The sequence below is a fragment of the Bombina bombina genome, chromosome 3 (assembly GCF_027579735.1).
Source record: "Bombina bombina isolate aBomBom1 chromosome 3, aBomBom1.pri, whole genome shotgun sequence".
In the NCBI taxonomy this organism is placed as follows: Eukaryota; Metazoa; Chordata; class Amphibia; order Anura; family Bombinatoridae; genus Bombina; species Bombina bombina.
The window spans coordinates 198,333,575-198,477,753 of record NC_069501.1 but is presented as its reverse complement, the minus strand read 5'-3'; the positions used below and the strand labels follow the sequence as shown (position 1 = coordinate 198,477,753).

General features: G+C 39.4%; 1 protein-coding gene across 1 annotated transcript; it reads left to right on the top strand.

Moving 5' to 3' along the window:
• Positions 1-27,119: 27,119 nt before the first annotated feature.
• Positions 27,120-125,107, top strand: ASB11 (ankyrin repeat and SOCS box containing 11). Its single transcript, XM_053706072.1, has 7 exons — positions 27,120-27,331; positions 71,199-71,278; positions 107,563-107,670; positions 108,320-108,470; positions 114,620-114,754; positions 123,367-123,558; positions 124,918-125,107. Exons 1-7 carry the CDS (start codon positions 27,154-27,156, stop codon positions 125,040-125,042), a joined length of 969 nt encoding a protein of 322 aa, XP_053562047.1. The 5' UTR covers positions 27,120-27,153; the 3' UTR covers positions 125,043-125,107.
• The last annotated feature ends 19,072 nt before the right edge of the window (positions 125,108-144,179 follow it).

Genomic DNA, 144,179 nt, shown 5'->3' with positions numbered 1-144,179 from the left:
ACGCCCTCCCACAAGATAGACCTTTCAAAGCCAAGAATAAGTCTAATTTTCGTTCCTTTCGTAATTTCAGGAACGGACCGGGCTCTAATTCTGCATCCTCTAAGCAAGAGGGTAATACCTCACAGACCAAACCAGCCTGGAAACCGATGCAAGGCTGGAACAAGGGTAAGCAGGCCAAGAAGCCTGCCGCTGCTAACAAAACAGCATGAAGGAGTAGCCCCCGATCCGGGACCGGATCTAGTGGGGGGCAGACTCTCTCTCTTTGCTCAGGCTTGGGCAAGAGATGTTCAGGATCCCTGGACGCTAGAAATAGTTTCTCAGGGTTATCTTCTGGAATTCAAGGAACTACCCCCAAGGGGAAGGTTCCACATGTCTCACTTATCCTCAAACCAAATAAAGAGACAGGCATTCTTACATTGTGTAGAAGACCTGTTAAAGATGGGATTGATACACCCAGTTCCAACGGCGGAACAAGGAATGGGATTTTACTCAAATCTGTTTGTAGTTCCCAAAAAAGAGGGAACTTTCAGACCAATCCTGGATTTAAAGATCCTAAACAAATTTCTCAGAGTACCATCGTTCAAGATGGAAACCATTCAAACGATTCTACCCACAATTCAGGAAGGTCAATTTATGACTACCGTGGATCTAAAGGATGCGTATCTACATATCCCTATCCACAAAGAACATCATCAGTTCCTAAGGTTCACCTTTCTGGACAAACATTACCAGTTTGTGGCCCTCCCATTCGGGTTAGCCACTGCTCCAAGGATTTTCACAAAGGTACTCGGATCCCTTCTAGCGGTTCTAAGACCAAGGGGCATTGCAGTAGTACCGTACTTGGACGACATTCTAGTACAAGCGTCGTCTCTTTCAAAGGCAAAGGCTCACTCAGACATCGTTCTGGCCTTTCTCAGTTCTCACGGATGGAAGGTGAACATAGAAAAAAGTTCCCTGTCTCCGTCGACAAGAGTTCCCTTCTTGGGAACAATAATAGATTCCTTAGAAATGAGGATTTTCTTGATAGAAGTCAGAAAGTCAAAACTTCTAAACGCTTGTCAAGTTCTTCATTCTATTCCTCGTCCTTCCGTAGCTCAGTGCATGGAAGTAGTAGGATTGATGGTTGCAGCAATGGACATAGTTCCTTTTGCGCAAATTCATCTAAGACCATTACAACTGTGCATGCTGAAACAGTGGAATGGGGACTATACAGACTTGTCTCCAGTGATTCAAGTAGATCAGAAGACCAGAGACTCACTCCGTTGGTGGCTAACCCAGGATCACCTATTCCAGGGAATGAGCTTCCGCAGTCCAGAGTGGGTCATTGTCACGACCGACGCCAGCCTAGTGGGCTGGGGCGCGGTCTGGGAATCCCTGAAAGTTCAGGGACTGTGGTCTCAGGAAGAGTCTCTTCTCCCGATAAACATTCTGGAACTCAGAGCGATATTCAATGCTCTCAGGGCTTGGCCTCAGCTAGCAAAAGCCAGATTCATAAGATTCCAATCAGACAACATGACGACTGTTGCGTATCTCAATCAACAGGGGGGAACAAGGAGTTCCCTGGCGATGAAAGAAGTGACCAAAATAATAAAATGGGCGGATAATCACTCCTGCCACCTATCTGCGATCCACATTCCAGGTGTGGAAAACTGGGAAGCTGATTATTTGAGTCGTCAGACATTCCATCCGGGGGAGTGGGAACTCCACCCGGAGATCTTTGCCCAGTTGACGCAACTATGGGGCATTCCAGATATGGATCTGATGGCGTCTCGTCAGAACTTCAAGGTTCCTTGCTACGGGTCCAGATCCAGGGATCCCAAGGCGACTCTAGTGGATGCACTAGTAGCGCCTTGGACCTTCAACCTAGCTTATGTGTTTCCACCGTTTCCTCTCATTCCCAGGCTGGTAGCCAGGATCAAACAGGAGAGGGCCTCGGTGATCTTGATAGGCCACGCAGGACTTGGTATGCAGACCTGGTGAATATGTCATCAGTTCCACCATGGAAGCTACCTTTGAGACAGGACCTTCTTGTTCAGGGTCCATTCGAACATCCAAATCTGGTCTCCCTCCAGCTGACGGCTTGGAGATTGAACGCTTGATTCTATCAAAGCGTGGGTTTTCAGATTCCGTGATAGATACTCTGGTTCAAGCCAGAAAACCGGTAACTAGAAAGATTTACCATAAAATATGGAAAAGATATATCTGCTGGTGTGAATCCAAGGGATTCTCATGGAATAAGATAAAGATTCCTAGGATTCTTTCCTTTCTACAAGAAGGTTTGGATAAAGGATTATCTGCGAGTTCTCTAAAGGGACAGATTTCTGCTTTATCTGTCCTACTACACAAACGACTGGCAGTTGTGCCAGATGTTCAAGCATTTGTTCAGGCTTTGGTTAGGATCAAGCCTGTTTACAGACCTTTGACTCCTCCCTGGAGTTTAAATCTAGTTCTTTCAGTTCTTCAAGGGGTTCCGTTTGAACCTTTACATTCCATAGATATTAAGTTGTTATCTTGGAAAGTTTTGTTTTTGGTTGCTATTTCTTCTGCTAGAAGAGTTTCTGAGTTATCTGCTCTACAGTGTACTCCACCCTATCTGGTGTTCCATTCAGATAAGGTTGTTTTGCGTACTAAGCCTGGTTTTCTACCAAAGGTTGTTTCTAATAAAAATATTAATCAGGAGATAGTTGTACCTTCTTTGTGTCTGAATCCAGTTTCAAAGAAGGAACGTTTGCTACACAATTTAGATGTAGTCCGTGCTCTAAAATTCTACTTAGAAGCTACAAAAGAGTTCAGACAAACTTCTTCTCTGTTTGTCGTCTATTCTGGTAAAAGGAGAGGTCAAAAAGCAACTTCTACCTCTCTTTCCTTTTGGCTTAAAAGCATCATCCGATTGGCTTATGAGACTGCCGGACGGCAGCCTCCTGAAAGAATCACAGCTCACTCCACTAGGGCTGTAGCTTCCACATGGGCCTTCAAGAACGAGGCTTCTGTTGATCAGATATGTAAGGCAGCGACTTGGTCTTCACTGCACACTTTTGCCAAATTTTACAAATTTGATACTTTTGCTTCTTCGAAGGCTATTTTTGGGAGAAAGGTTTTGCAAGCCGTAGTGCCTTCCGTTTAGGTGACCTGATTTGCTCCCTCCCTTCATCCGTGTCCTAAAGCTTTGGTATTGGTTCCCACAAGTAAGGATGACGCCGTGGACCGGACACACCAATGTTGGAGAAAACAGAATTTATGCTTACCTGATAAATTACTTTCTCCAACGGTGTGTCCGGTCCACGGCCCGCCCTGGTTTTTTAATCGGGTCCGATGAATTATTTTCTCTAACTACAGTCACCACGACACCCTATAGTTTCTCCTATTTTTTTCCTCCTGTCCGTCGGTCGAATGACTGGGGTGGGCGGAGCCTAGGAGGGACTATATGGCCAGCTTTGCTGGGACTCTTTGCCATTTCCTGTTGGGGAAGAGATATTCCCACAAGTAAGGATGACGCCGTGGACCGGACACACAGTTAGAGAAAGTAATTTATCAGGTAAGCATAAATTCTGTTTTTCTAAAGTTTCCAATTTACTTCTATTATCAAATTTATTTAATTCTCATGTTATTCTTTGTTGAAGCCATACCTAGGTAGGTAGCATGCACATGCCTGAAGCCTTACATGACAGGAAATAGTGCTGCCATCTAGTGTTCCTGCTAATGTATAACATTGTTGCAAAACTGCTGCTATATAGTGCTGCAGACACGTGCACACTATTGAGCTTACATGTCTGCTTTTTAACAAAGGATAACAAAACGAAGAAAATATAACATTTTAAACAACTTTCTAATTTACTTCTATGTTCTATCTAAATTATGAAAGGAAAATAATTGTTTTATGTCCCTTTTAAGCATTTTTTATTACAATTTGAAAGTGTTTGATGGCTCTTTAAAGGAATCGCTGATGCACAAGATGTATACTGAATGTGTTAAATATGCTTACTAGGTTATGGGAGGTAGGTTGCATTATGAACAAATACCCTTTCTTACTGAAAAGAAGAGCAGTAACCTCTGCAGGGGATATAAATCTCTTCAATGCACAAAACATGGGACTGCACGGCACTGGCTTTTAAAAATGAAACACAAACTTATGCATAAGTTTTTCATATTTTAAAACTAATTTTAGATTTTTTTTTTCTTAAATGTATATATTTTATACTTTTTACTATGGGGTTTGACAAACACAGATACCGTTTCACAGGGGCAAATTTTGACCTGAGAAATAGATGTTTGCTCAGAAAGTAAAACCTTACCTACCACCGAACTACAACTCCCTGGATATATTAATGTGTGTGTTTTTTTTGTTTTGTTTTTTAAGCTTAAAGAGACCTGAAACACTATTTATTTTTTTGTCTTTAAAGGGATGCTAAACCCAAATTTTTTCTTTCCTGATTCAGATAGAGCATGAAATTTTTAAGCAACTTTCTAATTTACTCCTATTTATACATTTGTCTTCATTCTCTTGCTATCTTTATTTGAAAAAGAAGGCATCTAAGCTAAGGAGCCAGACAATTTTAGGTTCAGACCCTGGACAGCATTTGTTTATTGGTGGCTGAGATTTAGCCACCAATTGGCAAGAACAACCCAGGTTGTGAACCAAAAATGCTGGTGCTTCTAAACTTTCTTGCTTTTCAAATAAAGATAGTAAGAGAATGAAGAAAAATTGATAATAGGAGTAAATAAGAAAGTTGCTTAAAATTGCATGCTCTATCTGAATCATGAAAAAAAATGGGTTCAGTGTCCCTTTTAATGATTTATGGTTGAGAAAACAATTTTAAACAACTTTCCAATTTGCTTCTGGTATCTAGTTTGCTTCATTCTCTTGATATCTTTTGTTAAAGGAGCAGTAATACAATACTGGGAGTTAGCTGAATGCATTGGTTGAGCCAATAACGTAAGGCACATATAATCTGCAGCACCTGAGCCTAAATAGGTATCCTTTTCAACAAATTGGAACAAGAGAACAAAATTGGATAATATAAGTAAATTGAAAAGTTGTTCAAAATCACATGCTCTATCTGACTCAATCTGCTCAATTTGTATTTAAACTATAATGTCCTTTTAAATCTTTTTATTGTAATGAAATGTGCCATTTTTATATTGCATAGCTTAGTTTTTGTACCAAGAAATGTTATTTCTAGTGAAATGTATTTGTGTTGAATGGTGTATCTGTGTGATTTGAAACAAAATATTTATTATATCTGGCACTATACAGATCTTTTGTTCTACGGCTACGTCTCATCTCACATAGTTATTGACTGATTTGTAATTATAATTTGCTTAGATGGTTATATTCTCTGTTCCGAAGTTTGTTCGTTGTTTTTTTTAAAAAAAAAAAAACTGCACTGTACTTTTTATTTCCAAAATATTGTAAAAATGTAAAATACCTTGAGCCATAACCTTTTAAGATACTGAAATTCACAATACTGTTCATTATATTTAAAAGGAAACAAAATACCTTTTTATAGATGCATCAGAAATGACTACATTGCAAATGATCTGAATGCAAAATAAATATTTTAAAACCATTTTAATGTTTTGTTTGCAAATGGTGCATTGTTTTGTAGTGAAATAACACACACTTTAAAATTCACAAGTGTTTATCCTATTTCTTCTGCCGTTGCCAAGTAGGAATTACTATTTATGAATGACCCCTACCTACAGTATATCACACAGGTACTGTGCAGTAAGTATTAGGGATACAAAAAGACTTGCTATACTTTGTTAGGGCTTGTCATTTAATCACTAACAACCCTTCAATGCTATGTGTTTAACCCCCTGCAAATAGGTTAAACACATAGTTAAAGTGCCATTTTGGACCACCAAGTAGAAACTGCTGTGATCCAAACAGCAACACTAGTTGCATGACACAGCACAACTAACCCAGCTAATTGGCTAAGAGACAGTTTCTGCTTGGGACCAACAGTTTTCTGCTGCTCCTGAGTGGTACTTTAATTCTGTGTTTGCCATGATTAAAAACGTAGAGCTAGAATACAAGAAGAGAGCAAAAATATTAGCACTATTGTGCATTAAAATCAATAGCACATATTTTTTGCACACATTACATAGTGCAAAATTATTTTTTAACACTTGAATAGACTTCTATGGGGGATAGGCTAGAGCTTGCTAACATCTGCATGTTGGATATGCAGATGCGCTAAAATCCCTCACATTATAGACTTCTATTGGGGATCGTCTAGAGCTCACTAACATCTGCATGTTGGATACGCATGTGCAATATAATCCGTCACATTATAGAGTTCTATGGGGGATCGTGTAGAGCTCACTAAGATCTGCATGTTGTGTACGCATGTGCGATAAAATCTCTCTCATTATAGACTTCTGTGAGGGATCGTCTAGAGCTCGCTAACATCTGCATGTTGGATACGCATGTGCAATATAATCCGTCACATTATAGACTTCTATGGGGGATCGTCTAGAGCTCACTAACACCTGCAAGTTCCATTTCCCTTACCCATAATCCCCAGTCATTCAGCTGAAGAAAAATAGAAAAAGAACACAAGGGTATAGAGGTGCCTGGGGTTTACACAAAAAAACTTCAAAATTAAATTTAAAAAAGGGTGGGGTTGTGGACTCTCCATGCCCGGAAAGAAATTTATCATGTAAGCATAAATTTTGTTTTCTTTCCTATAGCATGGAGAGTCCACGACTTCATTCCAATTACTAGTGGGTACCAATACCCAAGCTAGAGGACACGGAATGAAAAAGGGAGGGAGAACAAGGCAGGCAGACCTAAACGGAAGGCACCACCACTTGAAGAACCTTTCTCCCAAAGGAATCCTCAGCCAAGGCAAAAGTATCAAATTTGTAGAATTTGAAAATGTATGTAAAGAGGACCATGTTGCCGCCTTGCAAATTTGCTGCACAGAAGCTTAATTTTTGAAAGCCCAGGAAGAGGAGACAGCCCTAGTGGAATAAACTGTAATTCTCTCAGGAGGCTGTTTTCCAGCTGTCTCATAAGTTAAACACATAACACTTCTCAACCAGATAGAAAGAGAAGTAGAAGAAGCCTTCTGCCCTTTAAGATTACCACAGAAGACAACAAACCTAAAAAAATCATAAAATCCTTAGTAGCTTGAAGGAAACATTTTAGAGTACTCACAACATCCAGGTTATTCAAGAGTCGTTCCTTCTGAGGAGGATTAGGACAAGAAGGAACAACAAATTTCTGATTGATATATTGCGATCCTATACCACCTTAGGGAGAAATCCCAGCTTAATACGAAGTACCGCCTTATCTGCATCAAAAGCCAGGTAAGGGGAATCACACTGCATAGCCGAGAGCTCAGAAATTCTGCGAGCAGAAGAAATATCAAGAAGAAACAAAACCTTCCAAGATAACCGAAAGCATCAGCTCAAACAGAGCTTCCTGCAAAATTTTTAGAAAAAAATTAAGGCTCCAAGGAGGAGCAACAGGTTTAAACACAGGCCTGATTCTGACCAAGGCCTGAACTGCCAGATGTTTGTGCAAAAGAATAGACAGTGCAGGAATCTGACACTTCAGAGTGCTGACTGACAAATCCTTCTCCAGGCCCTCCTGAAAAAAGAACAAAATTCGGGGTACTCTTTCTCTTGTAAAGGTGTATCCAGTCCACGGGTTCATCCATTACTTGTGGGATATTCTCCTTCCCAACAGGAAGCTGCAAGAGGACACCCACAGCAGAGCTGTCTATATAGCTCCTCCCCTAACTGCTACCCCCAGTCATTCTCTTTCAGCTCTCGACAAAAAAGGAAGTATCAAGAGAGATGTGGTGACTTAGTGTAATTTTTACCTTCAATCAAAAGTTTGTTATTTTTAAACGGTACCGGCGTTGTACTGTTTTTACTCTCAGGCAGAAATTGGAAGAAGACTTCTGCCTGGAGGTTTGATGATCTTAGCGGTTTGTAACTAAGGTCCATTGCTGTTCTCACACATAACTGAAGAGTATGGAAAGAAAACTTCAGTTGGGGGGACGGTCTGCAGATTGCCTGCTTTGAGGTATGTTCAGTATATTTTTTTCTAGAGAGATGATAAGGTCTAGAAAATGCTGACAGTGCCTGGTATATTTAAGGTTAGCCTGATACAGTAATTTAACAACAACTGGGATCATGCTTGCAAAAAGGGATAATATTCATGTTAATACCTATATTACTTAGTGTAAAAACGTTTGCATGATTTATAAATAAAAACGTTTTTTTCTCTGAGGGTGATAAATCTTTATTTGGGGCCTAGTTTCCACATGGCTTGTTAGATTACTCCTAGGAGTACTTTTTTAAGGCCCTCTGACTTTGAGTGCATGGTGGGAGGGGCCTATTTTCATTTTCAGTCTGAGACATCCAGCTTCCCTGAAAGAGTCCTCTGGCTTATAGGACCTCTATAGAGGGTTTTGTTCCTGCAAAAATTGTTTTTAAGGGCAGGTAGGAGCCACAGCAGAGCTGTGGCAGTGTGTTTGACTGTTTGTTAACAGGTTTAATGTTTTTCTAATTCGTTTTTGGGCCTGAGGGGTTAATCATCCATTTGCAAGTGGGTGCAATGCTGCTTTAGTCCCTTATACACACTGTAAAAATTTCATAGAGTTTACTACTTTTTTTCACTGTTTTGCAGTTTATGTGGTAGTTTTTTTCTCTTAAAGGCACAGTACCTTTTTTATTATTGCTTTTTTCACATTTATTAAAGTGTTTTCCAAGCTTGCTGGTCTCATTACTAGTCTGTTAAACATGTCTGACATAGAGGAAACTCCTTGTTCATTATGTTTAGAAGCCATTGTGGAACCCCCTCTTAGAATGTGTACCAAATCTACTGACCTTTCTATAAGTTATGAAGACCATATTATGGCTTTTAAAGATTAATCACCTGAGGTTTCTGAGACTGACAAAAGGGAGGTTATGCCATCTAGCTCTCCCCATGTGTCAGAACCTATAACTCCCGCTCAAGGGACGACAAGTACATCTAGCGCGTCCAATGCGTTTACTTTACAAGACATGGCGGCAGTTATGAATCATACCCTCACAGAGGTATTGTCCAAACTGCCAGGGTTACAAGGAAAGCGGGACAGCTCTGGGGCTAGAACAAATACAGAGCTCTCTGACGCTTTAGTAGCTATGTCCGATATACCCTCACAATGTACAGAAGTTGAAGCAGGAGAGCTTCTATCTGTGGGTGACTTCTCTGATTCAGGGAAGGCGTTACTTCAGTCTGACTCTGAAATGACAGCATTTAAATTTAAGCTTGAACACCTCTGCGTGTTGCTCAGGGAGGTTTTAGCGACTCTGGTTGACTGTGACACCATTGTAGTCCCAGAGAAATTGTGTAAAATGGAGAAATACTTTGCAGTGCCTGTTTACACTGATGTTTTTCCAATCCCTAAGAGGTTTTCAGAAATTATTACTAAGGAATGGGATAGACCAGGTGTGCCGTTCTCTCCCCCTCCTGCTTTTAAGAAAATGTTTCCTATAGATGCCGCTACACGGGACTTGTGGCAGACGGTCCCTAAAGTGGAGGGAGCAGTCTCTACCCTAGCTAAGCGTACAACTATTCCTGTCGAGGACAGTTGTGCTTTCCTAGATCCTATGGATAAGAAATTAGAGGGTTTCCTTAAGAAAATCTTTATACAACAAGGTTTTATTCTCCAGCCTCTTGCATGCATTGCCCCAGTCACTGCTGCAGCGGCTTTCTGGTTCGAGTCTCTGGAGGAGGCTTTACAGGTAGAGACCCCGTTGGATGATATCCTTGACAGGCTTAAAGCTCTTAAGTTAACCAATTCATTTATTTCTGATGCCGTTTTTCATTTAACCAAGCTAACGGCTAAAAATTCAGGTTTTGCCATTCAGGCACGTAGGGCACTATGGCTTAAATCCTGGTCAGATGATGTCACTTCAAAGTCTAAACTTCTCAAGATCCCCTTCAAAGGGCAGACCCTATTTGGGCCTGGACTGAAGGAGATCATTTCTGATATTACTGGAGGAAAAGGCCACGCCCTTCCCCAGGATAGGTCCAACAAGTTAAGGACCAAACAGACTAATTTTCGTTCCTTTCGAAACTTCAAGAGTGGCACAGCTTCATCTTCCTCTTCTACAAAACAAGAGGGAAATTTTGCCCAGTCCAAGCCAGTCTGGAGACCTAACCAGGCTTGGAACAAGGGGAAACAGGCCAAAAAAACTGCTGCTGCCTCTAAGACAGCATGAAGGAGTAGTCCCCGATCCGGGACCGGATCTAGTGGGGGGCAGACTTTCTCTCTTCGCCCAGGCTTGGGCAAGAGACGTCCAGGATCCCTGGGCTCTGGAGATTGTTTCCCAGGGATATCTTCTGGATTTCAAAGCTTCATCTCCAAAGGGAAGATTTCATCTCTCACAATTATCTGCAAACCAGATAAAGAGAGAGGCATTCTTACATTGCATTCAAGACCTACTAGTTATGGGAGTGATCCACCCAGTTCCAAAGGAGGAACAGGGGCAGGGCTTCTATTCAAATCTGTTTATAGTTCCCAAGAAAGAGAGAACTTACAGACCAATCTTGGATCTCAAGATCCTAAACAAATTTCTCAGGGTCCCATCCTTCAAGATGGAGACTATTCGAACCATCCTACATATGATCCAGGAGGGTCAATATATGACTACCGTGGATTTAAAGGTTGCGTATCTACATATTCCGATACACAGGGATCATCATCAGTTTCTCAGGTTCGCCTTCCTAGACAGGCATTACCAGTTTGTGGCTCTTCCCTTCGGGTTAGCCACGACACCAAGAATCTATACGAAGGTTCTAGGGTCCCTTCTGGCGGTTCTAAGATCACGGGGTATAGCAGTAGCCCCTTACCTAGACGACATCCTGATACAGGCGTCAACTTTTCATATCGCCAGGTCCCATACGGACATTGTTCTGGCATTCCTAAGGTCTCACGGGTGGAAGGTGAACGAAAAAAGAGTTCTCTCTCACCTCTCACAAGAGTTTCCTTCCTAGGAACTCTGATAGATTCAGTAGAAATGAAGATTTATCTGACAGAGGTCAGGTTGTCAAAACTTCTAACTTCCTGCCATGCTCTTTATTCCATTTCTCGTCCGTCAGTGGCTCAGTGTATGGAGGTAATCGGATTAATGGTAGCGGCAATGGACATAGTTCTGTTTGCCCGCCTACATCTCAGACCACTGCAACTTTGCATGCTCAATCAGTGGAATGGGGATTACACAGATTTGTCCCCTCTACTAAATCTGGATCAAGAGACCAGGGATTCTCTTCTCTGGTGGCTATCAAGTCCATCTGTCCAAGGGAATGAGTTTCCACAGGCCAGAATGGACTATAGTAACGACAGATGCCAGCCTTCTGGGCTGGGGTGCAGTCTGGAACTCCCTGAAGGCTCAGAGTTTGTGGACTCAGGAGGAGGCCCTCCTTCCGATAAACATTCTGGAACTAAGAGTGATATTCAATGCTCTTCAGGCTTGGCCTCAGCTAACTGCTGTCAGGTTCATCAGATTTCAGTCGAGCAACATCACGACTGTAGCCTATATCAACCATCAGGGGGAACAAGGAGCCCCCTGGCAATGTTGGAGGTTTCAAAGATAATTCTATGGGCAGAGGTTCACTCTGGCCATCTCTCAGCTATCCATATCCCAGGAGTAGAGAACTGGGAGGCGGATTTTCTAAGTCGGCAGACTTTTCATCCGGGGGAGTGGGAGATCCATCCGGAGGTATTTGCCCAGTTGATCCAACTTTGGGGCAAACCAGAACTGGATCTCATGGCGTCTCGTCAGAACGCCAAGCTTCCTTGTTACGGGTCCAGGTCCAGGGATCCCAAGGCAGCACTGATGGATGCTCTAGCAGCGCCCTGGTCCTTCAGCCTGGCTTATGTGTTTCCACTGTTTCCTCTGCTCCCTCGTCTGATTGCCAAGATCAAGCAGGAGAGAGCTTCGGTGATCTTGATAGCCCCAGGACTTTGTATGCAGATCTGGTGGACATGTCATCCTTTCCACCATGGACTCTGCCGCTAAGGCAGGACCTTCTACTTCAAGGTTCCTTCAAACATCCAAATCTAATTTCTCTACGTCTGACTGCTTGGAGATTGAACACTTGATTCTATCAAAGCGTGGTTTTTCCAAATCAGTCATTGATACCTTAATTCAGGCTCGAAAGCCTGTCACCAGGAAAATCTATCATAAGATATGGTGTAAATATCTTCATTGGTGTGAGGTCAGGATTCCTAGGATATTATCTTTTCTCCAAGAAGGATTGGAGAAGGGATTGTCAGCTAGTTCCTTAAAGGGACAGATTTCTGCTCTGTCTATTCTTTTGCACAAATGTCTGGCTGAGGTTCCAGACGTTCAGGCGTTTTGTCAGGCTTTAGTTAGAATCAAGCCTGTGTTTAAACCTGTTGCTCCGCCAAGGAGTTTAAATTTAGTTCTTAAAGTTCTTCAAGGGGTTCCGTTTGAACCTTTGCATTCCATAGATATTAAGCGTTTATCTTGGAAAGTTCTATTTTTAGTAGCTATCTCCTCGGCTCGAAGAGTTTCGGAGTTATCTGCTTTACAGTGTGATTCCCCTTATCTGATTTTCCATGCAGATAAGGTAGTGTTACGTACCAAACCTGGGTTTCTGCCTAAGGTGGTATCTAATAAGAATTTCAATCAGGAGATTGTTGTTCCTTCCCTATGTCTTAATCCTTTTTCAAAGAAGGAACGTCTATTACACAATCTTGATGTGGTTCGTGCTTTAAAGTTTTATTTGCAAGCTACGAAAGATTTTCGTCAAACATCTGCTTTGTTTGTTGTCTACTCTGGACAGAGGAGAGGCCAAAAGGCTTCAGCAACTTCTCTTTCCTTTTGGCTAAGAAGCATAATTCGCATAGCTTATGAGACTGCTGGCCAGCAGCCTCCTGAAAGAATTACAGCTCATTCTACTAGAGCAGTAGCTTCCACATGGGCTTTTAAACATGAGGCCTCTGTTGAACAGATTTGTAAGGCGGCGACTTGGTCTTCGCTTCATACCTTTTCTAAATTCTATAAATTTGATACTTTTGCTTCCTCGGAGGCTATTTTTGGGAGAAAGGTCTTACAGGCAGTGGTGCCTTCTGTTTAAGTTTCCTGCCTTGTCCCTCCCTTCATCCGTGTCCTAAAGCTTTGGTATTGGTATCCCACAAGTAATGGATGAACCCGTGGACTGGATACACCTTTACAAGAGAAAACAAAATTTATGCTTACCTGATAAATTTCTTTCTCTTGTGGTGTATCCAGTCCACGGCCCGCCCTGTCATTTTAAGGCAGGTGTTTTTTATTTTTAAACTACAGTCACCACTGCACCCTATAGTTTCTCCTTTTTTTCTTGCTTGTCTTCGGTCGAATGACTGGAGGTGGCAGTTAGGGGAGGAGCTATATAGACAGCTGTGCTGTGGGTGTCGTCTTGCAGCTTCCTGTTGGGAAGGAGAATATCCCACAAGTAATGGATGAACCTGTGGACTGGATACACCACAAGAGAAATAAATTTATCAGGTAAGCATACATTTTGTTTTTTCTTCCTAATGGGAAAGAGTCCACAGCCGCATTCATTACTTATGGGAAATAAGAACCTGGCCACCAGGAGGAGGCAAAGACCCACCAGCCAAAGGCTTAAATACTCCTCCCACTTCCCCTATCCCCCAGTCATTCTTTGCCTTTCGTAAGAAGTTTTTTGTTATACTTTAATTTATTTTTTATTTTGTCTCTTATGGAGGGTGCTACCCTTCGACATGAGACAGGAGTTTTAAGTAGTCCTGTCAGCCACTCATGGAGGGTCTTGGCGAAAGTGAGAGTCCGGAGATGCAGTGGGAGCTTCCTCTGCGACACCATCCCAACTCATATTCACAGCTCCTTTTCCGCACTTGGCGTTGCCGAACTTCGTTTCGCTACCTGTTGTCCTCTCTCAAGTCCATGGTGGAAGCGATGCTACTATTCGTCACACTTGAAGGGCCGTGTTCCTGTTCCACCGTGGATTCCGGTAAGATTGTTTAATTTATTGCCGTAATGGGATTTATGACAGTTCAGTATGGACCTCATTGAGGCACCTTCTGCTTCGATCTAGGAATCAAGGGATTATCTCCCTTTTCAGGGCTATTAGTGAACGGGATGGGGTTTGTTTATCATGTTTCTTATGTGATCATCCTGCTTGTGTACAGGAATTTGGGCTTTGAGGCTGAGACAGGTATCGTTTTACTAGGCTTGACCTTGGGCTAAGTTTTTTTCCAGAGTTGCTAGCTTGCTATGGGGCCTAGTTTTGGTGGCGCCCTTTTTGGATTTCGCGGGGCATCTGGTAACCGTTTGTGTTATGCTTGGGTGGGTCTTCTTCCCCTTCTGCATTCCTGACCGAGTGGTGACAGAGGAAAGAGTCTGCTCCGCTGAGGCCTGGTCATAGGAGGTGGTGAGTGCCCCAGCCTTTGTAGGTGTCAGGTGCCAGTTTTTTTCCAAATTGCGTTCTTATTTTATGTCTTAGCCATGGAGGATTCTAATGCCGAGACTGTTTTAATATCTGATTCTGAATCGTCCTCAGACGAGGACTGTAATTTGGTCCTGTTATTGCAAGTCTGCCAATCTTGTCTCTCGTGCCCGCATGGTTTGCCGTGTCGCTCGGGGTACCCTGGACCTTTTGAGCCACCGGCTCCTGGGGGCTGTGTTCCTCAGGAGTTGCCTTCCCAATCGCACACTCCCTTTACCTTTGCGGGTGACCCCGATGTTAATGTCTCCTCCGCACAGGGTGGATTTTTTACCCCGGAGATGACATTTTCGTTTTAATATTTTATTGGTGCTGATTCACCTACAGGACCCTGAGATTTCCTTGCAGTTATGTGCCTGCCGGCCTATCCCCAGGTGTTCAGACAGTGAATGGCGTCATTGTTTTTCCCCCGGGGTTGATTGTGCCCCCATGTTCTTTTTGCTACAGGATTGTGCAGCTGCGCGTCCTGCTACGTCTGTTTGATTTATTGGGGGTTCCTTTACTGTATCATCAGGGATCTTCTCAGGGTTCTGTGAGAGACTAATGGGGTGTGTTTTTCCCCGGTCCCATAAAAAACAAAGGAAAAAAAAAACTACACTAATACTTCATTTAGACCTGAGGGTCTGGATGTCGGAAGCGCTTGGGCTGGCCTGTGGCAGTTCTGCTTCACCATAGGGCCGGTGGTGTCTCACTGTGTTCCTTGCAGCCCTGGTTGAGGGATGTGGTCCTTCATACTTAGTGCGGTTATGGCATTTCGAGATGCGTTTTGACTTGTGGTCATTGTCTAGCTGAACGATCCGTGGACACTTTAGGAGTCTGGTACATTTTTGAGGGGATATGTGGCGTAGTGGTTAGCTCTATCACTCCTGCAGTAGAAGGCTGTGGGTTTGAACCCAGGTGTAAAGATCCTGCCTTTTGATCTGATGTATCCTGGTGTCTGCTATCCTTCCACAGCGGTTTAGAGGTTTTCACTATCTTCGTCTCTGGGAGCTTTTATACTCGGTTTGTGGGGTTCACATTTTTCAGGAGCTGTCACTAGGATTCATAGGTCATTATGTCGCCCCTTTTAGGGTTTAGGACCAGGTTTACCTAGGATCTAGTGTCCGTTGGATCAGCGTTGCGGTTTTTGTCACAGTGTCCCCTCTGCGGAGATAGTCAGATCAGACTGGGAGTTTATTTTGTGTCCTCTCTATTAGATCCAGTGGGAATCTGGAATGGGATCTAGGGCTCTAGCGGTCTGGTTCCTCCTATCTTTTTTGTCCCTGTGTTTCCTTGAAATTTAGGGTTGGGATTAGGATGCGCTCCTTTGTCTCTCATTTATGGGGAGTTTGGAAATTTCCTGTTACATTCCTGGTTGGGAAGCTGGGCTTGGGATTTTGTCTCTTTGAGACCACCCTGCTATTCGCCTTATGTCCTGATCTCGTTCTCGACCTGTAAGGTCAATGATTGGCGTGCTGGTTTTTTTCCCCGCTCTGTATTTTAGTCGCCTGTCTGACTGGCTTAGGGGGCTTGAGAGTGTCTCTCAGAGGTTGGGATTCTTGTCACCCATTTCTAGGTGGATTATCTCAGGGTTCTAGTCGTCCTTTTTCTTAAGTGACTGATTTGTTCCCCCCCCCCCCCTTTTTTTTCTCCTTGAGTGGAGATCTGTGCCGGTTGCTGGCCGTTGAGGCCTGTTGGCTTGTCTGGCTACTGGTCAAATGGATGTTTTTGAATCACAGCACTAACCCTAGCTAGGTTTATAGGCTGTGTGGACAGCGATGCTTTGGCGTACAGGGAGTCTGCTGAGGAGCAGACTTGAAGGGTTTTGTAGTTTAATCTGCTCCTCGGCTGCTAGTTCACTTGGCTGCTTGTTAGCTGTTTTTGGTACTAGTTGGGAATCCTCTGGGGGAGTTGGATCCTTGGGTTCCTTCTGCCACCGGGGATTTGATTGGAGATGAGGTTCTGCTGCTTTGTGGCCTGTATGGGGCTGTGCTGTCTTGGTTGTACAGGAGCAAGGTGTGGTATTCTTTTTATAAGAAGGGCTACACTTCTTGATCGCACTTCTAGCTTCTCCTTTATGTCTGGCATCTTTTTCATTGATTTTTTTTCCATCTCTGGAGTTGGTCCTTGCTAGTATGGCACCCTCAGTCTCCTGTGGTCTGGGGTGCAGGTTCTCCTGTTAATTGGTAAGGGTTTTTTCCCTTGGTGACCGGTTTTTCATAGGAAGTGCCATTGGTCCCTGCTGTTTAGCTGTTTGGGCGCTTTCCAGTCCTTGAGATCTGTTTGTTCTCTTCGGGTTTTTTCTCTTGTATTCTGCTGCGGTTTCTGTCATTGGCACATGGGTTAGAGTACGTCTGTCAAACGGAGTTGGGTTGTCTTCTTGATGACCTGGGGTTCCCTCCTTCTGTTAGGTTTGTGTTCCCTTCAGGAATGGTTCGTCGGGTCCCCTAGTTGGTTGAGGGGCTGCGGCTGGGTGGTTGCCTTGAGAAATAGGGTCCGTGATCTCGGTTTCGCCTATTCGTGGTGACCATTCAGGTTCTATGACCTGTTGGTAGATTTGTGTTTTTGGAGCTGCCTCTTTTTCAAGGGGTTCTTATTCCCTGTTTTCAAATGAAACTGGGTTTTTTGTTTTGGGAATGTGTCTTTTGGGTGGTGCCTTCATGTGGTCCGCCTCTTACCCTCCTGTTTTGGCATTCTGTGTCATCTTGGCTTGGGTATAAATTTCCCATAAGTAATGAATGCTGCTGTGGACTCTTTCCCATTAGGAAGAAAAACATAAATTATGCTTACCTGATAATTTCCTTTTCATCCGGGGGAAAGAGTCCACAGCCCCCCGCCCGTTTTGATGCGTTGTTTTCATATTCTTGCACTCTTTCACCTTGATGCTTCTTCCACTGTTCCTTGTTCCTCAGCTGAATGACTGGGGGATAGGGGAAGTTGGAGGAGTATTTAAGCCTTTGGCTGGTAGGTCTTTGCCTCCTCCTGGTGACCAGGTTCTTATTTCCCATAAGTAATGAATGCGGCAGTAGACTCTTTCCCACGGAAGAAAAGGAAATTATCAGGTAAGCATAATTTGTTATCCTACTCCAACAGAACCCTTTGAATCACACCAATAAAGGCATTTACGCCATACGTTATGGTAAATTTTACAGGAAAATGGATTACATGCCTCAAGCAAAGAATCTAGTCAAAAATAAGCATTAAATCTCCAAGCAGTCAGCTTCAGAGATTCTAGGCTTGGATGGAGGAAGGAACCTTGAAGTAGAAGGTCCTTCCTCAGAGGCAAATTCCAAGGGGAAGAGATGACATCCTCACCAGATCCTGCAAGGCCAGGCAGGAGCTATGAGAATCACTGTCACTCTCTCCTGATTGATATGAGCAATGACTCGTGGAAGGAGAGCTAACGGAGGAAAACAGGAATGCCAGACCGAAGTTCCAAGAAAGTACTGGAATGACAATCGGAGAGGCTTGAGGATCTCTTGATTTTGAACCGTACTTTGGAAGCTTGGCGTTTTCTGCGTGATGCCATCAGACCCAATTTTGGAACCCCCCACCTGAGGGTTATCATAGAGAATACCTCCAGAAGAGAGGCCACTCCACGGATGAAAGGTCTGTCTGCTCAGAAAATCCACTTCCTAGTTGTCCATCTCTGGAATGTGGATGGCAGACAGACAATCATGAGACTCTGCCCACTGGAGAATGTGGGACACCTCCTTCATTGCCAACAAACTCCGCGTTCCTCCCTGATGTTTGATGTATGCCACCAAGGAGATGTCTGATTGAATCTGATAAACCGGACTAAAGCTAGTTGAAGGCCAAGCCATCAATGCAATGAGATCACTCTCAACTCTAGAATGTCTATGGAAGAGAAGACCCCTCTCGAGTCCAAAGACCTCTTAAAGAGCTCCAAACAGCTCCCCAGACGGTCAGACTGGCGTCTGTGGACACACCCGGGAAAATTTTAGATAGCATGTACCCTGAGACAGATGGTCCTGCTAAATCCACCCCAAAAGGGATTCTCTCGATAGGGGATCCAGAGCTATTTTCTGCGAGAGATCCGAGTGGTCCCTGTACATTGATTGAGCATTCATATTGAAAGGTTCTCAGATGGAACCAAGCAAAGGAAATATGATATCCATGGAAGCAACCTTGAAAACCAAAGGAATTGGTAATGTTCCCTGTGAAAGGGGACATGGAAATACTCGTCCTTTAGGCTATGTTTGTCATGAACTGACTCTCCTGTACCAAGGGGAGAATGGAACAAATAGTTTCCATTTTGAAGGACCAAACTCTGAGAAACTTGTTGAGACTATTTAGGTCTAAAATGGGACAGAAAAATCCCCCCTCTTTGGAAACTACAAAAAGAATTGAGAAAAATTCCCGACCCTGTTCCTCTAATGGAACTGGAACAATCACCCCCAGGGAAGAGAGAACCTTTAAGAAGACTTATCTCTTTACCAAGATATTTGACAATCTGGATAGAAATAATCTGCCCCTGGTAAGGCAAGACTTGAAGCCTATTTTGTAACCCTGGGCTACTATTTCCACGGCCCAAGGATCTCTGGGACATCGTGGATCCAAATCTCGCAAAAAAGAAACAGTCTGCTCCCCACCTAATCCACGCCTGGATCGGGGGCGACCCCTTCATGCTGATTTAGATTCAGATGAAGGATTTCTAGATTGTTCGGGCTTGGTAACGGAAGAAGACTTTTTGTCTCTTGAAATTACAACAGGAACAACAATTAGAATTCTGTTGGCTCTTAGGTCAACTCTACTTGTCCTGAGATAGGAAAGAACCCTTTCCACCAGAAATTCGGAAAAATAGCCACCAGACCACGACCAAATAAAGTCTTACCCTTAAAAGGTAAAGACAGAAACTTGGAATTGGAAGGTACTTCTCAGACCAAGACTTTAACCAGAGAGCTCTGCAAGCTAGAACTGCAAGGCTGGAGAACTTGGCCCCCAGTCTAACCACCTGCATACTGGCATCACAGATAAAGGTCTTAGCCAGCTTTAGCGCCTTTATCCTATCCTGGATTTCTTATATAGTAGTTTCTTCAGAAATCAAGTTGGACAAGGCATCAGATGTTGCACCCGCAATCGTAGTAATACTGGCCATAGGTTGCCATTGCAGTCCCTGATGAATGTACTTTTTTTTTTTTTTTTAAGTAAGCCTCTAGCTACTTATCCATGGTATCCTTAAACAAAGCACTATCCTCAATAGGTATAGTGGTTCTCTTGGCAAGAGTAGAGATGGTTCCCTCTACCTTAGGGATGGAAATCCATAGGTCAAGCACAGTTTCCGCCAAGGGAAACATTTTCTTAAAAACAGGGGATGGGGAAAAAGGAATTCCTGATTTTTCCCTAACATCAAACACGCTGTTAAATTTATTAGACCTCTTTCAAAGACCGAGTTCAATTATAAGTTAATAAAAATATATACTACTTGATAGCAATATATTTTGAATAAGAAACTTGCACCTTTTATACCTTCGATACTGTGGTAACTTACCCTCCGAAACCCGGAGACTATTCCACTGGATAGCTCAAAAAATCCCCACCAGAACAAACACCTGCAGTCACTAAGCGGATCTCACTGATGATCGTGATCATCAAAGAAGAATGAGAATCAGATCCCAACAGCCTATTATTAGTCTCTGGCTGATATAAGGACCACTACACTCCGCTCTCAGCCAGAGACTAATAATAAGCATTTTCAGAGAACGGAGTGTAGCGGTCCTTATATCAGCCAGAGACGATCGTCAGTGAGATCCGCTTAGTGACTGCAGGTGTTTGTTCCGCTGGGGATTTTTTGAGCTATCCAGTGGAATAGTCTCCGGGTTTCGGAGGGTAAGTTACCTCAGTATCGAAGGTATAGAGGTGCAAGTTTCTTATTCAAAATATATTTAACAGAAAACGGCGTGAAAATGCGCAACTTCTCCATGACTCCTAAAGTGTTAAAGTATGACCGATCAGTCCAGTCTTAGTTTAAACAGACAAAAACGTATTAGTCCTTGGCTGTTTGAAACACCCACTGATACACTGACCCCACTCAAGAGATAGGAGACTGTTACTCCTATAATAAAAAGGGAACCGTTATTCCCTATGCCAGTGCAGCCTTATCCTTTATATAAGGAATTAACTCCTTATGTCCCTGAATGCTTTTTTAAATGCCCTTCTCCATTAAAGTTAGTCTCCACTGCCCATAATATCCTTGACATGTGCCTTTTGAAAGGGATAGGCACTAATCTCCACCAGGGATCTTTGACCTTAATTTGCTGTCCTCCCATCTGGAAGGTAAAAAGGCACTTACCTATTCTGTTGTGGGACAGGAGCACTTCTAGGTGTGACAGATTACCATATCTATTAGGAACCTGTAGAGACATAAAATACAGTATAACCAACCCCTTTTCTATAACGGTGTAGCATTAATGTTAGAAGGTAAGCAAAGACCACCTTGCCGTCTTCTAACTGCCAAAAGCCACCATTACTCTTACTAAAGAGATTGACATGGACACAGCATAGCCCCAATCCTTGCGTACAGGGAAAAGTACCCATAAAAAGGATTAAATATCTTCAGACACCATCTTCGCACGTCCTCCATTGAGAGAGGCAAAGAGAATGACTGGGGATTATGGGTAAGGGAAGTGACACTTAACAGCTCTGCTGGGGTGCTCTTTGCCTTCTGCTACTGCTGGCCAGGAGTTTATTATCCCACTAGTAAAAGAAATCGCTTACATTATAGACTTCTATGGGGGATAGTCTAGAGCTCGCTAACATCTGCATGTTGGATACGCAGGTGCGCTAAATATTATAGACTTCTATGGGGGATCGGCTAGAGCTTGCTAACACCTGCATGTTGGGTACACAGGTGTGATAAAATCCCTCACATTAGTCCTCTGTGGGGGATAGGCTAGAGCTAGATAGATAATCCCTTTTTCTTTTCTTTTTTTTTACCCATTCCCAGTTTTGCATATCCAACACTTTTATATTAATATACTTTTTAACCTCTGTGATTACCTTGTTTCTAAGCCTCAGCAGACTGAACCCTTATCTCAGTGTTATTTACAGACTTGCATTTTAGCCAGTTAGTGCTGGTTCCTACATAACTTCAAGAAAGGAAGCACAATGTTATCTTTATGGCACAGTGCACACATAAACTTGCAGTGTTTAACTGTGAAAACTGTAAAGTGCACTGAGGAGTATAGTACATCTGATATTTCGGCGCTTGGTTAGGAGTTTGAAAATCAGCACAGTTATTTAGAAAAAGAACAAAAAAAAATATGCAAAACTATACATTGTTACAAAAACCCAGCTCCCAGATAGGCTATATAAATGGATCATCTACAAAACATTTATGCAAAAAAAATCTATTGTTCAATGTCCCTTGAAGGGACAGTGTCATTAAAAGAATACCTGTATTATAAAAAGCACCTGTGATTACAATCTACATAAGGATCGTCTGATAAAAGGTTGTTAAACCTATAATACCTGTACCACTGTACAGAGTTTTTCAAGACTTGCTCTATTTGCAGGATAGCTTAATTTCATACTATATAAGACTCTTTATGCTTACAAAGTTTTTGTCCTATTATGTTGAGTAAAATTAAGATATAAGGAACTTTAATCCTGTAAATGGTATTTTTCGGATATTAAAATTGAAATGACTTTTAGACATAGGGGCGAATAATCAAAGCATCGATTTTGTTGCATTCGCTGGTGTCAATACGTTTGCCAGACATCGATGCCGCAAGTCTACTTTCGATTAACTTATTTATCAAAACGTCTGTCAAAAATACGCATGTCAAGTTCGACGCAATGAGCACCGGACTGTTGATAAATAAGAGTCATCGATGTTGCGGATATTCTTTTTTTTCAAACTTTATTTTTACCTCAATGTCCATGAACAAGCACATTTCTCTAAAGCTAATCTTTTATTTTTCATCTGTTAATGTCCAAGAAATAGCTACCTGAACAATTATCCCTGAGCAAACAATATTTCTTAGAAAGCATTTTTCTATGTATTTGTTATACAAAAAACTGATATATGATATTTCCACATAAATTAATGTGTATTTGTATTTCTAGAAATCATGATATACCTATCTCATGTTTTTTTGTTTTTTAAAATGATTATTAATGCTAGAATTTGTACATATATATATTTGCACATACTTGTGTATATATACAGTATATATGTGTTATGTCATAAATCTTTTGCAAACATATTTACATGTCCCTAAATTCCCTTTTTTTGTTCTTTCATATCTATGTGTTTATTTATAGCACTATATGTATATAGTGTAAATGTATTATTATTCGGAGCAGGAATAATTGCGAATATAACATGTAATCAGGGTATCATATGTATTTATTTGCAATCAATGGATATTTTAAGAGCTGGGCTAGTTTTCTCTCTGCACCTGTGTAACCCTTCCTGATTGCAGTGTAGTTTTAAACACCACCCCTACACAGGTGTTATAAAATGGGCTGGCATATAAGATGACATTTCTTCATGAAAATTAAATTCAAGAGAAGGAAGAAAAACACTGAAAATTGTATGATAGTAAAGAGGTGATTTTAATTTTTGCTGTATCTGAATCATGACAGTTTAATGTTAGGTAAACTATCTCTTTGAGCTATCAGCTTAAGATTATATTGAATCAAACATCATTCAAATTTTAAAATCATTGTATAAAATATTACACTGTGTCCTAATGTCATCATCAATGTTTAACCTTAATACTAATTTCACATATAGATACTTTCAAAGTATAATACACAATGTAACAAATGGCACTTACAAGTTCTGATGAGTGATCAATGACACAAGTATCGAGCAATTTGATATGTTAGTGATGGTAGAAAATGTATATTTAAATAAGATTGGTTTAAATCATGTGATTATGCATTTCCCAATCAAAAGTGGTGGACAATTTCACTAGTTTGTGGGTTGTTTAGGAGTATTGCGTCAAATTTGGTGCGAAGTGGAGAGTGGGACTTGTATTACATGCCTTAAACATGGTGCAAATACATTTATCAAAAAAAAAAGGAAGATAGCTATATTATGTTTGAATAAATTTGGATAAGTTTCTCATTTACTTTTATTATCCAATATGCTTTATTGTCTTGCAGCATCAAACATAACCTTTCTGTGTTTTCAGACTCCCATTGATTTCTATGGCATTCGGGCCTAAAGGGTGGCGGTTTAACGATAGGTACGCTGAGTCGGAATTGATGCAAGCGTACCTGTTGAATGATTGATAAATTGGGAAGAGGGTCAAATAGCATTGAATGTAAATTTAAAACATCTGGAATGATGCAACCATTGATCTTCGTCGGATTGATATCGCGTGAGCGTATATTACATCACACATTTTAACATTTGAGGATCTTGATGCTTTAACTACGGCGTATCAATCTCGTGACAAATTTGATGCGGGATTCCAGCATATTATCAGATGAAGCTTTAATAAATCTACCCCATATTCTTAACTAGGAGACATGACTTTCCGGAACAGTTTTCTATCAAAGAATTTCAAATAAATGCAAAACAAGTAACTTGTATGCACTCCCACCATCAAGCAATATCCATCAGGGTGCTATAATGTTAAAATGTAGATTCGTAGAAATAAGCACTCGCTGGTCTTCAGGAATCGGTGACAAAAAGGCTTTATTTAGTGTGACGTTTCGGGACTAGATGCTGTCCCTTCCTCAGAGGAAGGGACAGCATCTAGTCGTGAAACGTCACACTAAATAAAGCCTTTTTGTCACTGATGCCTGAAGACCAGTGAGTGCTTATTTCTATGAATATATATATATATATATATATATATATATAATATATATATATATATATATATAATATATATATTATAATTGTGTAGACCCGGGCCATTTGTATGCATATTAATTGTGGACTGGATGTTTTTTAAGTTTTAAGAATTTTCATGCGTTTCATTAAATAAATGTTCATATATTTATAATTCAAACATCAGTATAAAACTACTACTTTATTTGCCAATACCATTCTATGGGGCCGATTTATCATCGGTCTGTCCGACATGAACCGCTCAGTGCATCATGTTCAACACACATCGATGAATGTCGACAGCATACGCATTCATAGTTCTTGGGAACTGCTTGTGCAATGCCACCTCCTGCAGATTTGCTTCCAATCTAGCAGGGGGTGTCAATCAACCCGATCTTATTTGATCGGGTTGATTGCTGTCCGCTGCTTCTTAACTCCTGTTTCTGGCGAGCCAGAAGGCTTGTGCAGAAACAGGGTGAGTTGGCCCCATTCGGGGCATAGTAAATCGGCCCCTATGAGACATAGGTGTTAAATACGTCTATTACTCTTTACTAATAGTAATTGTGCACACACATTTCGTTCACTCTTTTAGCATTTTTTTTTGTACAGTTGTTAAACTCTACCCAATTTTAAAAGGGTTTTTAAGGGCCTAACTAAAAGAGTGCAATAGAAAGGGACTACAAAATCTTTTTTGCGCTTTATTTGAACTAAAACTTCCATTTGTATGGACAGCAAAAGGAACATGCATTTTGTAATTATGCTGCATACGCTTTGTTTTAGCACTGTGTAAATATAGAGGTAGCTGAACTTGGTATTTATTTTGGAAATAATGAGGATACAATGTGTAATTATGCCTTGTCTTTAGTGATATTTATTGATGTCATCATGAACATAACCCGGTGATGCACACAATCTTTGAGATGAAAGAAATTTAACCACTTGCATTTTCCAGTTCAATGCCTTAAGCATTATTAAGTAATTTGTTAGAGAATTGCAATTTTAACCCTAGCGACCCTGTGTTTAACACATAGTTAAAATACCATTCAGGATACGCAAATAACTGCTGACCTCAAGTGGAAACTGCTGCTGACCCAATCCAGACCCTAGCAGAGTGACCCACTTATACAAATACCGCTACTAATTGTGTGACCAGGAATTTCCTCTAGGGCCCTGCAATTCTCTGTGTTTAACTCTCCACAAAGGATTAAACACATATAGCATATCATTTTATTACTATAATAGCACACTGGATACTAACTGTTTAGAATATTCTTTATATAGCTAATATATAAATTGATTAGTATGTCAGAATGCAACAGCTTTATCTCATTGCCGACATGTAAAACATTGCACCCATTATTTAAGTTAATGTTTTTAATGCGCGTTAATATAATTTCTGCTAAAGATCTCATGTAGAAACTTGCTTTTATACTCTTAAGCCTTGTACCCCTGAGGGCAAGGAGTTCTCCAGCACTTGCTTGTTTACTTACCTTTATACAGCTTAGGTAAACAGTCAATGTACTACAGAAATCAGTGTTTGTCAGTTCTACCCTCAAGCAGCCCTAACAGGCCGGACTCTAATTCCCTGCCTGGCTGGTCAGCTGCTTATTCCCTGTGACTGCCTCACCTGTACTCTAGTAGTTATATTTTAGTGTTGCCACCACAACCATGTTTTCCTGGATACTTATGAGTTATACATGCTGCAGGGTGGACAGGTAGGAACATGAATTTCAGCCCTGGACAGCACACAAATTGTGACACTGAACAGCACTATTCATGTTCCTCTCTGCACACCCTGCAGCATGTATATCTCATAAGCTTTGAGGAAAAAATGGCTGAGGTGGCAACCCTATCTTCAGAATATGGCTGATGGTTAGTGACAATTGAGAAATGCAGTCGAGACGTTGTCACAGGGAAAGTACCTGTTAATGTGTATGCATGAATGTATGAATTAGTGTTATCTGTTCACATTCACTAGTGAAAGTGTACTCCTGCTGCTTGTAGTTAGAGAACGTTCTAGAATGCAGCAGGTTATGTTTTTCAATTCACTGTACGTGTGATTGCAAGGACCATTAAACTTATTTCAAATGTAAACTTGTAAAAAAAAAAACATTTCAACAGGTTGAGTTGAACAAATCAAGTGTATTACAGTCTAAATTTGATCCAAACTTCCTTTATGTTCCATTTCAATCCCTGCAGCCCAACCACCCATTTCTAGAGGGGTATTTCCCACATTATGATAGACATTAAGCGCTCAAGTTAGACTTCATTTCCTTGCAGCTTTCATGTTCCAATATAAAAGGGAAACCACTCAGCTTTGTCGGCAGTAAAAATTAGAGCTGTTACCTCTCTAGTAATGTGTGCCGGCAAAGTTGTTTTTCCCCCATGTACCAGCATAAACATTCAATGTCAGTTATGCTCTCACTAAAATGTTACTGTTTTTCAACAACTTGTCACAAGTTTTTTGAGTTGCTGCAAGAAATCAAAACGTCAATGAAAACTGAAATTCTACTTCCCTCAACCCCAGTTATTAAAGCTTAACAAACAGTAGAGAACTACACTGCATTTGTATTTAGTAAAACTGGATTTAAAAAAAATAAATAAAATGCTATTTTATTGTGTTACATTAAAACTTGATTTTAAAAAAGAAATTCTTGAAAACAGAGAAAAATATTTGTAACCAATTTGTCACATTTATTTAAACTAATAATATTTACATGTAAATGTATACCTGTAGGGGTATCTGCTACAATAGTGTTGAGAGAGACAGCTCTGAAAATGCAGCAGTGGAAAAGTTTAAAATAGATTTCTTATGATGCCAAAAATAGACGGCAACACTGAAAGCTTTATACCCCGAGTGTTTAGTACAATGGAGGCCAGTACAATCCTCCTAGCTTTCAATAACATTTATATCACCATATTCGCATTGTTTTTCTTTAAACTGTTGATCAAGATCTCATTGGCTTTGCTTACTCATTTTTACATTGTTAGGGGCAACAGGAAAGAAGCTGCCAGAATAGCAGAGGAGATCTACGGCATTGCTCAAGGTAAAATAGTTTACAAGGTTTAATGCTAGGTACTTTAACTAATAATATTACTTCAAAATGAAGCAGATATTGTGTTGCCTGTACACATTTAATTAGATGACCTTAGATTTGTTTTTCCCCCACTTATATAGCTTTTTTTTTCTACTCCAATGTTTTGTTTCCTAATTATAAGATAGCCAGTGGTCTGTTTACAGCTATGTCAGAAGCTGTTTTCTTTTAATGTGTGGTGGCACATTTGGATTATAAGTACAACATGTATATGTCACCAAGCTGTCTTGTGGAATTTCCCCATGAGATAAAAAATAAATTGGTGACCATCTTTTTAATGTATTTTACTTGTTTATTACATTCGTTTGTATATCCTCTCATGGGTCATTGTTGGAGCTTTGCAACTAAAGGTAGTGCAGTGACAAAACTTTATTTTCCTATTGTGAAAGTGACAACCACTGTCCTGCATAGCACAAACTTTTAAGCTATCCTGAATGAGGCAAAGACAGATGCAATGTAACAAAGCTGCTTCAGGCTACTATAGCTTCTAATTCTTGAATGAATTTTCACTGCAGCATACTACTGGCAACCTCTCTGGTAAATGCTTATTGGTGCTGCTATGTTTAACAAGGGCTGAACTACTATTGGTGCAGCAGGTATGCTGCTTTTTCATATGCCCGATGGGTTTGTCTAATGTTATATAAATTGGTATATATGGTATAAAACTGATTAATGTCTAGGGCAGTGATAGCTGACTTCGGCACCAAAAATAGGCCTGGGCATTTTAAGGCAAAGCAGCCCCCCCCCCCCCCCCCATTTCTTATTTAACTGTATACTAACTATGACAGGTATAATGTATATGTTGTGAATTGGTTGGTACAAAGAAGAAAAAAGTAAAATATAAAAAAAAAACTTTAAAAATGCTTATACAAAAGATTTTCTAAAGCAGACATATGCACATACACGCACATATACACAGCCACTCAACACACAACAGACACACACATATATGTAAAGACAGACTACCACATATATGCATAGACTTATACTAGAAGAAGACATTTTTATTGTTGGAATTAAACACGCATTGCTTAATATAAAGGACAATATATATATATATATATACACACACATAAAATACCCATACTTCCAGGTTTATAAAGTTATTCTTTTTTTTTTTACTTTAAGAAAGAAAAGTAAGCAAAAGAAAAGCAGACATCTAATAAAGCTTTCTTGCCTTGACCAAAGTACATTTAGTATGGGCTCTCATTTGCAGAAATGCATAGAAAACACAGAGCACAGAGACACACTTCATTAAATGCCAATTTGGGTCTAATTTTGCAGAGATATCTCTTCTGTCTATGCAAAGGAAGCAGAGCACCAGATGCTCTGTGTGCGTCTGCCCCCTCCCTAGCATTTCATTCACCATTCTAAAAAAGCTTCAAACTTCCATTCAAAAATAAGTACCCCAAGCCTGCTAAATCATTTAAATGTACTTATGAAGAGATCTTGTTAGTCACTGTATTAGATACTTGAAAGTTGAACAAATCATCACTATATAAATAATTGTAGTTTTTCAATTTACTGGACATTAGTCTTTAAAAAGTTTCTCCCAGGAGTAGTTGCGATCCACTTCTATTTAGTCTCTGCCACCCTCCCTGCTAGCTTATATACGAATCACTCACTCACTGCACAAGTAAAAGTAAGCTATCCAGCCAGGAGTTTATCAAGTTGAGGCTCTCTTCCGGTGTTATTACGGTCCGTAATTGTATAGAGTATGTGACTTGGTCCCTGCTAGCTTATATACAAATGTGAATCACTCACTGTACTGCACAAGTAAAAGTAGGCTCTCCAGGAGCTTGTCAGGTTGAGGCTCTCTTCCGATGTTATTGCGGTCCATAATCGTATAGCGTCTAGACTATGTGACTTGCCAGTGCACCATAAACGTACCCACAGTATCAGTATGTGTATTCAAGGCTTAAACTGAAAAATTGCGGCTTGACCTTTTTCACAGGCAGCAAGATAAAAAGATAAAAAGTATTTTCTTAAAGTTTAACGTTAAAGCAATGTATTAAACAAATAGGATGTATTCCACTCAGAATATCTTCACTATTGGTGCTTTAAGGTTGAACTTTAATAAAATATGATTTATCTTTTAATAAAGTGCAAGCTTCAAGTCTTACGTTTAAACCAAAAAGTTTGGGGTAACTAAGAGACACAGTGAAAGCACTTGGTGTGCGGTAATGGAGGTCTCCCCCCCCCCGTAACTCTGCCACTCATCCTCTATGAAGAGCCTACCGTGCTACTGCTTGCCTGAGCTGCTTCTTCCCTCTCTCATATTCTTCCCGCGCACGGCTGTGTGCATAGGATGCTGGGACTGGGAGGAACTCACTGTGGGAGGAACGGAAGTGATGAGTTAGTGTCAGCCGTCGGCCCATCAGGGGGAGAGCTCGCACGCAGTCTCACATGAGGCCCCTGTTCCTCCCACCCCCAGCCGGATCTATCAGAAACATAGTTCATAGCTCAGCTGTGTGTTGCATCTGTTGGTCGGCGGGCCCCCCAGTGTCAAAGCAACATTGGAATTTCCAAATAGGCACAGAGCTCAGCTATTGGCCTTGCGGTAATGGTGGAAGGGGCCAAGGGAAACGGTGGCCCACCGGGCAAATGCCCGGTATGCCCTATGGTCAGTCTGGGCCTGTCGGCACCCCAGATGTTTTGAAATTACATTTCTCAGGAAATCTGCAATCTAGTTGAGCATCATGGGAAATGTAGTTTTGAAACATCAGGGGGCCAATGGTAGCCATCACTGGTCTAGTGTGTTTATTTAAAGGGACTTGAAACCCAAATTATTTATTTCATGATTTAGAAAGAGCATGTAATTTTCAATAACTTTCAGCTAGATTACGAATTTTGCATTATGAGTGAAAAAACATTGTTATGGCCCATAACGATGCTTTTTCCCTAATGCCGCTATTACAAGTCTTGTCAGAATAGCTGTACCGCACACTTTTTTGGCCGTCACGCAATGTCAGTACCGCACTTTAAGAAAAGTTCTTTTTTCAATGGGACTTCCATAGCGCCGGTATTACAAGTTTTGCTGTGAGGCCAAAAAGTGAGCGGTACAGCCTAAAATGACAAGATCCGTACCTTCATCTAAAGTCAGTAGTTCTGAGTTTTATGCTACAAAGCTGTAACATAAAACTCATAACTAAACTGTCACAAAGTACATTAACACCCTTAAACTACCTATTAACCCCTAAACCGAGGCCCTCACGCATCGCAAACACTATAATAAAATTATTAACCCCTAATCTGCCACTCCGGACATCGCAGCCACTTAAAATATGTATTAACCCCTATTCCACCGCTTCCCGACATCGTCACCACTATAATAAACCTATTAACCCCTAAACCGCCCTCCAGCATTGCAAACACTATTTAAATATTAACCCCTAATCTGCCGTCCGCCCACACCGCCGCTATACTAAACCTATTAACCCCTAAACCTAACCCTAACGTAAGCCTAACCCTAGCACCCCCTAACTTAATTATAGCTTAGGGTTTGGGCAATGTAAAAGAGCTAAATGCCCTTTTAAGGGCAATGCCCATCCAAATGCCTTTTCAGGGCAATGGTTAGCTTAGGTTTATTTAGATAGGTTTTTATTCGGGGGGGTTGGTTGTGTGGGTGGTGGATTTTACTGTTGGGGGGTTGTTTTGTATTTTTTTTTTTTACAGGTAAAAGAGCTGATTTCTTTGAGGCAATGCCCCGCAAAAGGCCCTTTTAAGGGCCATTGGCAGTTTAGTGTAGGCTAGGGTTTTTTATTTTTATTTTGATAGAGCTATTAGATTAGGAGTAATTCATTTTTATTTTTGATAATTTCGTTTTTTGTTTTGTGTAATTTAGTGTTTCATTTTTTTGTAATTTAGATAAATGTATTGTATTAATTTAAAAAATTTTTTTTATTGTAATGTTAGGTTTTAGTGTAAGGCAGGTTAGGTTTTATTTCACAGGTAAGTTTGTATTTATTTTAACTAGGTAGCTAGTAAATGGTTAATAACTATTTACTAACTAGTCTACCTAGTAAAAATAAATACAAACTTACCTGTGAAATAAAAATAAAACCTAAGATAGCTACAATATAACTATTAGTTATATTGTAGCTAGCTTAGGTTTTATTTTATAGGTAAGTATTTAGTTTTAAATAGGAATCATTTACGTAATAATTGTAAGTTTTATTTAGATTTATTCTAATTATATTTAAGTTAGGGGGTGTTAGGGTTACGTTAGGGTTAGGTTTAGGGGTTAATAGGTTTATTATAGCGGCGGTGTGGGCGGACGGCAGATTAGGGGGTTAATAATCTTCAAATAGTGTTTGCGATGCGGGAGGGTGGCGGTTTAGGGGTCAATAACTGTAATGTAAGTGGCGGTGATGTTAAGGGCAGCAGATTAGTGGTTAATAGTTTTATTTATGTGGCGGCGATGTTAAGGGTGGCAGATTAGTGGTTGATAGTTTTATGTAGGTGGCGGCGATGTTGGGGGCGGCAGATTAGAGGTTAATAACATTATGTAGGTGACGGCGATGTCGGGGTGGCAGATTAGGGGTGTTTAGACGTGGGTTTATGTTAGGGTGTTTAAAGGTAACTTTTTCTTTCCCCATAGACATCAATGGGGCTGCGTTACAGAGCTTTTGTTTCCGTGATCGCAGGTGTTAGGCTTTTTTTTTTTGCCGGCTCTCCTCATTGATGTCTATGGGGAAATCGTGCACGAGCACGTCAAAGCAGCGCTTGTATTTGGGTGAGGTATGAAGCTCAACGCAACCATATCGCCTGCACAAGCCTGCTTTTTGCAAACCTGTAATAGCAGCACTATGAAAGGTGAGCGGTGAAAATAATGTACAAGTAATTAGCCAACAGCCATAAAAACAAAACTCGTAGTCTGGCTGTTTCTAATTTACGTTTATTATCTAATTTGCTTCTCTTGATATCCTTTGCTGAAAAGCATATCTAGATAGGCTCAGTAGCTTTTGTTTGGTGGCCGCACATAGATGCCTTGTGATTGGCTCACCCATGTGCATTGCTATTTCCTCAACAAAGAATATCTAAAGAATGAAGCAAACTAGGTAATAGAAGTAAATTGGGATGTTGTTTGAAATTGTATTCTCTACTTGAATCATGAAAAAAACATTTTGGGTTTAGTGTCCCTTTAAGTTATGGACCAGTTTTTGTTGAAATACTTTAGAAAGTAATGATGGGTGGTAGTGGAATTAGGCATGCCTTCAAGTAGTTTCATCTATAACAACATACTGTCCTATGTACCATAACTATCAGATTTTTTTTATTTTAAATCATATTTATTTTAAATAAATCAGATTTTCTTTCATGTAAGTGGCAAGAGTCCATGAGCTAGTGAAGTATGGGATATACATTCCTACCAGGAGGGGGCAAAGTTTCCCAAACCTCAAAATGCCTATAAATACACCTCCCACCACACACATACTATAGTTTTACAAACTTTGCCTCCTATGGAGGTGGTGAAGTAGGTTTGTGCTTGATTTTTATTATTTTTCTTCTATGGTTAGCGCTTCTAAGCATTCTGAAGCCCAATTCCTCTGAGTACAGTGTTTGTCAGAGGAATGTGAAGAGAGTATTGCCTATCGATTTTATGGTTTCACTCATGGGAAATCTTTTCAAGGGCTCTCTGTTATCGGTCGTAGGGATTCATCTCCTACCTCCCTTTTCAGATCAACGATATACTCTTATACCATTACCTCTGCTGATAGTTTTCAGTACTGGTTTGGCTATCTGCTATATGTGGATGGGTGTCTTTCGGTAAGTATGTATCATTATTTAAGACACTCAGCTATGTTTGGAGCTTTATGTATTAATATAGAGTTTTAAATATATGTATTTACTTATATTTGCTATGAGTCAGGTCTATGTGTATTTGCCTTTGCAGTCTAACAGTTTAAGTATGAGAATCATGTTTAAGGAAGTTATTTTTAGAAAAAAAACAAAAAAACAATTCTTACCTGGGGTTTAGTCTTTTTTTCCAATTTGACTTGTTTTTTACTTTAATTTGCAGGCAAATCTAGGTTCACAAGGGTGCAAAATGCTGTTATTTATTACGCTAAAAAATTTTGCCGCAAATTTGCATCTATAGTGTCACAAGTTTCGTAATTTCCTGCGTCTTTATTGACGTTAGTTTGGCACAAAGTTGTGCTTGTTATGATGCGAGTTGCGTCATTTCCGGATGTTGTTTGGCGGCAAAAATATTTTCACTTTGCATTGCACGTCATGCATGCCACCCAAATATATTTTTAGTTATATTACCCCCACTTCCTTTATGCTCCCTGCTTTCTTTTTATTCTAGAGGGCTATGCTGCTTGCTTTTCTGCTTATTTAGCATATGCCTTTTTTCTCATTCCTGAAACTGCTATATGAGAAAATTGGATATTTTCTTTAAATGTTATTTTTTCTTTTACATTTTGCAAGATGTCTCAGCCTGATCCTGTATCAGAAGCTACTATAGGAATCATGCTGCCAGAACACAGTTCTACCAAAGCTAAGTGTATCTGTTGTAAGCAAGCTGAGATTATATCTCCGGCTATATTATTTAACAGTTGTGATTATAAGCTTTTGCATGCCGATAATGTTTCTATTAGTACTAGTACAGCACCTGTTGTTCCCTCAACATCTAATGTACATGATATCCCTGTTGATATTAAAAACTATATTGCTGATGCAATACAGAAGGCTATGTCTGCTATTCCACCTTCTAATAAACGTAAAAGGTCTTTTAAAACTTCTCATAAAACTGATGAAATTTGTGATGACCAACATCATACTGAAATATCCTCCTCTGAAGAGGACCTCTCTGCTTCAGATGATTCTACTTCAGACATTGAAATTGATAAATCATCTTATCTTTTTAAGATTGAATATATTCGGCCTTTGTTGAAAGATGTATTGGTTACTTTGGGTATTGAGGAGTCTGATCCTCTTGATAACAAAACCAGTAAACATTAAAATTCTGTTTTTAAACCTTCTGTGATTACTCCTGAGGTTTTTCCTGTTCCAGATGCGGTTTCTGATGTGATTGCTAAAGAATGGTCTAAGCTTGGTGCTTCTTTTAATCCTTCTTCTAGGTTTAAGAAATGATATCCTTTACCAGTGGCTAATTTGGAGTTTTTGGGAAAAAGTCCCTAAGGTTGATGGGGCTATTTCTACTCTTGCCAAACGTACTACTATTCCTATGAAAGATAGTACTTCTTTTAAGGATCCTTTAGATAGGAAGATTGAATCTTATCTAAGGAAAGCTTATTTACATTCTGACTGTATTCTCATGCCTGCCATTTCTATGGCCGATGTTGCGGCTGCATCAACTTTCTGGTTGGATAGCTTAGCAAGCTTAGCACACCAGGAAACAGATCCTGATTTGTCTAGCAATGTTTGTTTGCTTAAACATGCTAATCATTTTATCTGTGATGGTATTTTTTATATCATCAAGATTAATGTTAAATCTATGTCTTTAGCTATTCTGTCTAGAATAGCTTTATGGCTTAAATCATGGAATGCTGACATGGTATCTAAATCTAGAATACTATCTCTATCTTTCCAGGGTAATAATTTATTTGGTTCTCAGTTGGACTCTATTATTTCCACTATCACTGGGGGGGAGGGAGATTTTTTGCCCCAAGATAAAAAATCTAAGGGTAAATCTAAAGCTTCTAATAGGTTAAGTCCCTTTCGTCAGATTAGAGAACAGAAAACCACTCCTTCCCCTCTGGCTCCAATTGGAAGCCATCTTCAAGTTGGAATAAATCCAAGCCTTATAAGAAACCAAAGCCAGCCCCCAAGACTGCATGAAGGTGCAGCCCTCAATCAAGTTCAACTGGTGGGGGCAGATTGAAATTATTTCAAAATATTTGGGCAGATTCTGTTCAGAATCAGTGGATTCAGAGAATTGTTTCTCAAATGTATCGAATAGGTTTCAGAGTAAGACTTACTGTGAGAAGATTCTTTCTCTTTCACATTCCAGCAAATCCTGTGAAAGTTCAGGCTTTTCTGAAATGTGTTTCAGATCTGGAGCTTTCAGGGGTGATTATACCAGTTCCACTTCAGGAACAGGGTCTGGGTTTTTATTCATATCTATTTATTGGCCCAAAGAAAGAAAATTCATTCAGACCAGTTCTTGATCTGAAGTTTTTGAATCATTTTGTAAGGGTCCCAACTTTCAAGATGGTTACTATATAAGGACTATTCTGCCTTTTGTTCAGCAAGGTCATTACATGTCCACAATAGACCTACAGGACGCTTATCTTCATATTCCGATTCATCCAGATCACTGTCGGTTTCTGAGATTCTATTTTGTAGACAAGCATTACCAATTTGTTTCTCTTCCATTTGGCCTAGCGACCGCTCCAAGAATCTTTTTGAAGGTTCTCGGTGCCTTTCTATCTGTAATCAGAGAGCAGGGTATTGCGGTGTTTGCTTATTTGGACGATATCTTGGTACTGGCTCAATCTTTTCATTTAGCAAAATCTCACATGAATCAACTAGTGTTGTTTCTTCAAAGACATGGTTGGAGATCAATTTTCCAAAGAGTTTCGTGATTCCTCAGACAAGGGTCACCTTTTTAGGTTTCCAGATAGATTCAGTGTCCATGACTCTGTCTTTAACAGACAAGAGATGAATAAAATTGGTTTCTGCCTGTCCAAACCTTCAGTCTCGATCATTCCCTTAAGTGGCTATGTGCATGGAAGTTTTAGGTCTCATGACTGCAGCATTGGACGCAATCCCCTTTGCTCGTTTTCATATTAGACCTCTGCAGCTTTGCATGCTGAATCAATGGTGCAGGGATTATACTCGGATATCAAAATTGATATACTTAAATCCCAACATTCAACTCTCTCTGTCCTGGTGGTTGGACGATCATCGTATTATTCAAGGGGCCTCTTTTGTTCAACCTTCCTGGACTGTGATCTCAACAGATGCAAGTCTCACAGGTTGGGGAGTTGTCTGGTGGTCTCTGACAGCACAAGGGGTTTGGAAACCTGAAGAGGCGAGGTTACCAATCAATATTTTAGAACTCCATGCTATCTTCAAAGCTCTTCAGGCTTGGCCTCTATTAAAGAGATAACTTTTCATTTGCTTTCAGACAGACAATATCACAACTGTGGCATATGTCAATCATCAGGGAGGGACTCGCAGTCCTTTAGCAATGAAAGAAGTATCACGGATACTTTCTTGGGCGTAATCCAACTCTTAGCTAATTTCTGCAATTCATATCCCAGGTGCAGACAATTGGGAAGCGGATTATCTCAGCCCTCAGACTTTGCATCCGGGGGAGTGATTGTACAGATGTGGGGTCTGCCAGAAATAGATCTGATGGCTTCCCATCTAAACAGGAAACTTCCCAGATACCTTTTCAGGTCCAGGGATCCTCAGGCGGAGATGGTGGATGTGTTAGCAGTTCCTTGGTCTTACCAACTTGCTTATATTTTTCTTTTTTATAGTTCTTTTTTTATAGTTCTTCCAAGGGTGAACTCCAAGATCATAATGGAACAATTGCATGTGTTTCTGATAGCACCAGCATGGCCTCACAGGTTTTGGTATGCAGATCTTGTCCAGTTGCCAACCTTGGTCACTTCCTTTATGTCCAGACCTTCTCTCTCAAGGGACATTTTTCCATCAGGATCTCAAATCGCTAGATTTGAAGGTATGGAAATTGAACGTTTAGTGCTTAGTCATAGAGGTTTCTCTGACTCAGTGATTAATACTATGTTGCAGGCTCATAAGTCTGTTTCTAGGAAGATTTATTATCGGGTTTGGAAAACCTATATTTCATGTTGTTCTGCTCATAAATTCTCTTGGCATTCTTTTAGAATTCCTAGAATTTTACAATTTCTTCAAGATCGTTTGGATAAAGGTTTGTCTGCAAGTACTTTGAAGGGACAAATCTCTGCTCTTTCTGTTTTATTTCATAGAAAGATTGCTAAACTTCCTGATATTCACTGTTTTGTTCAGGCTTTGGTCCATATCAAGCCTGTTATTAAGTCTATTTCTCCTTCATGGAGTCTTAATTTGGTTTTGAAGGTTTTGCAGGCTCCTCCTTTTGAGCCTATGCATTCTTTGGATATTGAATTACTTTCTTGGAAAGTATTGTTCCTTTTGGCTATCTCTTCTGCTAGCAGAGTTTCTGAATTATCTGCTCTCTCTTGTGAGTCTCCTTTTCTGATTTTCCTTAAGGATAAAGCTGTTTTGCGGACTTCGTTTAAATTTCTTTCTAAGGTTGTGAATTCTAACAACATTAGTAGGGAAATTGTTGTTCCTTCCTTGTGTCCGAATCCTAAGAATTTGCTTGAAAAATCATTACACTCTTTGGATGTGGTAAGGGCTTTGAAATACTATGTTGAGGCTACTAAGGATTTCAGGAAGACTTTTAGTCTACTTGTCTTTTCTGGTTCTAGGAAAGGTCAGAAAGCCTCTGCCATTTCGTTGGCATCTTGTTTAAAGCTTTTGATTCACAAGGCTTATTTGGAGGCGGGACAGTCTCCGCCTCAGAGAATTTCAGCTCATTCTACTAGATAAGTCTCCACTTCGTGGGCTTTTAAGAATGAAGTTTCAGTTGATCAGATTTGCAAAGCAGCAACTTGGTCTTCTTTGCATACATTTACTAAATTTTACCATTTTGATGTATTTGCTTCTTCTAAAGCAGTCTTTGGTAGAATAGTTCTTTAGGCAGCTGTCTCAGTTTGATTCTTCTGTTTATAAAAACTTATTTGGTGGATTTAATTTCTCAGCGGAAATAGCTGTTTTTATTTTATCCCTCCCTCTCTAGTGACTCTTCTGTGGACTTCCACATCTTGGGTATTTTATCCCATACGTCACTAGCTCATGGACTCTTTCCATTTACATGAAAGAAAACATAATATATGTAAGTGAACTTACTTGATAAATTAATTTCTTTCATAATGGCAAGAGTCCATGAGGCCTGCCCTGTTTTTGGTGGTTATATTTTTTAGTATAAAAGCACAATTTTATTTTTCAGTTCCTCTTTTTTGTATGCTTTTTTTACTGCTTTTTTACTCCTTTTTACACCTCACTACTTGGCTATACGTTAAACTAAAGTATGTGTGTGGTGGGAGGTGTATTTATAGGCATTTTGAGGTTTGGGAAACTTTGCCCCCTTCCGGTAGGAATGTATATCCCATACGTCACTAGCTCATGGACTCTTGCCATTATGAAAGAAATTAATTTACCAGGTAAGTTCTTACATAAATTATGTTGTTTTTTTTTAAATAGTATTTTTTTTTTAATAAAACGGTTATTGAAGAAAAATGTAAAGATTTAAAACAAATTCACACTGATTTCAGCACTATACCATAAATACATGTGGATAATGCATATATGACTGTTATCAGTTTATATTCATCTACAGCACTGGTTTTCAAACCTTTCCTCTGGCCACATTTTAACGATATCTGAACTGGAGCACAGGTGAAGTCAGCTGATTAGTAAACCTAAGGTAATCCTAAAAATCTGGCCTGTTGGGGAGGCCTGAGGACAGGTTTGAAAACGAGTTTTCTTTAGGAATCTGAGTTTAATTCTGTGTCTGCTCCTTTTCATGAGAGGTAGACTCAATAGTATAAATATATCTTTAAAACTATATGGCAGCAGCATTTGCTGCAATGTTTGTAACAATCACCTAGATTACGAGTTTTAATGCTGAAAAAATTGTAATTTCAGAGTTAAAACTGCACCGCAGCCATTACAAGTCTCGTCGGTATAGCTGTACCGCAAGCCTTTTAGCCTGTAACGCAACGTCAGTCCCGCACACATAAAAATGACTTTTTTTCATGGGACTTCCATAGCGCAGCCATTACGAGTTTTGCAGTGAGTTCTAAAAAGCTTGCGTTCCAGCCTATACCGACAAGATCCGTTTCGCAGTCTGAGAGCAGTAGTTATGAGTTTTACGCTACAAAACTGTTACATAGAACTCATAACTAAACTGCTACAAAGTACACTAAACACCCATAAACTATCTATAAACCCCTAAATCGAGGCCCTCCCGCATCGCAAACACTATATTAAAGTTATTAACCCCTATTTTGCCGCTCCCGACATCGCTGTCACTAAACAAAAATATTAACCCCTATTCCGCCGCTTCCCGACATCGTCACCACTATAATAAAATTATTAACCCCTAAACCGCCGCCCTCCCGCATCGCAAACACTATTTAAATACTATTAACCCCTTATCTGTTGTCTGCCCACATCGCCCCCACTATATTAAATTTAAAGTTACTAACCCCTATTCCGCCGCTCCCTGACTCCGCCGCCACTATAATAAACCTATTAACCCCTAAACCGCAATCCCCCACAACGAAATATACTAAATAAACCTATTAACCCCATAACTGAAAGCCCCCACATCGCAATAAACTAATTTAAACTAGTAACCCTTAAACCTAACACCCCCCTAGGTTTATATTAAAATTACAATTTCCCTATCTTAAATTAAATTAAAACTTACCTGTCAGATTAAAAAAAATAAGTTTAAACTAACAATTAAATTAATATAACTATTAAACTAAAATTAAACTAACTACCAATTAAATAAACTATATTACACATTAAAAAATCCATACACTACTCTAAAAATTATATCTAATTACAAAAAATAACAAACACTAAATTACGAAAAATAACAAACGAAATTATCAAAAATAAAAAAGAATTACACCTAATCTAATAGCCCTATAAAAATAAAAAGCCCACCCAAAATAAAAAAACAAAAAAACCCTAGCCTACAATAAACTGCCTTTTGTAGGGCATTGCCCTAAGTTAAACAGCTCTTTTACCTGTAAAAAAAAGACCCCTTAACAGTAAAGCCCACCACCTAACCAACCCCCCAAAATAAAACGACCTAACTCTAACAAAAAAACGAAGCTACCCATTGCCCTGAAAAGGATATTTGTATGGGCATTGCCCTTAAAAGGGCATTTAGCTCTTTTGCATTGCCCTGAAAAGGGCGTTTAGCTCTTTGAAGAATAGCCCAAACCCTAAACTAAAAAAAAAACCTAACACTAACCCCTCTTTAGGTACTCACAGTTGCTGAAGTCCCGCTTGAAGGATCTTCATCTGGCAGCTCCATCTTCATCCAGACGGCATCTTCTATCTTCATTCCGGCGGCGCGGAGCGGGTCAATCCTGAAGACATACGGCGCGGAGCATCCTCTTCATACGGTCGCCGCCATATGCTGAATCTTCAATGCAAGGTACGCGATTCAAAATGGCTTCCCTTGCATTCCTATTGGCTAATTTGATTTTGGAAATTCAAATCAGTCAATAGGATGAGAGCTACTGAAATCCTATTGGCTGTTCAAAACAGCCAATAGGATGAGAGCTTCTGAAATTCTATTGGCTGTTCAAATCACCCAATAGAATTTCAGTAGCTCTCATCCTATTGGTTGATTTGAACAGGCATTAGGATTTCAGTAGCTCTCATCCTATTGGCTGATTTGAATTTCCAAAATCAAATCAGCCAATAGGAATGCAAGGGACGCCATTTTGAATCGCGTACCTTGCATTGAAGATTTAGTATACGGCGGCGATGCTCTACGCCGGATGTCTTCAGGATGGACCCGCTCTGCGCTGCCGGGATGAAGATGGTGCCGCCTGGATGAAGATGGAGCCGCCGGGATGAAGATCCTTCAAGTGGGACTTCAGCAACTGTGAGTACCTAAAGAGGGGTTAGGGTTTTCTTTCATGTAATTGGCAAGAGTCCATGAGCTAGTGACGTATGGGATATACAATCCTACCAGGAGGTGAAAAGTTTCCCAAACCTCAAAATGCCTATAAATATACCCCTCACCACACCCACAATTCAGTTTTACAAACTTTGCCTCCTATGGAGGTGGTGAAGTAAGTTTGTGCTAAGATTTCTACGTTGACATGCACTTCTCAGCATTTTGAAGCCTGATTCCTCTCAGAGTACAGCGAATGTCAGAGGGACATAGAGAGTATTACCTATTGAATGCAATGATTTTCCTAACGGGGGTCTTTTTCATGGGTTCTCTGTTATCGGTCGTAGAGATTCATCTCATACCTCCCTTTTCAGATCGACAATATACTCTCATATACCATTACCTCTACTGATAACTGTTTCAGTACTGGTTTGGCTATCTGCTATATGTGGATGGGTGTCTTTGGGTAAGTATGTTTTTATTTCTTAAGACACCTCAGCTATGGTTTGGCACTTTATGCATTTATATTAAGTTCTAAATATATGTATTGTACTTATATTTGCCATGAGTCAGGTTCATGTATTTCCTTTTGCAGATTGTCAGTTTCATATTTGGGAAAGTTAATATTGAGAAATATTTTTCTTACCTGGGGTTTAGTCTTTTTTTCAATTGACTACTTGTTCAAATTGCGGGCTGTCTTAGGCTCGCGGGTGCACTTAATGCTACACTTTATTGCGTCATACTTGGTGCTAAAAAAATGTGGGCGTGAAAAGCACATCCGTTGACGCAAGTTCGTCATTTCCGGCGTCATACTTGACGCAGGGGTTCACACAGGGTTGCGTCGCTAGTGATGCGAGTGTGTCATTTCCGGACATAGTTGGCGCCAAAAAAAATTTCCGTTATGTTGTGTCATTCTTGGCGCCCAATTTTTTTTCATTATTTATTACCCCATTGCTTTTGCCTTTTGCTATGTCAGAGGGCTATGCTATTTGCTTTTTTTCCCATTCCTGAAACTGTCATATAAGGAAATTTGATAATTTTGCTTTATATGTTGTTTTTTCTTTTACATTTTGCAAGATGTCTCAATCTGATCCTGCCTCAGAAGTATCTGCTGGAACTTTGCTGCCTGACATCGGTTCTACCAAAGCTAAGTGAATTTGTTGTAAAATTGTGGAGATTATATCTCCAAATGTCATTTGTAATAGTTGTCATGATAAACTATTACATGCAGATAGAGTTTCCATCTGTAATAGTACATTGCTGGTTGCAGTTCCCTCAACTTCTAATGTACAGGATATACCTATGAATTTTAAAGAATTTGTTACTGATTCTATTCAGAAGACTTTGTCTGCATTTCCACCTTCTAATAAGCGTAAGAGGTCTTTTAAAACTGATAAAGTTGATGAAATTTCAAATGACCGACAGCATAATTAATTATCCACCTCTGATGAGGATCTATCTGATTCAGAAGATCCTTCCTCAGACATTGACACTGACAAATCTACTTATTTATTTAAAATAGAGTATATGCGTTCTTTGTTAAAAGAAGTGTTAATTACTTTGGATATTGAGGGAGCTAGTCCTCTTGATATTAAAACCAGTAAACATTTAAATGCTGTTTTTAAACATACTGTGGTTACTCAAGAGGTTTTTCCTATTCCTGATGCTATTTCTGACATGATTTCTAAGGAATGGAATAAGCCAGGTAGTCCTTTTAATCCTTCTGCAAGGTTTAAATTTTTTTATCCTTTACCAGCAATTGCAATAGAGTTTTGGGAAGAGATCCCCAAAGTTGATGGGGCTATTTCTACTCTTGCTAAACGAACCACTATTCCTATGGAAGATAGTACTTCCTTTAAAGATCCTTTAGATAGGAAGATTGAATCTTATCTAAGGAAAGTCTATTTATATTCAGGTCATCTTCTTAGGCCTGCAATTACTTTGGCTGATGTTGCAGCTGCTTCAACTTTTTGGTTGGAGAATTTAGCGCAACAAGAATTGGATTCTGACATATCTAGCATTGTTCGCTTACTGTAACATGCTAATCATTTTATTTGTGATGCCATTTTTGATATTATCAAAATTGATGTTAGACCCATGTCTTTAGCTATTTTAGCTAGAAGAGCCTTGTGGCTTAAATCTTGGAATGCTGATATGACATCTAAGTCTAGATTGCTATCTCTTTCTTTCCAAGGTAATAATTTATTTGGTTCTCAGTTGGATTCTATTATTTCAACTGTTACTGGGGGGAAAGGAGTTTTTTTGCCTCAGGATAAAAAACCTAAGGGTAAATCTAAGGCTTCTAATCGTTTTCGTTCCTTTCGTCAAAATAAGGAACAAAAACCTAATCCTTCCCCCAAGGAATCTGTTTCCAATTGGAAGCCTTCCTCAAGTTGGAATAAATGCAAGCCTTTTAAGAAACCAAAGTCAGGCCCTAAGTCCACATAAAGGTGCGGCCCTCATTCCAGCTCAGCTGGTAGGGGGCAGATTAAGGTTTTTCAAGGATGTTTGGATAAATTCTTTCCAAAATCAATGGATTCAGAGCATTGTCTCTCAGGGGTACCGAATTGGATTCAGAGTAAGACCTCCTGTGAGGAGATTTTTTTCTCTCACGCATCCCAGTAAATCCAGTAAAAGCTCAGACTTTCCTGAAGTGTGTTTCAGATCTGGAGGTTTCAGGGGTAATCATGCCAGTTCCTTTTCAGGAACAAGGCATGGGGTTTTATTCAAATCTATTCATTGTCCGAAGAAAATTCATTCAGACCAGTTCTGGATCTGAAAATTTTGAATCGTTATGTACCAACTTTCAAGATGGTGACTATAAGGACTATTCTGCCTTTTGTTCAGCAAGGACATTATATGTCTACAATAGACTTGCAGGATGCTTACCTTCATATTTTGATTCATCCAGAACATTATCAGTTCCTGAGATTCTCTTTTCTAGACAAGCATTAGCAATTTATTGCTCTTCCATTTGGCCTAGCAACAGCTCCAAGAATCTTTTCAAAGGTTCTGGGTGCCCTACTCTCTGTAATCAGAGAACAGGGTATTGTGGTGTTTCCTTATTTGGACGATATCTTGGTACTAGCTCAGTCTTTACGTTCTGCAGAATCTCACACGAATCAACTTGTGTTGTTTCTTCGAAAACATGGTTGGAGGATCAATTTACCAAAATGTTTTTTGATTCCTCAGACAAGGGTCACCTTTTTAGGTTTCCAGATAGATTCAGTGTCCATGACTATGTCTCTAACAGACAAGAGACATTTGAAATTGGTTGCAGCATGTCATTCCCTTTCAGTGGCTATGTGCATGGAAGTTTTAGGCCTCATGACTGCAGCATCGGACGCTATTCCTTTTGCTTGTTTTCACATGAGACCTCTCCAGCTTTGCATGCTGAATCAATGGTGCCAGGATTATACAAAGATATCACAATTAATATCCTTAAATCCCAATATTCGACACTCTCTGACGTGGTTAAATCACCAGCGTTTAGTTCAAGGGGCCTCTTTTTTTCGGCCAACCTGGACTGTGATCACAACAGATGCGAGTCTTTCAGGTTGGGGAGCTGTCTGGGGATCTCTGACAGCACAAGGAGTTTGGAAATCTCAAGAGGCGAGATTACCAATCAATATTTTAAAACTCCGTGCAATTCTCAGAGCTCTTCAGCTTTGGCCTCTGTTGAAGAGAGAACCGTTCATTTGTTTTCAGACAGACAATATCACAATGGTGGCATAAGTCAATCATCAGGGTGGGACTCACAGTCCCCTAGCTATGAAAGAAGTATCTTGGATACTTGTTTGGGCGAAATCCAGCTCTTGTCTAATTTCTGCGGTTCATATCCCAGGTGTAGACAATTGGGAGGCGGATTATCTCAGCCGTCAGACTTTACATCCAGGGGAGTGGTCTCTCCATCCGGATGTGTTTTCTCAGATTGTTCAGATGTGGGGTCTTCCAGAAATAGATCTGATTGCCTCTCATCTAAACAAGAAACTTTCCAGATACCTGTCCAGGTCCAGGGATTCTCGGGCGGAAGCAGTGGATGCGCTGACACTTCCTTGGTGTTATCAACCTGCTTATATCTTCCCGCCTCTAGTTCTTCTTCCGAGAGTGATCTCCAAGATCATCATGGAACAATCGTTTGTGTTGCTGGTGGCTCCAGCATGGCCCCACAGGTTTTGGTATATGAATCTTGTTCGGATGTCAAGTTGCCAACCTTGGCCACTTCCGTTAAGGCCGGACCTACTGTCTCAAGGTCCGTTTTTCCATCAGGATCTCAAATCATTAAATTTGAAGGTATGGAAATTGAACGCTTAGTATTAAGTCATAGAGGTTTCTCTGACTCAGTAATTAATACTATGTTACAAGCTCGTAAATCTGTCTCTAGGAAGATTTATTATCGAGTTTGGAAGATTTACATTTCATGGTGTTCTTCTCATAAATTCTCTTGGCATTCTTTTAGAATTCCTAGAATTTTACAGTTTCTCCAGGATGGTTTGGATAGGGGTTTGTCTGCAAGTTCCTTGAAGGGACAAATCTCTGCTCTTTCAGTTTTATTTCACAGAAAGATTGCTAAACTTCCTGATATTCACTGTTTTGTACAGGCTTTAGTTCGTATTAAGCCCGTCATTAACCCCTTAACGACCGACGACGTATGCCATACGTCCTAAAAAAAAAAGCACTTAACGACCGAGGACGTATGGCATACGTCGTCGGTTTAACAGAGCACTGGAAGCGATCGAAATCGCTTCCAGCTGCTCTAACAGTATTGCAGGCTTGCCTTGAGGTCTAGGCATCCTGCAATACTGTTCCCGAGTGCCGGGACCGGATTGATCACTCCCCCACGAGTGATCACTTCCGGTTTCGCTCCACGTGGAGCCCGGCAGTGTTTCAGAGCATCGGAAGCGATCGGACACGCTTCCGATGCTCTGCTTGTGTGCTAAGTGCCTCGGTGGGTCGAGGCACTTAGATATTTGTAAAATAAAAGTAAAAAAAAACAACAAAAAAAACGAATAAAATAAAAAAAAGCCCTAAATAGCCCCCCCCTCCCCCTTCACTAGGCATCCAAGATGGCGATGCCCAGTGCATCATGGGGCCTCTGGGGGTGTCCCTAGCCTGCATCATCATAGGGGCAAGCTAGGGTCACCCAATCTGAGCCTCCCACCCTAAAAAAATAATAATAATAAAATACCCCATTTGTCTGATCTTGTCAATATTTGTAAATATTGACTATGATCAGTGTGGATCTCCCTCCCTCTCCTCACTTGCCATTTTGTTGGAGAGAGAGAGAGACCTGTATTTAGCAGAGAGAGAGATTTATTTCTTTTATTTGTTAAAAAATATAGAACCAAAGGCTCTTTTCAGAGCCATTAACCCCTAGCTTGCCAGTGATCACTATATATCACTGGCAGTAACATAGGTGCACTTTTTTTTTGCTGCATTTTGCTGTCTGTGCATTTTTTTAGGGGTTAATTTTGTTGTTGTAATTTTTTAAAAACCCAAAGGCTCTTTTCAGAAACATTTAGTTAATTTAATTTAATTTTCAAAGCCATTAACCCCTAGCTTGCCAGTGATCACTATATATCACTGGCAGTAGCATAGGTGCACTTTTTTTTGCTGCATTTTGCTGTCTGCGCATTTTTTTAGGGGTTAATTTTGTTGTTGTAATTTTTTAAAAACCCAAAGGCTCTTTTCAGAAACATTTAGTTAATTTAATTTAATTTTCAGAGCCATTAACCCCTAGCTTGCCAGTGATCACTATAAATCACTGGCAGTTGCATAGCTGTACTTTTTTGCTGTCTGTGCATTTTTTTAGGGGTTAATTTTGTTGTTGTAATTTTTTAAAAACCCAAAGGCTCTTTTCAGAAACATTTAGTTAATTTAATTTAATTTTCAGAGCCATTAACCCCTAGCTTGCCAGTGATCGCTATAAATCACTGGCAGTAGCATAGCTGTACTTTTTTGCTAGTTAATTTAGTTAATTAATTTAGTTAATTTAATTTAATTTTCAGAGCCATTAACCCCTAGCTTGCCAGTGATCGCTATAAATCACTGGCAGTTGCATAGCTGTACTTTTTTGCTGTCTGTGCATTTTTTTTAGGGGTTAATTTTGTTGTTGTAATTTTTTAAAAACCCAAAAGCTCTTTTCAGAAACATTTAGTTAATTTAATTTAATTTTCAGAGCCATTAACCCCTAGCTTGCCAGTGATCGCTATAAATCACTGGTAGTAGCATAGCTGTACTTTTTTGCTAGTTAATTTAGTTAATTAATTTAGTTAATTTAATTTAATTTTCAGAGCCATTAACCCCTAGCTTGCCAGTGATCGCTATAAATCACTGGCAGTTACATAGCTGTACTTTTTTGCTGTCTGTGCATTTTTTTAGGGGTTAATTTTGTTGTTGTAATTTTTTAAAAACCCAAAGGCTCTTTTCAGAAACATTTAGTTAATTTAATTTAATTTTCAGAGCCATTAACCCCTAGCTTGCCAGTGATCGCTATAAATCACTGGCAGTAGCATAGCTGTACTTTTTTGCTAGTTAATTTAGTTAATTAATTTAGTTAATTTAATTTTTTTAGTAATTGTTTTCTGTGACAGATACAAAAATGTCACAGAAAAGATATAGTGCTGATTAGGCGTATGCCATCCTTGCGTCAGAGTCAGATGCCTCTATTTCTGACTCAGACCCCAATTTTGACCCTGCCATGTGCTCAGATACATCACTAGATGCAGTCTCAACTGATAGTGATGTATCTGTGGCTGCTAGCCCCCCTGCCAGCCCCCCTGCTACCCCCCCTGCCAGCCCCCCTGCTAGCCCCCCTGCCAGAAGGAGGCGTGTTGCTGCCATTGCTGCTGAAGAGTGGGTAACGCCTCATCTCCAGAGGCCAGATATCCCACCCTTCACAGCAAATGCTGGCATAAATATAGATGTGGCAGGTTTTAGCCCCCAGCAGTTTCTGGAAGTGTTTCTGGGCGATGATATATTGGGGAACATTGTCGCCCAAACTAATTTATATGCCCATCAGTTCCGTGCTGCAAAGCCTGGAACATATTTGGCAAAGCAGCAATGGGCCCCCATCAATGTGCCAGAATTCAAAAAATTCTGGGCATTGACTATGCTGATGGGCATCATAAAGAAACCCTCCATTCGCTCCTACTGGAGTACTAGCCCCATCTGCTCTACCCCCATTTTCTCCCAGACTATGTCGAGGAAGAGGTATGAAATGATTCTGCATTTCATGCACTTCAGCGACAACAGCCTGTGCCCCCCTAGGGAGCATCCCCAATTTGACAGGCTGTATAAAATCCGCCCCCTGATAACCCACTTTTCTGCCAGGTTTGCAGAGGCTTATACACCTGGAAGGAATATATGCGTTGATGAATCCCTAATGAAGTATAAGGGAAGGCTGGGATTCAAGCAGTATATTCCTTCCAAACGCTCCAGATATGGGGTAAAGGTGTATAAGCTCTGTGACAGCGAGACTGGGTATACTCAGGCCTTCCGGGTGTATGAGGGAAAGGATAGCCACCTTGACCCTCCAGGTTGCCCAGAACATATGGGAACCACTGGCAAGATTGTCTGGGACCTGATATTACCCCTAATGAACAAAGGGTATCACTTGTACTTAGACAATTTTTATACAAGTGTCCTTTTGTTCAAGCTACTGTATTGCTTTGATACAGTAGCTTGCGGTACAATTAAAAAGAACCGCGCAGGTTTCCCAGGACAGCTTGTACGCACCCGGCTACGAAGGGGGGAGACCTCAGCTCTGCGCCAAGAGGAGCTGTTGGCACTGAAGTACAGAGACAAGAAGGATGTATACCTTCTTACCACCATCCACACAGAGAGGACGGTGGCGGTTTCTGTACGTGGCAGAGCTGAGATCATAAGGAAGCCAGTGTGCATCAAGTCTTATAACCGGCATATGGGTGGGGTTGATCTGGCTGATCAGCTGCTGCAGCCCTACCTAATTATGCGGAAGACAAGGGCCTGGTACAAAAAGGTTGCAATTTACCTAATGCAGATTGCAACCCACAACGCTTTTTTGTTGTTCAAAAAAGCAAACCCCAGAGTTAAAAAGACTTTTTTACAGTTTCAGCTCCAAATTATTACGGGGATTTTGTACCATGATGCACCTGCTCCCCGGGCGGTGATGGGAGAGAGCAGAGTTGGGGCTACCCATTTTATTTTTAAAATCCCCCCTACTGCCACAAAGCAGAAACCACAAAAAAAATGCAGAGTCTGTACCAAGAGGGGGAAGAGAAGGGACACCATATATTACTGTCCTGATTGCCCTGGACAGCCTGCACTCTGCATTGGGGACTGCTTCAAGCGGTACCATACAATGGTCAATTTTTAAAAAAATAAATACATTTGCTGTTACATATATATATATATATTTTTTTTTTGGTTATGTTTACAGTTAGATGTTTTTTTGTTTTTTTTACTTTTACTGTGCCAGATTTTTACATTTCACTACTCTATTTTTTTCTAAAATTGGGCCTGTTTTTTTTTAACCAAAACCCCTGTCAAACCTATGCATGGGGGACATAGGTGTTCTCAGGGTGCCTTGCAGAAAACAACCTGAAGTATGTTTTTGTAATAACTTACAACAGTCTCTCCTAAATTATAGTCAAAAAGCAATGTGTCTGTAAAAATGAAAATTGAAAAATTACCACCATACACTTTCTCCAATTTTTTGGGCTAAAACGGTTGCTTCAAAGGCATCAAAGCACACCATATACAATACCTTGGGGTGTCAACATTTAAAAAATATACACTTTGAATGCAATAAATAAAAGTGGGGTATGCGATAGGCCCCAAACTAAAGATAGGCCTATCAGAAGAAATACTCTCATTTTTAATAACTAAAATCACAAGTCATAAAATTGTAACATAACCTTCCCAAAATCCTGGCAAACCTATGCATGGGGGGCATAGGTGTACTCAGGGTGCATTGCAGAAAACAACCTGAAGTATTCTTTTGCAATAACTTACAACAATCTCTCCTAAATCATAGTCAAAAAGCAATGTGTCTGTAAAAATGAAAATTGAAAAATTACCACCATATACTTTCTCCAATTTTTTGGGCTAAAACGGTTGCTTCAAAGGCATCAAAGCACACCATATACAATACCTTGGGGTGTCAACATTTAAAAAATATACACTTTGAATGCAATAAATAAAAGTGGGGTATGTGATAGGCCCCAAACTAAAGATAGGCCTATCAGAAGAAATACTCTCATTTTTAATAACTAAAATCATGTAACATAACCTTCCCAAAATCCTGGCAAACCTATGCATGGGGGGCATAGGTGTACTCAGGGTGCCTTGCAGAAAACAACCTGAAGTATTCTTTTGCAATAACTTACAACAATCTCTCCTAAATCATAGTAAAAAAGCAATGTGTCTGTAACAATGAAAATTGAAAAATTACCACCATATACTTTCTCCAATTTTTTGGGCTAAAACGGTTGCATCAAAGTCATCAAACCACTCCATGTATGTAATACCTTGGGGGGTCAACTTTTTAAATATAATCACATTTATGGAAAACAAATAAATTGGGGTATGTTAAAAGACCCCCAAAAAAGACGATAGGCAAAGAAAATATGTTAAATGTGAAAAAAAATCACAAACACATGTCAGACATTTGGCATTGCACCGCCCAAACAAGCCACCAAACCTATGCATAGGTGGTATCACTGAAATCAAGAGATGTTGGTGACCACATATTGGTGTCTTCTTTGGTCGTAACACATAACAGGAGCTGTGAATCCATGTCTAAAGTACAATGTATGTGAAAAATAACACAAAGAAATGAATGCCCAATAGTTTGACAAAGACTAGTGGTTGAATTAGTGTATGGAAAGTGTTAAAACACCTGCATTTGAAATACCCTAGGATGTCTACTTTTCAAAAATATATGGTTTTATGGGGGTAAATTACATTGGCCGGCTTCAGAAATGTCTTAAATAGAACATGGGTGCATGGGATGTGAAAATGGGAAGTGTAAAAAATGGAATGCGCTTCCTAAAAATAAGGCCTTCTAGCCCCCAGAGAACCCAACACACCTATACATGGGTGGTATCACTGTACTCAGGAGATGTTGTTGAACACATATTGAGGTGTTTTTTGGCAGTAACACATAACAGGAACTGAGAATCCATGCCTAAAGTACAATGTGTGTGAAAAATAACACAAAAAAATGACTACCCAAAAGTTTGACAAAGACTGGTGGTTAAATAAGTTCATGGAAAGTGTGAAAATACCAGCATTTCAAATACCCTAGGGGGTCTACTTCTCAAAAATATATGGTTTTATGGGGGTAAATTTCATTGACCGGCTTCAGAAATGTCCCAAATAGGACATGGGTGCATGATGACCGATGTGAAAATTCCAAGTTGAAAAACTGGAATGCGCTTCCTAAAAATAAGGCCTTCTAGCCCCCAGAGAACCCAACACACCTATACATGGGTGGTATCACTGTACTCAGGAGATGTTGTTGAACACATATTGAGGTGTTTTTTGGCAGTAACACATAACAGGAACTGAGAATCCATGCCTAAAGTACAATGTGTGTGAAAAATAACACAAAAAAATGACTACCCAAAAGTTTGACAAAGACTGGTGGTTAAATAAGTTCATGGAAAGTGTGAAAATACCAGCATTTCAAATACCCTAGGGGGTCTACTTCTCAAAAATATATGGTTTTATGGGGGTAAATTTCATTGACCGGCTTCAGAAATGTCCCAAATAGGACATGGGTGCATGATGACCGATGTGAAAATTCCAAGTTGAAAAACTGGAATGCGCTTCCTAAAAATAAGGCCTTCTAGCCCCCAGAGAACCCAACACACCTATACATGGGTGGTATCACTGTACTCAGGAGATGTTGTTGAACACATATTGAGGTGTTTTTTGGCAGTAACACATAACAGGAACTGAGAATCCATGCCTAAAGTACAATGTGTGTGAAAAATAACACAAAAAAATGACTACCCAAAAGTTTGACAAAGACTGGTGGTTAAATAAGTTCATGGAAAGTGTGAAAATACCAGCATTTCAAATACCCTAGGGGGTCTACTTCTCAAAAATATATGGTTTTATGGGGGTAAATTTCATTGACCGGCTTCAGAAATGTCCCAAATAGGACATGGGTGCATGATGACCGATGTGAAAATTCCAAGTTGAAAAACTGGAATGCGCTTCCTAAAAATAAGGCCTTCTAGCCCCCAGAGAACCCAACACACCTATACATGGGTGGTATCACTGTACTCAGGAGATGTTGTTGAACACATATTGAGGTGTTTTTTGGCAGTAACACATAACAGGAACTGAGAATCCATGCCTAAAGTACAATGTGTGTGAAAAATAACACAAAAAAATGACTACGCAAAAGTTTGACAAAGACTGGTGGTTAAATAAGTTCATGGAAAGTGTGAAAATACCAGCATTTCAAATACCCTAGGGGGTCTACTTCTCAAAAATATATGGTTTTATGGGGGTAAATTTCATTGACCGGCTTCAGAAATGTCCCAAATAGGACATGGGTGCATGATGACCGATGTGAAAATTCCAAGTTGAAAAACTGGAATGCGCTTCCTAAAATTAAGGCCTTCTAGCCCCCAGAGAACCCGACACACCTATACATGGGTGGTATCACTGTACTCAGGAGATGTTGTTGAACACATATTGAGGTGTTTTTTGGCAGTAACACATAACAGGAACTGAGAATCCATGCCTAAAGTACAATGTGTGTGAAAAATAACACAAAAAAATGACTACCCAAAAGTTTGACAAAGACTGGTGGTTGAATTAGTGCATGAAAATTGTTAAAATACCAGCATTTGAAATACCCTAGGGTGTCTACTTTTCAAAAATATATGGTTTGATGGGGGTAAATTCCATTGACCAGCTTCAGAAATGTCCCAAATAGGACATGGGTGCATGATGAAAAACTGGAATGCGCTCCCTAAAAATAAGAGCTTTTAGCCTCCCGAGAACCCGACACACCTATACATGGGTGGTATCACTGTACCCAGGAGATGCTGCTGAAGACATATGAGGGTGTTATTTGGCAGTAACCCTTAATATTATCAGTAAATGTATTCTTAAATTGCTATTTTGTAAAAAAATCAAATTTTTTTTTTTCCCCCCCAAACTTTGGCATAGATTGGTGGTAAAATGGTTGCATGAAAAAAGTCAAAATACCCCAAGTTTAATACCTTAGGTTGTCTTCTTTTAAAAAATATATACATTTGAAGGGTTATTCAGGGATTCATGACAGATATTGGTGTTACAATGTAACTATCGCCAATTTTGAAAAAACATGGTTTTGAAATAGCAAAGTGCTACTTGTACTTATTGCCCTATAACTTGCAAAAAAAGCAAAGAACATGTAAACATTGGGTATTTATAAACTCAGGACAAAATTTAAAAACTGTTTAGCATTGGTATTTTATGGTGGTTGTAGATGTGTAAGAGATTTTGGGGCTCAAAGTTAGAAAAAGTGCATTTTTTTTCATTTTTTCCTCATATTTTATATTTTTTTTTATAGTAAATTATAAGATATGATGAAAATAATCATATCTTTAGAAAGTCCATTTAATGGCGAGAAAAACAGTATATAATATGTGTGGGTACAGTAAATGAGTAAGAGGAAAATTACAGTTAAACACAAACATCGCAGAAATGCAAAAATAGCCTTGGTCCCAGATGGTCAACAAATTGAAAAGTGGTCTGGTCACTAAGGGGTTAAATCAATTTCTCCTCCTTGGAGTCTTAATTTGGTTTTGAAGGCGTTACAGGCTCCTCCGTTTGAGCCTATGCATTCTTTGGATATTAAACTACTTTCTTGGAAAGTATTGTTCCTTTTGGCCATCTCTTCTGCTAGAAGAGTGTCTGAGCTATCTGCTCTTTCTTGTGAATCTCCTTTTCTGATTTTTCATCAGGATAAGGCGGTTTTGCGGACTTCATTTGAATTTTTACCTAAGGTTGTTAATTCTAACAACATTAGTAGATAAATTGTTGTTCCTTCTTTGTGTCCTAATCCTAAGAATCCTTTAGAAAGATCCTTACATTCTTTGGATGTGGTAAGAGTTTTGAAATATTATGTTGAAGCTACTAAAGATTTCAGTAAGACTTCTAGTCTATTTGTTATATTTTCTGGTCCTAGGAAAGGTCAGAAAGCCTCTGCTATTTCCTTGCCTCTTGGTTAAAGCTTTTGATTCTTCAAGCTTATTTGGAGTCGGGTCAAGCCCCACCTCAGAGAATTACAGCTCATTCTACTAGATCAGTCTCCACTTTGTGGGCTTTTAAGAATGAAGCTTCAGTTGATCAGATTTGCAAAGCAGCAACTTGGTCCTCTTTGCATACATTTACTAAATTCTACCGTTTTGATGTATTTGCTTCTTCTGAAGCAGTTTTTGGTAGAAAAGTTCTTCAGGCAGCTGTTTCTTCAGGCAGTCTGATTCTTCTGCTGATGTTTTAAGTTTTTCTTTTCTTCATGAGAATAACTTATATTTTGGGTTGTGGATTATTTTTTCAGCATTTGGCTGTTGTTTATTTTTATCCCTCCCTCTCTAGTGACTCTTGCGTGGAGTTCCACATCTTGGGTATTTGATATTCCATACGTCACTAGCTCATGGACTCTTGCCAATTACATGAAAGAAAACATAATTTATGTAAGAACTTACCTGATAAATTGATTTCTTTCATATTGGCAAGAGTCCCTTTTTATGGTGGTTATGATTTTTTTGTATAAAGCACAATTATTCCAAATTTCTTTGTTGATGCTTTTTACTCCTTTCTTTATCACCCCACTACTTGGCTATTCGTTAAACTGAATTGTGGGTGTGGTGAGGGGTGTACTTATAGGCATTTTGAGGTTTGGGAAACTTTGCCCCTCTTGGTAGGATTGTATATCCCATACGTCACTAGCTCATGGACTCTTGCCAATATGAAAGAAATTAATTTATCAGGTAAGTTCTTACATAAATTATGTTTTTTTAAGGTTTTTTGGTGTTTTTTTTTTAGTTTAGGGTTTGGGCTATTCTTAAAAGAGCTAAATGCCATTTTCAGGGCAATGCAAAGAGCTAAATGCCCATACAGATGCCCTTTTCAGGGCAATGGGTAGATTAGGTTTTTATAGATTTTTTTTTTGTTTTGGGGGTGGGGGTTTGTAATGTTAGTGGGTCTTTGTATTTTTTTTCCTGGTAAAAGAACTGTTTAACTTAGGGCAATGCCCTACAAAAGGCCCTTTTAAGGGCTATTGGTAGTTTTTTTATAGATTAGTTGTTTTTTTTGGGGGTGTTTAGAATAGGAATAATTTATATTATTTTGGATAATTCGTTATCCGTTATTATTCGTTATTTTGTGTAATTTTTTTCATTTTGGGGTGGGTTTTTCTTTTTAAAATAGACATTTTTTTATTTTAATGGGCAGCAAAAGAGCTAAATGCCATTTTAAGGGCAATGCCCATACAAATGCCCTTTTAAGGGCAATGCCCATACAAATGCCCTTTTCAGAACAATGGGTAGATTCGGTTTTACTTTATTTTGTGGGTTTGGGGGGAGGGGGTTTGTATACTGTTAGGGGGTGTTTGATTTTCTTTTTTAGCAAAAGAGCTGTTAACTTTAGGGCAATGCCCTACAAAAGGCCCTTTTAAGGGCCCTTGGTAGATTATTATAGATTGGGGTTTTATTTATTTTTTAAAGGGTATTAGAATAGGAATATTTTTTATTGTTTTGGATATTTTCGTTTGTTATTTTTTGTAATGGTAGTTTTTTTTATTTTTTGGTAATTTTAGTGTTTTTTATTTTTTGTAATGGTAGGTTTTAGTGTAAGTCATCTTAGGTTTTATTTCCCAGGTAAGTTTGTATTTATTTTAAATAGGTATTATTTAGTTAATAATTGTAACTTTAATGTATCTCTATTTTAATTATATTAAAGTTAGGGTTACGTTAGGGTTAGGTTAGGGGTGGATATAGTTTAATTTAGGATGTTGTGATGTGGGGGACTGGTGGTTTAGGGGTTCATAGATTTATTTAGTAGTAGTGATGTGGGAGGCCAGAGGTTTAGGGGTTAATAGTTTTATTTAGTTGCAGGGATGTCGAAGAGCGGCGGAATAGGGGTAATAGATTTATTATGGTGCGGAACAATAGGGGTTAATAACTTTAGTATAGTGGCGGCGATATCGGGAGCGGCATATTAGTGGTTAATAGATTTATTTTGGTGGCGGCGATATCGGGAGTGGCAGATTAGGGGTTAATAACATTATGTAGGTGTCGGGGGCAGCAGATTAGGGGTGTTTAGACGTGCGGTTTATGTTAGGGTGTTTGGTTTAAACGTTACTTTTCCCCCCCATAGACATCAATGGGGCTGTGTTATGGAGCTTTTCATTCCGCTCCACTCTCCCCATTGATGTCTATGGGGAAAGCGTGCACGAGCACGTCAAAACAGCACTTGTATTTTGTGCAGTATGGAGCTCAACGCAACTATATCGCACGCACAAGCCTGCTGTTTCAAAACTTGTAATGGCTGAGCTATAGAGGGTGAAATAACGCAACTTTTGTTGTGTTCGTTAAATTCCCTATAGCGCGCATAACTCGCAATATAGGTGAATGTTAATAACTGTATTGCTCAAGACCTGCACTCTCCTGAGCTATATGCTCTCGTGGAACAGAGCAAAGTTTCAATTAAGGATACCAAGAGAATGAGGTAAATTTGTCAGCAGTGTTTATTTTTAAAAATTGTATGCTGTATCAGAATCATCTAATTCGGACTTCCATGTCCCCTTCACATGGAGTAACAGCAGAAAGGTTAAGCAGTGTCTTGCTTGCTGGTGGATTAATAAAGTCTGGAGACGTAAGAATGTCCTACGGCATTTTTAATCTGAGCTGTAGTCATGTGATGTTTTCTGCCTTCGCACTGAACTACTGGGAAGTATTGCTGAAGCACAAGAAACAGAGGCCTAGATTTAGAGTTCGGCGGTAAAAGGGCTGTTAACGCTCCGCGGGTTTTTTTCTGGCCGCACCATAAATTTAACTCTGGTATCGAGAGTTCAAACAAATGCTGCGTTAGGCTCCAAAAAAGGAGCGTAGAGCATTTATACCGCAAATGCAACTCTCGATACCAGAGTTGCTTACGGACGCGGCCGGCATCAAAAACGTGCTCGTGCACGATTCTCCCATAGGAAACAATGGGGCTGTTTGAGCTGAAAAAAAACCTAACACCTGCAAAAAAGCAGCGTTCAGCTCCTAACGCAGCCCCATTGTTTCCTATGGGGAAACACCTCCTAAGTCTGCACCTAACACCCTAACATGTACCCCGAGTCTAAACACCCCTAACCTTACACTTATTAACTCCTAATCTGCCGCCCCCGCTATCGCTGACCCCTGCATTACACTTTTAACCCCTAATCTGCCGCTCCGTAAACCGCCGCCACCTACGTTATCCCTATGTACCCCTAATCTGCTGCCCTAACATCGCCGACCCCTATGTTATATTTATTAACCCCTAATCTGCCCCCCACATCGTCGCCGACACCTGCCTACACTTATTAACCCCTAATCTGCCGAGCGGACCGCACCGCTACTATAATAAAGTTATTAACCCCTAATCCGCCTCACTAACCCTATCATAAATAGTATTAACCCCTAATCTGCCCTCCCTAACATCGCCGACACCTACCTTCAATTATTAACCCCTAATCTGCCGACCGGAGCTCACCGCTATTCTAATAAATGGATTAACCCCTAAAGCTAAGTCTAACCCTAACACTAACACCCCCCTAAGTTAAATATAATTTTTATCTAACAAAATAAATTAACTCTTATTAAATAAATGATTCCTATTTAAAGCTAAATACTTACCTGTAAAATAAATCCTAATATAGCTACAATATAAATTATAATTATATTATAGCTATTTTAGGATTAATATTTATTTTACAGGCAACTTTGTAATTATTTTAACCAGGTACAATAGCTATTAAATAGTTAAGAACTATTTAATAGTTACCTAGTTAAAATAATAACAAATTTACCTGTAAAATAAATCATAACCTAAGATATAATTAAACCTAACACTACCCTATCAATAAAATAATTAAATAAACTACCTACAATTACCTACAATTAACCTAACACTACACTATCAATAAATTAATTAAACACAATTGCTACAAATAAATAAAATTAAATAAACTATCTAAAGTACAAAAAATAAAAAAGAACTAAGTTACAGAAAATAATAAAATATTTACAAACATAATAAAAATATTACAACAATTTTAAACTAATTACACCTACTCTAAGCCCCCTAATAAAATAACAAAGCCCCCCAAAATAAAAAATTCCCTACCCTATTCTAAAATACAAATATTACAAGCTCTTTTACCTTACCAGCCCTGAACAGGGCCCTTTGCGGGGCATGCCCCAAGAATTTCAGCTCTTTTGCCTGTAAAAAAAAACATACAATACCCCCCCCCAACATTACAACCCACCACCCACATACCCCTAATCTAACCCAAACCCCCCTTAAATAAACCTAACACTACCCCCCTGATGATCTTCCTACCTTGTCTTCACCATGCCAGGTTCACCGATCCGTCCTGGCTCCAAGATCTTCATCCAACCCAAGCGTGGGCTAGACATCCACTGAAGAAGTCCAGAAGAGGGTCCAAAGTCTTCCTCCTATCCGGCAAGAAGAGGACATCCGGACCGGCAAACATCTTCTCCAAGCGGCATCTTCTATCTTCTTCCATCCGATGACGACCGGCTCCATCTTGAAGACCTCCAGCGCGGATCCATCCTCTTCTTCCGACGACTAGACGACGAATGACGGTTCCTTTAAGGGACGTCATCCAAGATGGCGTCCCTCGAATTCCGATTGGCTGATAGGATTCTATCAGCCAATCGGAATTAAGGTAGGAATTTTCTGATTGGCTGATGGAATCAGCCAATCAGAATATAGTTCAATCCGATTGGCTGATCCAATCAGCCAATCAGATTGAGCTCGCATTCTATTGGCTGATCGGAACAGCCAATAGAATGCGAGCTCAATCTGATTGGCTGATTGGATCAGCCAATCGGATTGAACTATATTCTGATTGGCTGATTCCATCAGCCAATCAGAAAATTCCTACCTTAATTCCGATTGGCTGATAGAATCCTATCAGCCAATCGGAATTCGAGGGACGCCATCTTGGATGACGTCCCTTAAAGGAACCGTCATTCGTCGTCTAGTCGTCGGAAGAAGAGGATGGATCCGCGCTGGAGGTCTTCAAGATGGAGCCGGTCGTCATCGGATGGAAGAAGATAGAAGATGCCGCTTGGAGAAGATGTTTGCCGGTCCGGATGTCCTCTTCTTGCCGGATAGGAGGAAGACTTTGGACCCTCTTCTGGACTTCTTCAGTGGATGTCTAGCCCCCGCTTGGGTTGGATGAAGATCTTGGAGCCAGGACGGATCGGTGAACCTGGCATGGTGAAGACAAGGTAGGAAGATCATCAGGGGGGTAGTGTTAGGTTTATTTAAGGGGGGTTTGGGTTAGATTAGGGGTATGTGGGTGGTGGGTTGTAATGTTGGGGGGGGTATTGTATGTTTTTTTTTACAGGCAAAAGAGCTGAAATTCTTGGGGCATGCCCCGCAAAGGGCCCTGTTCAGGGCTGGTAAGGTAAAAGAGCTTGTAATATTTGTATTTTAGAATAGGGTAGGGAATTTTTTATTTTGGGGGGCTTTGTTATTTTATTAGGGGGCTTAGAGTAGGTGTAATTAGTTTAAAATTGTTGTAATATTTTTATTATGTTTGTAAATATTTTATTATTTTCTGTAACTTAGTTCTTTTTTATTTTTTGTACTTTAGATAGTTTATTTAATTTTATTTATTTGTAGCAATTGTGTTTAATTAATTTATTGATAGTGTAGTGTTAGGTTAATTGTAGGTAATTGTAGGTAGTTTATTTAATTATTTTATTGATAGGGTAGTGTTAGGTTTAATTATATCTTAGGTTATGATTTATTTTACAGGTAAATTTGTTATTATTTTAACTAGGTAACTATTAAATAGTTCTTAACTATTTAATAGCTATTGTACCTGGTTAAAATAATTACAAAGTTGCCTGTAAAATAAATATTAATCCTAAAATAGCTATAATATAATTATAATTTATATTGTAGCTATATTAGGATTTATTTTACAGGTAAGTATTTAGCTTTAAATAGGAATCATTTATTTAATAAGAGTTAATTTATTTCGTTAGATGTAAATTATATTTAACTTAGGGGGGTGTTAGTGTTAGGGTTAGACTTAGCTTTAGGGTTTAATCCATTTATTAGAATAGCGGTGAGCTCCGGTCGGCAGATTAGGGGTTAATAAGTGTAGGTAGGTGTCGGCGACGTTGTGGGGGGCAGATTAGGGGTTAATAAATATAACATAGGGGTCGGCGATGTTAGGGGTAGCAGATTAGGGGTACATAGGGATAACGTAGGTGGCGGCGATTTGCGGTCGGAAGATTAGGGGTTAATTATTTTAAGTAGCTTGCGGCGACGTTGTGGGGGGCAAGTTAGGGGTTAATAGATATAATACAGGGGTCGGCGGTGTTAGGGGCAGCAGATTAGGGGTACATAAGTATAACGTAGGTGGCGGTCGGCAGATTAGGGGTTAAAAATTTTAATCGAGTGGCGGCGATGTGGGGGGAGCTCGGTTTAGGGGTACATAGGTAGTTTATGGGTGTTAGTGTACTTTAGGGTACAGTAGTTAAGAGCTTTATAAACCGGCGTTAGCCAGAAAGCTCTTAACTCCTGCTATTTTCAGGCGGCTGGAATCTTGTCGTTAGAGCTCTAACGCTCACTGCAGAAACGACTCTAAATACCGGCGTTAGGAAGATCCCATTGAAAAGATAGGCTACGCAAATGGCGTAGGGGGATCTGCGGTATGGAAAAGTCGCGGCTGTAAAGTGAGCGTTAGACCCTTTAATCACTGACTCCAAATACCAGCGGGCGCCCAAAACCAGCGTTAGGAGCCTCTAACGCTGGTTTTGACGGCTACCGCCGAACTCTAAATCTAGGCCAGAATGTCTAGAAATACAGCACAAGCTGTCGGTCTAAAGGCAGAACTAACAGATCAACTGTTTGGAATTGCCTCGCTGTCATGGCCTTTAAGAAATGCTCTGTATGGTGATCACATCTGCCATACATTTCAGGGAGGTAAGATTTGTCACAGCTCATGCACACACCTGTTATTTGCAAGGTGATTTATCTATACGGAATAATTATATATTTGCTTCAGGATATTAAACTGCTGAGCTATTTTTACACCCTGTGCTAGAGGGGTTTTAGAGTTTTGACCTTCGTTGCATTTACCCTTATAGTTTGACTTTTTTATGAGGAGCCCACACACCTTTTACCTCATTTTTTACAGCAGACCAATAATTTCTAGAAATATCATCTGAGAAAACAGCATATTAAATACAAAAACACATTTTGTGCCATTTTATATTATTATTATCGGTTATTTGTAGAGCGCCAACAGATTCCGTAGTGCTATGGTATAAATAGTAAATAACACAGTAGTTATTTCCTAAATATGTTACACACATTTTGTCGTCCCGCATTTATCATCATCTCACCTTCCCAATAGAGTAAAATGTAGGATTTTATGCTTATATTGTTATAAATTAGTCAGAATAGAGCATATTTGTTTTTCATTATGCACCATATTGCATATTAGGCAGAAGCTGAAAATGAGTGCTTTGTAATATCGAACCACACAAATATTGCAAACATTTAAAATTACACAAAGTTATGTTTCCCAGATGGGTGGCTTAAAGGGACAGTAAAGTAAAAATTAAACTTGTATGATTCAGATAGAGCATTACATTTTAGTTTAAACAACTTTCCAATTCACTTCTGTTAACAAATTTGCTTTGTTTTCTTGGTATCTTTTATTGAAGAGTAAAACTAGTTAGGCTCATAAGAGCTCAGGAGTGTGCACGTGTCTTTAGTACTCTGGCAGCAGTGTTTTGCAACATTGTATAACAGCTACAAATAATGTTGTGCAAAACACTGCTGCCATAGAGTACTAAAGACACGTCCACACTCCAGAGCTCTTATGAGTCTACCTAGTTTTACTCTTCAATAAAAGATACCAAGAAAACAAAGCAAATTTGTTAACAGAAGTAAAAAGCAAAGTTGTTTACAATTGCATTCTTTATCTGAATCATGAAAGTTTAGTTTGGATTTTACTGTCTCTTTAACCTGTTGTGACAATGTCTGCATGCTCCTACACCTGCCAGATCTCACTCAGCATAGCAATAAATAAACAAACATAAAATAGCTGTGACAGAAGTCATTCTATATACAATCTCACAAAATCATTCATTTTTACTTTCTGCCCTTTCTCCTATTCTGATCAGTTCAGACAAACCTTGATCTGTGAGCTGTAACAGCACAACAACATGAGGCTAGTGGTTACTGCTAGATCTTTATTCTTAATATAGCGAAAAAATCCCTTATTTCAATCATGAAACGTTACTCTTTTAAATATGGAGCCTCAAAATAGAATCAACATTAAGAGGTATTTGCCAGTTTTATTACAATTAGCTGGCAACTGGAGGACACAGGACCCCAATCTAAAAGAGCAGGATTACTGCTTTTAAATAAGGGGTCTCAAGTTTATGTATTGTAGGGGGGGGGGGCAACATAGGGGATACCTCGCTTGATGGTTTTCCTTATGGTTCTTCCTTATTTTTTAAAGAGGGTCACTAGCCCTGTTGTGGTGCATATTTTAGGGTGTAAGTGTACCTTTTATAAACCAGAAGACTGTAAAAAAAACATGGAGTATACAATCGACCGCTAGCAGGAGGTGTCAATCAGTCTGATCGTATATGTTCGGGTGGATTGAAGACCCCAGTCTCAGAGGCAGCGGATCAATTATGGAGCAATTACGGAGCTTGATAATTCGCCCCCTATATATTGTATCTTTGGTTCATCCATGCAAGATGCAAATAATTTCTGATGGATTTATATGGTTCTCAGATGTCCGGCACTGAGGTAATTCTGTCAGAAGACTTAGTGAGTAAAAACTTGCAAGATATATATTTTGGCACATTGTAAACATAAGTACAGAAATTTTTGCAGTGAGATCAGTTCTTCTGTAATTGGATTTTAGTTTAAACTTAGCAAACAAATCCGTTCTAACCTGAAGTGTTTGTGGGTTTAAAGTACAAATCAAAAGTTCATTTCTTTATTCTTGTCTATGCGCTCATAAAAAGTTAAAACCAGAGATGGATGTATGCAACAATACACAGATCTATTCTGCTTCTAGTTGTTTTCAGAGTAACCAATGTTTGCTGTAGATGGCTTTAAATAATTTTAGTGAAAATGTTTATTGTGATAGAGTGTCATCTAGTGGTAGAAAACCATAACAACACTATTTCTTTTCCATATATAGCCTATTTTCCACTGAGGTGGTAAAGTTTGGAAACTGTTGGTAAAAACATTTATCTCCATTAAAGTCTATTGAGAATTTTTATGTTTATTTTAAGAATAGGTAGAAAAAGAATAGGTTACCCATTTGTACCCCCTGCACCTGTGATATTTAGCTTTGTGGTCAACCCTCAATCATTACAATTTATATAGAAATAAGTGAACACTTGGCTCTCTGAAGCCTTGGCTCTTTGTGGCCTGTGCTTCTAAGTGCCCTGTGTTACAAGTGCCGAGTTAAGAACTGGAGTTGTATCCATGACACTACCACCTAGAATGCTCTACTAACAACATGAAGCACTGTTCTAACCCTCCATCTCATCTCTCTACAGGTATGCATCTCTCCTGCTTCCTTCATCTGCCTGGTTGCCCCTGTGTATCCCTTTAATTTGCTAAAATACACTGGTATGCATCTCTCCTGCTTCCTTCATCTGCCTGGTTGCCCCTCTGTATCCCTTTAATTTGCTAAAATACACTGGTATGCATCTCTCCTGCTTCCTTCATCTGCCTGGTTGCCCCTCTGTATCCCTTTAATTTGCTAAAATACACTGGTATGCATCTCTCCTGCTTCCTTCATCTGCCTGGTTGCCCCTCTGTATCCCTTTAATTTGCTAAAATACACTGGTATGCATCTCTCCTGCTGTCTGGATTTATGATTTTTTTTTAGATTTGTTATCAGTTCCTTTGTACAATATCTGTGTGCTTCCCAACCATTTGTCTCCCCCCCCCAATCTAATTTGCAAGTGTGTATAACTCCAGTCTCCTAACTAGTCTGTCTGTGCACAGCTGTCCTGATTCAAATCATTACAATTTATATAGAAATAAGTGAACACTTGGCTCTGTGATGCCTTGGCTCTTTGTGCTTCTAAGTGCCCTGTGTTACAAGTGCCGAGTTAAGAACTGGAGTTAGAAACTGCAGTCCCACTAATAGGTATAACCTACTAACTATACACCTGCACAATGCTTTCAATGTATTTTCTGCTATCTCTGTCTGCCCTTTTCCTAAAAATCACTGCACTTCCCTGTAGCAACAATAACCCACACACTATCCTTATCTCACCCTCCCTTCTCTCATCCCCTATGCTGTCCTCTCATGAACTACTTTGTCTCATTAGAAATACTTCCCCATCTAACTCTCCTGTGTCTAATTATACCCGCTACTACAAGTCCCCCTCTCACCTTCTGTCACTCACACTCCTCCTACTGCTTGCTGCTGGTGACATCTCTCCTAACCCTGGCCCTGCAGCATTAACCACACTTTTACACTCTCACTCAGTCCCCCACTGCAAAAACTCTAGGTCACGCAATCTTAACAATCTCATCTCTATTAACACACAGCGCTTATCCCCTCTCTTTTCTTGTGCTCTTTGGAATGCACGCTCTGTCTGTAACAAACTCACAACTGTTCATGACCTTTTTATTTCTAATGCTTTCAATCTTCTAGCAATTACTGAAACCTGGTTATCATCTTCTGACACTGCTTCCATTGCTGCTCTCACGCACGGTGGTCTCCACTTTAGCCACACACCTAGGCCAGGTGATAGACATGGTGGCGGTGTTAGAATCTTACTCTCCCCCTCCTACTCCTTTCAGCACCTGCAGCCTCATCCATCTCTCTCCTTTTCCTCCTTTGAAGTTCACTGCATCAGACTATTCTCCCCCCCTCTCCCTCAGGGTGGCAGTTATCTATCGCCCCCCTGGACCAACCTCCCAATTCCTTGATAACTTCGCTGCCTGGCTCTCTCACTTTCTCTCAACAAATACACCTGCTTTAATCCTGGGGGACTTCAACATCCCCATTGATAACCCATCTGCCCCTGCTGCCTCTAAACTTCTCTCACTCACAAACTCCTTTGGTCTCTCACAATCCACCATATTCCCTACTCACCGCGACGGACACTCTATTGATCTAGTATTCTCCTACCTCTGCTCTCCCTCTGACGCCACCTGTCTCCCATTTCCCATCTCAGACCACCATCTGCTCACCTTTAAGCTTAATATACAGGCTAAACCTACTTCTCCCCCTCACCCCCGCACCTGTAGAAATCTGCACACTGTGGATCCTCTACAACTCTCCAACCTTATTCAAAAACACCTCCCCCACACTTCCACAATATCCTGCCCTGACCTTGCTACAACCCACTATAACAATACTCTCTCCTCGGCACTGGACACTTTGGCTCCTCCCCAAATACGCAAAACCCTACGCCGTCAGCTCCAACCCTGGCACTCTAACCAAACACGCTACCTGCAAAAATGCTCCCGTGCTGCTGAACGTGCCTGGAGGAAATCCCGCTCTGAATCAGATTTCCTTCACTATAAGTTCATTCTTTATTCTTACTCCTCTGCCCTTCACTTAGCCAAGCAAACCTACTTCTCTTCTCTTATATCTACTCACTCCACAAACCCTAAACGTCTCTTCTCCATTTTCAACTCTCTCCTTTACCCACCTTCACCACCCCCTTCATCTGCCTTTAGTGCTCAAGACCTGGCAGACTACTTTTTCAACAAAACAATTACCATCCGTAGTAATATCCCAACACAGGTCTGCAACCTTCCATCTCCGCCCCTGGCAACCCCCTCCACCACTCTCAGCACCTTCTACCATACCTCTGAGAATGAAGTGAGTTCCCTATTGTCTTCCTCACACCTCACTACCTGCCCACTTGACCCTATCCCTTCACATCTAATACCGTCTCTGTCTTCTACCCTCACTCCAGCTCTTACTCACATATTTAACCTATCCCTTACTACCGGTTCATTCCCATCTTCCTTCAAACATGCAAAGGTCACCCCCATCCTCAAAAAACCCTCCCTCGACCCCAATTCTCCTGCAAACTACCGTCCCATATCACTGCTTCCGCTAGCTTCAAAAGTCCTGGAAAAACTAGTCTTCGATCGCTTAACCCACTTCTTGTCCTCCAACTCACTGCTTGACCCCTTACAATCTGGCTTCCGTTCCCAACACTCAACTGAGACTGCCCTCACCAAAGTTACTAATGATCTTCTTTCTGCTAAAAAAAATGGCCACTACTCAATACTTATCTTACTTGATCTGTCTGCTGCCTTTGACACAGTTGACCATCCCCTTCTCCTACGGACTCTCAGCTCCTTTGGGCTCTCTGACACTGCCCTTTCCTGGATCCACTCTTATCTCTCTAATAGGTCCTTTTCTGTCTCCTTTGCTGGTGGCGACTCCTCTCCATTGCCTCTGTCTGTTGGAGTACCTCAAGGCTCTGTTCTGGGTCCCCTACTCTTCTCTATTTATACATCCTCACTGGGAAAACTTATCAGTAGCTATGGCTTCAACTACCACCTCTATGCTGATGATACCCAGATCTACCTATCCGCCCCTTCACTCTCTCCTTCTATCCTTGCTCACATCGGTGTCTGCTTATCTGGCATTTCTTCTTGGATGGCCTCTCACCACCTAAAAATCAATATGTCCAAGACTGAGCTCCTTCTAATCCCCCCTCTAATTCTACCCCGGTTCCTAACTTTTCAATCACTGTTGGTGATACCACTATCTCCCCATCACCACAAGTCCGTGTCCTAGGAGTTACACTTGACTCCAATCTGTCCTTCATTCCCCACATCCAATTGCTCTCTTCCTCCTGTCGCAACCATCTACGCAATATCTCCAAAATCCGTCCATTTCTGAGTGCTGAAACTACTAAACAGCTAATCCACTCCCTGGTAATCTCCCGACTTGACTACTGTAATAACCTACTAACTGGCCTCCCTCTCTCCCGCCTCTCCCCTCTTCAATCCATCCTAAATGCCTCTGCTAGGCTAATCCACCTCTCCCGACGCTCTGTATCTGCTGCACCTCTCTGCGAGTCCCTTCACTGGCTACCCATCCACAGCAGAATTAAATTCAAAATTCTCATCCTGACCTACAAAGCCCTTACCAACGTAGCCCCCCCCTACCTGTCCTCGCTCATCAAGAAATATACTCCAGCCCGCCCCCTAAGATCCAACAATGACCTGCTCCTTGCATCTTCTACCATCACCTCCTCCCATGCCAGGCTACAGGACTTCTCTCGTGCAGCACCAACCATCTGGAATGCACTTCCCAGAGCTGTTAGACTTTCCCCTAACCTTTCCTCCTTTAAACGCTCCCTAAAGACCTTTCTGTTCATGGAAGCCTATCTCTAAATCAGTAAAAAATGAATTCTACCTGCCTAACTGCTGCCCCATCTAACTCCACACTAACATCATTCTCACCTTTGCAGTCCCCACCTCCTGTTTCTCACCCTCCTACCATCTAGATTGTAAGTTCCCACGGGAACAGGGCCCTCAATTCCCCCTGTATTTGTTTTGTTAAACTTTGGTGTCTTCTATATTGTATTGTACTTTTATCTTTGTACCCATGGACAGCGCTGCGGAATCTGTTGGCGCTTTATAAATAAAGAATAATAATAATAACCCTTGATTTAGAGTAAAGGTACCAAAATCCACCCTAAATATATTAGAAAAATATTCAGTTTAGCATCAAACCAAACAATAAATAAATAAAAAAAGTTGTGTGGCCTCATTTCTGACCGGGATAATCCTAAAACCAGATTCAGAACTGTCTGAGGATTGGATTTTGATACCCTTCTCTATACATCTTTCTGCTTTAAATTTCATCAATGCTGAGTGATATGTCATGTTAGTTCCAGGACCTTTAGTTTTATACATAACTGATGGATAATCACTGGTTTGTGTGCATGTATTATGGATGTAAATAGTTATCTTACTTTGGGCTGGATTACGAGTGGAGTGCAAATTAGCACTCCCATGCTAACTTCGCTAGATGTGGACTTTTTTGCGTGCATCGTTTTTTGCTCGTATTACAAGGAAAATCATGACCACGTTAGCTTCTTCTTCCATAGAAGTCAATGTAGCGTGAAAACAAAAAAACTAACACACATACTCACTCGCTAATCGGACCGCGTATGTTCACCCCAGACAGTCACAATCACACAAATACAGACATTAAAAGGCATCATCAAAAGGAGTTTCTTCCCAGTGACGGGCTCACAGGCATATCAAGGTAGTAAGAGGCAGGACAGGGCTGGCCTTGCATCAGGTACAAATAATAATGTTGCTGACTGGGTGTGACTAAGACACCCAGACCTATCCCACCGAGGCAAATGCCCTGTATGCCTTATGGCCATTCTGGGCATGAATGGTGTCCTTAATTTTGTAATATCACCTAGTACATGTAACTGTTATATTTTTAATGTTCCCTGCCAGAAAGATCCTATTAGAAACAATTCATTCTGTTTCTTACTTTAAAATTATGCAGCATTTTATATATTCCCTCAAGGAAATTCAGGTTTTAACATAAAAAGCAATGGTTTTACTTACATTCATAAAATAATTACACTGAAGATCAATCTTTATAAAATTTCACAATATAGCATCTACCTTCACACTCACACGGTTATCTAATTTATTGTGAGTGCTGCAATTTTATTAGTTCAGAGGAACATTAACACTGATTTCAGATACACAACAAAATACTGCCAGGTGATTTATTAATATGACTCTAACTTGACAGCTATAAAGATATGAAATCCTGTATTTGAATTGTGGGCAAATGATGTAAAACTATGGTGAGAGGTAATAAAGGCCTTTTAATCACCAGAACCCCTGAAATAGAACCAGTTCTGTCCGGTATTTGTCATTGTTATGGCAATCACCTGGTAGCTGGACAGACACACAACCACTTAATGGAAAGAGAAGGTCTGTTCCCTTTAAGGGGTCTTATATTTTTCTATATATTTTGAAGGATAACATTGGGGATATACAGTACCTATGGTTCTGTCAGCTGATCCTGTTATCATAGAGATCAGCTGATAGCCATCTGGACGTGTGCCTTTTCATTTTAAAAAGGAACTCTCCTCTTTCAAAAGAGAGGTCACTGGCCCCCTTTCAGTGCTTTTGTTCGGGTGCTAGGGTCCATTTTATGGCCCAGAGCAACGTTATATGGCAATCATCTACAACCTATAGGTAATCCCCTCTCAAATGACTGTCATCGTGTTTCACTAGGAGCACCTTTACATGAAGTGTGGGGGGTTCCCATGATGTGCATAAAAATGTGGACCTTCCAGGAGGACGACACATTTTTGTTTTCTGGACTACAAGCAGGTATTAGAGCATCTCAATATAACTCTGCATACAGTAAGGATTTTTAACTGTCATGCTTCTTTCTGGATGAAGAATGAATACTATTAAAGGAACAATGTACTATAAAAAGCTGTTCCTTTTAATGTGTTCCCAATTATATATTTTACATGCTGTATTAAAGGGACAGTCAACACCAAAAATGTTAGTTAAAAAAAAAAGATAAATAATTCCTTTCCTACTCATTCCCCAGCTTTGCACAACCAACATTGTTATATATAACATTTTAATCTCTAAATGTCTGCCTGTTTCTAAACCACTACAGACAGCCTCTTATAACATGCTTTTTTATTTGCTTTTCACAACAGGAGACTGCTATTCCATGTGGGCCATATAGATAAGATTGTGCTCACACCTGTGAAGTTGTGCATGGCACAGCATTAATTGGCTAAAATGCAAGTCAATAGATAATAAATAATTTGCCATGTGATCAGGGTTCTGTCAAAAGAGGCTTAGATACAAGCTAATCACAGAGGTTAAAAGTATATTAAAATAACCATGTTGATTGTGCAAAACTGGGGAATAGGCAGTAAAGGGATTATCTATCTTTTTAAACAATACACATTTTAGGAGTAGACAGTCCCTTTAAGTGTATTAAATTACAAATGACTCCTTTTACTTTTAATGCTGAAACCAACTATACCAAAAATGTAAATACTTCAGTAATTGCTACAGAAAGGCTATGTAAACAAGAGACAGATGAGAGCAACCCCTTAATGACCAGCAATGTACCTTGTACATTGCTAGTCTTTCTATGGGGATTAGATTTTAAATAGCCAGTGGTGAGACCACACTATTTCTGGTGGCCAGCAGGAGGGAGGGAGGGACCCGCACTATTGTAACCAAGAAAACCCTTAACAGCCAACAATGTACAGGGTACATAGTGGCTGTTAAGAAGTTAAAGGGACACTGACCCCAAATTTTTTCTTTCATGATTCAGATAGAGCATGCAATTTTAAGCAAATTTTTAATTTACTCCTATTATCAAATTGTCTTCATTCTCTTGCTATCTTTATTTGAAAAATAAGGCATCTAAGCTATTTTTTGGTTCAGGACATTGAACAGCACTTGTTTATTGGTGTGTGAATTTATCCACCAATCAGCAAGAACAACCCAGGTTGTTCACCAAAAATGGGCCGGCTTCTAAACCTACAATCTTGCATTTCAAATAAAGATACCAAGAGAATGAAGAAAATTTGATCATAGGAGTAAATTAGAAAGTTGCTTAAAATTGCATGCTCTATATGAATCACTAAAGAAAAAAATTTGGGTTCAGTGTTCCTTTAATCTCCAATGTAGAAAATGCAAATAAACATTAGCACAAACATAATAGTAAAAAAATATATAAATAATGTTATTGTTATGACATTAGCTTATTTCATTTTCTGTTTGGGGCATTAATCTTGTTGTCCTTATTGACCAGCCACTAAAAATAGAATAATTATTGATCTATATAATTTATCTTGTCTTATTTAGGCTCTTGGGCTGATAGATCCCCTCTACATGAGGCAGCTTTTCATGGGCGTCTTCTCTCTCTTAAAACCTTAATTGCACAGGTAATGTACTAGACTATACTATATTTACCTATGTAAAATGCATGCAAGTGAAATGTATCATTTTAATTGCAAGTGGGGTTTGAAAAAAATATTTGCATTGAATGATAATTTAACAAAATGTTATTATCTAATTACTTTTTCCAAAGCGAAAATGAACTGTGCTTGTGGCATTTTGCACTATCCTAATATGCATGCGCAGGTACATGAAAAAAATAAATCACTAGCCACATAATGGCCTGATGAAAAGACTCTTGCTTAAAGGGATACTAAACCCAAATTTTTTCTTTCATGATTCAGATAGAGCGGCATATTTATGATTGTGCGAGTGGACATGATCCGATATTAGCGGATCATGTCCGCTGCACATCGTTAAATGCCGACAGCATATGATTTTGGCATTTATCATTGCACCAGCAGTTCTTGTGAATTTCTGGTGCAATACCTCCCCCTGCAGATTCGCGGCCAATTGGCCGCTAGCAAGGGGTGTCAATCAACCCGATTGTATTCGATCAGGTTGATTTCTGTCCGCTACCTCAGAGCAGGCGGAAAGGTTATGAAGCAGCGGTCTTTAGACCGCTGCTTTATAACTTCTGTTTCTGGCGAGCCTGGAGACTCGCTAAAAACACAGGGCATCAAGCTCCGTACGGAGCTTGATAAATATGCCCCAGAGCATGCACATTTATTATCAAATTTTCTTCATTCTCTTGCTATCTTTATTTAAAAAACAGGAATGTAAAGTTTAGGAGATGGCCCATTTTAGGTTCAGCACCCTGGATAGCAATTTAGCCATCAATAAGCAAGCGTAACCCAGGTTCTGCACCAAAAATGGTCTGGCTCCTAAGCTTTACATTCCTGCTTTTTTTTAAATAAAGATAGCAAGAGAACAAAGAAACATTGATAGTAGGAGTAAATTAAAAAGTTGCTTAAAATTGCATGCTCTATCTGAATCATCCAAGAAAAAAAATTGGGTTTAGTGTCCCTTTAAGAGAAGTACGTAGAGCACTAAAAGAGGGTCCTAAAAAAACAGCTACTGATAGGCATACAGCTCTATTGGTTGACATTGTGCAGGAAAACAATCCCTATAGATCAGCATTCCTTTTAGTTTTTAAATTGTTCAGGTAAAGGAGGATGGATATTCAAGCTATAGTGCTGAGACTTAAGTGACTTGTACTTGGAAGATGTAATAATGGGGATGTGTGATCTTTAAAGAGACATGTAACCCAAAATGTTGCTTTCATGATTTAGATAGAACATACAATTTTAATCAACTTTCCAATTTACTTCTATTATCAGTTTGCAACATTCTCTTGGTATCCGTTGTTGAAGGAGCAAAATGCACTACTGTAGAGGCGTATATGTGCAGCCAATCAATGAGCATCTAGCTTCCCAGCTCCTGAGCCTACCTAGGTATTCTTTTTACAAATGATACCAAGAGAATGAAGCAAATTAGATCACAGAAGTCAGTTTGAAAGTTGTTTAAAATTGTATGCTCTATTTAAATCATGACTTGTACTCAACATTTTTTGTCATGTATGGGAAAGAGCAATAGTTAAATATGTTAAATTATTTTGTTGTTGAGACTGTTTAAATATAAAATAAAACTAGCAAGAAGTTCATAAAACTCACTGGCAGACAGGGACTCCTCCTGCAGGAAAAAAAAACTTTATTTAGCCCAGGAACATCCCTATCTCAAAAAACATACCCCTTTTTAACAGGGAGCGTTCTGTTTTTGTGACCTGCTTAGCGTGGATCAGCAATTCAAAACTGTATTGCAAACAATTTGGAAACAAAATAAATATTAAACCATATAAAAAAAATTGAGCTGATTTTTGCAATTTCAGAGCCGTTCCAGGAACACAACCCCTTAAATGGAATTTGAAACCCAATTTTTTTCCTTCTAGTTTACTCCTACTATACATTTTTGGACCAGCACCTAAGCTCACATTCCTGTTTTTCAAAAAAATGGGTTCCATATCTCTTTAAGTATGTTTATCTCCTTTGTTGTCGCCAATCAGTGGCAAGATATAAATAATCTTTTTCTCTGAAAGAATGGATTTGCATGGGTTTTCAAGTTCAAAACCAATCAAGTCCATTAGAAAATCAAGCTTTTCAAATGCATTTCTGGTATGATAACAACCTTATAATATACAGGATCCAGTTCAGCCATCTACTGAAAAAATAAAAAAAAATTCCAGCAATTGAATCGATTTATTAGTTTCAATGGTAGAAATTAAGTCTTTTTATAAAACACTTTTTAAACTGTGATAAATGTTTACAAGCCTTTTATTGTAAACAGGAAAAGCCATAGTTTTCTGATCTACTTCCATTATCAAATTGGGCTCTGTCTTGTAATATCCACACTTTCCGAGGCACCAGCTACTACTGAGTATTTGCAAGTGATCACAGTGTATACATACAGTATATGAGTCTGTGATTGGCTGATGGGTGTCTGGTACAGGGGGTCGGCAAATTAAAGAACATTTTGAAATTTGTTAGAAATAAATGTACTGCTCATTTAATTAAAAGTGTTGTTACATTATCTTTTTATTATGCAATGCTCATTGATTGGCTGCACATATATAACTCTATAACAGCCCAATGCTGAAAGTTTGTGTAGAACTTTTCATTTCATATTTCAGTAAATGGAGAACATAAATGTAAAGCGCTGTGTAAGAGTATAAATCTGCATTATATGCTTGTATGCCTATGGGGATTTAATTTACTTAAGTTATATAGGTCGTGCAGGATTTACGTAGCGCTACTGCGCTAAACTGCAGTCTCTCACATGCTACCGTTTGTTATCATGTGACTACCATTCTGCAGTGTATTGATAGAGCTAAGAAATATCCTCCTACTGAAATCTTAGCCAGAGAAGAGAATCATGGGATTAAAATGGAGGTGCACACTCCCGAGGGCTATATGTACAGCCATCCGTGAATGGCTTTGCATAATTAGCAAAATGGAGTGTGAATTAAAAAAAATAATAACATGCAATTATGAAATATAAAGTTTAGATCTGTTCTTTTAAAAGATGCAATTTTATTCTGAAGGTTTACTGTCTCATTGTTCCCGAGTTACTTACTTTTAATTTGAATGACGCTCCCAAAACTGCTAACAATTCAAGCTGCACCTCCTCCGACCCTGAGGTACTCAAAGATGCACCACTAATCACGTGGAGATAGGCTTCTGAGAGATAGAAAACTTGCCGGGTCTTGGCGTCATACTGAGATTGAAAAAAAAAAATACATTTTATGTCTGCACCTAACATGAACCCCGAGTCTAAACACCCCTAATCTTACACTTATTAACCCCTAATCTGCCGCCCCGACATCGCCAACACCTACATTATATTATTAACCGCTAATCTGCCGCTCTGGACACCACCGCCACCTACATTATACTTAAGAACCTCTAATCTACTGCCCCCAACATCGCCAAACCCTACATTATATTTATTAACCTCTACTCTGCCCCCCCAACGTCATCACAACTATATTAAATTTATTAACCCCTAATCTGCTGCCGCCAACGTCGCCGCCACTATAATAAAGTTATTAACCCCTAAACCTAAGTCTAACCCTAACGCCCACCCTAATTTAAATATAATTTTAAATATTCTTTTTTTTTTTTTTTTTTTAACAAGCTTTATTGAAAATATATAATAATCATTACATAGGTGCAAGGAGAGACTTCCAAACTGTAAAGAATGGTAAAAGAGGACATTAATACGGTGTATTTGGAGTCCAAAGATGTTTCAAGATAGAGACACTTCTCTCATTGCCTCATTATTAAAGTGTCTGTGTCCATGTCCTCTGTGATTGTATAGGTCTCTCCTTCCAATTAAGGCTTGTAGGTGTTTTTCTTCTTTATTTTTAGGAACAAAACAATCAACTTTGAAAACAACATAACCATGCTACTTTCTATACAGTTTCACAGTTTTTGTTGTAAAACAAGTTGTCTGTGATTAGCATCTATAAACGAGGCTGGGTGTGTGTATGCCTTCTTTTCGGGTATCGTCTAGGTGTATGAAATATATTATGTCAGTCTTGGCTGTTTCTCTATGTACCTCTAGGGGACCACGGGTAAGATAGTTCTATTTAATATTAGATGTCCGGAAATCCGGGCTAATTCGCTTTTACTACTAAGCAATCTAATTCTAAGTGTGTTATATTATGTCGAATCTATAGGCAGGGTGTGATAAGATATCAGCTGGTGAGTAGTTAAGTGAAGTGAGGGTAGGCTAAAGGTGTCTAGGTAGGTTATAACTATAGGTCCCATCCCTTGCCCCTTGCCCGGTGCGGAAGATTGATTGGTGTGTCATTAATCTGTCAGGGGTGTCTGGATAGATATAGTATCTGTATCAGTATAGATATATGTTTCCCAATATAAGGACATTGCACAGTAGAAATCCATTCTATCAGTGTTAATATAATGGTATTTCTCAAGGGTCAAAAGATGTGTAACATTTTGGGACCATTCTTGTTTAGACGGGATCTTGCTTTGTTTCCAGAGTCTTGGGATTAATTGTTTTGCGCTGCTAAGCATGATATATAGTAATGTGGATTTATATTTACACTTAATTTTTGGGGGTTTATTGAATAATAGTGTTAGGGGGTCATACGGGATCTTTTGTGAGAGGACTTTCTGTATTTCTACATGAACGTCCCGCCAGTACGTCTGGAGTATAGGGCATTCCCACCATATGTGGAATAACGTGCCCGTCTGTGTGCAATTTCTCCAACAGAGGGGATCTGAGTGCTGGAACATCCTTGCCAACCTGCTTGGGTATAGGTACCATCTCCCTAACAGTTTCATATTTGTAATTTTAAATATTCTTAATAAAATTACTACACTTAAATAAATTATTCCTATTTAAAACTAAATACTTACCTATAAAATAAACCCTAAGATAGCTACAATATAACTAATACAGGTAGCCCTCAGTTTACGCCGGGGTTAGGTTCCAGAAGGAATGGTTGTAAATTGAAACCATTGTAAATTGAAACCCAGTTTATAATGTAAGTCAATGGGAGCGAGGGAGATATGTTCCAGGCCCCTCTCAAAATTGTCATAAGTAACACCTAATACATTATTTTTAAAGCTTTGAAATGAAGACTTTAAATGCTAAACAGCATTATAAACCTAATAAAATAATCACACAACACAGAATATATAATTAAACTAAGTTAAATGAACAAAAACATTTGCTAAACAGCATTATACACCTAATAAAATAATCACACAACACAGACTTCACTTGCATTTTTCTGCAAACAGTTCATTCCAATCTGGACTGATTTATAGACAGGAAGATCTTGATCCTTTGAAATCTGCTTGATAGCTCAGGTCTGGTTAAACTGATTAATTTCAGCTTGCTTGGCTTTGCTGTAACACAAGCAGACAGCTCCACCTACTGGCTATTTTAATAAATGCACTGCTTCTCAATGCTTTTCAATAGCAGTCACATGACTGGAAAAAAAGGTTGTTATTCTGAAACGGTGTAAATTGAACCGTTGTAAAACCTGTAGTTACATTGCATCTAGCTTAGGGTTTATTTTTATTTTACAGGCAAGTTTGTATTTATTTTAAATAGGTACAATAGTTATTAAATAGTTATTAACTATTTAATAACTACCTAGCTAAAATAAATACAAAAGTACCTGTAAAATAAATCCTAACCTAAGTTACAATTACACCTAACACTACACTATCATTAAATTAAATACCTAACTACCTACAATTAATTACAATTAAATTAAATAAACTAAAGTACAAAAAACAACAAACACTAAATAACAGAAAATAAAAAAATAATTAATTTTTTTTTAAACTAATTACACCTAATCTAATCCCCCTAATAAAATAAAAAAGCCCCCCAAAATAATACAATTCCCTACCCTATACTAAATTACAAATAGCCCTTAAAAGGGCCTTTTGCGGGGCATTGCCCCAAAGTAATCAGCTTTTTTACCTGTAAAAAAAAATACAATACCACCCAACATTAAAACCCACCACCCGCACAACCAACCCTACTCTAAAACCCACCCAATCCCCCCTTAATAAAACCTAACACTAACCCCTTGAAGATCACCCTACCTTGAGATGTCTTCACCCAGCCGGGCACAAGTGGACCTCCAGAGGGGCAGAAGTCTTCATCCGATCCGGGTAGAAGAGGACCTCCAGACGGCCAGAAGTCTTCATCCAGGCGGCATCTTCTATCTTCATCCATCCGGAGCGGAGCGGGTCCATCTTCAATCCAGCCGACGTGGAGCATCCTCTTCAAACAAAGTCCAACTGAAGAATGAAGGTTCCTTTAAATGACGTCATCCAAGATGGCGTCCCTTCAATTCCGATTGGCTGATAGGATTCTATCAGCCAATCGGAATTAAGATAGGAAAAATCCTATTGGCTGATGCCAATAGAATGCGAGCTCAATCCTATTGGCTGATTGCATCAGCCAATAGGATTTTTCCTACCTTAATTCCGAATGGCTGATAGAATCCTATCAGCCACTTGGAATTGAAGGGACGCCATCTTGGATGACATCATTTAAAGGAACCTTCATTTGTCGGTTAGTCGTCGGCCAGGAAGGATGCTCCGTGTCGGATGTCTTGAAGATGGACCCGCTCCGCACCGGATGGATGAAGATAAAAGATGACGCCTGGATGAAGACTTCTGCCCATCTGGAGGACCTCTTGTGGCCGGCTTGGGTGAAGACTTCTGCCCGTCTGGAGGACCTCTTCGCCCAGCTTCGTGGAGGACTTCGGCTCGGTTGGGTGAAGACGTCTCAAGGTAGGGTGATCTTCAAGGGGTTAGTGTTAGGTTTTATTAAGGGGGTATTGGGTGGGTTTTAGAGTAGGGTTGGGTGTGTGGGTGGTGGGTTTTAATTTGGTGGGGTATTATATTTTTTTTACAGGTAAAAGAGCTGATTACTTTGGGGCAATGCCCCGCAAAAGGCCCTTTTAAGTGCTATTTGTAATTTAGTATAGGGTAGGGAATTTTATTATTTTGGGGGGCTTTTTTATTTTATTAGGGGGATTAGAGTAGGTGTAATTAGTTTAAAAAAATTGAAATAATTTTTTTATTTTCTGTAATTTAGTGTTTGTTGTTTTTTGTACTTTAGTTTATTTAATTTAATTGTAATTAATTGTAGGTAGTTTAGGTAATTAATTTAATGATAGTGTAGTGTTAGGTATAATTGTAACTTAGGTTAGGTTTTATTTTACAGGTAAATTTGTCTTTATTTTAGCTAGGTAGCTATTAAATAGTTAATAACTATTTAATAACTATTCTACCTAGTTAAAATAAATGCAAACTTGCCTGTAAAATTAAAGTGAATGTAAAGTCTGCTTCCTGTCTAAAGTCCGGCGTAACATTGTGTGTTAAAAAACATGAGTTTCATTCATCAAATTTTTTATATGTCAGTAAATACCTTGTTTTTTTATTTTTTTTGTCTGTAGCCGTCATTGTAATCCTCCACCTGTCATTTGCGCTCACTCGTTCTAATTAAAATTCACGATTGTGCGATCCAATAACGGCTCTAACCACAGGGGGACCCAACCCCTTTGGATGTCGTCACTAGTACTTCTTGCGCTTGCGTTAGACCCCTCTTCTTATACTATTCGCAAAAGCGCGTTCACATTTCGCGCATGCGTAATCGATCACTTTATGGACTCCGTTCATTGCTGAAGTAATATTACGCTCGGTAAGTTCAGTTGTCAAAGGGCTCTGAGTAGTAAAATACAATTGGCTTACTTTATAAAAAAACGAATGTTCATATTTATATTTCATCAAATGAATTTTATGATTGGCACAACAAGTTAATCTCTATATATATAACAAAAATACACTTTATTTCATTCCATTATTATTTCATTATTTCCCAGTATTACGGGCTTGGGTAGGAGATCCTTTGATTCGCTCGATTCACAACGATAGTATTCATCGAAGGTAAAGATTCAATGAATACTACGTTGATTGACAGCGGAAACGGTGTTTAACGCATGCGCAGTTATTAACTGAGACAGGAGCGTGCATTGCTGATACGTAAACAGCGGGTGGGACCGCTGAATACGTAATATTGAGGATAATAAGGAAGTTGAGAGTGGGAGGAGCAGGTACAGTCAATCGACGATATTTTGATTTGTAAATTAAAAATATATTTCCAATTTTTTTAACAAATGAAAGAGGTGGGTTGGTTATTATAATGATTATCTATATAAATATAATGTCCAACCAGTTAGAATTTACATTCACTTTAAAATAAATCCTAAAATAGATACAATGTAACTATTAGTTATATTGTAGCTAGCTTAGGGTTTATTTTACAGGTAAGTATTTAGTTTTAAATAGGAATAATTTAATTAATGATAGGAATTTTATTTAGATTTATTGTAATTATATTTAAGTTAGGGGGGTGTTAGGGTTAGACTTAGGTTTAGGGGTTAATACCCTTAATATAGTTGCAGCGACGTTGGGGGCGGCAGATTAGGGGTTAATAAATGTAGGTTGGTGTCGGCGATGTTAGGGACTGTGGATTAAGGATTAATAATATTTAACTAGTGTTTGCGAGGCGGGAGTGCAGCGGTTTAGGGGTTAATACATTTATTAAAGTGACGGCGGTATCCGGTCGGCAGATTAGGGGTTAAAATTTTTATTTAAGTGTTTGCGATTTGGGGAGGGCCTCGGTTTAGGGGTTAATAGGTAGTTTATGGGTGTTAGTGTACTTTTTAGCACTTTAGTTAAGAGTTTTATGTTACGGGTTTAGCCCATAAAACTCTTAACTACTGACTTTTGAATGCAGTAGGAGTCTTGACAGGAGAGGGTGTACTGCTCACTTTCTCCAAGACTCGTAATACCGGCGTTAGGAAAATCCCATAGAAAAGATAGGATATGCAATTGACGTAAAGAGTCGCGGAAGAAAAGTGAGCGGTACACCTGTACCTGCCAGACTCGTAATACCAGCGGGCGTTAAAAAGCAGCGTTAGGACCTCTCAACGCTGCTTTTTAAGGCTAATGCAAGACTCATAATCTAGCCGATAGTTTTGCTTATTTTTTAAGAACATTGTGCTGATTTTCAGACTCATCCTACAGCAAAAGCCATGGTCCGCAGAGAGCTTCCAAAGCATTAGAGGGATCTCATTGTTAAAAGGTATCAGTCAGGAGAAGAGTACAAAATAATTTCCAAGGCATTAGATATACCATGGAACACAGTGAAGACAGTTATCTTCAAGTGGAGAAAATATGGTGCAACAGTGACATTACCAAGACCTGGACGTTCCTCCAAAATTGATGAAAAGACGAGAAGAAAACTGGTCTGGGAGGCTGCCAAGAGGCCTACAGCAACATTAAAGGAGCTGCAGGGATATCTGGCAAGTACTGGCTGTGTGGTACATGTGACAACAATCTCCTGTATTCTTCATATGTCTGGGCTATGGGGTAGAGTGGCAAGATGGAAGCCTTTTCTTACGAAAAAAAACATCCAAGCCCGGCTAAATTTTGCAAAAACACATCTGAAGTCTCCTAAAAGCATGTAGGAAAAGGTGTTATGGTCTGATGAAACCAAGGTTGGTTTGGCCATAATTCCAAAAGATATGTTTGGTGCAAAAACAACACTGCATATCACCAAAAGAACACCATACCCACAGTGAAGCATGGTGGTGGCAGCATCATGTTTTGTGGCTGTTTTTCTTCAGCTGGAACTGGGGCCTTATTCAAGGTAGAGGGAATTATGAACAGTTGCAAATACCAGTCAATAGTGGCACAAAACCTTCAGGCTTCTGCTAGAAAGCTGAGCATGAAGAGGAACTTCATCTTTCAGCATGACAACGACCCAAAGCATACATCCAAATCAACAAAGGAATGGCTTCACCAGAAGAAGATTAAAGTTTTGGAATGGACCAACCAGACCTTAATCTGATTGAAAATCTGTGGGGTGATCTGAAGAGAACTTTGCACAGGAGATGCCCTCACAATCTGATAGATTTGGAGTGTTTTTGCAAAGAAGAGTGGGCAAATCTTCAAGAGTGGGCAAAGTCAAGATGTACCATGCTGATAGACTTATACCCAAAAAGACTGAGTGCTGTACTAGAATCAAAAAGTATTAGTTTAAGGGTGTTCACACTTATGCAACCATATTATTTTAGTTTTTTATTTTTACTTCCCTCCACCAAAAATATTTCAGTTTGTTTTTAATTGAGTTGTACAGTTTATAGGTCATATTAAAGGTGGAAAAAGTTCTGAAATGATTTATCTTTGTCTCATTTTTTTTACATCACAGAAACCTGACATTTTTAACAGGGGTGTATAGACTTTTTATATCCACTGTATATGCGCATTTACAGACTCCTGCTGGATCCTGTTTATGTTATCTGTCTTTTAATATGCAGAGAGGGGGGAGTATCTACTCTTCTTGTTTTCCCAGCCCCTTTCAGTGGGTGTCCCAGACTAACCTCATTAACAGTGCTAAACTTTGAGTATCTAAGTAAGTTATTAAAAGGTTTTATACTGGATGTTTATATCAGTATCCATGCATATTCTTCTTTATAGTAGTGTCTATTAGTAGTAGTATTGTCTATTGCATGCAGTTATATGAAAATTGGTGTATGCTGTCCCATTAACTTGGTTTTAATAGTTTTGCAGGCTCCTCATTTTTTAATTTATGCATAAGTTGGATATTAAACTGCTTTCTTGGAAGGTGTTATTTCTTTTGGCTATCTCTTCTGCTAGAAGAGTTTCAGAATTATCTGCTCTTTCTTGTGAGCCTCCTTATCTGATTTTTCATCTGGATAAGGTAGTTTTACAGACTACTTTTGACTTTTTGCCTAAGGTTGTTCTCTCAGCTAACTTTAGCAGAGAGATTGTTGTTCCTTTTTTTGTGCCCTAATCCCAAGAATGCTTTAGAGAGATTTGTGCATAATTTGGATGTTGTTAGGGCATTGAAATATTACATTGATGCTACTGAGGACTTTAGACAAACTTCTAGTTTGTTCATTCACTTTTCTGGTCCTAAGAAAGGTCAGAAAGTTTATGCTGTTTCTTTAGCCTCTTGGTTGAAACTTTTAATTCACAAAGCTTATTTGGAGACAGGTCAGCCTCCACCACAGCTGATTACTGCTCATTCTACTAGGTCAGTTTCCATTTCTTGGCCTTCAAGAATAAGGCTTCAGATTTGCAACACAGCTATTTGGTCTTTGCATACTTTTACAGAATTCTACCATTTTGATGTTTTTGCTTCTTCTGAGGTAGCCTTTGTTAGGAGGGTTCTTCAGGCAGTTGTCTCAATTTGATTTTTTTGCCTGTTTGATTTATTTTAAATGACCACTTAATGCAGTAGAATTGCATAATTAACAGCTGCATAATAAATTGTAACGATCTGTGATAATATGTAAAGCTCTGTCATATGCAGTAAGTATTTAAGTAAACATTTAAGACCTCTAAGCAGGATAAATAATTGTGGAGTGTTACAAGTTACTAAGTGTGCTTGCTAGTAAGATAAACACTAACTTAATCACTTGTGTTAATTTTAGCCTGAGGGATAAGACCCAATAATATGAGTAGTACTAATGAGCTTTATCTTAGGCAGGTCTTATATAGTGCAACAGGAAGCATAAGGGTTAAACATAAATAGTATATGTCTGTAAAGTCAGATTCACAGGACAGGTGAAATATGGAACCCAGACTGCACAGTTACAAACAGGAGATTTACCTTCAATTCAACTGTTGTTTAAAGAGTAATGTCAAATGGGAAAACAGAGACTTAAGCACTCTATATACAGAACCTTAATTCAGAAGCAGAGCCTGTGAGAGGAATCCCAGATGCGGTTAGGTAGAATACTTGCAGGGATTAGTGAGCGTGCAGCGTGGTAATGGCTCCGTGTAGCTGGGAGTCTGTATGCTGTCTGTTTAGACAGGGAGAGTGTGTCAGAGCGGTAGCGTGAATCGGCGCTGCGGTGACGTCAGCGGCTGTGGCAGCTTGAAGCAGAAGCTGCTTGTAACGGCAAAAGGTTTCTCTGATCAGGAGAATCTTGTTTTGGTACTCTAGGTAAGGAGTTGAGCTGCTTTACTTTGGCAATAAACTTCAATAAACCAGCAATGCATCTTGGTTACAAGGAGATTAAATAGGGAAACCTGATCTGCTTAATTGAAATAAAAGGTGGTATGACAGGTTAGATACGCTGTGTAAGGTGGAATGGATTTAGACATGACATATCCCCCCTGCAAAGGAACCCCAAAGGTGTCAAGGCGCGGGTCTTTCTGGATGGCGCCTATGGAAAAGGGACACCAGACGGGGTGCAGAGAGATTGGAGGCCGGCTCCCAAGAATCCTCGGAAGAATCGAATCCAGCCCAATGCACTAGGTACTCAAGTTGACCATGGCAACGCCTAGAGTCCAAGATAGAGTGGACTTCATACTCAGGATCGGGTGCCGGGGAAGATGGTGGAGGGAGAGGCAGACATCGGGAGGTGTCACAAGGCTTGATGAGGGAGATGTGGAACGTCGGATGGATGCGGTAGGAAGAAGGCAACTGCAGAGTGACCGTGAGAGGGTTGCTGATGGAGATGATGGGAAAAGGCCCCACAAAAAGGTTGTTGAATTTCCTACAAGGAGTAGGTATCCTGAGATTTTTTGTGGCTAACCAAACCAGGTCACCAACCTTGTATACGGGAGGAGCCCGATGTCGGAGGTCATAGGAGCGTTTCTGGGTGGCTTGAGCTTGCTGAATGTTATCTTTGATTACGGTAAATGTTTGTTTGATAGAATTGATCAGGTCATTAACCTGCGGACAAGGAGTGTCAGTTGGAGGTAACGGATGAAATCGTGGGTGGAGTCCGTTGTTGGCATAAAAGGGTGAATACCCCGTGGAGGTGTTGGTAGTGTTATTAAAGGCGAATTCAGCGTGTGGTAGGAAAGATAGCCAAGAGTCCTGTTTGTTGGAGCAAAAGCATCTCAAATATTGTTCCAACCACTGATTGATTCTCTCACATAACCCATTAGATTGCGGATGGTATGCAGTGGTAAGATGTTGTTGGATAGAAAGAGATTGACAAAGATATTTCCAAAACTTGGAGGTGAATTGTGACCCTCTGTCACTGAGGACGGATGTTGGGAGTCCATGTAGCCTAACAACCTCTTTGATGAACAGTTCTGCAGTTTTTTGAGCAGTCGGTAGTGATTCTATTGGAATAAAATGTGCCATTCGTGAGAATAAGTCAACAACGACAAAGATAACAGTCATGCCGTCGGATTTTGGAAGGTCCACTATGAAGTCCATGGACACACTAGCCCAAGGGCGTTCAGGAATAGGTAAATTCTGTAATAGCCCCAGAGGCAATTGATGTGAGGGTTTACAAGTCTGGCATGTGGGACAAGACTTGACATAATTGTTAACAGACATTCTCATAGATGGCCACCAGAAATATCTGCGAAGTAGATCTAGGGTCTTGTGTATACCCAAGTGACCAGCTAAGGAAGAGTCATGGGAGAGTGATAGGGCTTTGCTGCGGAGCGAAGGAGGTATATAAAGTTTGGAGTGGTTGCAGAGAACTCCGTTGACATCAGGTAAGAGAGGGTAAGAAGATTTTGTTGTATCCAGCTGTTGTTGGGTTTTTAGTTCAGCAAAATCCTTGGAGAGGAGACCTATGATGTGGGACTTGGGGATAATAGTTGAGTAGGATGGGGTTGTCTGGAGTCTAGCATCCTTACGAGAGAGGGCGTCAGCCTTCCCGTTTTTTGTTCCAGGACGGTAAGTGATAGTGTAGGAGAATCGGGAAAAGTAAAGACTCCAGCGGAGCTGACGGGCTGAGAGCGTACGGTTGGTCTGGAGGTATTGCAAGTTCTTATGATCCGTGTAAATCACTATGGGTTGTTCTGCGCCCTCCAATAAGTGTCTCCACTGGTCGAAAGATGACTTAATGGCCAAAAGCTCCTTTTCACCAACCGGATAGTTCAACTCCGCTGGTGTCAGAAGTCTGGAAAAGTAACATACTGGATGGAGTGAGTCTTTTGGAGAAGCTTTTTGTGAGAGAACGGAGCCGATAGCGTAGTCTGATGCATCCACCTCTAGGACAAACTGTGCTTTGCTATTAGGTAGTTGTAGAACTGGGGATGTGATAAACCGCGATTTTAGGAGATCAAAAGCGTTCTGTGCCTGGGAAGTCCATAGAAAGGCAGAAGTGGTTTTGGTCAGATTAGTGAGGGGTTTGGTGATGGCTGCGAAATCTTTAATGAACCGTCTGTAAAAATTTGCAAAGCCTAAAAAACGTTGGACGTCTTTTATATTGGAGGGTCTTGGCCAGGAGGTGATAGCTGTAATTTTACTGTCCTCCATCATGATGTTACTTTTACTAATATTGTAGCCCAAGAAGGAAACCTGACTGACATGGAAAAGGCATTTTTCCAGCTTAACATACAATTTGTGTGTCTGTAGTCTGGATAGTACAAGCCTGACGTGATTGATATGTTCTGAGTAAGAAGAAGAGTAGATTAGGATGTCGTCAAGGTAGACCACCAGAAAAGTGTCAAGAATATCCCTAAAGATGTCATTAATGAAGTTTTGAAATGTTGCCGGAGCATTACAGAGACCGAACGGCATAACGGTATACTCGAAAAGACCATACCTGGTCCTAAATGCCGTCAGCCACTCGTCTCCGGCCCTTATTCTAACAAGGTTGTATGCGCCCCTAAGATCCAGTTTCGTGAATATAGTTGCGCCTCTTAACCTCTCAATCAATTCTGGGATGAGAGGTAGTGGGTATCGGTTCTTTACAGTACGCTTATTGAGTTCCCGATAATCAATTATGGGACGTAAGGACCCATCCTTGTTTTTAACAAAAAAGATGCCGGCTCCAGCAGGGGAAGTGGATGGACGGATAAACCCCTTCTTTAAATTCTCAGCAATGTAAGACTTTAGATGGATTAATTCGGGTCTTGAGAGGGGGTAAATATGCCCATAGGGTATGGTTACCCCAGGGAGAAGGTCAATGGGGCAATCGTAAGGCCTATGTGGAGGCAATGTCTCAGCCTCCTTTTTGTTGAAAACCTCAGAGAAGTCAAGATATGGAGAAGGAATGGTAGGAGTAGTTGTGGAAAGCAAGTTGGAGTTAGGAAAACACGTGGAAGTACAGTAAGGTGATGAGAAGGATAAGGTGAGAGAATCCCAATGAACCGTAGGTTGGTGTTTTTTGAGCCAAGAGATACCCAGAATGATAGGATAAATTGGAGAAGAGATGATATCAAAAGAGATAGTCTCAGAATGACCAGAAGTAGATGTAACAAGGAGAGGGATGGTTTGTTGAGAGACTGGACCTGATGCTAATGGTGTACCATCAATGACTTTAAGAGGCATAGGTGTGCTTTTGAACAAAAAAGGTATTTTATTAACTTCAACTAAACTTAAATCAATAAAGTTTGCACATGCTCCGGTGTCAATCATGGCGTTACAGTTTATCCTGTGTCGATCCCACTGCAAAAGTAAGGGTAAAGTAAGATAGGTGGTAGATAAGGTTTTTGTATGTAAGCAATGTTTAGTTGTGAGTGCCTTACCTAACTTCTGCTTTGTGAGTAAAGGACATTCTTTAACAGTATGTTCAGTCCCCCCACAATACATACAGAGACTGAGTGTACGGCGTCTAGCCTTCTCTTGTGGGGAAAGAGGTCCTCTGAGGAAACTGATATCCATAGGCTGTTCAGCTGAAGAACTGGAAGTAGGAGGTGTGGGTAAAACCCTGCGTACAGGAGTAGTAGAAGGGTTTCTTTCTTGTCTCCTCTCCCTAAGCCTACGGTCTATAGTGATAGTAAGAGCGTATAACTCTTCAAGGCGGTCTGGTATGCCTACCCTGGCTAGTTCGTCCTTAATGTCCTCCGCCAATCCTAGGCGATACTGGTTTTTTAAAGAAACCTCATTCCAGAGGGAATCCCTGGCCCAGATCTTAAAGCGGGTGATATACTCCTCTACCGGTGTTTTTAGTTGCCTGAGGTTTCTTAGTTTACCTTCTGCAGTAACTTGCCGATAGGGGTCGTCATAAAGGGTAGACAAAGCTTTGAGGAATGCATCTAAAGAGTTTAGGATAGGATCCTGAGTCTCATAAAATGAATCTGCCCAGGCCCTAGGTTCTCCCCTCAAGTAGGACAATATAGTGAGCACCTTGCTCCGGTCAGTAGCATAGGTCCTGGGACGTAAGTCAAACAATAGTAGACAGGCATTTCTAAACTGTCTGAAAGTGGAGCGATCACCAGAAAACTTCTCTGGGTATGAGACCTGAGGTTCAGCCTGGTGGTCGTTTCCGGTATTTCTGTTAGATAAAACTTCCCTAAAACAGGCTTTGAGGCTCTGGTTCTCTACTTGCAGCTCTCTAAAAGCCTGGGTCAGATTATCTAAACGTTGGTTAAGGCTGTGTAGTTGTGGGGTCACATCAGAAGGCTCCATTTTAATATGGCTGGTTTATTATGTAACGATCTGTGATAATATGTAAAGCTCTGTCATATGCAGTAAGTATTTAAGTAAACATTTAAGACCTCTAAGCAGGATAAATAATTGTGGAGTGTTACAAGTTACTAAGTGTGCTTGCTAGTAAGATAAACACTAACTTAATCACTTGTGTTAATTTTAGCCTGAGGGATAAGACCCAATAATATGAGTAGTACTAATGAGCTTTATCTTAGGCAGGTCTTATATAGTGCAACAGGAAGCATAAGGGTTAAACATAAATAGTATATGTCTGTAAAGTCAGATTCACAGGACAGGTGAAATATGGAACCCAGACTGCACAGTTACAAACAGGAGATTTACCTTCAATTCAACTGTTGTTTAAAGAGTAATGTCAAATGGGAAAACAGAGACTTAAGCACTCTATATACAGAACCTTAATTCAGAAGCAGAGCCTGTGAGAGGAATCCCAGATGCGGTTAGGTAGAATACTTGCAGGGATTAGTGAGCGTGCAGCGTGGTAATGGCTCCGTGTAGCTGGGAGTCTGTATGCTGTCTGTTTAGACAGGGAGAGTGTGTCAGAGCGGTAGCGTGAATCGGCGCTGCGGTGACGTCAGCGGCTGTGGCAGCTTGAAGCAGAAGCTGCTTGTAACGGCAAAAGGTTTCTCTGATCAGGAGAATCTTGTTTTGGTACTCTAGGTAAGGAGTTGAGCTGCTTTACTTTGGCAATAAACTTCAATAAACCAGCAATGCATCTTGGTTACAAGGAGATTAAATAGGGAAACCTGATCTGCTTAATTGAAATAAAAGGTGGTATGACAGGTTAGATACGCTGTGTAAGGTGGAATGGATTTAGACATGACATAAATAGACAATAATTTAACACCTACTCTAAATTTCAAATAAGCAATAGATTTTTTTTCTGACAAATGTATTTTTTCTCACATTTGCCTGCCCCCCTGTATCATGTGACAGACATCAGCCAATCACAGACTAGTATAAGTATACCCTGTGAGCTTGAGCACATGCTCAGTAGGATCTTGTTCCCCCAGAAAGTGTAAATATAAAAAGACTGCCAAATTTGAAAATGAAATTGTCTTAAAACTGCATGCTCTTTCTGAATCATAACAATCTATTTTGACTTGAGTGTCCCTTTAAGTGGATTAAAAAAAAAAATGTTGGGATTGTGGATTTAATTTCTCAGTGAAAAAATGTTTTTAAATCTCTCCCTTTATGTTATTACTCGTGGACTCCACAGCTTGGGTATTAGTTCCCAGGAGTAATGGGATTGTGGACTCTCTCACCACCTGTATGAAAGAAGACACAATTTATGTTTACCTGATAAATTCCTTTCCTTCATAGTGGTGAGAGTCAATGAAACCCAACTCTTATGTTTTTTGAGGTTCGATTTTTCTTTAGCACATCTTTTTTTCCCCCTGCTCCTTGTCTGTGGCTCTTATTCCTTTTCCTTACCTAACTGTCACCTAGATTACGGGTTTTGCGTTTCAGCGTTAAAACAGCACCGCAGCCATTACAAGTCTTGTCGGTATAGCTGTACCGCAAGCCTTTTAGTCTGTACCGCAACGTCAGTCCCGCACACGTAAAAATTACATTTTTTCATGGGACTTTCATAGCATAGCCATTACGAGTTTTGGAGTGAGGCTAAAAAGCTTGCGTTGCAGCCTATACCGACAAGATCCGTTCTGCAATCTAAAAGCAGTAGTTATGAGTTCTACGCTACAAAACTATAACATAAAACTCATAAACTGCTACAAAGTACACTAAACACCCATAAACTACCTATTAACCCCTAAACCGATGCCCTCCCGCATCGCAAACACTATATTAAAGTTATTAACCCCTAATCTGCCGCTCCTGACATCGCCGTCACTAAAAAAAATATTAACCCCTATTCTGCCGCTCCCCGACATCGTCACCACTATAATAAAGTTATTAACCCCTAAACGCCGCCCTCCCGCATCGCAAACACTATTTAAATATTATTAACCCCTTATATGCTGTCCGAACGAAATATACTAAAGTAAACTATTAACCCCTAAACCGAAAGCCCTCCACATCGCAATAAACTAAATTAAACTAGTAACCCCCTAAACCTAACGCTCCCCTAACTTTATATTAAAATGACAATTTCCCTAACTTAATTTAAAATAAAACATACCTATCATTAAAAAAAACTAAGTTTAAACTAACAATTAAACTAATATAACTATTAACTAAACTAATATAAAATTAAACTAACTACCAATTAAATAAAACTAAATAAAATAAAACACATTAAAAAAATCCTAACACTACTCTATAAATTACAAACTATCTAATTATAAAAAATAAAAAAAAGACTAAATTACAAAAAATAAACAAAATTATCCAAAATAAAAAAGAATTACACCTAATCTAATAGCCCTATCAAAATAAAAAAAAACACCCAAAATATAAAAAACCCTAGCCTACAATAAACTTTAAAAAAGGCCCTTAAAGGGCCTTTTGTGGGGCATTGCCCCAAAGATTTCAGCTCTTTATCCTGAAAAAAAATACAAAGACCCCCCCAACAGTAAAACCCACCACCCAACCAACCCCCCAAAATAATAAAAATGAATGTGTGTAAGGTGGCGTAACAGGAGCCAGGATCTCCTCCCCCAAGGGAGAAGTCAAATTAGTACGTATGGTAGCCAAAATATGGTCAGGAGGTATAACAGGAGTAGGTACAGACTCCTCCTTGGACAGAGGCGAAAATTGTCGAGAGAGGGCATCAGCCCTAACATTCTTACTACCAGGCAGGTAGGAGACCACATAATTAAACCGAGACAAAAATAGCGCCCATCTGGCCTGTCGGGGCGACAAACGTTTTGCTTCAGATAGATAAGTTAAATTCTTGTGGTCAGTAAGAATGAGCACTGGCACGCTAGTACCCTCGAGAAGATGCCTCCATTCCTTAAGTGCCAAAATTATGGCCAGTAATTCCCTGTCGCCAATTTTATAATTGCACTCCGCTGGAGACAATTTCTTAGAGAAGAAACCACACGGATGCAAGGAACCGTCAGGTGTAGGACGTTGAGACAAGAGGGCACCTACTCCAGTCTCAGACGCATCAACCTCAAGAACGAAAGGCAGGGCAGGTTTAGGATGAGCCAGAATTGGAGTGGCAGCAAAGGCAGTCTTAAGACTATCAAAGGCCTTAATGGCAGTAGGTGACCAATGGAGTGGATCATTCTCTTTACGGGTCATGTCTGTGATAGGTTTGACCAAGGAAGAAAAGTTTTTAATAATAAACTTTCTATAGTAATTGGCGAACCCCAAAAAACATTGAATAGACCGAAGACCAACTGGGCGAGGCCACTGCAGAACTGCAGATAACTTGTCAGGATCCATGGAGAACCCTGCAATGGAGATAACATAACCTAGGAAGGTTACTTGAGTCTGATGGAACTCACATTTCTCGAGTTTACAAAACAGGCCGTTCTCACGTAGTCTCTGAAGAACCCGTGTAACATCAGAACAATGAGCCTCAAGTGTGGGTGAGTGTATGAGGATGTTGTCTAAGTACACCACAACACACTGTTGCAACATATCTCATAGGACATCATTAATAAATTCATGAAATACAGCAGGGGCATTACAAGATACTTATAATGCCCGCTCCTGGTGTTAAATGCTGTTTTCCATTTGTGGCCCTCCTTAATCTTAACGAGATTGTACGCTCCTCTCAAATCAAGTTTAGTAAAGACCGTAGCTCCCTTGAGGCGGTCATAAAGAGTTCCGTAATAAGCGGAATAGGGTAAGCATTCTTAAAGGTAAGACGATTAAGACCCCTATAATCGATACATGGTCTTAACTCGCCACCCTTTTTCTTCACAAAGAAGAAGCCAGCCCCTGCAGGAGAGCAGGATTTGCGGATGATCCCCCATGACAGAGCATCGGCAACATACTCCTCCATAGCACAATTCTCTGCAACAGACAGAGGGTACACCCGGCCCCGAGGAGGAATGGCTCCGGGTTGCAGGTCTATGGCACAATCGTAAGACCAGTGAGGAGGCAGCGTACCGGCATGCACCTTGTCAAACACATCTAGGAACTCTCGGTACTCCTCTGGCAATTGAGAAACCGAAGAAGTGCACAAGACTTTAACTGGTTTCCGAAGACAAGTGGAAATACATTGCGGGGACCACAACAAAATTTCGGACCTGCGCCAGTCGAGACTGGGATTGTGCTTTTGGAGCCAGGGATAACCCAGAACAACCAGAAAATGCGGATAGTTTATCACCTGGAACTGGAGGGTTTCAAAATGGAGAGCCCCAACAGCCATGGACAACGGAGCAGTTTCGTGAGTAACGAGTGCGGGCTGAAGGGGCCTGCCATCAATGGCCTCAATAGCAAGCGGAACGGACTGAGGCAAAATAGCCTGCAGCACCGGAGTCAACAAGAGCCTGGGTGACTATGGAGGAGTCCACTCAGGAAAGGACAACCGTGACCAAAGGTTTCTCCTTAAGCGGTTCCGGGGACGAGGATAAACCACCCAAGGTCTGCCCCTGACAGGACCTTAGGTGTGAGCGTTTCCCGGCCGTGTAGGACAAAACTTCAAAAGGTGGACCTGTAACCCACAATAGAGGCAGAGCCCCTCCCTCCTCCTAAAGGCCCTCTCCACCACGGAGAGGCGCGTGAATCCCAGCTGCATCGGCTCAGCAGTACCTGGTGACTCTGGACCAGGAGGCATGGGAGGAGAGGGAGGCATGGGTGGGAACGAACACGTAGGAGACAATGGAACAGGAGGCTTCCGCAAGCGCTCCTTGAAAGAGGGCGGCCTCTCTCTGAGTCTGATGTCAATTAGGATAAAAAAAGACACCAATGCCTCGAGATCCTCTGGTAAATCTCTGGCAGCAACTTCGTCTTTAATCTCATCAGAGAGCCCATGAAAGAAGGCGGCAACAAGGGCTTCATTGTTCTAACCTACCTCTGCTGCAAGCGTATGGAACTCAATAGCATACTGAGCAACAGATCTTGTACCTTGCTGAATGGACATGAGTCATTTAGCAGCAGAGGAGGAGCGAGCCGGAACATCAAATACCCTTCGAAAGAAGGCCACAAATTCAGGGTAATTTGAAATCACAGGTTTATTAGTCTCCCACAAGGGATTAACCCAGGCAAGAGCTGTGTCAGAGAGTAACGAGATGAGAAATCCCACCTTAGCTCTGTCAGAGGGAAACGCCTGAGGTAACATCTCAAAGTAAATGCCTACCTGGTTCACAAGGTTTGTGCTCTATAGAGGATATATAGATGACCTGCTAATAATCTGGGAAGGCACTGAACAAGACCTAACTAAGATGTTTAATTATATGAATACCTATACTTGGGGTTTAAAGTTTACCTCCAATTGGAGCAAAAGCTCAGTCACATTCTTAGACTTAGAAATAATGGTTATAGATGAAAAATTGGAAACTAGAACCCATTTAAAAAAAAACTGACTCTAACAACTACATACATTCCAATAGCTGTCACCTAGATATCTGGAAAAAAGTATTCCTGTAGGTCAGTACTTACGTATAAAGAAAAATTGCTCCGGATTCATAGATTTTGAGCAACAGTCAGAAATGTTAGCAGAAAGGTTTCACTCAAGAGGCTATAAAACTGATGTCACCAATAATGCCATTGAAAGAGCAAAAATACCAACAGAGATACTTTGCTAACATATAAAGAAAAATCAAAAGATGATAATGAAAAAATAAAAATACCATTTATCACTGACTATCATGCAGATTATAACATCATAAAAAGAATAGTTAAAAAAAAACTGGCATCTTATTAAAGAGGATGATATCTTGGGGGACAAAATTTCTGAGAACCCAAATTTTTTATTTAAAAAAGCAGCAAATTTGAAAACTATCCTGGCCCCTAGTGAACTTAGGCTCCCTAAAAAAAGCCATCCAAAACAAAAAGACTTAATGGAAAAAATATTGCAGGTTTTTTCCCTTGCTATTCGTGCAAGGCTTGCAGCCATAGCAAAAAGTTAAACAATATAAAGATAAATGATTCAGAAAAACCATTCACCATAAAAGATATTATAAGGTGCACCAATAAAAATGTGATTTATGTTCTAAAATGTTTATGTAATCTCTTCTACTTTGGAGAAACAAAAAGAATGGTAAAAGATAGAATCAGAGAACACTTAAATAACATCAAAAATGGTATTGATGACACCCATTTGTATAAACATTTCAAGACCACCCATAAAGGTAACACTAAAGATCTGCTTTATTGGGGAATAAAGAAAGTACACAAACACTGGAGAGGAGGAAGCATAGAAAAGAAACTGTTGATAAAAGAAGCAGAATTAATTTATAAATACAACACATTATTTCCAAAAGGTTTAAATTCTGAACTAGATCTCTCTCCCTTCCATTTAGAATAACTTTGGAATATAATATATAATTCACGAATAAAAATAAAACATCTATCATAATATATAAATGTCACCTGCTCATTATGTGTAACAGTCTGTACAAGTAAAATATCATATCCCACTAATAGTTTCGTTATATATTTCTAATGATACTGGTTCAGTTTATATTCACTAGTTAGAATCTATCAGATTCAATATATTTGTTTTAACCACTATTTTGAAATTTAAATATATTCATTATGCCTAGTCTATGCTAAAAATTTATGACAAGATGAGTAAATAAGGAATACATTTTTAAATGCATATAAGAATGAAAACATTTATACTTCAGATACCAAAAGGTAACTTTCCACCTTAAAAATAATGAGAATGAGAACAAAGACAAGAACCATTGACACCGGCATGAGTTATCCAGAATCCACCTTTAATCAAAATGAAAATTAACCAATCAGGCTCTGGCAACATATTTAAAAACCATAAACTCCAAGTCACAAGCATCTTGATAAAGCTCTGTATAGAGCGAAACGCGTCGATCTTTGTGACTAATCTGTGAAATTTTAAAGTGAAGAATCATCACCTTTTCCAATCTGAGACAACTACTGTGGCTTAGTAACCCGGGTTATTTTTACATCTTTATTCATCATCACATCATTACTTCATCACTTTGTCTCCTAAAACTACATCGTCCCTGCGTGCAAAGCACTAAGTGCAGGAAGTTTTGGATGTACCATTCTATAAACCACAACCGTTAAAACTAGCACAGTAATCTTTTGGACCTGACAACAGAAACGGGATAGTGACGTCAGACGCCAAGAATCACTACATGAAACAAGTAAGCTACAAGTGTAACAGCTACGCATAAGAAGATAAGGTAACTCATACCAAAGGTGTGTTTAAATCTCACACTAAAGAGACTTTGGGGCCTAGTTATCAAGCCGTCAACCTCAAATACGCAGGAATTCCGCAGCGTATTTGTGGCGAGGCTGATTCACCTTAGTTATCAAAGGCTAGAGACCGGCAAAAGTAGAATTTTGTGACGTAAACTTCGATCCGCCAATCAGATTGAGCTCGCATTCTATTGGCTGATCGGAACAGCCAATAGAATGCGAGCTCAATCTGATTGGCTGATTGGATCAGCCAATCGGATTGAACTTGAATCTGATTGGCTGATTCAATCAGCCAATCAGATTTTTCCTACCTTTATTCCGATTGGCTGATAGAATCCTATCAGCCAATCGGAATTGAAGGGACGCCATCTTGGATGACATCCTTTAAAGGAGCCTTCATTCGTCGGTAGTCCGTCGGGAAAGAAGGATGTTCCGCGTCGGCGGGATGAAGATTGAAGACCCCGCTTGGAAGATGACATCGCCCGGATAGAAGACTTCTTCAGCACCTCTTGGAAGATGACATCGCCCGGATGGAAGACTTCTTCAGCGCCGCTTGGAGGATCACTTCATCGGATGGAAGATTTCTTCAGCGCCGCTTGGAGGATAACTTCTGCCGCTCCGGGTCTCCTCTTCGGTTCCATCGCTGCTCGGCTGAGTGAAGACGACTCAAGGTAGGATGATCTTCAGGGGATTAGTGTTAGGTTATTTTAAGGGGGGTTTGGGTTAGATTAGGGGTATGTGGGTGGTGGGTTTTAATGTTGGGGGGGGGGTTGTATTTTTCTTTTACAGGCAAAAGAGCTGAATTCTTTGGGGCATGCCCCACAAATGGCCCTTTTAAGGGCTGGTAAGGTAAAAGAGCTTTGAACTTTTTTAATTTAGAATAGGGTAGGGCATTTTTTTATTTTGGGGGGGTTTGTTATTTTATTAAGGGGCTTAGATTAGGTGTAAGTAGCTTAAAATTGTTGTAATATTTTTAAAATGTTTGTAACTTATTTTTTTTATTTTTTGTAACTTAGCTTTTTTTTATTTTTTGTACTTTAGTTAGTTTATGTAATTGTATTTAATTGTAGTTATTTGTAGGTAATTTATTTAATTAATTTAATGATAGTGTAGTGTTAGGTTTAATTGTAACTTAGGTTAGGATTTATTTTACAGGTAATTTTGTATTTCTTTTAGCTAAGTAGTTATTAAATAGTTAATAACTATTTAATAACTATTCTAACTAGCTAAAATAAATACAAAGTTACCTGTAAAATAAATATAAATCCTAAGATAGCTACAATGTAATTATTAATTACATTGTAGCTATCTTAGGGTTTATTTTACCGGTAAGTATTTAGTTTTAAATAGGAATAATTTATTTAAGTATAGTGTAGTGTTAGGTGTAATTGTAACTTAGGTTAGTTTTTATTTTACAGGTTCATTTCTCTTTATTTTAGCTAGGTAAGCTATTAAATAGTTAATAACTATTTAATAGCTATTGTACCTAGTTAAAATAAATTGAAATTTGCCTGTAAAATAAAAATAAATCCTAAGATAGCTACAATATAATTATTATTTATATTGTAGCTATATTAGGGTTTATTTTAAAGGTAAGTATTTAGTTTTAAATAGGATTAATTTAGTTCATAATAGAAATATTATTTAGATTTATTTAATTAATATTTAAGTTAGGGGGGTGTTAGGGTTAGTGTTAGACTTAGGTTTAGGGGTTAATAATTTTATTACAGTGGCGGCGGTGTAGTGGGGGCAGGATAGGGGTTAATAAATTTATTATAGGTGGCGACGGTGTAGGGGGGGCAGGATAGGGGTTAATAAATTTAATATAGGATGCGGCGGGGTCAGGGAGCGGCGGTTTAGGGGTTAAACTATTTATTTAGTTGCGGCGAGGTGCGGGATCAGCAGGATTAGGGGTTAATAACTTTATTATAGAGGGCGACGGTGTAGGGGGGGCAGGATAGGGGTTACTAGGTATAATGTAGGTGGCAGCGGTGTCCGGGAGCGGCGGTTTAGGGGTTAATACATTTATAAGAGTTGCAGCGGGGTCTAGGAGTGGCGGTTTAGGGGTTAATACATTTATAAGAGTTGCAGCGGGGTCTAGGAGTGGCGGTTTAGGGGTTAATAACTTTATTGAGTTGCGGGAGGCTCCGGGGGCGCCGGTATAGGGGGTAGAACATTGTAGTTAGTGTGGGTGCTTAGTGACAGGCTAGCAAGAAAGCTGTAAAAAAGCCGAAGAGCAGCGAGATCGGATGAGTGATAACTCTCACAGTCCGCTGCTCATCGCCCCGTACTTGGTGCGCGGCTTTTTGACAGCTTTTTTGATAACTTAGGCAAATTTTTGCAGGTCTGCGGCGGCGATGTGAGGCGAGCTTAGGCGATCGTATTGGGCCGGCGAAGACAGGCGAAGACAGGTAAAATAGACACGTTGATAACTACCCCCCAGTATGTGCTTAAGTATGCAGAGGATCTATAACTAATATGATCTGTACTTATGAACTTCTGCTATAAAGTATTCCTATGTGCAGTGAACAGTACTGATTCTTATAGAAACATAACACCTCAAGATATTTCACTGCGTTTAGTTAGCAACATCCTGCTACATTTTGTTATTAACCGAGATTGTTTAGGAAGTATATCGACAATTTTTAGATTACAGTCTATTTCAGAATAGTTTTATTAATTGTTTTATTGTTATTTAATTCTGGGGAGACGTCCCCAAGTTTGTGCATACATAGTAACATAGTAACATAGTAGATAAGGTTGAAAAAAGACTGAAGTCCATCGAGTTCAACCTATACAAATCTAAAATACTTACAAAAAGCTCCAGTTAAGCTTAAATAACCCCATTAAAATGTGACCCATTTAATACTAGCAATCATATCCATGAATTTTGTTTATATACAGAAATTTATCCAGACTATTTTTAAATGTATCTATGGTATTGGCATTCACTACCTCCTTTGGTAATGAGTTCCACAATTTTATTGCTCTTACAGTGAAAAAACGTTTCCGTTGCAGGAGATTAAATCTCCTTTCCTCCAACCTTAAATTATGACCTCTTGTCAGAACCAATTTTCTTGGAATAAAAAGAGCTTCTGCCATCTCTGTATATGGGCCTTGAATATATTTATATAAAGTAATCATGTCACCTCTCAAGCGCCTTTTTTCTAAAGAGAACAGACCCAGTTTGGCTAGCCTCTCCTCATAGGTTAATTTCTCCAATCCCCTTATTAGCTTTGTGGCCCTTCTCTGAACTTTTTCTAGTTCTGCAATATCTTTTTTAGCAATCGGTCCCCAGAACTGCACTCCAAACTCAAGGTGAGGTCTTACCAGGGCTTTATATAATGACAGAATTATGCTTTCCTCCCTTGAATCAATGCCTCTTTTAATACATGCTAGTATCTTATTAGCCTTTGAAGCCGCTGCCCTGCATTGTGCACTCATCTTTAGCTTGTTATCTATTACTACTCCCAAATCCCTTTCCTCCTGTGTTTGGCTAAGTCTTGTCCCATTTAAAAAATACATAGCCTGCTTATTTTTACTTCCAAAATGTAGAACCTTACATTTTTCCGTATTAAATCTCATTTTCCATTCACTTGCCCATAGTTCTAATTTTAGCAAATCCCTACATTATATTTATGTATACTCCGTATTAAGTTTCTACCGAGGGTTTGGTTGCAAATAAATTGTATTAATTTTTTAAGTTTACTTTGGTTTTTCAAGTTTACTTTGGTTTTAGTATTCACTTATCAATTTTTATTAAGTGAGGGTCTGGTTATAAATAAATTTTATTATTTTAAGCACTCATTACATTTAACTCTTCACACTATTATGTTTAGACAATTAATTTGAACACTCACACTGTACACAAAATATAATATATATATAATTTTGATTACCACATGTCACATACCCAATCTAGCACTTCATGCAACTTATATATCAGAACTATTAACTTTAACACTCACACTGTACAGGCAGTATATTTAGACACAGAATTTCGATTATCACTTGTTACATGTCTAGAACTTAATACACTTTATCAGAACCTTCTGAGATAATTATTCAACACCTTTTGGGTCAAAATATTAATTTTAGATATATCACTGTTTGAATATTTAGCAGTACCTACATTCACCTTTAATCAACTCTCCTCTATACACATTTTCCAGCTGATAGAAAATATATTCCATTCATTTTATTTAGTTTAAGATTCCTTCAGCTTTTTTTAGCGCCCTCACTCCCCATACACAATCTGTTTAGGGGTTAATACCTTTTATTTAGTGACGGCGATGTCGGGGAGCGGCAGAATAGGGGTTAATAACTTTAATATAGTGGCGGCGATGTTGGGGTGCGGCGGAATAGGGGTTAATAACTTTATTTAGTTGGTGATATCGGGAGCGGTAGATTAGGGGTTAATAAATTTATTTAGGTGGCGGCAATATCGGGAGCGGCAGATTAGGGGTGTTTAGACTCTGGGTTTATGTTACGGTGTGAGGTTTAAACATAACTTTTATTTCCCCCATAGATATCAATGGGGCTGCGTTACAGAGCTTTTCATTCCGCGATCGCAGGTGTTAGGCTTTTTTTAGCCCGCTCTCCCCATTGATGTCTAGGGGGGAAGCGTGCACGAGCACGTCAAAATAGCGCTTGAATTGTGTGCAGTATGGAGCTCAACGCAACCATATCGCACGCACAAGCCGGCTGTTTAAAAACTTGTAATGGCTGTGCTATAGGGGGTTAAATGACGCAACTTTTGTTGCGTTCGTTAATTTCCCTATAGCGCACATAACTCATAATCTAAGTGTGTGTTTGGCTATACCTTAGACTGAGGTATGTGTGAAAGTCTTATAGAAAGGTGCTGAGATAGCACAACAATGATGACTAGTGGATGCAAACATACATACAAGTCCTCCTGAAATACCAGAGTTGCGGTATGTGGAATGTCAAAAACTTTCTTCTGTGATGGAACAGATGCGGCTGCTGGCTCCCTCACTGGCTCAATCTGGCTAATGAGCAATGGGATCTGTGACAAAGATATAAAAGAAGAAGGTGCCAAAATAGTGCAAGATCACTGATGGCAAGAGATATCCGTGAGATAAATAAAGGGTACTCACAAATTGGTAGGCACTTAAAAAGTGCAAGTTATGCCTGCTGAATACTCACAAGCCTTTCAGATAGCTCACAAGGACAAAACCGTTACTGCTCCTCCTTTGTGATCGATCTGTGACTCCAGCAGGTAGCGGTTGAGTAGCAGCTGAGAGATCCAATGTGATCAGCTGAATATTTCCATTTTCCACAAGCAAACACACAGCACAGACACCAGATCAATAGGAGAGTTATTGGAAATGTTTCTATAAATAGTGATGTCGTGAACAGTTTGCCGGAGAACAGTTCCCGACGAACATAGCTTGTTCACGTTCGCAGCGGCGGGCGAACATATGCAATGTTCGATCCGCCCCCTATTCATCATCATTGCCTAAACTTTGACCCTGTATCTCACAGTCAGCAGGCACATTCCAGCCAATCAGCAGCAGACCCTCCCTCCCAGACCCTTACACCTCATGGACAGCAGCCATTTTAGATTCATTCGGAAGCTGCATTGCTAGTGAGAGGAGGGACAGTGTAGCTGCTGCTAATTTAATAGGGAAATCAATAGCTAGGCTAGTGTATTCAGTGTCCACTACAGTCCTGAAGGACTCATCTGATCTCTGCTGTAAGGACCGCACCCCAAAAAGCCCTTTTTAGGGCTAGAACATCAGTCTTTTTTAATTTATTTTTTTCTTTGTAATCTAATTGCATTTGCCTGCGTGTGTCAGGCTCACAGCATATACTGTGCCTACTTGCTCAGTGCCACCACCACTCATATCTGGTGTAACATTAGTGTAAATTAAAAAAAAAAAAACTTTTACATCAGTCTGCTAGTGTAATCTAATTTCAGTTGCCAGGCCAGCCTGCCACTGCCAGCCTGTGTGTCAGGCTCACAGCATATACTGTGCCTACTTGCTCAGTGCCACCACCAGTCATATCTGGTGTAACAGTAGTGTAAATTTTTTTAAAAAAACTTTTACATCAGTCTGCTAGTGTAATCTAATAGCAGTTGCCTGCCTGCCACTGCCAGTCTGTGTGTCAGGCTCACAGCATATACTGTGCCTACTTGCTCAGTGCCACCACTCATATCTGTTGTAACATTGGTGTAAATTTTAAAAAAAACTTTTACATCAGTCTGCTAGTGTAATCTAATTTCAATTGCCATGCCAGGCCAGCCTGCCACTGCCAGCCTGTGTGTCAGGCTCACAGCATATACTGTGCCTTCTTTCTCAGTGCCACCACCAGTCATATCTGGTGTAACAGTAGTGTAATTTTTAAAAAAAAATTTTTTACATCAGTCTGCTAGCGTAATCTAATTGCAGTTGCCAGGCCAGCCTGCCACTGCCAGCATGTGTGTCGGGCTCACAGTGTATACTGTGCCCACTTGCCCAGTACCACCACTCATATTATCTTGTTTAATAGTAGTGTAAGTGTACATTTAAAAATAAAAAAACTATTTTGACTGTGAAACATCAGTCTGCTTTTTTGTGTCAGGCTCACAGCATATACTGTGCCCACTTGTCCAGTGCCACCACTCATATTATCTTGTGTAATAGTAGTGTAAGGGTACATTTTAAAAATAAAAAAAACTATTTTGACTGTGAAACATCAGTCTGCTTTTTTGTGTCAGGCTCACAGCGTATACTGTGCCCACTTGTTCAGTGCCACCACTCATATCTTGTTTAATAGTAGTGTAAGTGTACATTTTAAAAATCAAAAACTATTTTGACTTTGAAACATCAGTCTGCTTTTTTGTGTCAGGCTCACAGTGTATACTGTGCCCACTTGCCCAGTGCCACCACTCATATTATCTTGTTTAATAGTAGTGTAAGTGTACATTTAAAAATAAAAAAACTATTTTGACTGTGAAACATCAGTCTGCTTTTTTGTGTCAGGCTCACAGCGTATACTGTGCCCACTTGCCCAGTGCCACCACTCATATTATCTTGTTTAATAGTAGTGTAAGTGTACATTTTAAAATAAAAAAACTATTTTGACTGGGAAACATCAGTCTGCTTTTTTGTGTCAGGCTCACAGCGTATACTATGCCCACTCACAGTAGCTTGCACGCATAGTAGCACTAATCGAAAAAAAAATGACAGGCAGAGGCAGGCCAACCCGCAGGGGCCGTCGTGGTCGTGGGATGAACACATGAGGACAAGCAGCACACAAACTCAAAGCCACCATCCTCCTCCTGGTCAAGCATCTTCAGCCACGTCAACCACTGCTGTGCTCCTTGCCCCCTCTCAACCATCCGCCAATCCGTCTCTCTTCCGGAGCAGTTCCTGCTCATCTGCCCACAGTCAGGTGTCTGTCAAGGACATGTTTGAGCGTAAGAAGCCAATGTCACCAAGTCACCCCCTTGCCCGGCGTCTGACAGCTGGCTTGTCTGAACTGTTAGCCCGCCAGCTTTTACCATACAAGCTGGTGGAGTCTGAGGCATTCAAAAAATTTGTAGCTATTGGGACACCGCAGTGGAAGGTACCCGGCCAAAATTTCTTTGCACAAAAGGCAATCCCAAACCTGTACTCGATTGTGCGAAAGGAAGTAATGGCATGTCTGGCACACAGTGTTGGGGCAAGGGTCCATCTGACCACTGATAGCTGGTCTGCAAAGCATGGTCAGGGCAGGTATATCACCTACACTGTGCATTGGGTAAACCTGCTGACGGCTGCCAAGCATGGAATGCCTGGCTCTGCAGAGGAGTTGGTGACACCGCCACGACTTGCAGGCAGGCCTGCTGCCACCTCCTCTACTCCTCCTACTCCATCCTCTTCCATAACCTCCTCGGCTGAGTCCTCATCTGCTGCTGCATCTTGCTCCACATCAACGGCACCCCCCCCAGCTCTCCAGGTACTATTCCACATCCCGGATACAGCAGTGTCACGCCGTCTTAGGGTTGACTTGCCTGAAAGTAGAGAGTCACACCGCAGCAGCACTCCTGTCCGCCCTGAACGCACAGGTGGATCAGTGGCTGACTCCGCACCAACTGGAGATCGGCAAAGGGATTTCTGACAACTGAAGTAATTTGGTGGCGGCATTGAAATTGGGCAAGTTGACACATGTGCAGTGCATGGCACATGTGTGTAATCTGATTGTACAACGCTTTGTGCATAAGTACCCAGGCTTACAGGACGTCCTGAAGCAGGCCAGGAAGGTGTGTGGCCATTTCAGGTGTTCCTACATGGCCATGGCGCACTTGTCAGATATCCAGCTGCGATACAACCTGCCAGTGAGGCGCTTGATTTGCGACAGCCCGACACGTTGGAATTCAACACTCCTAATGTTCGACCGCCTGCTCCAACAAGAAAAAGCCATTAACGAGTATTTGTATGACCGGGGTGCTAGGACAGCCTCTGGGGAGCTGGGAATTTTTTTGCCACGTTACTGGACGCTCATGCGCAATGCCTGTAGGCTCATGCATCCTTTTGAGGAGGTGACAAACCTAGTCAGTTGCACTGAAGGCACCATCAGCGACATCATACCATTTGTTTTCATCCTGGAGCATGCCCTGCGAAGATTGCTGGATCAGGCCGTAGATGAGCATGAAGAGGAAGAGTTGTGGTGACCATCACCACCAGAAACAGCCTTATCAGCATTGCTTGCTGGACCAGCGGCAACGCAGGAAGAGGATTGTGAGGAAGAGGAGTCAGAGGAGGAATGTGGCTTTGAGGAGGAGGAGGAAGAACAAGCACAACAGGCATCCCAGGGTGCTCGTTGTCACCTATCTGGTACCCGTGGTGTTGTACGTGGCTGGGGGGAAGAAAATACCTTCAGTGAGGACGAGGAACAGGACATGAGTAGCTCGGCATCCAACCTTGTGCAAATGGGGTATTTCATGCTGTCGTGCCTGTTGAGGGACACTCGTATAAAAAAGCTGAAGGAGAATGAACTGTACTGGGTGTCCACGCTACTAGACCCCCGGTATAAGCATAAAGTGCTTGAAATGTTACCGAATTCCCGCAAGTCGGAAAGGATGGAGCAGTTCAAAAATAAATTAAAAAGTATGCTTTACACAGCGTATAAGGGTGATGTCACAGCATAACGGGAATCTAACAGGGGAAGAGGTGAAAGTAATACTCCTCCTCCCATGACCACGCCAGCAAGGACAGGACGCTTTACAGATGTGTTGTTGATGGAGGACATGCGGACCTTTTAACTCCTATGCATCACCACAGCCCTTCGGGGTCCAGCCTCAGAGAACGACTCAACCGACAGGTAGCAGACTACCTCGCCTTAGCTACAGATCTCGACACTCTGAGGAGCGATAAACCCCTTGACTACTGGGTGTGCAGGCTTGACCTGTGGCCTGAGCTATCCCAATTTGCCATAGAACTTCTGGCCTGCCCCGCTTCAAGTGTCTTGTCGGAAAGGACCTTCAGTGCAGCTGGAGGTATTGTCACTGAGAAGCAAAGTCGCCTAGGTCAAAAAAGTCTCGATTACCTCACCGTTATTAAGATGAATGAGGGATGGATCCCGAAGGGACTGACATTGGGCGATACATTCGAGTAAAAAAGGCCTGATGAGATGAGCTGCCTTGGGCTAAAAATGGTCCACACGCTGCTGTATTTTATCTCCGAATGCAGGATGACTTGCGTGACTTATCCGCCACCAACTAGGGTTCAAGCCGCCATGTTTTAGGGCACTTTCTGTCAGGGAAACAAACATCAATTTTTCTGGCTGCTGCTACAGCAGCGTCTGCAACAATACCTAATTTTTCAGGCATGTGTACATGCCAAATTTTTCTGGCCTCTGGTGCTGCACTGTGGCTTCAAAAATCAAACCAAAAAAAAGGCACATAACAGGGATTAAACTGATAGGAATAGTACTACTTAACACACCACTCCTATCTGGTGGCACATTAGATTGCATGCACAGTGCCACAAATTTAAAGTAGGAGGACCGACAAAGCATCTTTTTCCATCTCCCGGTTCCTAAAATCCATGCCATATACACGTCCCCTCGTATAAAAAGGCTGAAGGAGAACAACCTGTACTGGGTGTCCAAGCATCTTTTTCCATCTCCCGGTTCCTAAAATCCATGCCATATACACGTCCCCTCGTATAAAAAGGCTGAAGGAGAACAACCTGTACTGGGTGTCCAAGCATCTTTTTCCATCTCCTGGTTCCTAAAATCATCTCCGGGTTCCTAAAATCGATGCCATACCTGTACTCGATTGTGCAAAAGGCATATGGGGTCTTTCATGCTGTCGTGCCTGTTGAGGGACCCTCGTATAAAAAGGCTGAAGGGGAACAACCTGTACTGGGTGTCCAAGCATCTTTTTCCATCTCCCGGTTCCTAAAATCATCTCCGGGTTCCTAAAATCAATGCCATATACACGTCCCCTGATAGGGGACGTAACAGGGATTAAACTGATAAGAATAGTACTAGTTAACACACCACTCCTATCTGGTGGCACAGTAGATTGCACGCGGTGCTCTGACAAAATGCAGAAGGACATTTGGCAGACGGACATTTGGTAGACGGACATTTGGCTGACAGGCAGAAAGCTAAAGAATGTTCCGATTTCGGCCGAGGGCAGATACACAGAGTGCTCTGTTCTAATCAGAGCCTCAGGTGCCGCAACTGCTCTGGGAACCTTACCATGGGTCCCAGACCGCCCGTCTTGTAATTCTCTGCCTGGGAAATTAGCTATCTATCAAATCTATCTATTTCTCTATCAAATCTATCTATCTATCTATCTATCTATCGTATCTATCATCAAATGTATCTATTGCATCTATTGATCTATGTATCTATCTATCTATCTATCTATCTATCTATCTCGTGGCCGGACCGACCAAGCATCTTTTTCCATCTCCCGGTTCCTAAAATCATCTCCGGGTTCCTAAAATCGATGCCATATACACGTCCCCTGATAGGGGACGTAACAGGGATTAAACTGATAAGAATAGTACTAGTTAATACACCACTCCAATCTGGTGGCACATTAGATTGCACGCGCAGTGCCCCAAATTGGAAGTAGGAGGACCGACCAAGCATCTCATCTCTGTGTGATTCCTGTTCTTGTAGGACAGTTAATGGGTCAGTCATGTTGCACAGCTCCTCAATGTGACAAATCTTCCTGGTTAGCTCGTCGTTCTCTTTTTCCCAGCTGCTGGATCAGATCAGAGATTGTGAGTAAAACCTGCTCCTACTGCCGGGTGATCTCACTCAGGACTCTCTAGGCTTTCCAGCTGTTTCCTGATGTCCCTAATCAGGGCAGTGAGTCTTTCTGTTACACCAGCTGCTTTCTCTTGCACCCCTCTCCTGTGCTTCTGCAGACTCTGGACTCTTTTCTCAGTCTCCTCTTTCTTTGTGGTCAGTTTCTGCAGAACATTTCTCAGTTTCTTTTTCTTCTTCTCCGAATCCTCATTCAGCAGCTCGACCTGGTGTCCCCTGTGCTCTCCGGCCAGGGAGCAGGACACACAGATACAGGCAGCATCCTCAGTGCAGTAATATAATAGGAGCATCTTGTGGGTGGAGCATTTTCTGTTACCCCAGGAAGTGATTGCACGTGCAGTGACATCAGTGAGGACAAGGAACGGGACATGGCTAGCTTGGTATCTAACCTTGTGCAAATGGGGAGTTTGCGGTTGTACCAATGTACTGTTTGCGGTTGTTTGCGGTGCATTAAACGGGGAGTTTGGTCTGTCACTGTGAAGCGGGCGTAACCCTTACACTACCTGAACGATACAACATCATACCTGATGTTTTAAAGCACGTTATTCCAAACAATTTAGGAATTTTAGGTGATTTATGCCCTTTTTGGATTAAAAACAAACTCTGCATCAACTATGTAATTTTCCATGGGAGTTTTGCCATGGATCCCCCTCCAGCATGCCACAGTCCAGGTGTTAGTCCCCTTGAAACAACTTTTCCATCACTTTTGTGGCCAGAAAGAGTCCCTGTGGGTTTTAAAATTCGCCTGCCTATTGAAGTCAATGGCGGTTCGCCCGGTTCACCCGTTTGCGAACTTTTGCAGATTAAATTTTAGGTTCGCGACATCACTATCTATAAAGCGATGGTCTAAAAAAATTTGCTGATAATGTCTATGTAAAATGAATAGACTTTAAATAAAAACATGAATTAAACAAATTATAACGCTTTTCTCAGTCTATTACAGACTGTTTCATCAGGTGAATAATTATGATTAGTCAGCACAACATTTATAGTTATTTAACACTGAGATGCACTACATCTGTTTGCAAGTTTGTTTGGCTATACATTAGACTGAGATATGTGTGAGGTGGGAGAGATTTTATAGGGCACTTGGGGTTAGGAATTCTTTGCCTCCTCCTAGTACTAGAGAAGAGTAATTCCCAGGAGTAATGGATTGTGGACTCTCACCACCATGAAAGAAATTCATTTATCAGGTAAGCATAAATTGTGTTTTTGTTATGACCGTTATGAACCATGTTTGTGTTTATTGTGTAATACTAATATTACAGTGTTTTTATTTCAGGGATTCAATGTAAACATATTAACCATAGACAGAGTTTCTCCTCTTCATGAAGCATGTCTGGGCGGCCATGTTGCGTGTGCAAAAGTATTACTAGAGAACGGGGCCCATGTGAGTACACTAAATAGATATAACATGATATAGAAAATACTTCATTACTTAAAGGGACACTGAACCCAAATTTTTTCTTTCGTGATTCAGATAGAGCATGAAATTTTAAGCAACTTTATAATTTACTCCTTTTATCAAATTTTCTCAATTCTCTTGGTATCTTTATTTGAAATGCAAGAATGTAAGTTTAGATGCCGGCCCATTATTGGTGAACAACCTTGGTTGTCCTTGCTGATTGGTGGATAAATTCATCCACCAATAAAGAAGTGCAGAGTTCTAAAGTAAAAAAAAAGGCTTAGATGCCTTCTTTTTCAAATAAAGATAGCAAGAGAACAAAGAAAAATTGATAATAGAAGTAAATTAGAAAGTTGCTTAAAATTGCATGCTCTATCTGAATCACAAAATAAAAAAATTGGGTTCAGTGTCCCTTTAATTTGCTTTTATATATATATATATATATATATAAAGTGAGAGAGATGTATGCATGTATATGTATATAGTAATTTTAAATGAGATTGTTGTTTATAGGTTATTCTTTATACTATAATAACCATGGCAACTGTATTAGATATAGTAATGATGATATATTCTACACTTGTAAACCTGCATTATTTACAATACAGTTAATCCTGCATTGCCTGTGTTTCAGGTAAACATAGTAACTGTAGATGGCATCTCACCTCTGTACAATGCTTGCAGCTATGGAAGTGTTGCTTGTGTTAGCATGCTATTAGACTACAGGGCTGATCCTGAGCTAGAAACTCAACTGGCATTCCCACTTCATGAAGCAGTTATACGAGGTAAAGTATATAAATATCTTTTTACACATACAGTATATGTTTTCACAAAAGTCAAGAAATTAAAGAGATTTTAAACAGTATGAAATAAGTATAAAATGTTTAATTTTATGTGGTTAAATAATGAAAGTATATTGCAAAGTTTTTTCTTGTTTTTTTGTTCCCTTTTCTGCATTTTTAAAATCGTTGGCTTTCTAAATTCCACCGAGTTTCTACAAATTAATGGGCCCCTCCCTGGTTTAACTTAAAGGGACACTGAACCCAAATTTTTTTCTTTCGTGATTTAGATAAAGCATGACATTTTAAGCAACTTTCTAATTTACTCCTATTATCAAATTGTCCTCATTCTCTTGGTATCTTTATTTGAAATGCAAAAATGTAAATTTAGATGCCGGCCCATTTTTGGTGCACAACCTGGATTGTTCTTGCTGATTGGTGGATAAATTCATCCACCAATAAAAAAGTGCTGTCCACAGTCTGAACCAAAATATGCTTAGATGCAATTAAGAGCAGATATAAAACAGGCAATAAAGAGATTGTGCAAAAAAAAAAGGCTGTGTGGAACATAGGATTGTTAAAGTAATTTTCTAACAGGGCTTTCATCTTGTTTTGACAATATTTATTATTATCTAATTTATGTCTATTCCTAATTATCCTCAGCAAAGTGATTGATAAGGGGACAGTTGACATTTTTTTTTCATTATTATACATTTAGGAGTCAGTCACAATCTTTTAGAAAAACCTGTCAAATGATTATCAATGGAAAAGCACCATTAAAATCTATGGGTATTTTTGTAAATAATTAATTTGAAACTTTTTTCTATGGGATTGTGATCATTTTTAGTGTGTTAATTAAAGGTAGCTTTAAATTATAAACTAAGTCCATAGCTACCGTAGCCCCTAAACTTGCAAAATGTTTTCTTATACTCGGCAGCCGATGTTACAGTCAATGAAAAGTCTGACGCCCACCCCATTCTCTTCCTATTATGCGCACTCTGGCTACAGTATCCCTGTCTTCTTAGTGCATATGTCAGCATATCTATATGACATGCAGAGGGGAGGGCATAAAGCAAGAGTACGCCTAATAGAAAATTAATAGCGCTATTGATAGCCTTTTCATTGGCTCTACCGCTCAGAATTCCATGAGGTCTATTTAAAGTTAAAATGTTATATAACTATGGCTACTAAAATGTTGATTTATAGTGTATTATAATATTTAAGGAACAAACTAAGTATATGTTGAATAAAATATTAAGGGCTAGATTATGAGTGGTGAGCTAACTTTTGCACAAGAACGGTATTCAATGTTTTTGGCTTTTTGCGCATTATGAAAATAGTGCGTGTATTACAAGTTTAAAGTAAACACGATTGCTTGAATGCAATCAAGATTTGCGCTTGTCAGGCTAGCATGATTTGAAAGCTCGTGTAAAGGGTTAGGACTAGAAAATAAATAGCATAAATCACAAATTAAAAACATTTAAAAGTACAGTTACATTCATATAAAAACTATCTTATAAAAATTAGTAAAAACATTTTAAAACCGTTATAAGGGCTCAAATTTATATGATATAAGGTGTTTGATATGTATAGATTTATGTGTTTTACGATATATTTACTGTACATATTTAACATTTCAATGTTTTTCACTTACAGGATAATGTAATTTGTGTTGTAAATACATATATATATATATATACAAACACACACATATATATATATATATATACACACTTATACCATTATATCTATTCCTAAAGATATATATATATATATATATATATATATATATATATATATATATATATATATATATATATATATATATATGTACTGTAGGCATAGATATCTGTTTTGCAGAGGGTAAATGACTACCCACACCACAGAACCTAGCCTATCCGGTATCTGTTGTAACCAGGTTTCTCCATGTTTTAAGAAATTAATAAAGTGACTTTTTATTTTTTCATTATCCGGTGCTCTTGCCTTTTTGTTCATTAAATTAACATTATCATATATATATATATATATATATATATATATATATATATATATATATATATATATATATATATATACATAGATAGATAGATTGAAAAATATTTTTAATAATAAAAAATTTAAAAAATTGTACATGAAGAACAGGATTGTATACTATTCGTAACACGCATCAGGGGTTTACAATTTAGGTCTAATGCGGTTTGGGTTAGCACACATGAAGAATGTGTGTTCTTGAAATATTAAATATAAGATATGAAAAAATATTAAAAATTATACATACTGTAAAAAAAATTCTAAATAATCTATAGAATATATCTATTATTTACAGTATGTATAATAATTAAATAAATATGTATTAATATTTTTTTATATTTTTAGAACGCGCATTGAAGTTAGCAATTCTTCATGTGCGCTAACCTAACACCGCATTAGGGGGGATATTTATTAAAGCGTTAATCTCAGTGCATTCGCTGGCGTCAATACGCTCCCCAGACATCGCTGACGCGGATCCTCATATGATGCCCTTATTTATAAAAAAAAAACCTTCAAAAACACGTGTGTCAAGTACGGCGCAATGAGCATTGGACTGTTGTTAACTAACTGTCCATGAACAAGCACATTTCTCTAAAGCTAATCTTTTATTTTTCATCTGTTAATGTCCAAGAAATAGCTACATTTATACCTCAACAAACAATATCTCTTAGAAAGTTATTTTTATACTTATTTGTTATATGATACTTTCACATAAATGAATGTGTATTTGTATTTCTAAAAGTCATTATATGCTTTTATCTCATGTTTTTTTTCTGAAATAATTATTAATGCTAGAATTTGTACATATATCTTTGCACATACCTGTGCGTGTGTGTGTGTGTATATATATATATATATATATATATATATGTGTGTGTGTGTTTGTGTTATGTCAGAAATCTTTTGCAAACATATTTACATGTCCTTACGTTCCTTTTTTGTTCTAAACAATGTTGTCTGTCATATCTCTGTGTTTATGTATATAGTGTAAATTTGTGAATATAGTGAATATAGTATGTATTCAGGGTATCATATGTATTTATTTGCAATCAATGGATATTTAAAGAGCTGGGCCAGTTTTCTCTCTGTACCTGTGTAACCACTCCTGATTGCAATCTAGTTTTAAGAAAACACTCCTATACAGGTGTTATAAAATGGGCTGGCATATAAGATGACATTTCTTACTGAAAAAGAAATTCAAGAAAAGGAAGAAATACACTGAAAATAGCATGACAGTAAAGAGGTGATTTTAATTTCTGCTGTATCTGAATCATGACAGTTTAATGTTAGGTGGGCTATCTCTATGAGCTATCAGTTTAAGATTATATTGAATCAAACATCAATTCAAATTTTAAAATCATTGTCTAAAATACTTCACTGTGTGTCCTAATGTCAGAATCAATGTTTATCTTTAATACTAATTTCATAAATACATACTTTCAAAGTATAATACACAATGTAACAAATGGCACTTGCAAGTTCTGATGAGTGATCAATGACACAAGTATTGAGTAATTTGATTAGTTATGTATATTTGAATCAGATTGGCTGATGTCATAAATCATGTGATTATGCATATTCCATTCAAAAGTGGTTAAAAAATTCACTAGTGTGTGGGTTGTTTAGGAGTTTGCGTCAAATTTGGTGCGAAGTAGAGAGTGGGACTTGTATTACATGGCTTAAATATGGCGGAATTAGATTTTTCCAGGAAGTTAGCTATATTATGTTGTGTATTTATTTCATTTTTATCTCTATATCTATTAGTGCGACAAGTTTGGGGCAAAGCTTTGCAACACATTTGGAGAAATAATATTGTCCCCTTGCTTTGTAATGAGAGACAAAGTTGTATCATAATCCATAAGTAGTAATGTATTTTTCATTTGTATCCCTATATCTACTAGTGCATCAAATGTGGAGCAATACTATTGTTTGATTTAGAAAGGATATACAATTTTAATAAAGTTTCTAATATACTTTATTCACTTGCAGCATTGAACAGAAGCTTTCTTTGTTTTCAGACTCCCAATGAGTTCTATGGCATCCACGGCCTCAAGGGTGGCGGATTGAAAACTAGGTACTCTGCGTCGGAATAGATGCGAGCTTACCTGTTAAATGTTTGATAAATTTGAAAAATGGTCTTAAAGAGTCGAATGTGAATTCGAAACATCTGTAATGATGCAAGCATCGATTTGCGTCGGATTGAGATAGCGGGAACGTATATTACGTCACAGAAGATCTTGACGCTTTGATAACTACGGCAGATCAATCTTGCGACAAATACGACGCGGGATTCCAGCATATTTTCAGTTGACGCTTTAATAAATATCCCCCAATCATCTAAATTGCGAGCCCCAATGCTCATTACGTACATTTTAAATTCCTATGTTCTTCACAAAAAATGTACGTTTTAGTATTAAATGTATATATATATATATATATATATATATATATATATATATATATATATCTGATAATGTTAATATAATATACATATATATATATATATATATATATACAGTACCTATATATCTATAGCAATAGATATACAGGTATAATTATGTTCTGCTGACACACCGATAGCTGTGCTGTATGTGATGTTGTTTTACTGGATGGATGAGTTTCAACAACATATTGGAGTTTAATCATCCCTTGGAAACTATGTTTATTTTAATAATTATATATAGAAATATGTATTTACAATAATAATTAAATTATTCTGTATGTGAAGAACATTGGAATTTTAACTATTCATAACTCCTGTCAGGTTAGTACACGAGCGATAGGTGTCAACTTCTATGGGAAGAAAGAGTTAACGTGGTTGCGATATTTGGTTTGTGCGCTTTGGGCTTCGCTAGCGCACATGAAGAATTGCTAGCTTCAATGTGCGTTCTTGAAATATTAAATATAAGTTATGAAAAAAATATTATTAAAAATTATACATACTGTAAAAAATTCTAAATAATCCATAGAATATATCCTTTATTTATTTTTAAGTATTATAATGGTTTTAAAAAAAAAATTATATTTTAGTTTTTAATTATTCATAACTCCTGTCGGGTTAGCACCCGAGCGATAGGAGTCAACTTCTTATAAATGAGGATATAAACCCATGAAGTTCCCTGTTTTAGTAACAATATAGACTTGGTTTTAACAAAGAAAAGTTGTGTATGTCATCAACATTATCTATTGCATATAGATCCTATACAAATCCCCTTCAATTACCTATGCTTACTCACTAGAACATGGGGGCAAATTAAACTCAAAATACATTTAATTCATCTCCCTCTAATTATGGTTGCTGCCATTTTGGAACCTATGTTACACAGCAAGAATATGAAGGAGAGTTGCTGCACATGTGCAAATGCATCAACACTGGAATGCATTGAAAGCTACATTTTAATGTGGTGGCACCCATGACTAGAGGGAGGTAGGGAATAACCTCAGTACTATGCTTCTAAAAAGTATTTAGTGTTTAATGTCCCTTCAACCAAATTGCTCAGAAAGGAAAAATTTGTTCATGTTCACAAGACATCACTCTTGTTGTATGGTTGTGGATTCATGTGCTCAGATATATTAAGGGGCCTTATAAAGCCATTGGAACATACAATAAAATTAATAAACAGGACCACAAAGGCTGCCAGCATACTTGTGACCATCTGAAATACTTGAGTAAGGGAGGCAGATTACAGATAGTTGACCCACCACTTATGTTTTTGGGTTATCCAATGTTAAAAATGACTTTAAAAATAAATTCATAAAAATGCATTCCCATAATTCCCTACCTCTACCTAATATCTTTGATTCTCCTGTGGACTTCTTAATTCTTCATTGACTTTATTTGACATTATATTGAAATTCCTTTATAATTAATTGGGATTATGAATAGACAAATGCTGCTGTGTCTGCATAACAAAATGCTCAAGCAACATTTCTCCAGTCATTCTTGTGTTACAGTTTTGTTGTACTACATAACTACTGCTGCTGATGTGCCTTATTGTGTTCCTTGTCTTCGTTTTGCTATTAAAAATGTATTTATTGATAAACACATTTTATTATTATTATTTTATTATTATTATTACATATTCCGGTCTTATAATAAAATATGGGTTTCTTTTTCTGTTTAGGTCACAGAGAATGTGCAGAAATACTTATTGCCTATGGACTCGATATAAATAATGAAATTCAAAATCTTGGTACACCACTTTATGTTGCCTGTGTGCACCAGAGAACAGACTGTGTGAGAAAACTACTCGAATTAGGTATTTTTATTTTTATTTTCACCAAGAAACATATTTTGTAAGGTTACACATTAAACACATGTAAAACTAGTCTATATACAAGAAAAGAAGTTAAAGGACCACTAAAGTCAAAATTAAACTTGATGCAGCACACAATTTTAAACAACTTTCCAATTAACATCCATTATCTAAATATGCACATTTTTTTAATATGCACACCAGTATATACTGAGCATGTGCAAGATTCATAGCGTATGCGTATATGCATTTTGTGATTGGCTGATGGCTGTCACATGATGCAGTAGGAAGGAAAATAAAACTAACTGTGAAATTTGTCAGAACAAAATCTACTACTTAATTCAAATTAAAGGGACAGTCTAGTCAAAATTAAACTTTCATGAATCAGATAGGGCATGTCATTTCAGACAACTTTCCAGTTTACTTTTATCATCAAATTTGCTTTGTTCACTTTGTATTCTTAGTTGAAAACTAAACCTATGTGGGCTCATATGCTAATTTCTAAGCCCTTGAAGGCTGCCTCTTATCTGAATGGATTTGATAGTTTTTCACAGCTAGACGGCATAAGTTAATGTGTGCCATATAGATAACATTGTGCTCATGCACGTGAGGTTACCTAGGGCTCAGCACTAATTGGCTAAAATGCATGTCTGTCAAAAGAACTAAAATAAGGGGCAGTCTGCAGTGGCTTAGATACAAGGTAATCACAGAGGTAAAAAGTGTATTAATATAATCGTGTTGGTTATGCAAAACTGGGGAATAGGTAATAAAAGGATTTTTTTTTTTTAAAACAATAAAAAATCTAGCGTTTACTGTCCCTTTAATTTACATTCACCAAGGATGCAGTAAGAAACTCTCCTCTATAATGCAAACAAGAAAAGAAAACACCTTTACAGACAAGCAATGATGTAGGGTTACACTAATTCTATGATAAATAATTAAAGGGACAGTCAAGTTCAAAAAAACTTTCATGTTTCAAATAGGGCATGTAATTTGAAACAACTTTCCAATTTACTTTTATCGCCAATTTTGCTTTGTTCTCTTGGTATTCTTGGTTGAAAGCTAAACCTAGGAGGTTCATATGCTAATTTCTTTGACTTTGAAGGCCGCCTCTAATCTAAATGCATTTTGATAGTTTTTCACCACTAGAGGGCATTAGTTCACGTGTTTCATATAGATAACATTGAGCTCATGCATGTGAATTTACCATTGAGACAGCTCTGATTGGCTAAAATGCAAGTCAGTCAAAAGAACTGAAATAAGGGGGCAGTCTGCTGAAGCTTAGATACTAGGTAATTACAGAGGTAAAACGTGTATAATTATAACTGTGTTGGTTATGCAAAACTGCGGAATTGGTAATTAAGGGATTATCTATCTTTTAAAACAATAATAGTAATAATAACAATAATAACAAAAAAACACAGTATAAAAAATAAAAACGAATTACATCTAATTTAATAGCCCTATCAAAATAAAAAAAGCCCCCCCCCCCCAAAATAAAAAAAACCCTAGCCTACAATAAACTACCAATGGCCCTTAAAAGGGCCTTTTGCGGGGCATTGCCCCAAAGAAATCAGCTCTCAAATAAAAAGCCTATCTAAAATGGGCATTGCCCTTAAAAGGGCATTTAGCTCTTTTACCTGCCCAGACCCTACTCTAAAAATAAAACCCACCCAAAAAAAAACCTTAAATAAACCTAACACTAACCCTCGACGATCCACTTACAGTTTTTGAAGTTCCGTTTTAAGGATCCATCCAGCCGGTGAAGTCTTCATCCATCCGGCGACATCTTCATCCATGCGGCCTCTTCTATCTTCATCCATCTGGTGCGGAGTGGGTCCATCCTGAAGACATCCGGCGTGGAGCTTTTCTTCAATACGGTCACCGCCGTAAACTGGATCTTGAATGCAAGTGACGTCATCCAAAATGGCGTCCCTTGCATTCCTTGCATTCCTATTGGCTGAAAGGTTCCAATCAGCCAATAGGATTAGAGCTCTCATCCTATTGGCTGTTCCAATCAGGATGGGAACAGCCAATAGGATGACAGCTGCTCAAATCCTATTGGCCTATTGGAACAGCCAATAGGATGAGAGCTGCTCAAATCCTATTGGCTGATTGGAACAGCCAATAGGATTTTAGCAGCTCTAATCCTATTGGCTGATTGGAACCTTTCAGTCATTAGGAATGCAAGGGATGCCATCTTGGATGACGTCACTTGCATTTAAGTTCCGATTTACGGCGGCAACTGTATTGAAGAGGAGCTCCACGCCGGATGTCTTCAGGATGGACCCGCTCCGCGCTGGATGGATGAAGATAGAAGAGGCCGCATGGATGAAGATAGACGAGGCCGCCTGGATGAAGACTTCGCCGGCTGGATGGATCCTTCAAGCGGAACTTCAAAAACTGTAAGTGGATCGTCTGGGGTTAGTGTTAAGTTTATTTAAGGGTTTTTTGGGTGGGTTTTATTTTTAGAGTAGGGTCTGGGCAGGTAAAAGAGCTAAATGCCCCTTTAAGGGCAATGCCCGTAAAAAATGCCCTTTTCAGGGCAATGGTGAGCTTAGGTTTTCTAGATAGGCTTTTTATTTGGGGGGCTGGGTGGTGGGTTTAACTGTTGGGGGGAGTGTTTGTATTTTTTTTTCAGGTAAAAGAGCTGATTTCTTTGGGGCAATGCCCTGCAAAGGGCCCTTTTAAGGGCCATTGGTAGTTTATTGTAGGCTAGGGTTTTTTTTTATTTTGGGGGGGCTTTTTTATTTTGATAGGGCTATTAGATTAGGTGTAATTTGTTTTTATTTTTGATACTGTTGGGTTTTTTTGTAACTTAGTGGGGGGTTTTTTTGTAACTTAGTGTTTGTTTTTTTGTAACTTAGTGTTTGTTTGTTTTTGTAACAGCGTTAATTTATTTTTGTAATTTAGTAATTTTTAATTGTAGATTTAAATAATTTGAGTAGGGTTAGGGTTTTTTAATATGTAATGTAGTTAAAGGGACACTGAACCCAAATTTTTTCTTTCGTCATTCAGATAGAGCATGCAATTTTAAGCAACTTTTTAATTTACTCCTATTATCATTTTTTCTTCGTTCTCTTGCTATCTTTATTTAAAAAAGAAGGCATCAAAGCTTTTTTTTGGTTCAGTACTCTGGACAGCACTTTATTATTGGTGGATGAAGTTATCCTCCAATCAGCAAGAACAACCCAGGTTGTTCACCAAAAATGGGCCGGCATCTAAACATACATTCTTGCATTTCAAATAAAGATACCAAGAGAATGAAGAACATTTGATAATAGGAGTAAATTAGAAAGTTGCTTAAAATTTGATGCTCTATCTCAGAGCTTTCCAAACTTTTTATGTTGGTGACACATTTTTTAGACCTACATCATTTTGCGACACAGTAATTCAGTTGTACTAGCAAACAGGAGGTTAAACTAACTTGTTTTAAGAGATATGGACACATACATAAATTATATAATATGAAATGTATTTACAAGTAACAGTATGTAAGTGCAAGAATGGAAAAAAAAGTTTAATAATATGAGGTTTATGGGATAAACAGTTTTTGAATATTTAGTGGAATGTTAGATAAAGACACTTGCATTACATCATCAAGCTTCCACTTCCTATCCATATATCAAGAGCAGGAGCAGCAATGCACTACTGGGAGCTAGCTGCAAAAAAAAAAACTTTTTTGACTTCTGACTTTAGCTCAGTGTTTAAGCTGCTGCCCTCAGAGCTCTGCGAGTCCGACTGACTACTGCCCGCGCTGCAAACACACTGCTGTCCCACTCACTGACTACTTGTGCAGTCATGAGCCAATTGAGGAGACTACACGTGCAGTCAGGAGCCAATGTGCCGCCAATGGGAATAGCTTCAGTTCCCGCTAAGCTGTGCCAATAGGTTAAGATGACCTGTGACCTACTATGTATCAATCACATGTCAACTACGTGTTATGAGTAGCAGGCAGGCGGAAAGTCGGAAACCAAAAAAAAATTTAAAAGGATTTTTAAATTCAAAAAAATTTGTGCTGAAGCAGGGACACACCTACACACTACCACTGACACACGGTTTGGAGAGCACTGCTCTATCTGAGTCACTAAAGAAAAAATTTGGACTCAGTGTCCCTTTAATTTAATTGCTAGTTTAATGTAATTGTAGTATAATAGTTGGGTAGGTTAATTAATAGTTTAATAGAGTTTATTTTAATTCTAAAGGTAAGTTTTAATTTATTATAAGACAGGGATGTGGTAATTTTAATGTAAAGTTAGCGGGTTGTTAGGTTTAGGGGTTAATAGCTTAATTTAGTTTATGGTGATGTGGGGGGCTGGCAGTTTAGGGGTTAATAGGTTTAGTTAATGGTAGTGATGTGGGAGGCCATGGGTTTTAGGGGTTAATACATTTATTTAGTGGCGGCGGGGTCCGGGAGTGGCAGGATAGGGGTTAATAACTTTATTAAAGTTGCGGAGGGGTCCGGGAGCGGCGGAATAGGGGTTAAACATTTTAGTATAGTGGCGGCGTTTAGTGACAGGATAAATAAAGTTGTTAAAAAGCCGAATAGCAGCAAGATCGATGACTGTTAGTTAAAGGGACAGTCTAGGCCAAAATAAACTTTCACGATTCAAATAGAGCATGTAATTATAAACAATTTTCCAATTTACTTTTATCACCAATTTTGCTTTGTTCTCTTGGTATTCTTAGTTGAAAGCTTAACCTAGGAGGTTCATATGCTAATTTCTTAGACCTTGAAGGCCACCTCTTTTCAGAATGCATTTTAACAGTTTTTCACCACTAGAGAGTGTTAGTTCACGTATTTCATATAGATAACACTGTGCTCGTGCACGTGAAGTTATCTGGGAGCAGGCACTGATTGGCTAGACTGCAAGTCTGTCAAAAGAACTGAAATAAAGGGGCAGTTTACAGAGGCTTAGATACAAGATAATCACAGAGGTTAAAAGTATATTAATATAACTGTGTTGGTTTTGCAAAACTGGGGAATGGGTAATAAAGGGATTATCTATCTTTTAAAACAATAAAAATTCTGGTGTCGACTGTCCCTTTAACAACAGTTCGATGCTCATCGCCCCGTACTTGGTATGCAGCTTTTTGCCGGCTTTTTTTATAAATATGGAGAGCATATTCAGGTCCGCGGCCGCGATGTTAGGCAATGGTAGGAGAGCGTATTGGTGCCGGCGAATGCAGCATAGTTGAGGCTTTGATAAATATCCCCCCAAGTGCTATTGCATTGTCTTGTTATCTTGCATTTGTTGATTATACAAATCTACTGTCTTGACTTGACTTGTACTTTAGAAAGTAGCATCCACATAGCACATACAAGATAAACCCATAAATGTCCCATATGTCTTACAAATAAGGATATGAGCAAACATACAACTTTTAATAAATATCACCATAAAATATTAGTTCACAACAAATGTAAAAATAAAACATAAGTAATAACTTGCTAAGTGTTTCTCTCTTCCTGAAACAAAATCAATAAAATAATAATAGCACAAACATCACAAAATGTGTAATTATCCCCATTGCTATATGTACAGCAAGTACAAAAGATGCCTATAAATTCACTAATTTGTGAAAAACCTGGGAGCTACAATGTAAAGAAACTAACAAAATAAAAAACTATTAATTAGTATGCCATAGCCAAAATCAAATAAAGGAGGAGTGAAAGCACCAAAAGTCTGATGTGCGTTTTGCCGACAGTTTTGTCAAAGTTGTATTTATAGGTATCTTTGTGCCGGCCTCGTTCGCTTTAACTAGTGTGTGATTTTGATTCTTACAATTATTATTGATTTTGTTTCAGGAGGGGAGGAACATTTAGCAAGCTTTTACTTAAGTTTTATTTTCACAGTTGGTGTGAACTAAAATTTTCTGTTGTTATTTATTAAAAGTTAGGGTTAATGTTTGTTTATATCATTTGTAAGATATATGGGCTATTTATGGGTTTATCTTGTGTGCCATGGGGATGCTACTTTTCTTTCTTAAAGGGAAAGTCCAATCCAAATTTTTTATTGTTTATAAAGATAGGTACCGCCTTTACTACCCATTCCCCTGCTTTGCACAACCAACATTGTTAGATTAATAACTTTATAAACTTTAAAATGCTAAATCTCTGCCTGTTTCTAAGCCCATGCAGGCCACCTTTATCCAGTGGCGGCTTGTGGGTTATTCAAATGGGGGTTCACAATACATACATTTTTGTAAATAGATTTGCAGTTGATCTAAAATATATAACTTTTAGGTAAGTAGTTTTGCTGTTATATAGCACTCCAATCTCCAGCTATCCCTCCAACCATCCACCAAGTGTTAATTTTTTAACTGACTTTTAAACTAGCTTTTTAAACTTAAAGGGGCAGTCTACACCAGAATTTTTATTGTTTAAAAAGATAGATAATCCCTTATCACTCATTCCCAGTTTTGCATAACCAACACAGTTATATTAATATGTTTTACCTCTGTGATTACTTTGTATCTAAGCCTCTGCAGACTGCCCACTTATCTCAGTGCTTTTGACAGAAATGCAGTTTAGCCAATCAGTGTTGACTCAAATAACTCCACGGGAGTGAGAAAAATGTTATCTAGATGACACACATGAACTAGTACTGTCTAACTGTGAAAAACTTTCAAAATGCTCTGAGCTAAGAGGCAGTTTTCAACGGTTTACAAATCAGTTTGAGCCTACCTAGGTTTAGCTTTTCAAAAATACCACCAAGGGAACAAAGCAAATTGAATGGTAAAAGTCATTTGGAAAGTTGTTTAAAATGCCATGCCCTATCTGAATCATGAAAGTTTAACTTTGACTAGACTGTCCCTTTAACTAAACTAACTAAACAAGCTCCTCTCAGCAGATATCCCAGGTTCCCACCATCCAGCAATGTATCTGCAAAATAGCTGACTGCAGCAGTTAACTGGTCTGTGGTGTACTTTAAAATAACTGTGTAAACCAGCTAAATAAAAGGAGCTCCTCTCAGCAGCTATCTCTCCAGTCCCACCATCTAACAAAGAGTATACAAAAAGGCTTCCTTCCTGCACTGCAGCAGTTAAATATAGCAGTCAGGGGTAAACTAAATAATAATAATATGCAATTAAATATAGGAGTCTCAATACAGAGATCCTGATAGGGGGCGCACTATATCAGATAGCAACCCAAATGTTAAAAATAAATAATGGAAAAAGAAGTGATAAATAACAATATTGTAATCACAAATATCTACACATATATATGGGGAATAAAGATGTTAAATATATGTGTATATATGTCTCTACACACCATCAAGAGACACAGTATAAAAGAAATAAACTAATATAATAAAATAATATAGTATAAAAATAAGAGAACAAAATATATGTAACAAAGATAATATGCTGATATAGGTATAAAATATATATAGAACCAAAAGTCAAGAAACAAGCGCCTCTCTTTTTCTTCCATTATTCCTTCTAAATATAGGAGTCAGTGGGGATAAAATAAAAAGTAAAAATATGCAGGTTTACTAGTAACTTTTTACTAGTTTTAACAACTCTCTGCAATCTGCTAATAATAACTTCTAAACTAAAATACTTTTTACTACTATACAGCAGCCGTGACAGCTGTCAACGGTCAACTAGTAAAATGAGTCTGTTGCTCAGCCTCTCTCTGTCTAAAATTAATATGCAATATTACTCCTTAGTCCCTACTCTACTCTGTCCCTCTGCTAATTAGTTAAATTCTTCTATCTACAGTCAACTTCTACCAAGACTTGGTCATTAACTGCTAACAAAATAAATGAACAGAGGAGTATGACAGGCATGTAGGCTCTACATTTTTTCAAAACACAGTCTGGATTTGACTTTTTTTGGGTTAATAATTAAATATAATTTTTCCAATAGGGGGGCTATTGGAAAAATTATATTTTATTCAGCCAAAAATTTTTTTCTTCTTTTGGCTAGGGGTTTACGTGCACCTGTGCACATATGGCGGGGCTTCTACTGCCTTTATCTAAGTGCATTTTGTTAGCTCTTCACTGCAAGACAGTGCTAGTTAATGTGTGTCATATAAATAACACTGTGATCACTCCTGTGGAGTTAAGAAAGAGTCAGCACTAATTGGCTAAAATGTTTAGATACAAGTTAATCACAGAGGTAAAAGGTATATTAATATAACTGTGTTGGTTATGCAAAACTAGGGAATGGGCAATAAAGGGATGAACTATCTTTTGAAACAATACAATTCTGGAGTAGAATGTCTCTTTAATTCCCAGTGTTTCTACTTATCTAAACTGAAGTCTACAGTGCCAATTTTATTATGAATCACAAGTAGTGTTTCATATAATGAACATGATACCTATCAATCATTCATGATAACCATTTTAACTATCTTGCTGTCTGTCTGTAAGGAGAAACATAGTTTATCCATTGATATTTGCACAGTTCAATTATTGCATCATGGAAGATCATTTAAACAAATTAGGCCAGAATGCAGTGCTGTATTTGTCAATAGACACATTACAGAGCCTTTTATTGCATATAACCATTCTCCATCCTGCAGGATTATTATGTGTTTGGAGGTGTGGCCTGCTTTCTGGACATAGTGGTGTGTGTATTATTATTTTTTCTTTTTTGTATGCCAGCTGCAGATGTACACATTGGAAAACACAGGGACACACCACTGCATGCTGCTGCTAGGAAATCAAGTGAAGAAATAGTTAAGTTGCTGATCAACTATGGCGCTAATGTGAAGTACAAAAACATGGAAGGAAAATATCCTATTGAACTCGCAGCACCAAGAAGTCCAGTAGAACAAGCCCTGTTGTTTGCAGAAGGTACTTTTTCCAATAGATTTGTTGAATACTTAAAATGTTCTACATTTTAAAAGTTTAGCTAGTTTCTTGCCTCAATATTGATGTATTATTTTTGTTGAAATAACCGTAAGGATAGTTAGAAGCAAGTGATATTACTATACAATGGGATAGATTAATATACTCTCGTTAAGCTGCTAAAGTAAGGGGCCTCATTGATAAACAATGTCATAATAGAAATTCATAGAACTTGGCTGCCCTTATCTTTTCTTGTTTTTCATTACTGTAGTGAGTGGTTCTTCTATTTACATATTGAATAGTGCTAAGTGACCCTATATATGATATCTTGTCCAACAAACAAAAACTACTAACACAGCAGAAAAACAATAGTAAACAGCAACACTTAGGAGACAGGCTTGCAGAGTAAGATTTGTAAGTGTTTGTTGCTTTAAAATATTCACGTCTGTTTTATAAGGATAACGTAGTCTCACTGGATACAATGAGAACTGGCTTAGAAACCTCATAGGCACTAGAGAGGCTGACCTGGGGTGGTACAGAGCTTTCTAGAGGTGTGTTCAGGGTGTTTTGCCTAAACCACAAGACCCCATTGCCCCTGTAATGTAACGTGTCAAGTCTAGCTATTTCAGAGGTGATGGAGGTTGTCTTCATTTTATCTTTCTTTTATATCCCTTAAACTTTTTCAAGAGAGAGTTCCTTTTTTTTATTCCGTGTGTTTTTTTTACACATTTATAGTTTTCATAAAATTTTAAAGGCCTGGCAAATTATTTAACTGTAGACATTCTAAGCACAATTTATTTAACAGTGCACAAAAAATAAAACATGTTTATAAAGACGTCAAAGACATTTGTTGGAAGTTTGTTATCTTAGAGCTATTTAGACAAAACATTTTTTTTGTCTGTATTAAGGCTACATTTTGCCTATTCAGTTATACTGGCATTATAACACTCAAGTCTGAACTCATAACTTCAAATAAACAAAAATGAATGCGCTCATTTATCTAGTTCTCAGCAATATAATATTATAATGTTGTTAAAGGAAAGTTTATGAGGGAAAATGCTCAGCAAATCCATTTTCTAACCAATGCTGAAGACCATTTCCTGTTCTTTTGGTCTTTCTTTTAACCGTCATAAACCTGTGCAAGTTGCTGAAGATTCTTAGTAACTTGCTGAAAGTATTGAAGCCACCTTGTCAAAGATTTTGTTGAAATATAAAATACATTGCATATACGTTTGAAATGTCTTTTCGAGAGCGATAATTTAATCTGCACAATAACTGTCATTGTATTGAAAACATAATATTATTCCATGCCATTTACAGTTTACTAGAATACTAAAAAATATTTTTATTACTGTTATTTTTCAGGACCTGCTACTTTGACTCAGCTGTGTCGTCTTTGCATTCGAAAATGTTTGGGAATGTCCTGTCTTCACAGTGTTCCGCAGCTGAATTTACCAGAGAGATTGAAACAATTTCTATTGTATCGGTAGAACTCTAGGAATGACCTCTGTACATATGTATATTATTTAATAAAATATAATCAAAATAAACAAAATCATCATTATTCAGCAAACTATATTGAGAGCTAATATTGAGCTTCTCCTTAATTATAGTATAGTTGAAACATTAATAGTAGATGCCAAACATAAAAAGTTTGATTCACACTAGTTCAGTTTACACACGTTAATCATTTATTGTTGTGTTGTCAATGTTTTGATTGGCAAGAATTCTTGAGTGATTTAATTTCAGAGCTGGTGCTATGGTAAAAATTCTGTATAATGTTTTCCATTCTGACCAAAGTAAAGGTTTATAGACTTAAACCTACTCTGCGGAGAGTGGTGAATATTTTGTTTGCATGAAACTGGTTTCTCTTTAGTATGCTTATAATTTTTTATTTATTTATTATAATTTTTTTAAACATACAGACACTGGTAACAGTAAATAAAGAAACAACAGTGATACGTTTTGCATTTTTTGCGAGATAGGACTTAAACAGCAGTCCAGTTAGGAGTAGAACAAAGTCCCTTGCCTCCTGAGGATGTGTGGGGGCGAACATATAGTCTACAAAAAACATATACCTGTGAGTGTCACTTGCAATGAAAGAAGTGCAATTCACTAATAATAGAATGATAATTAACATAAACAAAAGCAGGCTTGTTAAAATTTTTGAATACATTACTGTTTATCAGATTCTCTGAGGATTTAGAGGAACAGGGGTCAGAGGGGAAAAAGATAAGTCAAGTAGTGAAATTACATAATATGATATGGACTACGAGGGGTTTAGGGGGAGTAGATAATTTTGTAATCCATTGTTTGAAATATTAGTGGGATTGATGACTCCTGATAGAATTTAATATCGGCAAATAAACAGAGTTTATTTCACCTATAATAGCCATATTTATCTAGGAGTAAAATGTTTTCCATGCATTTTTCACCCATGTTTCTGGAGATGGTAGCTGTGTAGATTTCCAAAGTTGGGCTAATAATAGTCTAGCACTATTCAAACATATTTGTAGTAGGGAGGACCTAATCTTACACCTACAGTTTGGACTTTTTTTTAGGAGAGCGATGGTCGGTGACAAAGTAAAGTCTGGACCTAAAATATTTGAAAAGTTTGTTTGATAGATTTTCAGAAGGGAGTGATTTTAGTGCAGAGCCACCACATATGGAGCATAGTGTGTCATTTGAATTACAACCTCTCCAGCAAAGTGGAGAGAATGATGGGTACATTTTCTTAAGTCTAACGGGATGTCAAATACCAGCGAAGTAGTAGCTTAAAGTTCATCTCGATAATGCGGGATGAGGTGGAGAATTTATGTGTATTATTGTAAATTTTCCCCCATTCCTTTTCATCTAGACAAAGGCTTAATTTGTGGTGCCATTGTAGTGTGTATGGTGGGAGTGAATGGGAATGGGCAGAATGCATTAGTCTTTTGGAGAGGCTGACAAGCACAATTGGTCAAAAGGGTTTATGGATCGAATAAGGCTTTTCTTAAACTGGGTATTATGTAAAACGTGATGTAATTGAGTATATTTAAGCCAGGATGGGAAAGCTTCATTTAATATATGCTGAAAATCTTGGCGCGGCTTCAGTTTTCCTTGTTCTAGTAGTAATAATAGGTACAGAATCTGAGGTCTGTAAATAATACAAAGTTCTGATGGTGTGTGGTTAATACTGTATAGGGCCCAATATACATAGTCTCATTTTTAATATAGTCCACAGTGAATGGGCATATATAACTTCACTATGCACACTATTGACCCCATTGCATCTGATATTGAATTGCTGCTTGATTACTAAGGGTAAATAGCGTTTGCCTGGGGTCTCACTACCCCTTAAAACAGCCTCGGCTGCTACAGCGACAGAGGCCTCACTCTGGGATAGATTACCACGCTAACATAATCAATTCAACAGTAGTACAAATGCCTTGATACACAGGCACATACCTTCAATCTGACGGATCACTCTGGAGATATACTCCCTTGTCCATAGCCAGGTACCTTGTTATTTGCGCACCGTCTGTGCGACCACTTTTCTTGTGGAGCCACCCATGATGAGGGCCTCTGAAGCTCACTGTTACCCGGCTTCTCCATCCAATCTGTCTGTGACGTCACTGGGGGTATGTGTGGCTAAGCTCAGTTCTGATTGGTTAGGAGCATGACAACTAGCGTAGGATTGCTGGTCTTGTAAATTCAAGTTGAAGAAGAAAGTAGACCTTGTCTTTATTTCATACGATTAAAAGATGGGACAGCAAGCCACCAACAACTGGAGAAAGGAAAATGCAGCACATCGGCTTACGCGTTTCGGTGAACTGCCGTAGTTATAGCCTGGCTACGACTACGACAGTTCGTCGAAACGCATAAGCGTTATTGGTGGCTTGCTGTCCCATCTTTTAATCATATGAAATAAAGACAAGTTTTTACTCAGAGCGGAAGGTCTTCTTTCTTTTTCAACTTGTCTGTAGATAATGTCTGTTTTCCTTAAGGCCCGCCAATGAACTCCATATTTGGAGAAATCGGAAACAGCTGAGATTTTGTGGTTGAGATCTCTGGGGTTTTCACAATCAAATGATCCTAGGGTTTAAACGTGTCTATAAAGGGAAGAATTTTTACATGGAAAAGGCCTTCTATTTTTTGGGAGTCAACATAAGGAACCTCGGGTAGGAGGCCTGAGAATTTGTGAATCTAATTTGACCCAAGCCTTTAAACCTTTTCTGCTATGCCAATCAATTATTTGCAGGAGTACCACTGAGTTATAATAGACTCCAAGGTTGGGGACCCCCAAACCACCATCCCTTAAAGGGATACTAAACCCAAATTTGTGTTCTTTCATGATTTAGATAAAGCATGCAATTTTAAACAACTTGTAATTTACTCCTATTATCAATTTTTCTTTGTTCTCTTGCTATCTTTTTTGAAAAGCAGAAATTTAAGGCTTAGGAGCTGGCCCACTTTTGGTTCAGAACCCTGGATCACGCTTGTTCATTGGTGGCTACATTTAGGAGTAAATTACTAAGTTGCTTAAAATTGCATGCTCTATCTAAAAAAATAAAGAAAAAATTTGGGTTTAGTATCCCTTTAAAGACCGGTACATATTAGTCAGGTTTATTCTAGGACAAATCCATCCCCATATGAAGGCATTGATGGATTGTTGGAGTTGCTGGAGGTAGAATCTAGGAAGGGCTATGGGCACAGTTTGGAAGATAATACAGTATTTTAGGTAGTATTATTATTTTGAATGATTGTATCCTTCACCACCATGAAAGTGGTTTGTCGTGCCATGTACATAGGTTGTGTGGATTGAATTAACTACTGATTTATAATTGTTGTTATATAGTTGTGAGACACGTGGAGTCAAAATCATCCTTACATTTTTTTAGATAGGAGGATTGACATTTGTAGAGGCATAGGGAGCTTAGGTCGCAGAAATCAGTCTGCATCAATTAAATATTGAGAACCTATGACTTCTGCTGATTGATAAGAAAGTTGGAAAGTTTACTGAACCGGTCAAATTCTCTTAGCAGTGCCAGTAGAGAAGAGGAAGGGTAGAATAATGTGAGGAGGACATCATCCGCGAACAAGGTGACCATATAATTGTTTGGACTTATGGGAATCCCATGGATATCTGGGTTAGTTCTTATGTGGGCAGCTAAAGCTTCCATTGTCAGGATAAGGGAAATTGGGGATAAGGGGCAACCTTGCCTGGTGCTGTTTAATAAGAGGAAACTCCAGGAGAGGACTCCATTTACCTTCACTTTAGTGGACAGTCCAGAATATAAATGAAAAATTATTTTGAACATGAGGTCACCAAAACCAGAACATTTGAGTGTTCTCTGAAGAAAGGCCCAATTTTTCCTATCAAATGCTTTTTCTGCATCAGTGGAGACCATGAAGGAACATTATGACTAAAGCATATTCCATGAGATGTAACACGAGCATGGTGTTGTCTCTGGCATCCCTGAGTGTAACAAAGCCTGCTTGGTGAACATGTATGAGACTAGGTAGAGCTTTATTGATCGGTTTAACTAAAATTTTTGGCGTTTTTCTTAAAGGGTCAGTAAACATACGTCTTTATTTTTTAATAAAAAGATCCAGGTCACATATTATAAACCCCGCCCTCTATGACACAATCTAATTTTATTTTTTATACGCCCCTGACTCGCCCCCTGACCTTGCTAATGAGCGCGCTCACTAAAATAATGAAAAACATCTAGTGAAATGAATTACGATAAAACCAGTCATTCAGTTTAGAAGTGATTTTAATTTTTAAACAAAAATTATCAATATTAGATAATTAGATTAAAAAAAAAGTAATGCAAATGTTAATTTCGTTAAGTAGCTAGCACATTGCAAAGGCGGCAATCCGTTGTTTACCTCACTGACAATTTGACAGCTGAGGGAAGAAGAAACTTAGGCCTAGATTTGGAGTTCGGCGGTAGCCGTCAAAACCAGCGTTAGAGGCTCCTAACGCTGGTTTTGGCCGCCCGCTGGTATTTGGAGTCAGTGATTAAAGGGTCTAACGCTCACTTTTCAGCCGCGACTTTTCCATACCGCAGATCCCCCTACGCCATTTGCGTAGCCTATATTTTCAATGGGATCTTTCTAACGCTGGTATTTAGAGTCGTTTCTGAAGTGAGCGTTAGAGCTCTAACGACAAGATTCCAGCCGCCTGAAAATAGCAGGAGTTAAGAGCTTTCTGGCTAACGCCGGTTTATAAAGCTCTTAACTACTGTACCCTAAAGTACACTAACACCCATAAACTACCTATGTACCCCTAAACCGAGGTCCCTCACACCGCCGCCACTCGATTAAAATTTTTAACCCCTAATCTGCCGACCGCCACCTACGTTATACTTATGTACCCCTAATCTGCTGCCCCTAACCCCGCCGACCCCTGTATTACATTTATTAACCCCTAACTTGCCCCCCACAACGTCGCCGCCAGCTACTTAAAATAATTAACCCCTAATCTTCCGACCGCAAATCGCCGCCACCTACGTTATCCCTATGTACCCCTAATCTGCTGCCCTAACATCGCCGACCCCTATATTATATTTATTAACCCCTAATCTGCCCCCCTCAACGTCGCCGACACCTGCCTACACTTATTAACCCCTAATCTGCCGAGCGGACCTGAGCGCTACTATAATAAATGTATTAACCCCTAATCCGCCTCACTAACCCTATCATAAATAGTATTAACCCCTAATCTGCCCTCCCTAACATCGCCGACACCTAACTTCAATTATTAACCCCTAATCTGCCGACCGGAGCTCACCGCTATTCTAATAAATGTATTAACCCCTAAAGCTAAGTCTAACCCTAACACTAACACCCCCCTAAGTTAAATATAATTTTTATCTAACGAAATAAATTAACTCTTATTAAATAAATTATTCCTATTTAAAGCTAAATACTTACCTGTAAAATAAATCATAATATAGCTACAATATAAATTATAATTATATTATAGCTATTTTAGGATTAATATTTATTTTACAGGCAACTTTGTTATTATTTTAACCAGGTAAAATAGCTATTAAATAGTTAAGAACTATTTAATAGTTACCTAGTTAAAATAATAACAAATTTACCTGTAAAATAAATCCTAACCTAAGTTATAATTAAACCTAACACTACCCTATCAATAAAATAATTAAATAAACTACCTACAATTACCTACAATTAACCTAACACTACACTATCAATAAATTAATTAAACACAATTCCTACAAATAAATACAATTAAATAAACTAGCTAAAGTACAAAAAATAAAAAAGAACTAAGTTACAGAAAATAAAAAAATATTTACAAACATAAGAAAAATATTACAACAATTTTAAACTAATTACACCTACTCTAAGCCCCCTAATAAAATAACAAAGCCCCCCAAAATAAAAAATTCCCTACCCTATTCTAAATTAAAAAAGTTACAAGCTCTTTTACCTTACCAGCCCTGAACAGGGCCCTTTGCGGGGCATGCCCCAAGAATTTCAGCTCTTTTGCCTGTAAAAAAAAACATACAATACCCCCCCCCCAACATTACAACCCACCACCCACATACCCCTAATCTAACCCAAACCCCCCTTAAATAAACCTAACACTAAGCCCCTGAAGATCTTCCTACCTTGTCTTCACCATCCAGGTATCACCGATCCGTCCTGGCTCCAAGATCTTCATCCAACCCAAGCGGGGGTTGGCGATCCATAATCCGGTCCAGAAGAGGCTCCAAAGTCTTCCTCCTATCCGGCAAGAAGAGGACATCCGGACCGGCAAACATCTTCTCCAAGCGGCATCTTCGATCTTCTTCCATCTGGAGCGAAGCGGCAGGATCCTGAAGACCTCCAGCGCGGAACATCCATCCGGACCGACGACTGAACGACGAATGACTGTTCCTTTAAGGGACGTCATCTAAGATGGCGTCCCTCGAATTCCGATTGGCTGATAGGATTCTATCAGCCAATCGGAATTAAGGTAGGAATTTTCTGATTGGCTGATGGAATCAGCCAATCAGAATCTAGTTCAATCCGATTGGCCGATCCAATCAGCCAATCAGATTGAGCTCGCATTCTATTGGCTGATCGGAACAGCCAATAGAATGCGAGCTCAATCTGATTGGCTGATTGGATCAGCCAAACGGATTGAACTTGATTCTGATTGGCTGATTCCATCAGCCAATCAGAAAATTCCTACCTTAATTCCGATTGGCTGATAGAATCCTATCAGCCAATCGGAATTCGAGGGACGCCATCTTGGATGACGTCCCTTAAAGGAACAGTCATTCGTCGTTCAGTCGTCGGTCCGGATGGATGTTCCGCGCTGGAGGTCTTCAGGATCCTGCCGCTTCGCTCCGGATGGAAGAAGATCGAAGATGCCGCTTGGAGAAGATGTTTGCCGGTCCGGATGTCCTCTTCTTGCCGGATAGGAGGAAGACTTTGGAGCCTCTTCTGGACCGGATTATGGATCGCCAACCCCCGCTTGGGTTGGATGAAGATCTTGGAGCTAGGACGGATCAGTGATACCTGGATGGTGAAGACAAGGTAGGAAGATCTTCAGGGGCTTAGTGTTAGGTTTATTTAAGGGGGGTTTGGGTTAGATTAGGGGTATGTGGGTGGTGGGTTGTAATGTTGGGGGGGGTATTGTATGTTTTTTTTTACAGGCAAAAGAGCTGAAATTCTTGGGGCATGCCCCGCAAAGGGCCCTGTTCAGGGCTGGTAAGGTAAAAGAGCTTGTAACTTTTTTAATTTAGAATAGGGTAGGGAATTTTTTATTTTGGGGGGCTTTGTTATTTTATTAGGGGGCTTAGAGTAGGTGTAATTAGTTTAAAATTGTTGTAATATTTTTCTTATGTTTGTAAATATTTTTTTATTTTCTGTAACTTAGTTCTTTTTTATTTTTTGTACTTTAGCTAGTTTATTTAATTGTATTTATTTGTAGGAATTGTGTTTAATTAATTTATTGATAGTGTAGTGTTAGGTTAATTGTAGGTAATTGTAGGTAGTTTATTTAATTATTTTATTGATAGGGTAGTGTTAGGTTTAATTATAACTTAGGTTAGGATTTATTTTACAGGTACATTTGTTATTATTTTAACTAGGTAACTATTAAATAGTTCTTAACTATTTAATAGCTATTGTACCTGGTTAAAATAATTACAAAGTTGCCTGTAAAATAAATATTAATCCTAAAATAGCTATAATATAATTATAATTTATATTGTAGCTATATTAGGATTTATTTTACAGGTAAGTATTTAGCTTTAAATAGGAATAAGTTATTTAATAAGAGTTAATTTATTTCGTTAGATAAATATTATATTTAACTTAGGGGGGTGTTAGTGTTAGGGTTAGACTTAGCTTTAGGGCTTAATCCATTTATTAGAATAGCGGTGAGCTCCGATCGGAAGATTAGGGGTTAATAATTGAAGTTAGGTGTCGGCGATGTTAGGGAGGGCAGATTAGGGGTTAATACTATTTATGATAGGGTTAGTGAGGCGGATTAGGGGTTAATAACTTTATTATAGTAGCGCTCAGGTCCGCTCGGCAGATTAGGGGTTAATAAGTGTAGGCAGGTGTCGGCGACGTTGTGGGGGGCAGGTTAGGGGTTAATAAATATAATATAGGGGTCGGCGGTGTTAGGGGTAGCAGATTAGGGGTACATAGGGATAACGTAGGTGGCGGCGGTTTACGGAGCGGCAGATTAGGGGTTTAAAAAAATATGCAGGGGTCAGCGATAGCGGGGGCGGCAGATTAGGGGTTAATAAGTGTAAGGCTAGGGGTGTTTAGACTCGGGGTACATGTTAGAGTGTTAGGTGCAGACGTAGGAAGTGTTTCCCCATAGCAAACAATGGGGCTGCGTTAGGAGCTGAACGCTGCTTTTTTGCAGGTGTTAGGTTTTTTTTCAGCTCAAACCAGCCCCATTGTTTCCTATGGGGGAATCGTGCACGAGCACGTTTTTGAGGCCGGCCGCGTCCGTAAGCAACTCTGGTATCGAGAGTTGCTTTTGCGGTAAAAATGCTCTACGCTCCTTTTTTGGAGCCTAACGCAGCATTTGTTTGAACTCTCGATACCAGAGTTAATTTTATGGTGCGGCCAGAAAAAAGCCCGCGGAGCGTTAACAGCCCTTTTACCGCCGAACTCCAAATCTAGGCCTAAGTGCGCATGCATTGAATCAGGAAGAAAAAAAATAAGAATATCGGAGCGCACTCAATAGACTGCAATGGCGCGATCGGTACCGCAATGATAGACGCAGCAGTCAAAAGGTAAAAATCCAAAATTAGTAAAGAGAAGCGGTGGGTGGGCTGCCTTGATTAAAAAAAATAAAATAATTATGAGTGTAAATTATAGGCATTACATAAAAACTTTGGAAAAAAAGCGGTTTTATTAATATAATTAAACTAGATATTAAATATTAAAGAATAAAAATGTTGATGTTTACTGTTCCTTTAATGTCTCCGTTAAGGAGAGAAATTCGATGATACGTAGCTACTTGAATAAGTAGGTGGTTTATCAAACTTGAGTATTACAGATATGTGAGCCTTTAAAAGCAGTGGTGCCAGTTGTCCATCTCCGTCAAGAGAGCTAAATACATCTGCCAAATGTGGAGCCAATATTTGTTTGAATTTTTTATAGTATACGTTGGTTAGGCCATCATTTCCTGGACCTGTATGTGGGGATATATCTTTTATGGCTTGTAAAATATCTTGGACCAGGATCAGATCATCTAACGATTCGGACAGGGAGTCAGACAATGAAGGCAGGCAGGAATCTTCTAAGGATTGATCTATAAGAGTAGGTTTAGAAGAATGGTCTATAGGAGAAATATTATAAAAGGTGATATAATAGTTAGTAAAAATACAAAAAAAGAGTCCAAAAAGCCTCCATCGTAGAAAATAAAATAAAAACACACTTTATTTAGTAATTCATATAAAATGACAGGAAATGGATAAAAAAAATCCTGGGCCACACAGAAAAGTGTCTTCGGTCGCAAGGATCGAATCAGGTCAAACCTTATATGCCGGTGAAATAACTGACATGTAATAGACATAGGGAAAATATATATACTTAACTCTACGTAATGACCCAAAATCAATACAGAACTCTTAGCTAATAGAAACATGAACTTAGTTATTGAGATCAAAAAATTGGTAAAATACCAAATTATTAGCACAATATCAATGTGACATAACTGACAGTTCAAATATGATAACAGTAATATAATCACTACCGTACTAATAGGAAGTAAAAATTTGCCCCTAGATATACTGATCAACACGTCCACAGTTATATGTGGCTTATCAATATTAATCTTAATAGTGAGCCACAAAATGTTTTAGATGAACAGGAAATAATGAATAAGTTAGTGAGTAGATCAAAATCTACAGTGACTGCACCGGGTAGGAAGATAACATATACATCCCTAGCCTCATTATCTCTGCCAAAAATTGATTATGTCAAACTCAGATGAAATCAAACTCTTAAGCTTGAATATCCAATAGATTTCCTGTCTACATAGGATAGAGAACTTATCTCCCCCCCAGGTAGTCTTTTGACCTGCTCTGTTGCTTTCCACTTGAAGGTGCTGACATATTTTTTTTTTTTTAAAAACTTTTTTATTGAGACAACTTAATGAACAACAATGTTGCATATGCATACAAAATGGAAGGAACATAGACATGTCATTGAAATATACATTTCGTATTTAAAAAATTAAACACTCTTAAGCTAAGAAAGGTAATGATGAGTGAAGATGAGAGTAAGAGTAGGTCTATGCATTAAATGGGTCTCTTTTCTGATAAGGACGTGTTGTATATGTGGGTTTTGATGTGGAGTCTGTAGTTTAAAGAAATTTTGGTACTTAATTTCATTCAGATCAGGGACGCTTAAATTTATGTAAGGCAGGGGAATGAAGTCCAAAGAGAATATATGAGTACCAGTTATGAAGAGAGGAAGCTAGATTGGGTTTCGCTTTCTAAGGTATATTTCCGGGGGAAGGGAGGCAGCGGGCTAGAGCCGCTTTGTTTAAAAGAAAGGAGAAGGGTATGGATAGGTAGGGAGAGCGGAGATATATTAGAAACTGTAAGTTGAGTAAATGTAATTGGGGGAATGAGGGTGTAATGTTGAGGAAGGGGGGCGGGATGGGGGGGGCAGAGCCTTAAGTGTATGTTCAGTGGGGAATTAGTGTAAAGATAAGTGAGGGAGTCAGCTCGAAGCAGGGGGGGTGGGATGAGGGTATATAATAGAGCTGATAGTAGGGCCGGAAGGCAGATAGGGAAAGATGAAAAGAGGAGACGTAATCCTGAAAAGGAGGATAGGATAGTGACGGTGTGTGAGTATAATATAATAAAGAGGCGTGGAAGGCCAGAGAGGCGGCGGGGGAAGGGCCCCCCGGTTCTGAATGGGTAAGTGGATGGAGTGGTTCAGCAGAGGATAGTAGTATGTATAGTGTTGGTGGCTGGCTGAGTAACCATTTATGTAGGGACTAACGTTAAATGAAGCTACCAGAAAAGGTGTGTACGTAGAGAGAGAAGTTTTATAGGATGATATTGGTAATATGTAACAAGGAGTAAATGTAGTCTTGTTGGTCTTGAGATCTAATCTAGAGCATAAGCTCAAACTAAACTTCTTAGGTGATATGAGTGTATTGGTGAGGAAAGTCTATAAGAAGAGGATAAGGTTAAGAGAGATATCGACTAGGACCTCTGTGTAGAGTGGTTATGGTTAAGAGGTAGAGGGTGTAATGAGGTACATAACAATAAAGAATGAAGCCTGTATCAGGCCTGTATACATTAATCTCAATATTTCCTATAATACAAACATTGATTGAATGCAGTGTATTGACTATGAAAACCAGTTAAGTAAATAACAATGAGGATATTCAACAAAACAGCATTAAATTCGTGATCTATAAGTCTGTCACAACAAACCTCCATCCTGGTGATGCAGGCAGAAAGCTAGGAGCCAGAGATTGAGTAAGGTGTGTACCCGTGTGTGGGCTCCAAGCTTACCCACTCGCAGGATGTCCATGACAAAGGTCTGACAAAGGAAATCCAGAATGAGGGAGTGAGAGAAGAGTAAGATGTGTACCCGTATGTACACTTCCTCATCCAGATTGAAGAGTATTAGACTATCTGGGCATCTAATCTAACACATAAGTTCTAAATAAAACTTTTCAAGTAATATGGGCATGTTGGTGAAAACAAACAGAGTAAGTAACATTTAGGACATTTCCACAAAACAAAATTAAACTCGTGATCTGTAAGCTTGTCGTAACAAAGCTCTAACTTAACAATATAGGTGAGTAAGAAGCCTTGAGCCAAAAATAGAGTAAGGTGTGTACCCGTATGTGGGCTCTAGGCTTACCTGTCCGTTGGATGTCCATAGCAGAGGTCTTACTGTGGAGGTCAAGGATGGGGGAGTGGAAGAAGAGTAAGATGTGTACCCGTATGTGCACCCCCCCATTCGGGGCATCTCCCGAGCAGCAATCTAGAAAGGTTTCTAGAAGGAAAGTTCTCTCAGAGTACCAGGGAGAGGGCTATAAATGTGACGAGTAATTCCGAGGAGAACATCAGGAAAGATCTGAGGCTTGAGGCGGTGGCGTAGAGGTCCTGGAATGCCACTCCTCGGCTGAGGGGTTCAGATCATCTGTTTTTCCCTTTTTCCTGGGAGGAAGGCCAGGGGGGCGAGTGAGTTCCCAAGTAGTGAGGAGTTTCATACCCTGTTCTATAGAGGAGACTGTATGGGAAGAGTCTTGATACTGTATATGTAGCTTAACAGGAAATCCCCATCTATATTTGATTTTGTTTTGTCTGAGGGCCAGGGTGAACTGTTGGAAAGTCCTCCTCTTGTTAAGTGTATATGGAGACAAGTCGGGAAAAATCTGTAATTTGTTATAAGGTTCTTTGAGGGGTTTGTTAGTGAAGGAGGCTCGCATAATCTTTTCCTTAGTGGTATAATAATGTAGACGTACAATTACGTCTCTGGGGGTGTCGAATACAGAGTTGCGGGGGCGTGTGGACCTGTGAGCTCTGTCCATCAAGAGATCTTGATCTGTGGAAGAATTCAGGATAACCTTGAAGAGTGCGACCAGATATTTTTGGAGGTCTGATGCAGGTACATCTTCTGGAATGCCGCGGATCCTGAGATTGTTGCGGCGGGATCTATCTTCGTTATCCGCTAATTTGGATTCAAGGTCTGACATTTGTTCTGCCAATGATTGAGAGTAAGCCAGAAGGTTGGCGTGGTCAGTTGCGAGATCCTCATGTTTTCTCTCGAGGATTTCAGTTCTCTCTCCTAAGGAAGAAATCTCTCTCTTCAGTTCGCCCACTGATTGGCGAAGTTCTTGTCTTAGGGATGAGTAGTGAGTGTCCATCTTATCAGTCAAGATTCTAATAGATTCTAAAAAGGTTGACTGAGATAGGGTTGTTTTATCTTTGCGAGGTATCTCAGATCGAGTATTATCTGCCACGAGGGTTGTGGAATCTCTGGAGTCTTCCCCCGAAAGATCAGGGTCTGAGAGATTTTTACTGTGGAAGTGGTCAGTAAGAGTCCTCTTGGGATTTTCCTGGTGCTTTGGTTTTCTCTTTATAGATTGCGCCATATTATAGGCAAGTGATGCTCAGATTACTTAGAGATTAGTGTTTAATGATGTGGGCTAGAGGTCGCTGAACCAGTGATAGATGAAATTCGGGGGGAGGCCACCCCCGCCGCCCGCAAGCTAGGTGCCCTAGCCCATCATTCTCTCATGCAATAGTATAGATAAGAAAGTTCCGTAATCCGCCTCAGAGCTGCGGTCTAGATGGGCAAATCCCCCTCTCCTGGGGATTTACCACCTCTGGGTGAGACCGGTAAAAGGAGTGAGGATATGACCCGCGCCCCAGGTGTGGACGCGGGAAAGGGAGGAGAGAGGGACGTCTAAGAGAGCAAAAGGTGCAGCTTTTGGGTTTCTTATGGAGGGTTTCAGCAAAAACACTTTCTTGAAATAAAAACACCTTGTAGATATATCAAGTGACTTGTGTGTAATATAGCCTCTGTGGATTAAGGTGGATGTAGAGATGTGCAGGAGACTGCAGAGGATGTAGAGGGGTCTGTGGCTGCAGCTGTCACCTCTATGTGTTAGGGTTGTAAGTCACCAGAACTGCAAACTGTGTTAGGGAGGGAAACAGCTAGGTGCTGCAGCAGCGTTGTGTAGTCCCCAGATGAAGTGGGCCAGGGCATAAAAATCATAACCACTCTACATGGAGAAGGGGATGAGCGTAGTACACAGAGAGGTAAATATGCAGTTCTGCCCCCTAAGTCAGTAAGTTAACACAGTGTACTCACTTCTGCTGAGCCGGAGTCAGGTATTCCTTGAAAGCTGCAGCGCTGTCATGGCGCACACAGGCCCACATGGGGAGTCATCCCCGGTGCTGATCTGAAATGCACCCGATCACTTCTTAATCCAGCTCTTGGGCTTCGGGTCAGGCTGCAATGAGGGGAACCGCAGGACTCACCGCTTACTGCGAGACATACAGGGCTAGAAGAGGTAGTTGTGCGCGTTAGCGCAAATATTTCTGAGGCTCCTTATAGCAGTTTGTATGCACGGAGGTCTGAGGAAGATGGCCGCCGTTCGCGGGCTTTTACAGTGCTCTGTTCTGTGCTGATCCGTGGTGATATAGCAGCCTCAGAAGGGTCTGAGGGGTGACCGGGCCGCCATCTGAAGTCGGCGAGAGAGTGGGATTGATAGCAATAGAGCTAGGCTGATTCCGGTCTTGCGGTGTTGCCAGGTGAATAGGTCCGGTGCTATCTGGTGTAGAGAGGGTCCCGGTCTCAGGGAAATATCGTAGAATAATATATAGGGGTTATAAAGGGTATGATGTGCCAATTGTATAAAGTTTGAGGGGCTATTTGTTATTTAAAACTGTGTTTTGGGCAAAGGTAGCAGGGGAGCTCTAGCTCTATGCGTCCTCACTGCTCCGTAGTTGGCTCCGCCCCCGGTGCTGACATATTTAATATGAATCTCCATGAAGTGTCTAGAGAGTGCAGAACAAGCCCTTTCACCAGAGATATATAATAGGTGCTCCCTGATGCAGGTACCAACCTCCATGGTGGTCCTTTCCACATAGTGCTTCTGACACTGGGTGCATTCTACCAAATAGATGACAAATGTACTCTTACAATTGATACATTCCTTTAGTGTAGAACTCTTCCCCTGATTGGCTAGAATTACATGTCTTAGAAACTTGTACATGGTCACAAGAAGTACAGGTCCTTCTACCACACCTATATGTGCCATCACAATGCAGTCAAGAACTCTGAGACTTGCTTTCTCTTAAAAGACTGGGGGGTAACATATTCCCCAATGTTGTGTTTCTTTTTGCAACAAACATGCAACCTTTCTCCACAGTATGCCTTAACTTCTTATCACCCATCAATATAGGTAATTTTTTATTTATCTAACAGGTTTGGTCATATCGGTTAGAAAATGAAGTAACAAATCTGGGCTTAGATTGGTGGATTACCTTGCTCGACAATGAGTTCCTGGATATATTTATCAATAGGGAATCCCTATCCATATGTTGAACTTCAAAGAAAGCCTTGTCAACAGTCTTTTTTGGATATCCTCTTCTTCTCAGCCTGTTACTTAGCTCTCTGCTCTCCTCATGAAAATAACTATTTAAAGTACAATTGCGTCTAGCTCTCATAAATTGTCCCTTGGCTATGCCCCTAAAGACATGCCTAGGATGGCTACAATGAGCGTGCAGTAAACTATTACCTGCAATAGGTTACCTGAAGAGAGCAGAGACCACCTTACATGCTAATGCCTTTCCTTTCAGTAACACATACAAAAAGCTGATGCTTTCCTTCTGCCACTCATGGGTAAACTGAATGCCCAAATTGTTGGAGAAGTCCTTGTGCACCTACCAGACCAGATCTAGGCTGGATTGTGGAACTAGGTTGTGTTGGAAATATTCTGTCAATGTTTGTGTTCCTTTTTCAAGAAATTTGGGGTTAGTGAAGGAGCAGGGGTGTATTTAGGTTGTGTGCTGCCCTAGGCACTCAAAATTCTGCTGCCCCCTCACCCCCCCCCCCCACCTTACCTGCTAATGCCTTGCCTTTCAGTAACACATACAAAAAGCTGATGCTTTCCTTCTGCCACTCATGAGTAAACTGAATGCCCAAATTGTTGGAGAAGTCCTTGTGCACCTCCCAGACCAGATCTAGGCTGGATTGTGGAACTAGGTTGTGTTGTAAATATTCTGTAAATGTTTGTGTTCCTTTTTCAAGAAATTTGGGGTTAGTGAAGGAGCAGGGGCGTATTTAGGTTTTGTGCTGCCCTAGACACTCAAAATTCTGCTCCCCCCCCCCCAAGTTTTAAGGCATTTTTTTAGACATATTTAATTTTTTTATTTTTTTTTTGGTCAGGGTTTAAAAATGAAAATTAAAAAAAAAAAGTCTTTAAGTAGATGTTCACCAGGGCTTGCATTCACTATGGTCACATATAAATACACATACACACACACACATATAAATATATATACAGTGAGTCATACAATAATATACTGACCACCATGCTATAAATATCTATGTGCATAGACCCTGTCCCAGCCAGGAGCAGTGTAAGTCTGTAAGATGAATGTATAATTTCACATCAAATTTATCAAAGTAAAAAATTAACAAGTAACTTCCAGGATGTTGCTTTATCCAAAAAAATGCTTGCTTATTGTCAACATATGCAATGTTTATCTCAGGGGTATCAAAGATTCGAGTGACTGAATGTATAAGAACTGCTTTTAAAGGTCTAAGTTGTAGTAATCTGTATGGCATGTATGCCAAACTCGTCTAATATGCTATTACCATTCTGTGATTGAGGACCATGTAAGTAACCTAACCAGTGTCAGAGCGTGGAATGCACAATTTACTATCATAACAAAGGATCAGCTACACATGGCTCAGTACATTCCTCAAGGCAATTATATCTCAATTAACCTATCCTTGGTTCTTTCTTAGTAATAGTCGCTTTTTCATCTATTGTCTTATAGTACAAGAGAGGTTATGTTCCCCTTGCTCTGCTAATGCTGGCAATAGTAAGTGTTGTACTATCTGTGTCTGCCTGTGCTGCTTAGCTTAGGCAATGTTGGGTGTGCATATGTCTCTGTATATTCATGACAAGCCAGGATGTTAGTAAATTCTGCAAGCTCCTCAACCAGATCATGATGTATGATGTATATTCTCATTAGTCAGCCTGTCCTGAAACTTGACATCACATGCAGACGGGACCGAGCTAAATGTAGAGAAGCTCCTTCCTAACACAGCAATATAACACCATGGATGGAAAATAAAAAAACACACATATCTAGAATGAGCGAGTTTGTCAAGTACCGGTCGGAGGTCCGCACTGCCACACTGCACATTGGAATCTGTCACGCTCACGCATCCAGCCAGTGTTGTGTCGAAATAGGGGATCTATCAAACGCACACACACTGTCACTATGCTTACCCTCCACCCATGATACCTCCCTAAGTTCTCCTCATAAACTCCTCCCAGCTACCGCCCACCCGGCTTCTGTGTCCCCACCATTTACATCAATGACTGCTACCAGCAGTGCACTGAGCAAAGTGTTTATGACCTCTCTCTCAGTCATTTCCTCTCTGTTCTTCTGCTCACACTCACAGCCCTGCGGTAAAAACATCAGTACTGTGAGCAGAAGAACTGAGAGGAAATGCCTGAGAGTCTGCAATGAGCGCTATCAAGTCTGAGAATGCGCTGACAGCCTGACAGTGACACTAGTAGTGTAACACAGTTAAACACACCCCTCCCCTGTTGGAGCCTTTCCTCGGATGATTACTAAAAGTCATACCTTACTTTCCTGTTCCCCATCTCTCTGGTGTTGCACTGCCGCTGGCCTGATACAGTGACTGTCACTACTCACTCAGTCTCACCTCCGTTGCCGCGGTGAACTCCCGCTGAAAGTTAAAAAATTTTTTTTTAAAAGCAGCGTTAGTGTGGTCACTGGTGTGGACAAGTGCCGCCCCCCAAAATCCGTCGCCCTAGGCACCGGCCTTGTTGGCCTCTCCATTAACACGCCCCTGTGAAGGAGATTTTTCATCACGTTTCCAGCAGAAGTCAGTGGCTGGCCATTCCAGCCTTGACATGGTCAACAATGAGATCATGGAATGATCTGACCACAGTGTCGGTTCTATGTCTGAATAACAAGTTAAATTTAAGCCTTTCTCATCTATGAATATGTAGTCAAGTCTGGAGTATATCTTATAAGGGTTAGAAAAAAAAGAGAAAGTTTTTTGATTGGGGTGATTATTCTATTCTAGGATGAATCCATCCCCATATAAAGACATTAATGGAGAGTTTGAGTTGCTGTAGGTAGAATCTAGGAAATGTTATCCGCACAGTTTGGAAGATATACAGTATTTTAGGTAGTATTGTCATTTAATCGCTATATTAAACTCTCTCTTAGCTTCCCCCAACATTCGTTTAAAGAAAATAGCTTGGCCAGTATTTGGGACGTATACATTTGCACGGGTAATTAGTTGGTTAAAAAGAAGACCCACCAAAATCATACATCCGCCTTCAACATCTGAGATTTTATGAAGAACTTGAAAGGGGACTGCTTTATTAAAAAGTATTCCAGAATCCAACAAAAGTCCAGCACAGAGGGTACTGTATGCAGGCCACAGGGGCACCAGAAACCCCTTCAAATATGCCAAAAATCCAAGAGTGTGGCAGCACAACAAATTTTATTTGGAACACACAAGGAAAAACAGCAGAGCTCTGCTGTTTTTCCTTGTGTGTTCCAAATAAAATTTGTTGTGCTGCCACACTCTTGGATTTTTTTTTTATTAAAAAGTATGCCTACACCATTTCGCTTTGCTGCTTGTGCATTATAGTAGCCAACTGGGAAATGTTTGGAAGTAAACTAGAGTTCAGAGTTTTATGAAAATGGGTTTCTTGAATGAAAATGATATTGCTATTTTGCTTATGGAACCAATTAAGGGCAATTAATCTTTTTGTGGATGTATTTTTACTTTTTGAGTAATAAGCTTAAATTTGCGAGTGCCCATATCTAATTTGTAAAGCAGAGGTGCATTAGCTGAATCTCAAAAGAGATGCTTAGAGTATAAAAAGTTGCATCCTGTTGTGTAAAAGCAAACACATTAAAAGTAGCAAATGCACTCAGTATAGTTAGTGTATTGCTAATAAATAGGATCTAAGATGCTAGAGCCATCTTTCCCCTCCTCATCCTGGGATAAGATTAGTCAGAATAGGGCAATAAATCTGCTGTTGATAGCAATAAAACAAAAAAGAACATTATATATATATATATATATATATATATATATATATATATATATATATATATATATATATATATATATATATATATATATATATATATATATATAAACAATACAAAATGCAATAATGCAATATAGTGCAATGTGAGGGGGACATATTAAACAGGAAAGAGGGGTGGTAGTCAGTCTTATCTTTCATACCGCTACCACAAAACTGTCTGGCTAGGAGTTAAAAGTGAAAATCAGAAATAATGATATCAAATACAAATAAATGTAGTAAATAAAGGTAACATACCCATGTCTTCAAACAAAAACAAGAGGGCCTAATAAACATA

What these genes read in the sequence shown, in the direction of transcription:
- ASB11 (XM_053706072.1), top strand. Translation starts at nt 27,154, where the DNA reads ATGGAGGCCAGTACAATCCTCCTAGCTTTCAATAACATTTATATCACC. An exon ending in GATCTACGGCATTGCTCAAG is followed by an intron (nt 27,332 to 71,198) that starts GTAAAATAGTTT and finishes TGTCTTATTTAG; the next exon opens with GCTCTTGGGCTGATAGATCC. An exon ending in GAGAAAACTACTCGAATTAG is followed by an intron (nt 114,755 to 123,366) that starts GTATTTTTATTT and finishes TTTGTATGCCAG; the next exon opens with CTGCAGATGTACACATTGGA.